Source organism: Dromaius novaehollandiae, chromosome 4 (genome assembly GCF_036370855.1).
Source record: "Dromaius novaehollandiae isolate bDroNov1 chromosome 4, bDroNov1.hap1, whole genome shotgun sequence".
Classification (NCBI taxonomy): Eukaryota; Metazoa; Chordata; class Aves; order Casuariiformes; family Dromaiidae; genus Dromaius; species Dromaius novaehollandiae.
Window position 1 is genome coordinate 40,153,291 of NC_088101.1, and position 144,179 is coordinate 40,297,469.

Sequence of the window (144,179 nt, forward strand, 5' to 3'; positions counted from 1 at the left end):
CTGATTTTTGGGATGTCTGTTTGCCACTTCGTCTGCGAGGGGAGAAGCCAAGCAAATGCAGGGAGTGCTCCTAGATAGATGGTTTTCTGTTTAGAATAGATAGTATAAAATACACAGTGAAAAAGGTACTTCAGCATTAATAGACTGCTTGTGAACATGTAGGAGAGAAACCTACCATGGTTTTTTCGCCTGGAATCTTTTCTTGAGAAATCCATAAACGCAGAACTGGACTTCTAATTAAGAAACTCAACGCTACCTTATTATTAGAAGTGCAAACAAATTGTCATCGTAAGGGAGACTGGTAAGCCTGCATCTGAGCTGATAAGAACCATGAACGTAGCACGGTGAGCGATGCATGTTTTTCACTAGTCTCTCACTCTGTACGTGAAGAGGATCTTTATCTGCTCTATGGCATGAAGGCAGGCTAGGATGGTGGTCTGAAAGCAGTCGAGTTGCAGGTTTCTCAGTGTTGCGATGATACTGTGCAGAAAGGAATTGGTATTTTGGTGTTTTCTGGTCTCACAGCACTATAGAAACAGCATCTTGGTTTTTAGAGCCTTCTTTCTAATTCAAAGCTTCTGTAGTGCCATTGTCTTACTGAGTTTGTAGCTGGTGAGCTCTTATTTTGCTGTGAATGAAATTTGCGTATTGAAAACAGCCTGTAATCAGTACCGAGTGCAAATGTCAGATGATCGCACAAGAAATGTGGGATATAGCTAGTTTGCTTGAGTTACCATGTCACATTTCTTGCTTTATTTACAGAATTTGTTATTTCTTGAGGAAAGCCTTTTGAGCCATGTGAAAATGCCATTATCACAGTTAAAAGGTGACTGTCATGATTTGGAAGAGACTATTTATGTTGTATTTTTTGCTGCAAGTACAGTGCTCAATATGCTTGTGGTATAACCCACTTGATACCGCTGTTATAACACTGGTGTATTTGACCAATCTGTTGTTTATAAGCTGATTTTGCAAAACTTCATTCTCATCTTACAGATGTTTATATAGAAATGGGTGTCTTCATTACAACAGCTGAAAGGTGGTTTTGGTCCTTTTGTGTCCCCTTTTTTCCTCATACACAAACAGAAATTCATAGCTTCTCTGAAACTCAGCTATGAAAATGGTCATTTTTGATGACAGCTGGTGAAGCTTAGCTTCCCAGGGCTGAATGGCAGCCAGCCAACTGCTCAGACAAGTGGTGACCTTTCAGGACAATGTCTTTCTCGAAAATGTCAAAATATTAAAATGGCAGACATCAAATGCCATGTGTGCAGGGAAAGGTTGTCAGCTGGCAGACTCTCAGCTGAAAGCAGTTAATCCACTGCTTGCCTGGATTAAACATTGAAAGCCCCTGCGTCAGTCCCTAAAATGTAGAGAAATGATCATACATGCCCTGAGTACTTTCAGAAGTTCTTCTAGGAAGATTTGGGACATAAATTGAAAATTTTCAGAGATGTTTTATTTAAAATCTGCTCAGGGATCTTCCTTACAGATGTCCAAAAAAAAAAAAAGCAGCTTTTTGCCTTTTCTGTTGCAGTTTTCATCGTATACCAGTTTTCCTCCCAAATCTTTTATTCCTGATGTAAATTGATCCGAATGAAACCTAGGCAAAGTTCTCTGACTGGCTGCAGGATGGTGAAATTCTGATAGCATGTGTGCTGACATTTTAGGCACATCCCTGCTGAATATTAAACAACCCCTGCAGCTCTGAGCTGGAGCCTCACTTGCTGTTATGTGCTTTAATGCTTTGTAACTTTATTTGAAGGCACTGAAGCCTGAGCATTCCCATACTTGCCGGTGTGTCAGCATCCCACAGTTAGCTTTACCCCTTGGTAAACAGCACAGAAGCAGATCACTGAAACTGTGATTGCCTGCCTCGTTTCCCTCCACGTTTGTAAATATTTTGAGGAGATGTGAAACTGCCTGATCCTTTACCTAGGCCTGAGGAAAGCCGGGCCATGTACATGGGTGATCAGGTAAAATCTGTTTACCTTGAGACTGACCTCACCTGTAGCCTAAGAAAGGGTACGCCAGTGAATGTACCAGTCCAGTGCTGACTGACCAGTTAGCAACTGGCCTCAGTTCAAGAAAATTCTCCGTATTTCCCAAAGTGTAAAATGCAGGGTGCACTGCCGATGCAGGTATCCCCTGTAGACCTGTCAATGGCAAGACTTAATAGTACCAAATTCATTGTCAATTTACTGAGGTACTGAAAAGGAATATAGTCCCTTCCAATATTTCTTTCCTTTTTTTTTCCTTCCCTTTTGGGACAGGAGTTCTGTGTCGCTCCAAGTTCTCTCTCTCTCTACAAGGAAACAAATTTTCTATCTGTGTTTTAGTGTCCTTCACTCCTATTCTTAGGGGACCCCCCTCACCTCCTGCCTCTTCAAAAGTGAGAGCTTCACATTCCTTGACCACTTTCGTTTTAGTGTGGACGCAGAAAAGACCAAGTCTCCCTGTTGGTCTTTTCTTTCCGGTCAGTATTCTGGAATCACCCCTTCTCTGTCCTAATTCCCTTTAAGAAGAATTAGGAATCAAACAAGGTAAGTAAGAACAAATTCCCATAAACATCTTGTAGAAATCAATCCTTCCTTCCTTCTTTCCTTTCAGTGTCCTCCAAATTTTTGTTTGCTTTTCCACAATCATTTTTGTGATTTGAGATTTACTAAGACTTAAATCTGTTTGGTAGAATGGCAGTGTGCTCATCTAGTTGAGGAATAAAAAGGTAACTGAGGTACCAAGTAATATAACGATTCACAACAAAGCTACCTAGGTTAAGTTTTGGAATTTGATCTTCAAACATCAAACCACATAGAGACAAAATCTATTTAATCTTCACCTGATAATTTTGAATAACAAATAAAATAGAGATGTTACTACTTTTCTGTGGACTTTGCATGAGAAGAAAATCTGGGGAAAATAAATGAATATGTTCATCAGCAGTTATAATTTGCTTTAAATCCAGTTATACAGTGCTTGGTTGTTTCCTAAGAACCTGTGCAGTGTCAGACTATCAACAGATGCAAGTTAGTGAGGTCAGTTTATTGAACATTCATCATTACATTTGGTATGAAATTCTGACTGCAGCAATGGCATTATTATTTTATTCCACATATTATGTTATTATAGCACCTGGGAATACTGGTATTATTGGAAGTTCACTGAGCTAGGTACTGAAAAGAAGCAGAAGCTAATGTTTGGCCCCAGATTAGTTAAAAGCTATTTTAAAGCTAAAGTAAAAATTTAGCCAGAGGGGAAAGAAGAAGTCTGTGTAGATATGGGCTTGAAGTTGTGTGTAAATTAAAATAACAAAACTACATAAAACTTACCGTGACCTTATTTCAAAGTTGTCTTTCTGATTCGCTGGCAGTATCTCCCTCAGGCTGTTAATGTTCAGCTATTAAGTTAATGAGGTATATTAATTGAAATTAAATTAATTGACCAAAACATGGCTATAATGACAAAATAGTTGTGGGTCACCGATGAAGATTCACCTTAAAATCATTAGACTGTTTTATTATTAACTTAATGAACTACTAAATTAATAAAATTTATGATAAACTTAATTACGAGAGTAGTAATATTCATTATTAATTTAAGAAGTGTGTTTATCTGTGGTTATTCACACCATCTAAATTTCAACGTTAATTATTGGACTGAAATAGCAACAACAGGACACATTGTCAAACAGTAACTGATTCTTTGTGGATCGTGTACTGTGATTCAGGGAGCTGAAAAGTAGGGATCATAATACAGAATGAGAGTCCTCCTCTGTAATTTCTGTAAGACCAGTTTTCCCCATCTCGCTGCTCATCACCTGTCTTACAAGTAGATTTCAGGAGAAATAACACATCTGTGAACATCACCTTTTCTGCTACCTTTTATTTGAACGGTATGTTGTAAAGTAGGTAGCACTTCTTATACCCATAAATTAGGACTGAATCTGCCATCAGAACTCATTGAAAAAAGTCTCTGATTTACAAAGACATATTGTAATACACCATTCCATTCTGAAGGTTTTCACATTTCATTTATTTGATTTAAACACTCTTCAGATCTTCCTTTCATGTGGCAAGGCTATAGCATCTGAACACATGCCATTAATAACTGAGCAGTATTGCATAACTATTTTTTCTGGACATTATATTGCACAAACCACTATGATTTCTAAGTGCCATTTTTATTAGGAGGGCATAAACCTAGCTGTATATGCAGAAATAAATAAACTGAAGAAGCCCAGGGAACCAAGTTGCAGTTGGAAAGATACTCTATCTTGAATTCCTTGAATCTTGTTGGTTGCAATATGAAACTATGCTTTGCAATAATGTAGCCTTTCCATTGATTCTGCAACTTGTGTATCCATGGTGACATATTCAGAATTAACAGTGGGCATTGATACCAGCCAAAATTTAAATATATTCTGACAGTGGCTGTGTTGTCTCTTCTATAAAGCAGTTGCAAGAATCTAAACGAATGCAAGCTGCTGAACATGAAGGGCCATTGTACTCATCAAATGTCTTTTTTTCTTGCATACAGGGAACAATGAATAAAAGTTCTGAAAGATTATTTGCAAGCATGCAATTAATCATAAATCCATCTTGATCTTGATGGATAAAGCAGTATTTTGTCAATCTGGTTAGCTAGTGCTTTGAAAGGATTTTGCAGAACTCATTAGTTCAGGAATAATAGGACAGGTACCTCTTTTTTTTTTTTTTTTTTTTTTTTTTTAATGAGACAATAATATTGTTCCCAAATGGATAAGCTAGAAAGTCGAAGGCAAAGTAATTTATCCCTGAGAGGGATCTGGATTACTGCTAAGAAGGTTGAGAAACCCTGTCCTATCATTCACTGATTTCAAAGCATTCCTGAAAGTGATGACTTGATTTTAAAGATGGCAAATCAGAAATAGCCAAATCCATGCAGCTTATTTGTCATTCAGGAAGATGGGTGGTCTTAATTTAAAGGCTTCACAGTATGGAGTCCCCTTTCTGTATCTAGAGGAGTCTTTCAAAAAAGTTAAATACACTCCTTTTTTTTTTGATTCAGTGGGAAGTCACTTGTTCAGGCGGCATTTTTTAAGAACTTAGTCTGCAGACTGAAAGCAAGCTTTTCTGTTGAATGCATTGCAGTGAATCAGCTAGGGTTGCATTCTTCTTCGAATAGAAAGAGGTTCACTGAAATATGTGTCTTTGGCTCTCTCTTGGCAGAACACAGGTTACTCCTGGGTGCCAGGGCTAGTTTTTGAAAGAGGAAGATAGGGGTCGTGTTCCCTTGACATTCTGAGAGCTGGCCTACTGACAAATCTGCATCCAGAGGTAGCCTTGTTACAGTATGTACAGCCCTCAGACAGATTTTAAATTAGTCATTAGTTAATGCTGAGATATTAGGTAATTGCTATGTAAAAGTGAATCAATGAGACTGAAAATTGGTTAAAGGATTAAATCAACTAACATCCAAATTATATTAGCGTGTTTGGAGTTCCCAAGGTAATATACATATTAACCCTGGACAAAGCTGTAGCCATCCTATAAATGAATGTAACTCATAGTGCATATTCTCACGGTAAAGTTTTACCCTGAAAGGGCTTCCAGTCATCATAGTGTTCCACCTAGTGGGATGGCCAAAATCATCTTTTCTCTATAAAATGAAGGCTATGCAATTTAAAATTGGAAACAAAGAATTTGTTCAGCTTATTTTGTTTTTAAGAGCATGCTGTGAGTAACAGAGTGAGGCTTGTAACATGGCTAGCTTTGTATAGTGCTTACAATGAATACCATGGCATGGACCTCAGAGGCTTTCTAGAAATCAATAATTATCGATGAGAAAAGAAGTCATTATTTTCATGGTAATTACTAGGAGCTCATGATGGTTTGCCTTCGTTCTGACCTTGATTTTTCATGCACTGAAATAGTAATTGCAGCTAATTCTTTTACCAGAAATGCTTATTTCTTGGTTATCATCAGCATAGGCAGGGGATGATTGCAGTGCAAAACACTGTTGTTTTTATTTCTCAGTAAGTACGAATTTATCTTCTTGGAGCAACAAAAGGTTACATCATTGGCTTAAGGTAATACATTTTTTAAAATGGCTCTGCCCCTAAAATGTTTTCTGAAAAATTTTGCTTTGCTTTATGTTTGAAGATGGGAGGGCAGTTAGACACACAGAGGACATCACCTTAATGCAAGTGCAGTAGAGGGCAGTCAAAAGAAAGTTCATCTGATGCTTCTTGATCCCCAGCCAACTAGCCCAAGAAGAAATTAGAGTTTGTTATGCAACCCTGATTTATGGAACTGGGAGAAGATTCCTTAGCTTCTTCAGTAACAGACACCCTGCACTACTGTGACCCTATCCTCTGAAAAGTCTTTTCCTTGAAATACACCATGCCTTCAATTTGTCACTGAGGAAAGTTCGAGTGTGGCCAGAGCAAGAATTAGCAAAATATCCCTGTACAATCTTCTGTGCTTCTGTTGATCTATTTAAATAAAGGTGTTTACTACAGAGAGCTTGAGAGAGCTCTTCAACTGATTGGTTTAAACAGGTACGGAGATTAAAATTAGGAGTAGTGCTGCCTGTCACATTGACAATGCCATTCTCTAGATCAGTGGATTGTTGTCTCTTTACTGCACTGTCTATCAATGGCCATGTGTACAAATAAGTCCGTAGTAGTTTGTTTATCTACTGATTCAAAACAGATGCTCAAATAGCACAACTTTCATGAAGGAGGAATTGATAAAGAGTGCAGCTGGGGTGTGGATGGTACAAGAAACTCCATCTGTCATTTTGCAAAAGGCACAATGAATGGCTCAATTGTTGCTGCTAACAATTGTTAGCCATTTTATTTGCTATAGACAAAGTATGATCCCACTAAGAGCCAACTCAGAGAAATACAGTGACATGGGAGTCTCTTTTTTTCCATTCATTTGGCTTCATTCACTGCACAGATCGTTCTGTCTCCCTCTGGACCAAGACTTTCCACTGTTGCTCACCTACAGACGGGAGACAGCCTGCAGCCCACTTCTTGTCCACCATGAGGTCTTGAAGCTGGCTAACTTATCTCTAGAGAGTGAGGAAATAGCCCTAATGGTGAGGGAATAGTGTTAGTACAATATGCAAGAAAAAGAACAATTTTGACATTGAGGTCTTTTTTAATGCGGCAATATAAAAGGTACTGTTTTCTGAGAGAGCCACCCATAGGAATACTTTTCCTCACATTAAAGAATTTCCTTCAGCACTTTGTGAATTTAATCTGGTCTCTTTTGTTGAACTGGTTTGATGTTTCTTGTTTAACATTTTCCTCTGCTGCAGGTTTTATACTTATGTTTATATTTGGTGCAACCTTTTACATAAATTTGATAGCAGTACTGACAACCCTAGAGGGCCTCACGGAGTATCTGAAATGTTTCTCTTTTTGGAACAAAATATATACCTGCATAAGGCTTCTATTTTTATGTTACCATGGTATCAACCTTCTCTTTGTCATTGCTGATTGAGGCTTACTACATAGGAGAGTAGAAATCAGTCTTATGAATGGGGATGGAAAGGCTTTTCACGAACGAAAGGTTTGTGTTGTTTGGTCTCGTCTAATCTAGATATTTGTTCTAGTTGTTTGTTCCCTTCAACAAAAAATTCTGTGGCTGAATCCAGGTGTGCATTGTTCTTATAAAAAGTAGATGTTATGATGTTTTGTAGAATCACTTTGGAAAGAAAAAACAGTTGAGATTTGACCCATTAACTGCTTATGCAATGAGGACAGAAGTCTTTAATTGGTGTCAAGAGTTAGCAGCCCAAACAGGCTTTCTTCAAATATTAGTGAATTCTGTTAATGTGTTTAAAATAGTAAGTCTAAAAAATATCTGCAAATATATTAATATCAACACATCCACAGCATAACAAAAATATTTTTAGGCTATTAGTGATATGCTACACAAATATTAGGAAAGGACAGAATGAAAGCTGCCTACATCATGTCAAAAATTCAGCAACCACATGAGTATGCATTAGGATGCAGTGAAGTTAGTATGTATTTTCATATGGTTTAAAAACAGACATTCTCCTGGCATAAAGTTTTTCCCTATTGATAAATGTTCAGGGTCTTACTACAAAGCATAGGATTTCTGGTGGTTCTCAGATAAAGGCACCAGATTTTTTTTTTTATGCAAAGCAATCTTTTTCCTTATTCTTGTTCTCAGGAATAGCTCAACGATTTTGGTTGAATTTTGTTAACAATAAGGCAGACATCCAGCATGAAAAATTTCACCCCAACCACTAAAGACAGTGAGTCTATTAACTGCTGAAAGCAGGGTCTTTTAATACAGAAATATGAGATTATCATGCTTACAGATATTGCTATCAAAATGCACCGAAAACGTACAACAGACAAAGAAGAAAATGCTACTTTGGGCAGATATTATGACATTCAGTAGCTCCATGTGGCAAAGAGTTTCCTTAGTCTGGCTGTGATGAGATTTCTCAGAAGAAATCTGAATGGTGGTTCATTCTGTTGAGGTGGTATTAAGTATCTCTGTGGGTTCTTCCTGTTCTGAAAAGTGGTACTGGAACTTGGTGTAGAGACTGAAATTACTGGGGGTGAGGAAGGAAGGAAGATTTGTCCATACCTCTTCAGTTTCATTTTTGGAAATGTTACTGGGAAAATATAAATCTTTGCCTTATTGAAAAGTTAAACAGAATCCTGAATCTGCAAATATTCCCTTTACAGAGTTGCACTGTGCTGCAAAGTGCTTGTGTGTTGTTATTCTGAATTGCATGCACTTGCTCATTTGTCTTCTTTAAACAAGGTACTGTGTAGACTGGCTTTTCTTTTCTTTATTCTATTATTGCTCTTGAATCCTCTGGAATATCAAGCAGTTCACATGTATTTTGTTTTAAGTGTCCTCATGTCTGAGGATGCCAGTGGGGATAAGTTTCCCTTCTGCCTGACTGGTGCTTTTTGCTATCTTTTACCTGTCCTCACGATGATTGAGAAATAGATCTTTAAAGTAACTTCATTTATCCAAGCAATTGCTTAATTCTAGGAATTATCAGAGCCTCCTTCTAATCTGAGCTCTCTGTGAAGTCTTTCCGGTAGAGGTGGAGTCAGAGAGCAACCAAGAGCTAACAATAGTCAATTCAAAGCAAGAAGCCTCCTTTAGACATGCCACATTGCTGATCTTGACAAATACACAAATACAAGCAAATACACAGATATTTTCAAGGCCTGCTGTTCATCCAGACATTGGGCAGAGGCACAGTGCTCCAATGCAATGTTGCCTCACAAAAGATTTTGTTCCTTGCCTGCAAATAGAACGGCAGTCTGCAGGCTATAATTTAATCCATGTTGTAGACGGGGTCAACACAAAGGCGGGGGCAGGGAACTGGGCCGCATCAGGCAGCTGTGCCTGTTTCACGGAAATCAGGGAGTCCTAGCTCAAGGAATGAGGCAGCATATTCATTACTTCTAGAGCAATGCAAAGCCTGAATGCTGGATGAAATGCTTATTTTTCTTTAATGGCAAGTAAAAAAAATAAAAACTAAAAGCAGATGGAGATGGAACTGATTTGGTATTACTATAAAAACATCATAGTGACACTGGATCCAGGTTATAATAGAGATTTTACTTTTTTCTCATTCTGCTTATCTTCAGAAAACCTGTACTAATATAGATAGCATCTGGATTGCTTTTGCATATATGTTTTTCTTTTATTGCCTGAGATATTTGCCTATCTAGACATTTTTGCTTGAAAATAAAAAAGATATTATTTATTTGATTTTGGTCTCACATTCAAATGGCAAATTAAATAGCATCATATTTAATTCCCAGTCATGTCCTTTGTCCTTCCATACTAATTACAGGTATGTTCTTATGTGCAGTTTTCCCCATAACTGTATAAACATACAATCTTATACAAGTATTTTCTTATGAGAATTTGTTTTAAATACTTGCAGAACTCTAAAATACATACATATTTATGAAGCATTTCAACATTTCATGAATTCTGTATTTTTTCCCATCAGTATGAGCATATTGACCAGAACTTACAATCTTGCAGTATGCATCAGTTTAGTAGTTCTGCTTGAATTGAATAGACTGCATAGAAATGGGTAATAGACACTCTGCAGTAATCCATTTGTCTATAGCATTCTGTGGTGTTCTTGCCTTTAATAAAAACGCTTGTATGCTCAGTCTGCTGGTATGCTCTGCTCTCTGTCTTTAGCCAGGCTTTTATATGTGTGATTGCCTGAGGAGTTAACCTGGGAGTATTTTGACCCCCTAGTCCAGTTTCCTTAGGCTGCTATAAAATGATATGGCATAATTAAATCCAGATGGGGGGTGGTTTGGTCCGAGTTACATGACAGCTTTAGCCATATGGTACATGGATCAGGGGACATATATTTTCATTGGGTTCTCTTGCATGGCTAAAGGTTGTAATGTCTTCTGATACTAAGTTCTTCTTTTTTCCCCTCTCCTGCTGTTCAGAATACCTCTACAATAAAGGTTTTGCTTGGCAAACTAGCCTGGCCCTGTTTCTATAGGAAACCTAACTTGAGAACACACAGAACTCCTCAAAATCCTCTCATATTAGCCTGTTATATGAGAGTAATGAACACATAGACTTGTGGGCTTCTGTAAGCACACACTGCCGTCTTTTAGAAGCTGTCTTTAAAAGCATTTGTTCCTTGAAGTGAATGATTCTGACCTTTGTTGTGCCTCTGCAGTTCCATTTCACGTGTTTAAATTATTTAAGTGTTTCCACATGCTAGGTAGCTTGCACACTTTCTCTCGGCTTGCTAAGTAGGAATGAGTTGTATAAGTAGAGCTGGGAGTAGCATTTCCTTGATGTTCCCCCATCCCGATTCAGCAAGTAGACAGCAGATGTAAAATGCATGGGTAATCCCATTCGAGGAGAGGTAAACGGCTGATCCATGCTGGGAGCGGGGAGGGGTGAGGGGGATGAGCCACATCTGCATGGGGAGATGCAGAGCACTCTGGCCATTATTCAGAGGAAGTGTGTGTGTGAGGGGGAGTTAATTCCTTTCAGTTTCTGGCTAAATCCATGGCTGACCTCATTGATGTGACAGTGAAATCAGTGGGAGTACTCATAAGCTTAAACAGAAAGCACATATTAAAGTGCTTTCTTTGCACCAAGGTCACTGCATTGCTAATCTAAGCACTTCTCCTGTGATGGTTAAATACCTCCTGGTCTCTGAACATCTTTTGCTCTTGTCGATGCAGAGGTTTGATCCTATGCTACAAGAAGCAGATGGGATATTTACTGCTGAGTTCAGTATGAGCAGTTATAATGGGAGCAGAAGTCACTGCTATCTTGAGGGCAGCTGCCTTATTAATCATACCTATTTGTTATATGGTGGCAAAGTTGTGGCAAAGTCTTCACAAAGGGCTCCTCTGAATATCTCCCCTGAGCTCTTTTTTGTGACCAGAGGCATCTCAGCTCACAGAAGGGAAGTGTGAAGAACTGGGGAAGCTTTTCTTTTTTTTCCTTTTAAACAAGCCCACACTACAGAGGTCATACCTAAGGAGGGAGACAGCATGTTTTTCCATGCCAACTTGTCTATTTCAAAGATACTGCTAGAAATGTTTATACTGTTATCTAGAAAAACACTCCTTGGAGACAAGTCATCTCGTGCCATTTGAAATGAGAGTAGATGTACATGTTGCTGGTGTCAGCAGCTCCTTTTTGAAGTACCTGGTGCTCTGAATGTAGCTCTGTTCTAAAGGCAGAAGAACATTTGCCCTTCTAAAATATTTTTGTGAACTCTAAAGCTAATCATAGCTAAGGGGTGTTTCAGCATTATTTTTACAAAAAATCCCACGGGAGGTGAACGAGTCACCCCTGAACAAAAGTGGAATTTAAACATTGTGTCTGTATTCATTCACAGAAATAAATAGAGAAGTGACTGCACTGCAGTATAGCAGGGCTCTAGCTAGCTTTTAGCCAGCCCCGGTATTGTGTAAGTTTAGTTATGGCAGTATGATATTCAGGACAGGCTACTTTGCTTCTTGGCTCGCCTTTCTAGCACCTTAGCAGCACGTATACTAGCTAGCTATTTTAGAGCTAACTTTGTTTCTTGCTGCTCTACTGTCTCAGTGCAGTCCAGACAAACCTGGAGGCTCAAAAACTTTCTGAGACTACCAGACTCTTGTTTTTTGGTTCTCTGTTACAGAAAGTGCCTAGTTCAATAGAGTCCTGGTTTATGACTGACACTTTCCAGTGCTACAGAGTCACCACAAATAAATAATATTAATAAACAAGGCATCTCTAGCATATCACTTTGGGAATATGGAAGATTATTATCCATGTTTTTTTGGAAGATTATGGTTACAAGGAATTTAGAGGAATGAGGAAGTAAAAGAGGGAGCCATGTTATTGTCCAAGTAAAGCAAATGATGCCAGGGGTGCTGTTTTCTTCAGATGAAATGGGAAATCTGAAAGTAAGGTAGAATACATCTGAATGCCAAATAGACGGCATGTGCAAACAGTAGCTTGTACTTAAAGGCCTCCCCTGAGCCCCGTGCTAAGTGGGGCCCTTGAACCACCTCTTATCAGCACATGGGACTGAATGAAAATCAGGAGTGAACTTGCAGAGGGAGAATTGAAGCTTGTAGATTTACTAGGCTCCACATCCCCAAAGTTAATTGGTACCCAGGTACGTGCCTCTCTTTCTATTAGAATATTTGTGTTACATTTGGAATGAGTGACATTAGAGGGGCTGCAGGAAAGTTTAGACAAAATTTACAGAAAAAATGAATCAGTTGAGCTGGATGGAGAAGAAATATTTATGGCCTGCTCTCCCATTTTAAGTTTCAACCCACTGAGATTCCCAAATCCTGTTGGCACCCCAATAAATCAGAGAAAGTCCAAATTAGAAGCATTAAATCATCCAGCAAACTCTTGTTGGAAATAAAACAGTTCCTGACTAGTTACTCAGTGTTTATTGGCTCTAGAAGACTATATTTCCCAAATAAAGGATGAAAGAAATAGCAGTTTGTATCTTCAGTGGTAGAACTTCAAAGTGGTGTAAATGTATCCACACAGTAGTTCTGTGAAATAGGTAAGACATAATATTGCCACTTTAGGGAGAGGTATAAGAGCTGAAATAGCTAATGCAGATCTAACTAGAAACCCAGTGACAGACAGGATAGAAATTATATGACAGCTGTTGATATACATAGGCCGTATAGCCCTTGTTTCTTTCCACACAAGTTATAATGTTATAAATACTTTGTATATATAGGTAGTTTGTATTCTGGGGTGCAGTTAAACTTTTTATAATAGTCTGCTGCTTCATTACTGCACAGTAGAGAAACAAGTCTGTGGGCAACGTGGCATTATTTGCGCTATGAGGTTCCAGGTGGGTATCTCTGTTTTGATCTGATCCTTGGTGTGGCATTACTGACAAGCTTGAAGGAGACATGGAAAGGCTTGAATAGCGAGAGATTCTGAATGGGGAGCTGGCAGGATAGGGGAGATCCCGGCAATCGCTGAGGAGTGTGAGGAGGAGCAGTTGCAGGCCTGACCTTTCTGTGCAGGGAGCCATGCGGAGCGAGGCACGGACAGCCGTGGTTTCACTAAACCATGTGGAGCACAGGGATATTTCCTGCAGTCGTCGTGGCCTGTGGGGGATCCCTAGAGTCTTTGCTGGCGCTTGCTTGACCCTGTGAGGCACTACAAAAGGGTTAAATATTTCCACAGTGTGTCGCTCGCTCTCTAATTAGGAAATGGTCCAAGAGCTCAAAGTTCAAAATGCACATGGTCTGAGCTGGGATTAAGCCCAAGTTCCCATTGATTGCAGCCTAATATGTTAGTGTGCTACATCTGCACATGTTCTCTCCCCCTTGCTATTTCTGCCATTTGTTTTCCTTTACTTAAGAAAAATGAAACAATTCATCTACAGAGTTTCACTTCTTTTGTCACTATCCAAATTCTTTAGTTGCTTGAACTTGTGTGTTTTCTGGTAATAACTTGTGACCCACTTTATAATTGAAACCAGGCCAGTGAAACATGACAAAAACCTTCTCACTCCACTCTGTTGCAAGGTCTGCTGCTATTGCTGGGGAAGCAGGAGATGTCTCCTTCCAGCAAAGGCACAGATCAGAGCTGGCTGGGCTGAGCCTCAGGAGGCCTCAGGTTCCCCGTCAGCCTCCCCAGGGGGACTGGCAAAATGGTATCTAGCTGAGATTGTGCTTTGAGAAGAAGTATAGACAAGGGGAGAAGAGAGTGAGGCTAGGCTGGGGCCACAAGAAGGCAAAGGAAAAAAACAGTTTTTCCAAGCAAAGAATAAATGATAGAAGCCAGCCATATGGATGGCACTATGGAAGGGGACAGAGTCAAGAAGCTACCCTGAGGAGCCTGCAGAGTAGCATATAGGCAAAGTTAAGTTCTGGTGATTCATAACCAAATACTTTCCATTTTCAGTTGTAGAAAACTTAAATGTTTCTTTTTTTTGCCCATGAGAATCATTCCCCAATACCCGATCCAAATATTTTCCTGGGAAATCCAATTATTACTATGTTTTCAGAAATTTGCATTTAATTAAAATACAACCTCACTTTCCACTGGAAAATACATTTTAATAAAACATTTTAGTGTTTGCTGGAAATAAAACCTGAGGCCACAGGAACTTTGGGGACCTTGCATTTAAGAGTGGTATGGTTTTGGTGGTCATAGTTTTAGGCTCCACCACAGAATGGATTGAGGTTTCTGGGGATGACAGCTAGATTTCTGCTTTAGAAAGAGAAGGTGGTGATCCCAATCCCCACCTCTTTGCCTCTCCTGCTTCCAGCTACATGTGTTCACTGCTTCCCTTTGCAGACTCTTGTGCAGTTTGACACCTCAGGGAGATGAGTCAGATCATCAACCTGTCTGGAAAACGCATTCAGCAATTTGAATCGGCTCTTTGAGCCTTCACACTATTCCTGGAGCATGTGTAAGGGAGAGGACAGACCTGTGCACCTGGGAATGGGATGGGGATGGGGGGCAGGACCACCCTTTTGCTAAAAGGGAGCTGTTAAATCAGTGAGCTGGCAGTCTTGGGAAGCCTCACTCACAGATGGCACTTGGGTTTGCATCCTTGGCATTTTTTCCTGGCTCACACAAGGCTTAAGGACAAAGGGGCAGCTTCATCCTTGGCATAATTCTGCAAGTGGAGTCACAGGAATTATACCCAGGGTGACTTTGTCTAGAGCGTGCCTTTTCAACATAGTCCACTAAATCAGCTCATTCTTGCTCTCTCTTTTGTTTATTTGTGGCTACACTAAATTAGCATCTTAAATTGCCATGGGAATCAGAGATGCAATGGCTAGCTTTCTTTTTCTTGTGCATCTACAAACAGTCTTTTCATAGCAGTTCAGGCCCTTTTCACAATCTCACATACAGGGTTTGGGCACTGTATTCATATCCATCAAGGAATTTTGATGGCTAGCCTGTCTCTTAAAAATCTAACAATGTAAGGTGCATAACATATGGTGTACAGTTGATAGAAACGCACATATAATTTATACATGCAGATGGAACATCTTTTTCTGCTGTGACTTGTCACCCATTTCTCTATTGCTCCTCACCCTCATTCTGATACATTTTTTCCTGTATTTCATGACACGTGGATTGCAGAAAAGAAAGGGGAATAAATGTCTTGATTTGATTAGGCAGTGCATTCTGTGCATAGAGGATGAGGTGAAAAAAGAGGGCTTTATAGGAAAGGAGAAGTGGGCTGAAAAGACAGGCCTTGTTGTGATGAAGAGAGCCATGGGAGCTGATCAATAGGAAAGGAGAAAGTCTGAAAAGGCCTTGAAGCTCAGGACAAGAAAGCTTGGCTTTCATGGGTATGTGGGCAATGTGGTTGGGGTAAGGAACAAAAAATGACCTCAGTTGCTGAATTTTCTAAGGAGGAGAGGAGAACAATGTAGGTGCACAGGGAACAAGATCCAAGCTCAGCAGTGAAAATAAGTGGTGATCACACAGTAGATCTGAGCAGAGATTTAGATTTTAGAAATATTAGAAGAAGAAAGCTGTAGCAAAATAATGATGCTGTTAGTGTGGACAGTGTAGGGTTAATGAAGCAGGAAGTCTGGATAAAAGCGTGAGCAGTGTAGGTTATGCGTGAGTGGCAGCTGATGGAGCCCTGTGATTGCACTAGAATCTCAGATATCATTAAAGTGAAGAACGTGTCTAGTATGCCTCACTGTGAAGAAAAACTTGCAAAAACGACCCAAGCATGTTGTGCTGCAGTGATATGTGCCAGAACTTGCGAGCAGCCTGTCAGCAGAAGCCCGAGAGCTGCGAAATGCCTGTCCCTCTGAACGACGTGCTAATACCAGCATCTGCTTCTGCATGGGGCTCGGCTCCTTTACCAAAGCTGAGGGGGAGGGAAATGACTTGTACCAAGACTATAAGGACAGTAAAGGATGTGGTGTGATTGGATTGCCTTAATTTGCACCCAGAAAAGGATCGTAAAATTAGGAGCTGTCAAGGCAATTAATGCAATATTCCTAAAACACAGGCTATATGGGGATCAGAGGGAAGCAGAAAGCAAAAGATTAGAAAGGTACAGCTATAAATCATTGACATAAAAGTCCTACAGGAACCTTTACAAGCAAATAGTAACAGTCAGGTAGAGTATGTAAAGGGGAAAAGGAGGATAACAAGAAGTAGGCTGCCTTGGGAGTGAGAGAGAGGAAGAGGTAGATGCCAGGAGAGGAATTAATCAGAAAGGTCAGAGAAAAAACAGTGGAAGCCCAGATGATGGCATGAGTTTTAAGGAGAATCTTTGTTATTTCCAAAACAGAAAAGAGCTTAAAGAGGATGAGGCTGAAGTACAAAGCATGATATTTATCCAGGGAGTTATTATAAGAGACTTGATGAGACTGATTTTGGTGGCAGGCAGGCCTAGCAGCCAAACCAGAAGAATAAGAAAGTAGGACAGAGCTGGGATGAAATGGGATCAGTAGCTGTAAGCAGCATGTTCAGTTAACTAGGAACAATTCAGTTCAAACAACAAAGGAAACAGGAACATGGGGAGACAGGTGGGATCGCAGATGAATTTCTGTGGCCAAGGCAAGATCAGAAGGAACTTAAATTTCAGGGAGTATTCACTTTATTCACTTCATGCAATACCTCTTCCGTCTCTTTGTTGAGATCACTAAACTGATGCAGAAGTACTTGCTTCTGCGCTGCGTTACCTCTCCATGAAATGACCGGGGGAGGTGAGGAGAGGGGAGACCTTGAACCTCCACTTTTGGCAGCAGTAATTTGCTAGATCAGCTTGGTTGTCTCACAGAAAACTCTCCCCGAGGTACCTAAGGTGTGTCTGTGATTTTGGGGAGAACAGGACTAAAAGAAGAAGCAGTTAAGATGGAGGCAAAGGGAAGCAACTGTACTGGGATCGGTGAAGGTTAGGGGTCCGGTCCAGATGGTCAGGGTAAGGTATCTGTGACACATAACAAGTAAGAAAACTCAGCATCAGGAAACAGAGTGTGTTAGTAAGGATGAGGATAAGAAAAAGGGTGTAGAGAAGAAAAGTCAGAGACTTTGCAGGTGAAACTTCTCTACAGTGAATATGGGCTGATCTTAATTCACAGTATTTTTTTTTTTCATTGACCTAAAAGCAGAACTATGCATCGGTGATGCCTGTGGGTTTTATAAAAGCAGTTACATGTACCTAAAAGCAGAACTATGCATCGGTGATGCCTGTGGGTTTTATAAAAGCAGTTACATGTATGCGCAGCAAATACGTGCTTTCCCTGAAGTGACTTACAGATTTTTTCCTTCCAGCTTAAGCATTTTACTGCTTAGCAGTAAACCGTCAAGCACTTTGTCCTTCCTAGTCAGCCCCTCTCGCTCCCCTACTTAAGAATGAAACACAATATCTCGAACACCCAGCATGCGAAGAGGCTAATCATTGGCTCGCACCGCGGCCGGCAGGGCAGGCCCGCCTCTTTGGCTTGTGCTGACAAGCTGTTTATGTTTGTGCAAGGCCACCCTTTAGCTCAGCCGCCTGATGGCCGTAATGGGACCAACTGTCTGAATGCTGCAGGGAGCTGAATCTTCTGATCAGAGCCACAGTGAGTTTCAACCTCTGATACTCCTGAATGGACTCTATGAAACACTAGTAAGTAGTCTTCTGTGTCATTATGGCTTTTCTCATAAGGTTAAGGATAGATGTTTTAGCTAGGCAGGTAGATATTGTCATTCACAGCGGCAGCTATTAAAATATTTTCCTCCGTTTGAAGTAAAAGAGCAGCTACTTTGTATGCAGTGTCATGTCTACAAGCACTACACTATTTCAAACTCAAATGAAGCCTTCCTGAGAGGCAAGAGGAAAGAAGTTAATAGGGACACAACCCATTTAAACTTGCCATGGTATTTTTTTATAGGACTTTAATTAATCAGCATCTAGTTCTCCTCTTTAGCTGCATTTCCAGTATTTGATCATCCAGTGGTGTTTTGAACTGCAGCAGTTTTTGCAAGGTCATAAATAGTGTTGTTCAGAAAAGTGTGAAAGGGCTAGATATGGGACATTATAAAATTAACGCTGCTTAAAATGCTGATAGGTGCTGTTGTATTCTAAGATATACTCCTAGTAGTAGAAAAACTAAAGTCATAATCAGAGATTTCAATACTCTTTGCTAGTGGCTATTAGGAAATGATGACAGTTCCATGGAGCAAAAGGCTGTAGAGATGGAATGAGCTCGACTTTTTTGTCTTTAACGTGTCCTTTCTGGTGTTCAGGATTTTAAATGTTTGGTAATGTAAGGTAAAGAAAAGCATTCTTTACCTTAATAGTGCATTGCAAGTATTGATGGAGTTTTCAGACTTTCTCTTTCACCCTTTTCACCTGCAAAGTAAATCTTACTGTCCCTGTCAGAGCTAGAGACCAAGCAGAATCTCAGAACCAGCCTGCCCCTGAAGTTTTGGCAAGTTTATGTCCAGATTTTATTTGGTAGCTGGAGCTCATCTCTGTTTCTTCATTTTATAAATGAAGGAAATAACGATACAATGAGTTAAGTGACTTCCCCAAGACCACAGAGCAAAGTAAGTAACAGCACTCAACAGTCTAGTGCTCAGGTCACTGGACTATATTCTCTCTTTTTCTCCCTTTCATTTACTTTACAAAATCCTTTTGGGCAATGCTACCAATAATTTCTAGGGATGTCTGTGTGCACCTTACAGGGTTTGGATTCACTGAGAGAAATACTTCATGCTTTGGCTGATTATCCAAACACACAAAACTGGGTGGGAAGCCTCAAGCAGACCAGTCTGCAGCAATATTTTTCAAGCTTCCTTCTTTTGGCCTGGCTGGAAGTGTACTATATGGCACCATGATGGCACTTCAGTACTGCTGGGATGGCCCTTTCACCGGGGTACTTCTGCTTCAGCTCCCTTCTGAACGAGATGTGCCAGGATCTCCAGAAAATTCAGCTGAGGCTTTGAGTTGAAGATACCTGGGAAAAAAAAAGACTATCACTGTAAAAAGCATATTCACAATGCCTCTTTTTAAAGTCACAGGAATGATTTTAGTTCATCAATGAAGTTTCATTCAGATCTTTGTTAGCCTTGAGTCATGTGAAAAAATGAAAGAAATTCCCAAGAGATGGATGATGCCGTGGTCTTTCCAGGTTGCCTAGCTTGCTCACAGTGGGTATGCATATGCAAAGGGAAGATTCCTTGCGGCTTGTACCCTCGTCTCTCCCATGCTGCTTGCGTTTTGAGGCTGTGCACGGCTTCTGCAGACAGCCCTGATTCAGTCCAGAGGCCCTTGGCTCAACTCTCCTTCTCCTCTATAATGCTTTGAAGGACTGCTCCATTCAGTGAGTCTTGAATTGCAGAGGGCCAGTCAAGCAATATTATCTGTATGAAATAGTGGCTAAGAGACATTTAGACAGGAACCTTCAAGTAAAGCTGGCCAAATTATGGGTAGCCATTTCACTTAGTACATTTTAACTAGATGGGACTTGATGCTCAGCTTTAAGACTCAGCCTCTTCTAAAGCAATATGGTGCATGCATGGTAGTGTGTGAACTAAAGCTAATTATAGCAATAAGCTGCTTCTGTGCCAGGCAATGAACATGAGCCAGAGGTTTTCATTCACTCTCTCTAAGTAGCAGATAGATACTAAGCCTTGAGTAGTAAAGATGAAAATGGAATTGTTTTTTGTCTATAGATCAAGAAACCAGGACCTCAGTACTTAAGTAACAGTAAGAGCAATGAGATATACACATCAGGCAGAAATGCACACCTAGGAGTTTTTGCTCTCATACTACACAGTTAGGAATAATCAATATGCTCATCACATTGGCTCTCTCTCAACTAAAGAAAGAATCCCCTTGTGCATCACAAGCTCAGCATAACATGGCTTGCTCTGTAAGGGCAGATTGTGTCTGCTTGATTTACATCAGGATAAACTGGCAGCAGATTAAAATTGATTTGCCTTCCTTCCAGAGAGACATTTTTCAAGATGTATTCACGAAGGTTCCTAAAACAGGGCACTGGATCAACATCCTTCATTGAACCTCCCCCCCGACTACTGTATACTGCATGTGTTATGATTTTACTTTGTGATTCTGAGGTGATGGGCAGTTTGTGAAGACAAAGTGATTTACTAATACTCATTAACTGAGCTTTCAGATAGCCTGGGAAGCAGATAAGCATATCATCCTCAATCTACAGAAGAGGGAAATGAAGTCTGCAAGAGAGCTGGGAATAGAACTAAGATCTCCTTCCCAGGGCTGTGTTTTTACTGTAAGTCATTTTCTTCCTCTGGCTCTGTAGGTGTGCTCTATGCTGACTGTGGGATCCCCTGCCAACATTTTCCTGTGTTTGAGTCTTTAGTCTGTAAGCGCATTTGCGATGTAGCTGCACTCACCCTATTGTTCAATAATTCAGCAGTTATTGGAGGGTATTAATCTGGGATTGACTGGAACCCTGATCTCTTACCACTGCTTCCAAAATATAGTTATCATAGCCAGATCACATGCCCTGTAAAGTTGAGTCTGATCTACTACATTTCCTCTTCTTTGCCCTTGACATGTCAGACCAGCTCCCAATCCAGAGAGATCTCTTGGGAAAGGACAGCTCTCTAGATTAGTAAGAGGTGATTTTAATTTGCTTAAGTTTTGAGTTACTGGAGTTGTGATTTACGACACTCTGAGCATTCAAATATTTAGTGAAAAGAGGAGGCTTTAAGAGTGCTTTTCATCTCAGGGCTTCAGCTCATTAGCAGGTGCTGTGCTGATGAGTCCTATATGATTGACCTTTCTCAGGTAAGAGATAGCTGTGGGTGAAATACCGCATCTGTCCAGGTCCAATCCACTGGGTCTGACCAGAAAACTGAATTGGCAGGTAACACAGAGAAAGTCTGGGTGCCCGAAGGAAACAGTGACAGCCTTCTGTCAGACTATGGTAGATGTCCTCATAAAATCACTCGACATCAGGTTTCCGTGGGAAATAGAGAGTTCAGTTTGCAAACAACCCATCCCATCCCAGCCTCCCTGGACAGTTTGTCCTTTCTCTTAAATCTGAACCCTCTGACTAATACCGTGCATTCACCCACACCTGTTAAATTTTTAAAATCTTTCATTATATTTTCTTTTTTCAGGTCCATTTTCCAAACTAGCAGAATAATGGGTCTTAGGTCCTTTTCTGGGTAAGGGATGTTGTTGCCAGTCAAGCAGAACATATTGCTGGCTTCCAAAAAAAGAAAACAATACTAAGCATGCAGCCTTTTCGATTAAATAACTGCAGTAGGGATGTAATACTCAGCTCTCACTTGTACATCAAGAGCAGGGGTTCTCCTCTACTGTCTGCATTTTGTTTTGGTGGTGTTACTCAGAGTAACCACTGCACTTGGGAAAAAAAGTGATTGCAAGGCAGGTTATATAGGCAAAATTCACCCTGAAGGAACAGAAGAAATTTCTTAACCAGGAATTTGTTACAGGTCCAGTTCTGTAGGGTGGCTTGCCTGAAATAAAATGCAAAACACAGCTTAAGAAAGAAAGCAAAGGTGACTATTTTCTGCCTTCCTTGGCTGTGGCAGAGAGTGAATTGCAGTGGCTGAGCAGCCATCACGTCTCTGCTGGCTTAAATCTGTATTTACCGGAGTGTACCGGTTGCTTCAACTTCTCTCTGTCCTGTCCCACCTGCCTGGCCTTCCAGCTGGCCAGGAATGCTGGAGGAAGCAGGCAACAGCAGCATACTGACGCTTATCTGGCTGTGCTCTAGTCCTATGCTGAGATGTTCCCTTGACCTCGCCTAACCTTTCTTCTTACTGGAATTGCTACCTTACAGAACTGGGCTGTCTGCATTGCTGCTCTGAGTGTGTGTGAAAGGCACAGTCCTGTGAACCACCTCTTTTTAGGGTACATACAGAAACGGTATAAAATTAATTGCAGCCTCCAGGTGGCCCACCCAGATACCTCTCTCTAGCTCACCCCTCCCAGGCCCAGAAAGCAATTTGTGTCTCAGTATGTGCTCAAGTATGGAGGAAATATAGATGCCACTGCTCCTTCATCCATAAAGGAGCTTTTAAATATTTCCATTTCCTTCCTTTTTGCCTGTGTAGCTGGGCCAAGGAGCTAAGAAAAGCAGCAATTTAAACTCCTAGCATAAAATGTCCCTAATTGAGTGGGCAGCTTGCTGCGTTCTGTCCTGCCTGCTGCTGTCTAAAAAATTATCATGGCTGTCATCAGCTTTTCCCTCTTATCACTGCTGGATCCCAGCATGTGGAGCTGAGAAGCATAGTACGCGTTAAGCTTCAAGGCTTACATCACAGTTTTCCTCATGAAATCAAATTATACTGGGGCGCACTTTCTTCGTGACCTCCTCCTTATGCAGCTTCTTCAGATGTTACTTTACCTTTTGTTCCCTAGGGTATAGTATAATATCCTAATATACCCTAACAGTCAGATGTTATTGTCTATTACAGTAATATCCTGGCATGAAATTCTGCAGGTCTTACTGGCAAAACTGCTGCTAAAGGCAATAGGAGGACTGGTTACTTAAGGGCTGAAAGAGGACTATGAGAATTACAATCTGCTATATGTGGTTTTCAGTTCTGCTTCTGATTGGGATGCTTAACTTTAGAGTGGTACCTTTAGCCTTCTTTTCGATTAGTTTTTGATTGTGTAATAGCAAGTGGATGTGTATTTGATGCAGTTAATATTAACTCTAGCATTGCAGTGGCTGAACTTTCAGCATCTGTCAGTTTTCAGACATAGCATTCATGAGGGCCACTGTCTAAAGCAATCTTCCTGATTCTCTTCATTTTCCCCATCGTTTTTGCCTGATATTCACTCTTCTGTGTCACTTTGAAATCTGTGTTTGATTCTCATATACATTTTGGGACCCAGAGCTATATCAAAACATTTCCTTGGTTCCCTGTTTCCAAGGAGAATTTGACCCTGTCCCTCTCAAACGCACAGATGGAAGTGTGTGAACCAGAACTACCGTGGCTCTGACAACAAAAAAGAGGATACAGGAATGGGAAGAGATCACATGTGTGGGAAGAGTAGGGGCAGCATTCTTGTATATGTTTTCGACTCTAAATTAGGGTATCCTCAGCAAAGGTTCCTTCTGGTCCCACCTGCCCCAAAGCCCTGCACAACCTTGAGCCCCTCACCAATTTACTTTGGTTTTTAGTGCCTCCTAGCTCTCAGCCTCACCGAAATCCCTCTTTTCCAGCTCATGCCAGCACAGAGTCTTGTTCCTCACTCCTTACAGCCCATACCCCTCTGGGGCCCTCCAACCTCAGCCTCTCTGTCTTTCTGCCTCAACCTGTCTCCTCCTACCCCAGAGCTATCTTTCTCCCAGGCCTCTTACATCTCATCCTTCTGAACCCCTTTGCCCCATCACTTTTAAGAAGCTCATTCTGCTTGCTTCACAGCCCTTAAAAAACTTCCCCAGAGCCCTTCAGTCCCTGCCATATTCTCCTCCTACTCTCAGTCATCCCCTGCTACAGTCTAGTGTTTGCAATATGAGAAACAGGGAGCTATTTCTTTTCCTCCAGAGTCTCAGGTTCTTCAGTGCAAAGGTCTCAACATACCTTCTTTTTCCTCTTTCTCCTTGTACTCAAAGGCTGAAAAGTAAGACAGGCTCAGGGTAAACCAGGCATATACTAGCCCTTTGTATGCTGTAAGAATGGATAGCTCCAGGCAAGGTCAGAGAAAGACTATGCCAGGAAACATATAAGCATGGTATATTTCTTTTTTAGAAAATGTAGCCCTTTCTGTTCCTCTTGACAAACAAGCTGTCCAGTGTGCAACACATATCTTGTGAACCAACTTCAGCCCCACAGCTACTTGTGAACTGTTTGCTGTGATTCTTCATGTGCTCATATCCTTGTGTTATTGGTCACATGGTAACATGTCTGATTCTTGGATGAACGATGTTTTCAAACAAAAAGAGAGATTTGGACACATTACTTTTGGTTCAGAACTTTTTGTGAATGCATCTATATGAAAATGTATTGTGTCAGTGTTTCCTGAATACTTGCCTTTGAAAGAAAGCTAATTACATGAATGAAAGTTTGTGAAAAGCAGTAGTACTGAGAAGTCACAACTTTTACAGGAGCCTAGGTTGGTGGTTAATTTCTGAAGGTAGCAAACGGGGCCTCAGGGCAGTACAGAGCAGAATTGTGAGCCTGGCACAAACTGAGCATATGCTGGTATTTAAGGGTCATGATTGTCACAGAAATGGGACTTCCAGCTTGAAGTGAGATAGCAGTCAAAAGCAATGTGGGGCTTATTTGCTGTGCTGTGAAGGCTGCTTTGAAACCGCTCCAGGCTGTCTTCATGAGCAGCCTGGCTGAGCAATTGGCTCACGATCTTCTTTCTTCCCTTGCGCCTGTCCGTAAAGCCCCACCTCTGTCTCAGCTTGCAGCACTCCATGGACCCCATGAGCTGATTCACCTCACTCACCCAGCACAAAATTGTTCCATTTGTCATGGGTTAATTTTCTGCCAGCAGATGGACTGTGTCCATTCACTAGGAGTCTGACAAGCACCTCAGTGCCAGGTAAGAAACGGAAGCATGCAGCCAGGGTTGGAAAGGAAAATAGGGACCTTCAGAAACAGCTCGATGTTTGTCTCTTGAAATTACTTTGTTCTAATATTTGATCTTCTCTGATGAGCACCACTGGCACAAATGTGTTGCATGCTGTTCTCTTGCTTGTTTGTAAACTTAAAGAAGACAATGAAGTATCCAGCCATTAACTCCTGCACTGTGGGCTTTAGGGTGCAGAAAAAAGGACTCATCACTCCAGCTCACTTAGTAAGCCAGAGGTTTCTGTGTCACCAAAGCTCTCCAAATCAGATAATGTCCCCTAAGCAAGCCTAGGTCTCTGAAATCACAGGTATTAGTGAGAGTTGATAGTAAAAAAGTGATTTAGTGTTATGTTTTTTCTCTTTTTTGGGGGGACAGCTGGGGGTACTGCAGGCTGTGGTAGAAATTTCAGCAGCCTGGGGGCTTCTCCATCAAGGTTATACTGTATACATTTCTGTCTGAGCTGTGTATTTGCTTTATAATGCAAATATACCCAAAGCACTGAAACACCCCAATCCTCATCTAATTGTTGGAGCAGACTGTGGAGGAGTATCACAGTAGATTAGCTCTTCAGACTGTCATCTGAAGGTTACATACCATTCTGGAGGCTTTAGCCAAGCTCATGTCTCTGGGTGCCAAGCTGTAGTACTGTAGTGAAATACACAGTATGAGAAGCCAGATTAAATAAACAGAAGATCAGCATCTGAACACAGATCTAAGATATTCCATGGAATGGCAATAAGGAAAACTTCACCAAGATATTGAAGAGAAAGAGCTTTAAAATGCTGGCAGTAAAATGATTTATAGTATCACAACTAAGGCTTACTTAAAAAGTAGTTTACTGTCAGTGCCAAAATCTGCATTATTATATTTAATCAACAGAAAATGAACTGAAACTTCACCTTGAGCTCCTCCAAGGGTAGATTTGTCTCAGTTTATCACACTTGTGGTGTTTAAGTCCATACAAAGGCTGCCAGCTTGTTTGCATCAGAAGATTCATCTAGGACTTCAACTGTGAATGACTTAAAATCTGCATAAACATATTTAAAATTGTACACCAGGTAGACTCAACTGTTACAAATGAAACGTGAATACGTACCTGGGATGTGTCCCTGGCTTGCTAATCTGCCATCCTGAGCTTCAATCGTTCTGGCATTTTCATGGGTTCAAATTAAATGGCAAGGTGCACCCTACACCAAACCCAAACCTTTCACTGTCACTTTCTCAGTATGTCAACTGCAAAAGAACAGGATGGAAAATCAATTGTTTTTATCTATACCTTTGCAGTTCAGCTAGTTGAAAACGATTGCTCTAGACTAAATGGGAGCAGAATCCAACCCAAGAAAGAGACGTATTTTGTCACCTACTGTGTATCACAACCTGTCCACCACAGACTGAGAGGGACGCTTTTTTTCTTGCTTTAAGGAACCTACAATGCAGCTCCAAAAAACTCTTTCAAGAATCTACATACAAAGTTGCATATAACCAGTATAATCAAGTTCTGAGCTTCATCCTTCTCTTAGCTGTTGTCCTATCAGGTCTTGGTGAAAAAATCAGGGTTGCTTTCTGCTTACATGGAAAATAATGGAGTTGTTCAGTAGCTGGCATTTAAAAACATGGTAGATGGAAGCTGCCATTTTTCTGAGAGGGAAAGCTGTTCCTAGCAGATTGTTTTTCCTATCTGATCATTCCCTATTGCAGTCTTTCCTATTTGCCCTCTACAGTAAGTTTTCTTCCACTGGCAACCTGATGAATATCTTCCATCTCAGTTTCTCCAGAAAACTAACATCCTTAAAAAGGTAAGACCAGGCCTGCAGAAGAAAAAGGTACCTGTTCTAGACGGGAATTGCGGTGCTTGGCGGCCCCAAAGTTCGAGGAGCCAGAGCGTGAGAAACTGGGCAGCAAATGATGCTGTGGCAATGCTGAGGAAACAGTCGTGTGCAGCAGCTGTGTGGTGGGGGGACAAAACCAGCCTGACCAGATGCAGAAGGTGCCTATGCACTGTAGGATGCTGGTGTCCCACGTGGGTGATAGCAAGAAGGAAATGAAGAACAGGAAAGAAGGGTGAAAAAGATGTAGAATAAGAGTGATCTCCAAAGCCTGTAAAATGAAAGGTCATTTAAAATCAGTCACTATTTCTGAGTCCTGAATTTTAGTGAGGATTTCTTACACAGTAGTTATTTATGAAAGCTGCATTTGGTGTAAATGGACTGGAGTGTTCTTCTGAGAGACCAGATATATTGAAGAGAACCTGAGGGATCAGTGTAAAGTATTGCCTTTGCTCCTCAGGGGAAAAAAACATTCAGCATCACAAACTGAAAGTGGTTATTTCCACCTACTCTCCACTTTAACACTACACGTCAGCAAAAAACCTAATTCTAAAGGTAACACTCATTCAGCTTGGCCTGCTCTGCGAGAGCACAGTTAAGGAGAGAGCCTGCCTTCTGGAGCATTGTCCAGAAAGCCGCACAGAGGCTGCTCTGATGTACCTCATGGAACAATTTTTGGCACCAAACCTGGAACTCTGCTCCACCAGGCTGAAGTTCGTTGTTTTATAAAGATACCAGTCCTGATAAAAACAAGATGTAGTCAATTCAATCCATTTATCTAGTAGGTGGGGGAGGAATAACTCAAGAAACTGTGTTTACTTTTTAATGCTGTTGCTTCAAAACCAAAAATCTTTGTTTCAACTGATGTCTGTGCATTTCAGGTGTTTTGCTGTTTATTACTGTGGTGGGGGGGAACAGAACAGAAAAAAGGAAAAATGCTAGAATGGAAGCCAAACACATAAAACTATGATAGCATTAAAGGTCCCTTCCGTATCGCAGGCCTGGTAGTGTCTTTAAGAAAGGTAGTTCCACGAGCAGTAGGACACAGGAAATCTGTTTTGATCTATATCTTGTTTGTGTGGGCTGCTCTGGTGTCTAAGACTATGACTGAGTTCATGTGCAGCCTTTCCCGTTGGATCATTAGATTGGATTTCACTCATCTGGAGGGCTGCCTGTTTTCACAAAAGCCGTAGGAATATAATGCCTTTGAGATCTGTAGCCTTCTACCAGATTTGACTGAAAATACTCAATGGTTTACACAACTGTTGGAAGGCATCCTGACAGCACAATTGCACAAGCTAATTTCCATAGAAAGCCAGGCAAAAATACGTGCATAGAGAATAAGTTCATAATTTTCCCCTTTACTTCTCCTGATTAGAGATTCCTGATTTTTTTTTAAATTCAGCTGCTTTTGACAATAAAAGTCCAGTCGTGTCGATCCTGGATCCAGGTACAGGATGACTAGGCAATTAGCAAAATCATAATCTTGCAAAGATGAAAAATGGAGCAAATGACAAGGCTCAGGATTTTTAGGCAGATTGCTGACAATGATGTTTTTATCCTGTTAATGATTGATTCACTGTAGCGATTCACCAGTGCTGTAGTGAAAGCTGGCTCATTTAAAGATTCTCACTGTTCAAACAGGATAAGATTATTCCTAAAAGGAAGGCTTGGAGGTCTCCTAAAAGTCCTCTGGCAAAGCCAAGAAAGACTAAATAAAACTTGATATAGAAGAGGCAGATAGCAACTTTGATTTCAAGCAAAGGCAAAACTTCTTTATCCACCATAAACAAGGGAAAATTTTGTTTCACAGTTTTTCTTTGGGGAAACAATGTTCTGAAGTACTGACTCAGAAACCTTGAGCCATCCAGAAAATGTAGGTGACCCCTTATAGCCTGTGGTGCCTGAATTTTTGAACTGAAGATAGGGAGTGAAAGTGATTTCAGAGGTTGAAGCCATGAACTTTCACTGTGTGCTTTTCAAAATTTTGTCTGTGACACTTTTGGTAAAATGCTCGGTCTGGTCATTAATGGCTGTAGATAACCCCAGAGGCTCTTCAGCAAGCAACCGTTCACTGACTTCTCTGAGAGCTGCCTTACTAGGAACCAAAAAACTCCCACCCAACAGCTCTGCTTCCCACCTGCAAGCATTTAGAGGATCTGAGTGCATCAGCAGTCACTTCCCTGTTTATAAAAAGCAGGCTGTTTTAAATGGCTTGCTAAACTGTTGAACTATTTCAAGCGACGTACTGGATTTCCCCCCACCCGTTTGGAGAGGCTGTGTGTGTTGCGGGGCTGGAGGATTTGCTCCCTTCCGTGAGGGCACAGACGCTGCCCGCTCTGAGCAGCGCGGGCTGCCGGGGGGCTGCCAGGGGCGCAGTCAGGGGTCCACACGCAGGAGCCCAGCCCAGCCCTGGCTGTGGGGCTGGCTGTTTATTTTCAAAGCTTTTCTACCTCAGGTTACGTGTAGGGCTGGTGCTTGGGGAGCTCTGCTAAAAGTGGACTGCCTATATTCCCTGATTTGCCTGTAATTTGCAGCTTATGAAAACCAGATGCCTTGGTGCCCTGTGAGTTAGCGTAGGATGGGAGCTTCTGACATAAGAGCAGCTTTTACAGAAAACACTGAGTTAAGAAGATTCGGGCTCAGGCTAGATTGCTTCTTCCCTCCCCCCGCTTTTGTCTATTTTTACTGCATCATTGGTATGTGTCCAAGGAAAGTCGGCCATATCACTCGGAAATACAAGGGGATAAAGTTTTGACTTTCGGATCTCTGCGGGCTGAGAGACTCCGGAGTAAATGAACTGGGAGAGAGAGAATTAGAAAGAGAGATTTCTTTAGGTGAAATCTTTGGCTATCTTCTCCGCCATCAGCGGGGTAAAATCAGGAAGAAGCGGCAGCGGTCTTTCCCATTGTCTTTCTAAATAATGTAAGTTACCCTTTCACGTCCGGCTCTGTCTGTCCTTGTGCTTTTTCTGCTCTCGGGGGTTTCCTGAGAGCGGTGGCTTTATACCTAGGGAGCTCTGGCCAGGAGGTCTGCTGTGCGAGTGAGAGCGCGGAGAGGTTTGGGTTTATTTCTCTTCTGTAAGTCACGGTGGCAGCAGGGGAGTCTGGGCGGGCTGACACCACCTCTGCTGTCGAAACCTTTAAGCCTTTTCAGCATTTGTGCAGAAATGTGTTTGTAGTTGGCAAAATACAATAGCAAGTGTTTTGATTGAACTCTGTGTGTCAAGCTTGCTGTAAGCAAGCGTTTCAAAGGGAGATTGTGTGATGCTGCGTAAACAGGACAGGATGTGACAAGGGAAAACAAATGTTTCCTGCTGTTTAATATTTAAAAGAAGCAAAAGCCAAGCAGTTTGCCTAGGAAACAAATGCAATGATGTTTATTCAGAGCCAAATAATGACTCTGTAGATCAGAGAGGACAATATCAAGGTATAAGTGGGGGAGAGAGTTTTAATTTTTTACAGGTGTTAAGCTTTTTGAAGTTGGCAGCTAATGTTGTATTCAGTTCTTCTTCTGTGTATGGACTTAAGCCATTACCTGATGCTCTGGGTAGGTTGCTTAGGTTGGCTGATTCCCCCCCTGCCCTTTTACTTTATTCTACTATTTTCAAAATGTATTCTAGGCAGACTGTCAGGAAAGTGGATAAGTTTAAGTAAGAAGAAGGGAATATATGAGTATTATAGATATTAATGATAACGTACCAGATAATATACTAAGAATAAGACAATAATCACCCTGAAGTCAAATATTCAGGAGGCCGAAACACTTGCATGTGTGCCCATCTGTATGGGGGCAAATAAGAAAATAGTGGTGAAAGTACAGTGACTAAATAAGTAATCATTAAATTAAGGATGCTGCACAGGAGAAGTTGCCTTCTATTCCAGCATCATATTCTTTGTCTTTGAGGGCAATGGATTTATTACTAGGGCAACACTTCTGTGACCAACTGTTGTGATTTAATCATCACTAGTTTTTCTTAAAATTCCACATTGCTCCTTGTGAGAGAAGTCAAAGTAAGTTGACCAGTGATACTAATGAGCGCTTCTAGACCATGGGGATATTTGGAATAAGTTTGGGAATATAAACTGTAGGGCTTAAAAAGCATATAAAAAGGTTTGATTTGTTAAAATCTGCATAAACTTGTTTATTTTAAAGCCAGTCCCATGAATTTCTGGAAGACGGACTCATGATATCTATAGCCTGGAGCGGTTATAGAGAGAAGGTACCAGGAGGCTACCGTTAAAGTCTTGGAACTGCAACGTCTTGCTAGAAAACAACTAAGCAGAAAGAGGAGGTTAGACCCTGTTTCCGGAGAGTTTTGGGGAGGGAGTCGTTTTACTGGGTATTGACAAAATGAAACAAGGCTTCTCTGCTTTGGCCCTGGCCTTGAAGTGCTTACGATAAACGAAAGGTTTCCTCGAAGCCCTCAGCAAAGCATCTGACAACTTGATTTGTGAAGATACCCCGCTTTCTGTGATCTGGCTCTGCAGCACCCACAATTTGGTTATAGATAACACAGCTTGGGGTTTTCCTCGTTGCGGGCTCATTTCAGTCCTTGAGATTCTTCCTTTTAAATGAGAAATGGCTTTAATACACCTTGGCTTTTCCCAGGGAGGAGGCTAAACAGAACCTCTTTTTCTCTGTTGCTCCAAGGAGTATCACTAACACATGCTGCTTGAGGACCAGATGGCAGCACCAAGTGGATTTTATGACAGAACCAATCTTAGATTTGATTATAGGATTTCTTTTCAGAGGAACAAGCTAAAATCATGGAAACATTTATTTTAGCCAGCTGGGGAAAATCTGTTTTTTCTGTGTAATTCTTTGAAGGGAGACAGCAAATGTATCATGCCAGATAAACATATAAACTTTTCATTTTATTTTGTAATGCCTTCTTTTGCCTTGAATGTTGGTCGTCTTCATGGAAGTTATTTTCTGGGTACTGACTATATGAATTCAGTAAAATCTTGCTTTGAGGCCAGTTGTAAGACAAGCAGTATCCAGTGAAGGTCTGACTGGTACCCAAAAGAGTGGTGTCTGAATTCTGCTATGTCCAGCAGTATGTACACTGTCTGGAAAATTAGATCTTACCTGGACAAAGATGGCTGTACTCCAGGGGGTTTTCCCCGGACCATAGTAGTATTCTTGCTCTGACAATCCCATTGTTAGCTTGAAGGTCAGGTTGTTTACTGGAAAATCCCACATAATCTGTGCTTGAAGTCGTCTTGAAAACATGCTGGGCCTGTCTTTGTCTGATATTGGAATTTCATTAATTCATAACAAAATTAGGATTTGGACAGCTTGTATAAACACAGTGATGCTCCTAATCCCTTTGAGGAAAATTGAGGAATTAAATGAACTGAAAAGATTTGGGTGTTTGAATTTAGAGAACAAAGTGTTGTACATTACTATACTGAGGCTGAAATTTAATCATCTGTGTAAAATAATAAACATACAGTTTTGCAGAAACATGCAATATTGTGTCTAGACACACGGACTATTTACACAAAAACAAAGGCATGGTGTATGGCAAACGTAAGCCAAATGAAAAAGAATTGGATTTGATCAGTTGGCAAAGATTTTGTCTCATCAAAATTAAAAGTGCCTGAAGCTACAAGTGTAGCTAATTTGAACTACTTGTGTGTGTGCATACATATATATATATATATATATATATACAGCAGCAAACATATATATTTCTCCAAATAATAAATTCAGACTATAAAGACTCATTCTTAATACAGTTGTATTTTAGATGGGAATAGCTCTTCAGATTGAAATAGTTGTTTTAAGGACAGTGCTCTGCATTATAAAAAGCCATTAATTCTGAATAATCTACAAATGGGCTAAAATCTCCAAGACAGTATTTTTTTATCCCTTTTTTTGTTTTGTTTTGTGGACCCCTAAAAATTTTCCTCTGGAAATCACCCCATCCATATTTTGCACTGTAACTTAAATAAGCTTGCTTTTTTAGTCACCTTTCAGGGAACACAACAGAAGTCCAGTGACTGCCAGTTTGAAATGCACTATTACAGGTTTTGTGTGCCCTAGGTGTCCTATGACACCTTCAACCAAAATTAGATATGCTATTTCCACAGACTGCAAACTGCGGTTATGTTATTGATAATGTTTGTGGGTTTAAAAAAGAGGGGGGGGGAGGGGCAGCTAACCATGTGGAAACATGGTGACATAAGCTGGGTTTTTTTGGGGGGGGGGGGAAGACTTTCAAATGAAATCAGTATTTATTGAAAGTAATAAAGCTGGAAAGGAAATAATCCTGATTTGGAGGTTTCTGTAATCCTGAAGGGAAAGGAACAAGGCTTAGCATTCATATAAATTGACTTCACTTCTCTCTGTCTCTATTTTTGATAGATTATTTTTTAGTTTTAGGACACACTGCTTCTTTTGTTAGAATTGGGCCTGCTCTTAAATTTGTTATGTGACATGAATGGAGAGGAGGCAGTGCCTTGGCGTGCTGTAAGGTTTATGTTGACATGTGCCTCTAACAGTAGGAGCTGCTTGGTTGCAAACACTTAGCAAATGTGATTTGGAAGAATTCCTGCACTGTAAGAAATTGCGCAAGCCTTCTTTCCCTCCCTCCTTACTTTTGATCAACTGAAATGAAAGTCCAGCTCTAACTTAACAAAACTTGGGTTGACCTGTTGACCTTAGGAGAGATGCAAATGGCATTTCTTATTGAGCTTTCTGAAGTGTTCTATTTCTATAAAGACAAGTTGTTATTTCTGTGATTTTAATAACTAAATGTTTATTGTATAAATTGTAATATAGAAGTCAAAATGGTTTTGTCTACTGTTTTCTATCATAAACTCTAGATGTTTTATATCACAAAATCTCATATACTGGTACTGCCTGTCATTCCTTCTAATAACGTTTTTTTATTTGGCTATATTTGAATTTGTCATTGCTTATTTTAAAAGGTGAACTTAACTGGAAGTTAGTAATTTGTTTGGTTTGATCAGTGGAGTAGCAGCTTATAACTGGAATAGCATAAAGTAAAATAAATGATGTAACTTGTCATTCTAATGTACTGTGTGGGGAGAGCCAACGATCCAGTCAGCTGGGAAGCCAACTGGCAACCAGGCAGCCTTCCCACTCACCAGCTGGCCTTTAGGGCAATAACTCAAAAGTGAATCCCATTCGAAAGGCAGAATTGTAATAACATAATCTTTCTTGAGGAAGTGACCAGGTAGTGTGGTAGATGAGTAGATGTAGGCTGGCTCCAGGCAGTAAGGTTAAAAAAGGCACAGCTAAATTAAGAGGGAGACTAATCATAGACATGTGAAAAATGTTACCAGCGTGTATTCTGGCACATCTTACGTTACATGGTGATCCAGTTAACACAAGCATCAAAATATATCCTGTATAGCCAGACTGCTACAATAGTTTGCAAACAAACTGCTGCCCACCTGGTTATGACACTTTATTCTTAGGTATTAAATCTAGGCTATAATAACTTTAAGAATGTACCCTGTCACTAGGAGAGGACAAATGGCTTATAACTGTATTGGAAGCATATATACCCTTAAAGTTCCCCTTAAAGAATCAGACAACTCTGCTTGCTGTGCTCAGTGCTTGTGCTCATATGTAAAGGTATTATTCATTCTCTCTCACTTTAAAACCCTCTGAATATTTTTGGTCTTGAACATATTTTAGGAGCAACTATTTAGGTAAATGCTGATCTTCTGTTGTTACGGCAGGATGGATAGTATCTGCAAAAGAAGCAGAGACTGAAGTAGATGCAATTACTTTTGGTCAGTTTTTTAAATGCATGAGATGAATGTTCAGCAATCTGCCTGCTTCTAATTCAGTATGGATTTATCTGTCTCAGTGTTATTAGTCTGCCTAAAGATGTGTATGATCAGTTTATTTCTGGGTGACTTTCTCATTTTTGTCATGTAAAGCTATTCATTCTCTGGTACCATAAACTTCTACACTTGATTACTTTTCTCTCTCCATTCTACAAATGCAGAGCAAGAATCTCCTATCTTTCTGTTGTTTTTCCTCGTGTTGAATGCTAGCTAATAGGCTTGAGGCTGTCCCTTAACTGAACTTCTCATTGCAAAACTGTCAGTGTGGAGTGATGGCTTAAAAGATTTAGTGCAAGTTTTTAATCTTTGTAGAGATTTATACTGTGCCTGGTTCCTTCTATGCCAAAGTTTAGTAGAATTGGGTTAAGTGAGAGCTTGAAGGAAAAACCAGAGTTTTGTGAAGTGCTCAATAGTTTATTTAGCAAGAGCAATGGCTCTGGCTAGATTATTCTGAGCTATTTAGCTGTGACTAGTATGAAAATAGAAACATGCAAAGATTCCCCTGCACCTTATCCATAACAAAAGCACTCCAAAGCAGTAATGGAATTTCTAGAAGATGCATTTGATGCAGTTACTTAGAGAATCAAAATGGAAGATTTCACTTACGAGATTTTGCTGAGCTTGAAAATGCTCTTGAAAAGATCCGAACAATTTTGGTTTTGTGTGTCTCTAAACGCATCCATCTCTGTTGTGGTCCTTGGAAAGACTTAGTATGTACAGCATATTTAGCCCCTGGCATATTTGGCCCATGATCTATATAGATGCAGTGATGTCAGATGTCTTCAAGGCCATGCTGGCTCTTGAGAACAGTTATATGTTGTTAATGCTGTAAGTCAGGCTGCTTACATGTCCCTCAAGAACTGAAATGACCTCCAGGAATGAAAACTCAGGACTGGGGAACAAGCCTTTTACAGTGCACTAAAAACTGCTGAAGAGGAAAAACGGCCTCAGTTTAAGTGTGTATTTGCATGACACTTCACACTTTTTTGTCTTCTACTGAGGAAACACTAACCATGAAACACCTTACTACAACTTTGCTCTTGTAATCCCTGTAGCAGTGGAAGTGATAATGGAAAACCTTCAGGGCTTAACTCCCACATGCTAAGCCTCTGCATTTTTTTTTTTTTTTTTGGTTGTTTTGAATGTAGTTTTAACTTGCTGTTTAGAACCCAAGTAATTGCACTGTACTGGGGTTGGGAAATCTAGGGCCCCCAAATCAGGTAGAGCCACAGCTTAACTTGGTACCATCTGAGGGTTTTTTTCTGTGTGTTACTCTGAGACAACACCATGGCATGGGTTAGTGTGTGGTCTTCCTAAGACCTGTTGAACCCTCAGCAAAGAACAGGTTCTTCTCCCTAGAGGTCCTTAACATAACACCTAATTCTCATCTGCTCTGTGTAGTCCTGGGAACACCTGACCTTTTGGCCTCCCAGCTCAGAAAACACTTTTATTATAAAGAGCTGAAATTAAGTGCTGCACTGGGAAGAAATCCTCCTATATATCAAATATACAGTGGTAAACTTTATGCTTTGCAGTTTGGCATCTGAAATAGCTGGAGCTAAATTTTGATCATGAAATATAAACATATTCTAAGATATTTCATTACTAATTAAAGATGAATAATTTTCCATTCATTCACAAATGCAATCCTTTACTTAAAGTCTCCCAGTGGAGATAAGTATGGTCCTTTATTACACAAGAAACATGAGTCAGTGTGTAACAGGACTGTCTTATTTCTGAAGAACAGTGCCCTGTGTTTTGGGTAGGCAGAGGACCCCCTCTTCCCATATCTTCCTCATTCTAATTAGTTTTTTTCCTCCTCCATCCTACAAAAAATAGACCAAAAAACTGACTAGACTGGTGTGGGCAGAAATGTTTGTATATAATAAGGTGAATTTGCGAAAGTAAGTGAGCATTTCCGTGAATAATTTCTTGTGCTTGCAAAGCCCAAAATTTTTGTTTGTCTTATCAGAAGTTGATGCATTGCACTGTCCTGAAGACAAATAAGCAAAAGAGCGGGAAGGCTTCTCCCCATATTTAGTTTTTGGGAAGGATTTTTACCTGAGCTCCTGAATGGTGGCCTTCACCCTCTGAACAACCATCGTTATTTCCCCTCTGGGATGAGCTCATCACTAGAGATCTTTTTCTTAGGAATACAGTAAATTTGAAAAGGCAGGAGGAAGTGGTAGGTTAGTACTGTGTTCACTGTGACAGGCTTCTCTGCCTGGGGTGATGCCCAGTCTTTCATCACTGTGCCTTGCTCATATGGCTTATAGATGGGTGCGTGCACTAAAGGCAGTCTGTGGCTCTAAGCAGCATTCGTTATGCAGCAGTGGCGTATTGAGGCAGCTGTGTGAGGGATTCATTTGACCTGACACCCCCAAATCACAGGACTCTGCAAAGCAACCAGAACAGCCCTATGGCACTATTATTATTCATTATTATTCAGCTATGCCAAAAGGGAGTGGCTACTAAGGCAGCTCCTGTGATGTCTACACTGAATATTTTGAAGGTTTGACTGGGTCAAATCAAAAGTAAATTCACCCCAGCCTTTTGATTTTGATGGTGGCTCATAGATGCCTAGAGAGGAGTATAAGAATAGATCAGACTATGTATCAATAGATGCCTAGAGAGGAGTATAAGAATAGATCAGACTATGTATCAATGATACTTTCCATAATACTCTTTCATCTTCAGTAATTTGTCCTTCCAGGTTTGCTTCTGGTAGAGGTGGTGTCTTTATATTTAAAAATCTTTAATCGATTTATCCTCCATGAATTTGTCATTCTCTTCTGGGGTGCCTGTAAGATGATAACATCAGTATCACCCTAGGGCAGTGAGTTTCACAGCTCAAAGGATAAAGTAGTATCAAGCGTGCTACTGGTAGCCTTAAAAGAGGTTTCTTGTCTATGGCCAATAAAAAGGGAGAGTAAAAAGCAGTAGATACAAATTGTGAATAAAGAATAAATTGTGATTAAAATTTAACAAGGAGCGCAACATGTTCCACCTACCAAAATTTAGTAATTACAGTTTCATCGGTGTTCTAAAAACACTGAATTTACTTGAAATGTATCCTAATGGCCCCTCCTTGTGATATCTGTGTTATGCAAAATGTTCTGCACCAGAAATAGTGTGGAGTATGTACTTTCTATTTGTAACTGGTTTTCCAGCAGGATTTCTCAATTACTTTTAACACTAATGCATACAGCTGGTTAGTTTACATACATCTCTAACAGTTTTTGTCATTTTGGTGATACTATGTATAACCTGTATCAAGAACAACACAGTACATCTTGCCACAGTCATCACAATGACTGCTTCTAAGCTCATCAGGCAGCCTGTAATTTGCATGTAGAGTTTGTAGAGAAGAGGATGCTACGATCTGCTCCTCTTACCTGACTGCAAAAGATTCTGGCTGGGTATGCACCTTTTTCTGTACAAAAATAGCCCTCATCCAAACCATCAGCTTGCTATGAAAATTTATTTCATAGCACAGAAAGGTACTTAGTGTCACAGATGCAGTTAAGTGGCAATGGGGCCTGAGGCTTTAAGGTATGGGCTACCTATGCTTGCATAAGATCTGTGCTCTGTGCAGCTAGTGCCTATCACAATGGGATTCTGGTACTTGAAGGACATTTCCAGGTGCTATCACAATACAAATGATCATATGACTGATTTAAGACAGTATTGCTCTTAGCTATCCTGAAAGCGGTGTTTTTCCCAAATGCCTTTTTTTATTTAAAACTACAGCTGCATTCATTTGGTTACTTTTATCCAGACTATCTCCTAACTTGCCCGTGTATTTACAAAGGTACTGGCTTTCCTGCAAAGTAAAATGGGTAAGTTTTGATTTAAAAACACATGTACTGTGTATCCCAGTTCAGCTTGAGAGAATCTTAAAAATTGTGTCATATGGGTGATACTACTTTCCTGATCTTTCATCAGGTATTATTTCGTAAGTTTGTGATGTCATTTAAAAAGACTGACATTCATGCAGGCAGATATGCATGAGGGTCTTCTGAGAATGTGATCTTTGTGGAAGCCTGACATATGTCTGTCAGGCACTCGCTTACGAGCAGCCTGACGATGCCCCTGTAAGGGCCTTGGGCGTCTAGCCTGGCCCTGCTCTATGTGTTTGCCAGCAGATGGGAATCCGGAAGGACCTAAGAGGAAAGTTAGGAGAGTTACTCTTGGAGAAGAAGGCTAAAGGTAGCCACCTTTTACTGATGCTTCTCCCTGCAGCGTGTCTGGATGCTTCTCCCTGCAGCGTGTCTGGTATACCACCTTGTACCTCAAGGGAAAGGCCTCGGGGGAAACCTGGGCTGAGCCAGAGTATCTGCTCTGGAGGCCCTGAGAGAGCACCACTAGGACTGCCTGGAGATCCAGCCCGCTTAGCCATATGGGGTTTGCAGTCAGATAACAATGTCCCACTGTGGCTGCAGTGAGACTTAGCTGTGGAAACACACCTTGGGAATTGATGCGTTTCCGCAGATAAGGCACAAGATATGCGCAACACTTTGTCTGTGCTGTAGTAAGGTTTCAGCTTTTTCCCATAACAACAGTTCTTTAAATAGGAGTGCTGGAGTGCAATCAGCAAACGAGTGTCCTTGTTGAGGACTGCAAAGGGGTGTTTACTTGGATAATTTCAGCCATTGGGTGTTTCCAAGTTTTGAAGTGCTGAAGGTGGCTAATGCAAAGTCAGATGGAGTGACCCTGTGAGTGTGGAGGAGGAGGAGGAGGACGCAGTGTGGCACCCAACACGCTCGAGCTCTGGAGCTCCCCATGGGAGCTGTAGGTGGCTTTTTGTTGTTGCTGTTTGGTAGGTTCAGCTCCTGTGCATACAACTGTTGCTAAAACCCCCAGAGCTCCTTTTGCCAAGGTTATTCTGACACTGTTTGTCACTACTGCTGGTGCTGCCAGACTACCTGCCGTATGCAGCTACGTGTTTACCTACTTGCAGGGAAAGCTCAGTGTCGCACTTTTGCCGACACAAAAGAGCCTGCCTGCGTAAACCTCTGCCTGCCGCTTACGCCTGAGCGAAGCCTTCTCTGAACTGAAGGACTGTATGGATGTTTAGACATATCTCTGTGTTTTTGAAAGACATTTCAGTGCAGGAGAAGACTTAGCAGACATAGAAGATAACGTTGCTGCTGGGTTCCAGGGAAGAAAATGAGGTGGACACTACAAAAGCTCAGGTAAATCGAGGTGCAGCAGCTGACCTTGCATTTCTAAACAGTGTAAGTGCTGCAAAGGATGTCTGCCCGAGTTCAGCCTGCTCACAGGCTGGAGAGGGGCTCTTCCTTCCCCCCTCCTTCCTAGTCCCTCTCCCAGATGTGCTTTTGGCAGAAACCCTACCTGCTGAGGCACCCTATCTATCCAGACTGTGTGCTAGGGAGATGTGAATTCCTTCTCTTTCTGCCTCCATTGTTTGCTTTTTTAATGTCTATATTCTGTCTGCTGTTTCTTGCTATAAAGCAACTATTTTTTCTCCAGATTTGTTTTCCATATGTTTTATCAACTGAGAAGTGAGATTTTGAGGGCTGCAAGAAAAAATTCCTGGGGGTTGGCAGTCTCCAAGTTAATTTGGTGTAGAAGTTACGTGGCATATGGTGATTGCTGGGTGCCACCTTGTCCCTTGCTGAGTTGAACTTTGTGCTAGTTCAACAAAATCTTATTTAAGTAAGTGGAAACAGAAGCAGAGGGAACTTTACTTTGCAGTGGTCTACGGAAAATATATAACTAACCTCTAGTTCCTGACATGTTTCACCTCTCCTAAAGGAGATTAAGCGAAGGTGCCGTGAGGGGCAGATGCCAATGCGTGTCTCAGGAGAGAGTGTGGGGGAGTGGGCTTTGAGCAGTTCAGCCTTCACCACACTCAGCTCAGTACCAAAAGCGCTGAGCATTTGTAGCTTCCTTTTACTTTCCTTGTTGTTGCTCAGCACCTCCGAAGAAAATGCCTAGGACATTTTCCAAAGTACCTTGTATCTAGCACTGTAGAAAAAGTCAGAGACCTCTTCTCAAATAGACTCCTGCTTAGACTCCTGCACTGCCTGTTATCCTTCACCTGGGCGGGTTAACAGTGATTAGTACAGAGTCTCCATGGAGCACTTCTGTTCCAAATAGCATTTTGGAGATATTTATAGAAGCTGCAGTGATTTGAGGCATAGTTTTAATTATTTGTCAGTTGAGCTTGGTGTTTTCAGTTGAAGATGTCTACTTGTAAAAGTTGAATAGAGGTAAGTTAACAAAATAGGTAGGTCTAGAGAGCCAAAAATGTACGGTAATAAAGGTTTTGTTAATAGCACTAAGCAGTTAGGGTAGGGGCTTTCAATATAGTTGCCCTGACATGCTGCTTTGGATGGATGCTTTGATTATTTAAAACCCTTTTACTTAGGCCTGCACAACATCTAGCCCCTGAACTGATTTCCTGGCTCTGCCTCACGGTGCTGATATTTTTTTTTAATAGCTAACCTGAGAATGTGATTGACATTTTGTTAAGCATGGAAAGAGCCCCAAATGACAGCTCTGAGGACAATTAGCCTCTGATATGACAGTTTAAGGCTACCGTTTGTCTGGATTTTCCTCAAGATGTCCATTTCCCCTCATTCCTTGCCCCTTCCCTATGAAATTTCTTTGTCAAGAACTTTGGGCATTTGGTTGGTGATTTCTGGACTTCCACTGCATGCACTCCAATTGTCCTTGCATGTGTAGTGAATCGAGCGTGCTCCAGGTGTGTTGGAGTAACCTGTGCAAGCCCTTGGCCCAAAATGAGGTCCTGAAAGCCTGAGATAGAAAAATAGCCTTAAAGTAGATATTGTGTATCAGTTGCATGATGACTGTAAGATCACATGAGCATTGACCTGCTGTTCTTGTCCTTTGGTGTGCAGGGCAGCTACCAGAAAGTCTCCTCTTGATCTGAGGACAGGACAGTGGGGAGACGGGGTGTGTGGAGATGGAAGTAGGACTATCGCAGTTAGTCTTGGAGGTGATGGAGGATACTGCAGAGAGAGGTAGAAGTCATGGGGAGGAGGAGAAAGAAGAGAAGATGGTATTAGGTGGCAGCCAGAACCCTTCCCTTCTCTACAAATCAGAATATCAAACATTAGTATGATGGTGTCCTAAGAGGTCCACCTGTGTATTTCAGGCATGCACCCTCTTATAAGCTTTTATTACAGACCAAGGAGGGGAAGGAGGAAAAAGCACTAAAGCATTAAACATGTAAAACTATTAAGCAAGGCTTTCATTTTTAACAGTGGCTTCTATTCCTGTTGTGCCTTTAGCAGTAGAAAGCTTTCAAAAGAAACCTAACTCGTGACATGAACATCTGCCAACAGTATTGAGGGTGAGCTGACTGACGCTTAGAAGAAATGCCAGAATAGAGAGCTTGTTTCTGGTGGCTGTGGTGTCTGGTCCTGCCACCTCAATGACAAATACACAGAAGGGGAAAGAGAAAGAATGACACAGGGGAAAAAAAGCAGTTTGTTTTTGGTGCTGCCTGACTTGCAACATCCATGTTGGACACAGGCATGAACTGCAGTCATGCAAACTTGTGCTGGTGGAGCGGGGAGGCTGGGTTGTTCCAGCCATTTCTCATAGCTGCCTGGCCAGCTGCAGTAGTGCTACAAAAGCTGCAACCTTGGCACGCTAAACCAGGAGTAAGCAGAAGGTGAAAGGAAATAGAATAAGGTGGCAAAGGCAGAGGACGACTGGCGCTGTGGGTACTGGAAGCTCTCCAGCAGCCTAGCATTGCATCCCAGGCAAACCTTTCAAGTTCTTTGCCTGCCGGGCTGTGACGAGCCATGTGTTGGGTCACAAGCTTGGGGGAAGAGCATTTGCTCCACTGGATCACAAGATGGGGGAGTGATCATGGCCCTGGGGTGAGGAACAAGCACCCAACACAGCTCTTTCCAGGGCTGACGTGCCCTGTGGCTGCAAGCGGGGCCCACGGTGGAAGGAAGCTGTGGCTCTTCCCTGCAAATGCGAGCTATGGCCTGGGCCACTGGAGAATGTCGCACCAGGGCTGGAGGCTGCACTCACTCTGTGGGAGCTGCCAGGTCTGTACGGATGCACAGCTGTAGTGGGGAAAGGCAAAAGTGTCATCTGCCTCTCCTTGGCTGGCTCTGTCTCGTCAGGATGACTAAAGCCCTGTGGTTCCTGGTGTGGGCATGGTCCCACAATCATAGAGCTTGGTTGTTTCACCCCACCTGCCCTGCTGTCGTCTGGTTCAAATTAAGTACTTGGAGCAGGGTGACAGGTGGAACAGCCCATCCTCTCCTGTATTTGTGTTCCCAAACTAGCCCTCGTTCCCAGCACGCTGGCTTTAGCTAATTAATTTCTGGTCTCGCCCATCTCTTATTTTCCAGTCACAATCTTATTAGTGATAAATGGAACAATATAGTTAGCCATTTAGTTTGGGCTAATCCAAAGTTTTTTTTTCTTCTGCTGACCATAAGATCTCTTTTTGTACAGCAGGCTGAGTTAAACTATTCTCCCCTCAGTCAATTTATCAATTTATAGTAGTAGATCATTAATCTTAATGCGGAGTGTTTGGAAGATTTATATAATATTGGGGAAGAATATAGCAATATCTAGCTGTAGCCTATAAATTAGCTGTGTGGTTTTTTGGTTTTTTTTTTTTTTTTAAACAGGGCACTTTTTTCTATGTCACTATGAGGACGGCAAGTACTGTATCTTTTCTCTTAAGAACTTATTCACTGATAAGTCAGCAGCAAAGATGAGTGCAGCAGATTTCTGGGGGAAGGTAGCTTGTTTAAAAAAAAACAGCTCAAAACACACATGTACAATAAACCTATCTGAAACAGGCTAGCCGTAACTGGTATGGGGGTAAAGCGCAAGCTTGTTCACTGAGCTGCAAATCCATTTCCTTTTCGCTAGGGAGAAGAAACCCACATGTCAACATTAAACATGCAAGAACAAAAATGTCAAGGGAAATGCTATGACTGTTGTTTCATTTTCTTTGCCACGGTACCACATTTTTGTTTTGTTGAAGAAGCAGAATTGTTTGCAGACCATAAGATCATTGTTGGCAGGCAGCTTCTAGGAGTTAATTGTAAGAGAACTGCACTTTGAGGCAATCCTCTGCCTCGCGCGCTCATTCGGTGGTGTGGGTCGCTGTGAGAGTGGCTGCAGCTGTGACTCCTGCAGTTTCCTTTGACCATGAGGTATGTTATGGGACTGGCTCTGGTTTGGGGGGTATGTAGTCTGTACTGCTGACTGTAAATGGAAATAGTAATTTGAGCAATACTTGTCATTCTGTTTTATTGTCTGTAAATTTGGTGCCTTAAATGAGCAAGGGAAAGCAAGCAGCCAAGTGACGTTTGCCTGCTTCCATCTGAAAGCCTTCCACCTTGCTTCAGGGAGTGCCGCTTCTGAGTTTTTATCCTTGATTTTTGTTTTAAATGTGCCATTGTTTGAGTGGTAGAAACAAAAGGCCTTGGTGCTCCTTGCTGTGGGAGTGAAGAATGTTGCTGGTGCTTTGTAATGGGGTTTCTCTACGCAATTTAAAAAACGACAAAATGTGCCTGAAACTCTGCCCTTTTCTAAACTGTGACTCCTGCTGTGCAGCTTGCTGCTATTTCTACCTGCTGAATGTCGGAGTTAAAACAAAAAATACCTTGCTCTCTCTTTAACAGAGTTCAGCACATATTGAGGGAAACAGAGGAGTAGTATTTTGGCACACGTGCGCACACACCCACCCTGATGTTTCATTTCATCTTAGGACCTGGCTTACAGCGTGCTTTATCCCTGTGGGCATTAGCCAGAGAAGCCAGGCTGGAACTGTATGATGCTTGAAACCAGTCTGGCTAAATGATCGCAAGTGCAATGCAAAGGATGTATAGAGAATCTATATTTTTAACAGGATTTAGATTAAACCTCCCTCTTGCTAAATGATTATTAATACTATTTGCCTGGTCAGTCCGAGAATGGAGGAGTGTATTTTGGAAACTGTGTTTAAAGGGTTTACAACTGTATTTTAAACTGTGATTTCTGAAATAACTATATTTGTTCTAATCCAGTCAGATTAGCAGAGCTAGTATTTAAAACTGACACTTTTTATTCTTAATGCAAATGGACTTTAGTGTCCTTTTATTTGTGAGAAGCTTTGTTAGCCTCAGATAGTTGGAATACTTGCGTGTATTTTGTTTTTTCAAAAGAAAAGATTCACTGTATTGAGAGATGCAAATACTACCTTGTCTTCAAAAACACCAGCTGTTATACTGGAGGACAAAGCTAATGTTATGTTGCTTTACTTCAGTAGTTCCTGTGTACTCACCAGCAGCTTTTTATTGACCTTCTCTGTGGATCTGAAAAATACCACTGAAACGAAACTTTTGTTTATTTCCTTTGGTAAAAGCTAGTGATACCTGAACTGATCTGTGATTTTTTTTTTTTTTAATAAGTAAATAGGTTAACTAGCAGAATAGTTTTGCATTAGTGTTTGTATGAAAGTTCAACAAACTGTTAGCTCTGATTCTCTTGTTCCTTGAATATGAGGATATTAACACTAACTGCTGCCTTAAATATTTGCCTTGATTGTGGGTCAGGTCGAATACGCAGGTCTGTGGTATAAAAAATTGCTCCTGGTCTGTGTGTCAGTAGCACAGCTTTTAGAAGAGATTTCTTTGGTTCTGCTTTACACATCTGGAGAGACAAAGAGCATTTGTCAGGGTCTTTTGTTGTCGCTAAAAGTTGGAGCAGGGGAGAATTATTTTTTTACTGCGTTCTAAATGCTGGAAAATTCAGAGTGAAATCAGTAAGTTTAAAGCTTTATCTCCCTTTATAAATGAAAGTGCTTTCACTTCAGCTGTGGTGACCGTCCTGATAATTACATTACGTAATATTTACTCTCCCCTTCCGAGTTAAATCCTTTTTCCGATTTGCGAGTAATATTTGCATATGTATTTCTTAGCTGCATTGACATGCCAGATGCACAGTGGTAGCTGTCTCCGCCTGCTAATCCTGTAATAACATTCTGGTGACCAAATTCAATGGCCCTGCGCGGAGCCTCGAAACAGCTGATTGCTGACTAGGGAGGAAAAAAAAATAACCCAGCGAATCTCATTGCAGCTCTCTGCTGCATCCCTATCCCACAATCCCTTGCACGGTTTGCTGCAGTCTTTCTACACAGGCTGAGTGAGAAAAAGATGTGCTAAATAAAGATTGATTGGTTTGAATCCTGAAGGGGTCTCCCACTTGCAAGTGATCCGGGGGAAAAAAAAATTCATGACGACTTCACTGGGCCTCCTCTTATTCTTCCATTTTTCTTTCCACCTGTCCTCTTCGTGGAATGGAGCATCATTCCTTAGAGCACAAAATATGTTGTGCATCTAATATTGACTGTGCTATGATAGGGATTCTTAAACAGTTTTACGTGTGAGGCTCTTAAGCTTGAAATATTAACAGATGATGTTTTGTTCGTTTGGATTACTACGGAACTGCAGCTCCATTCCTGCAAGGATTTTATCCTCAGCACTGCATTGATTAAGCTGCTTATCTACAAAGATGGGTAGGTCTAAAATGCTCAAGTTTGCTCCGTGTTATTCCTGGTGGCTGCTGCTGGGTTGCTCCTTCTGTTTTGGCCCCCGATAATTCATTATAATTGTGCATGCTGTAAGAATGAAGAGGGTTGCTGTGCTTTAAACAACAAGGCACCAAGCTGCTTGGAAGAGTGGGAGAGAAAGGAATGCAAATTTAGTTTATCAAGCCCTTTGTACAAGAGGGCTGTGTGGTGGTTATGATCATTAATTTACTCAATGTGTTCTGTATTGGCTGATTTGGGGGCTGCTGCTATAATTGCTGCTTGAATCTCTCTTTTATTCGAAGAAGAGTGGACAGGCACTGTATTTGGCTTAAGGAGTTTTACCCCCAGCTCCCCCAAGCTTTGAAGCAACATTATTGAGGTTCCCCACCCTTTCTTATGGCTCTCGAGGCCTAACCGTTCCTTTGCAAATGTTGCCATTGGAAACCTATTCATTCATAATACATGAATAGACCCTCTGGGTTGTGAATACCATTGATAAGAAGAAGATGAACAAGCAGCGAGCAATTTGTTCTCCTCAGGCTGTACTTTCAGGCTGAGTCTAGTTGCCGTTCTGGCTGGGTGGAGTTCGGTGATGGCAGCGGATCTTGTAACAGAGGACTCTGCTCCTTTAGGTATAAATCCTGGGAACTGAACAGACAGTTATAAGCTTTCCCAGGGCCTTTTTCTTGGCCAGTCCATGGAATCTAACAGAGAACTCGATTCCCGGTGAAGAATTCCAGAGCTTATTTAAAGAGATTTGTAGAAGGGGTGCACTTTTCTATTTAATGGCTCTATTTATTTAAAACAACTCTTTTGGAACTGTTATTTGCTGTACTATAGCATTTTTCCACTTTTTGTAAATCTATAGGAAGTTCATTTCTGATGGGTGGGGCTGCACCATGACATTCATTCCTCAAGGCAGGCATGCTTAGCAGAGCTAAGCTTTACGGTAGCTCACAGAGCCATTGTTTTCTCTCTTCTTTGCTGTAGAGAATATTAAGAGTGAAAATTGATAAACATATTTTCAAGCAGAAGGGAAGAGAACAGTGTCATTTTCAGGATTGCTGGAAAGATAACAATCCTTGAACCTCAAATGGGTGACAAAGGCTGTACTTTTCAGAGCCCTTTTCTGCACTTGATTTGGCAAACCTGAACTAGGTTTTGAGTGTCTGCTTCTTACAGATAAATGGGTGGGGTTTTATGTCTTGTTTGGTGCAATGCTTCATAAACCTTTGGCTTTGCATGTTTAAATTAAGAAGTGCAAATATATGGAGATTTGTTTCTCGGATCTTACTTATTTTCAGAGCTTTTGCTTTGCCTGCCTTTTATCAGATTGAGAGACAAAAAAAAACCTCCAAAAAAACCTCTAGCAATTTCTGAGTTGAGAAGATGTTACTATATAAAAGTGTATTTTTACATGAAAAAAAAAATCTCCCACTGCCAGCACCTCTGAAACTTAAGTTGCTGTTTTGAGGAATTGCTGCTACCACTGCAACAAATCAGAATAAATTCTGTCTTTAGCCAAATTCAAAAGGACCATCTAAAACTTGCAGCTTCTCCCCAGTCTTTGGTTATATAGTTGCTTGCATTGAGACAATGGGCAAAATCATCACTTCCATAGCTATGTGCCATTAAGCAGAATTGCATCTAAGGTGAATTTGGCTCAGTGAGGTTGCAGAATCAGATGTTCAATCGTGAAAATGACATACTCTAGCAACTTTTTAAACTGAACCACTTGTTTAAGGTGTTATTATACAATGTAGAGGCCAAAGCTTGAGGTGTAGAGAACAAATTCTCTTCATGTGCGTGTTTTAAATGTGATTCATGTAAGCATAGGGGATAAATGACAGGCATGACCAGCTATGTTCCAGACAAAATGCCAAATATTAAAAGCATTTATTTCCAAACTCTCAGAAATGGTTTATTTCCCTGACAAAGATAAAAGTGTGAACATTTGAAGATTAAAGTGGCTAGGATGAGACCTGTGTATGAAACACTAAGAATCATCTGATTTTACAGTGAGATTGGGGGAATGTAAAAGACTAGGGTGAAGATCAAATGATATGAGTTTTGTATAAATGCTATTTGCTGGTGTGACTGTTCTTCATGGCGGAAAGATGAAATGATAGAGAATCATCTATTTGATTGCTAGAGAACTTTGTTTTCTTAATGACAGGCAGCATTCACTGGAAAGCTATTTTTTTCATATCCTTAAGTACATTTTTTTTTGTTTTTAATAGTCTGTGCTTAGTCTATACCAAAAATTATACTGTTCATAGCCTATCTGTGTCTAGTTTGGAAACTGTGCTTTTGACAAGAAGTGTTCTTGCTTCTGATTGTCTTATCTCTTTTGTTTGGTTAAACACCCTCCTCCCCAGAAGTTTTGGGAAGGAGAGTGAGAGGCAAGTAGAGCTGAAACAATGGTGAAATAAATTTTCTTTTGAAACACATCACTACAGATTTACATGTTATACTGCCCAATTAGTGACTACATTAATGGCTGTTTGGTAGTCTGCTCTTCCTACTCCCATTTGCAAAAGCTGGATATTTTGGTTCCACTTTTCATAAAACCATTTTTAACTCAAGCTTTTAAAAAGTAACATAGCTTCATAATTGATCTCCTAGGGTTTTTGTGCATGATTTATGGCATTTAAATAGGTTAATTTAATTTGTGTTTGTGTAATATTAACAGGTTTTACCTTATTTGGGGGAAAGAAATGAAATAAGTGAAACAAGTGATTAATTGTGAAATAAAACATTTTTGGTTCATGCACAAACATTATATTTTCCAGCAATTGTAGCTATTTTTAACCTTAGATTCCCCCCCTTTTTTTTTTTTCTCCCAAAAGGGAAACAAAATGCCCAGCATATAAATTTTATGCGTCGAGTTACCTGTCAGTTACTGCTTTGGGGTATTTGAGTTGCGAGCAACTTTCTGCTGCTGTGCTTGTGCAGAGGTGATCCACAGGGCTCTGCTGTCAGAGGGGTCGGTACAGCATGTTCCACGACCATCGGCGTTAGCCGAGGAACAGTCACTTGCACAGTGGAGCAAGGAAACCGGTCCTGCCTACGTGTGCAGCTAAACACCCAGCTCAGGAAGAACAACAGCCTGTGTTCAGCTCTGTCAGAGTCATACGCCCTTGCGCCCAGCACCGGAAGGAGAGCAGACCTAACGCTACTTATAAAATACGGTGGGCCGCGGAAATCGCTGTGGAGCCTGAGTGACCTTTGAACAAGCACAGTCAGCGATGGCCAAACTAGGCCTAACCCGAATAAATGAACGGAAATGAAAGACTAAAAACTGGGGTAGAAAATGTTTAGGGAAGAAGTGACTGCCTGAGGAGGAATCTCTCCAGCGCAGGAATGAAGCTGGGCTGGCTGCTCACCAGGGCAAGGTGGTTGCGTTCCTCCCTAGGCGCAGCAGGACCTGCAGAAGTGGGTGCCCGGACACAAGCAGCAGTAGGTTTCCCATGCCGCAGGGAGCATGGGAAGCTCATTCTGAAGCTTCCTTTTTGGGGGCTTGCTAGAGTCCAAACCTACTATATCTTTGGCTCTGCCTGCACTGATAAGGAAAAAATGTTAGGTGAACCATTTTCAAACTCCCTGTGACATGGCCATTTGACAGTGACTGGTGCAGTTCCAGTTTAAGCATTTTGCCAACTGTACTGTAGACTTAAGAAATCCTATGTTTGTTAGCACTGGCTGAACCTACAGTTGCAAGAACATTTTTATCAGGGGATGTCTTTAAAACCAGACAGCCTTGTAACTCTTACAGACCAGAGGCAATATGCCTTTCCAGAACGTCTGCTCAGAAGGAGGTGTTATGTATAGTGGTGTTGACTGTTTCCCAGGCTCCCAATAGTGACAAAACATTTTAAAATGTTTAATTCTCCACTGTTTTGGTTTTATAAAGAAATATGAATTCCTGCATCAGGATGAAACATGAGTGAACTGGTTGTTGGTATTTCATGGAGTTCATAAGCCATTTTTTCTTCTTTTTCTTTCCCTTTATCCCACTCCAGCAGTGTGCAGGGTAGAAGGGAACAGCACCCATATGTCAGTGGTCTAGGATGGCCAGTGAAGGCTCAAACATCCCAAGTCCTGTGGTCCGTCAGATTGACAAGCAGTTTCTGATCTGCAGCATATGCCTGGACCGTTACAAGAACCCCAAAGTACTTCCCTGCCTGCACACTTTCTGTGAGAGGTAAGACCTTTTCCCATGTTTGCAACTAGATAGTTGTGTCTTGTAACTAGCACAGGACTTTTGCCTTCTTCAGTGAACAGTGACTTTTCTCTTTACTTGTAAAGGTCATGTTAAGGCCTGATAAAGTTTGGGAAGGCTGGAGAGGCAGGAGTGTAGAGGAGGACTGTTATTCATAGTAGGCAATAAGAAGAGACAGCAGCAGAATATTTTGAATACATTCTCCCTTATGCAAGAGTAAATAAAAAATAAATCCAATGAAACTAATGACTATTGTTTCACCGTGAAAGGTGCTGGCAGTCAGAATTTGGACCTCAAATTAATAGCCTCAAATTTATACTGATTAGTCTATAATTAGAAATGATAAAAACCTTTCGTTGTTGATTTACTAAGCAGAGAATAATTATCCCATCCTCTAATGTCCAAGGGTTAGATATGATGTATGCATTATTAATAGCCAGTGATTAAGTGTCCTCATTATTCTGCAGCTTCGTTGACTGAAGTGGAAAAACTCTCTGAAAGGAGATGTGAAAAAACAGCAGCCTGCCTTCTACTGTATTCAGCTGAATGAATTGAATGTAGCTAGCGATACTTTAGTGTTATATTATCCATCAAACTGTGGAAAGAATACAGCATTTGCAGAAAAGTAAGCTGAAGAATTATTCATTAGAGATCTTGATCTGATGATGGGATGCAGCTCTTTGGGTTATATATTGAACGGCAGAAGATTTATAGTAAATGGTACTTCATGTGAATGCTTGGTCCAGGAGATTTCTAACTCTTGGTTAGAATTGCAGTGTGCATGTCTGACTTTATAGCGTGCAAGAAAAATTACTGATCTCTGAGTTTATCAAGAGAAACGGTCCTTTGTAGAAGAACAGGAAATCCTGACTTCACTGAATTCAGCAGTGAAACTCTCACTGAAATCAGTGAAGTCAAGGTTTTCGCCATCAAGTCTTAAGTTTCTTGATTTCAGTTCATGTGTAAATCCTAAGGTCAGCTTCTGTTTTTTACTGTAATCCTCTTAGGTTGATCTGGTTATGGAGAGAGGTGGGAAGAACTTCTTTGGTGTAGTGCTGATGTGCAAAGCCTAAGCTCTCCTTTCGCAGGGCCCTTACTGGGCAGGCAGGAGGAGTGATGCCAAGGGAGGATGAAGAGTGGTGCCAGCAAAGCCCTTGGAAGGGGATGAGAGCTGCCCAGCTGTCATCTAGGAGTCACGCTTTCTTGGTTGTTGTCTTGTGAACAGTTTGGCGTAACACTGTTCCCCTTTTAGACACCAGAAGAACTGTGTTCTGCAAAGCTCCCTGTGTTTAGAGGACTGTATAGAATTGCCAGTTGCAGTCAGATGTTGCATGTCCAGCAGCTATTACTTGATTTCAAGGCCCAAAGGGGCACTAACTGTCACCTGTGACAGTCTCCTGAGTATTGCTGATCACAGAACTTTTGTGTCAGATTTGTATTTTGTGAGATTTAGTTTGTTTTCTTAAAAAAAAAAAAAAAAAGTGGGGGGAACCCTCAACACAGAACTGTGATAAAATGGGACATGCTTCTCTGTGTAGGAAAGAGCAAAGCAGAATGAGCTTTGTTGATTTTGGGCAACTGCCAAATAACTTTCCTAATTGAAATAAATGGAAAAACTTCCATTGGTTTCATTGGGACCACATTTTATCTCTGAAACACTAAATCCACAGATACAAGTTAATAAAGAAGAGTCTATTGGAAAGACAAAGGTCAGCCACTGGTTAGTTGTTTGAAGGCAGGCTCAAATACCTGACACAGGAATTTCATGTCTGTCAAACTCGATGTGATAGTTTGTCATTTTTACTCTCCTGTGAGCAGGATGCAGTAGATATCTCAAAGCATGAAAAGCATTCTCAGTAGAACAGATGTCTCAAAGAAAGGCACATAACTCTCTCAATGATGTCAGCTTATTGATCGTTTTTTCATGTGGCAGGGGAAGTAAGATTTAAAGGAAAAAAATCCCCATGATCATTTTTACTCCTGAAGCACGGAATATGATTTACCTTTCCTTTCAAAAGTAGGGATAGCACTATTTCAAATCGGTTTGTAAATGAAGGGGTTTCTTTTTCCTCTTTGATACTTTCCCTCTCTCTTTCTTTCTCCCCCTTTGTCTCCCTTCCCAATAGGTGCTTACAGAATTACATTCCAGCCCATAGCTTAACCCTTTCTTGCCCCGTGTGCCGCCAGACCTCCATTCTGCCAGAGAAAGGGGTTTCTGCACTCCAGAACAACTTCTTTATCACCAACCTGATGGATGTCCTGCAACGAACACCAGACAACAGCATAGAGGACTCCTCCATCTTGGAGACTGTCACTGCTGTTGCTGCAGGCAAACCACTGTCCTGCCCCAATCATGATGGAAATGTAAGTGAGACAAGCTCCTGTGATAAGTACAATGTGCTGACTGGTCTGGCTTGCAATGGATATTTTGTTGTAAACATATAGTGGGGAATTGGAATCACAGTACCACTTTGATTTTATATGTCAGCACAGACAAATTACTTCTTAAAATTAACAATACTCAAATACACTTAATGGAGCATCTTAAAATAGTCAGGATATTGTTTTATCTTACTAGTCATCTTGGATGATACTGTCTTTTAACACATGTGGTCAAAATTGCTTTCCTACAAGCACTGGACCTTGTGCCTTTGCCTCTGAGATGGGATCCTGTAGCTCTCCTTGTAGACCTAACTATTGTGGTAGTAACCTGTGGGCCCATTTAGGCAGTATGTGTCAAACATTGTAAGCTTTATTGACCTGCACACTGACCCAGTTTCAAAAGGTACGTGAGTATGTTAACAACAAATAAAAAAAGCATCCCGGCTCAGCACCTCAGTGACATAGCTTTGGGTCGCCACAGCCTAGGAACACAGCGAGCTCTGTTCATCTGCAGTGTTCTGTGTAAGTGGATCTCGGGTATCAGCTCTTGGAAACTCCAAAATAAACTGCTTGTCCCTGTTTTTTTCCCAACCTGCTTTTTGCCTAGCATCCCCCCCACATACACTCTTAAATGATAGCAGTGTATTCATTGGCAAGTACCCCCAAAACTGAATAAGCATCTAGTATTCCTGTATTATTACAAGAACAACTCTAATTTCACTGCTTGCTTCAGCTTTTTCAGCACTTAACCTGCATGGTTTCATGGTAAGCATACCAACTCGTCTCTCACAGCCAGGTTTATGCAAGAGCATAAGTAGACCATGTTGCAGAACTGAGCCACGTTGTGTTGTAAACTGAATGTCGTGCTTGTATGCAAGCCAAGAAGTTTGTGCTGGTTTTTTAAGACAGCTTTCCAAGGACTGTTTTATTTGATAGTCAATTTAAATACTGGTTGTATACGAATAATTTAGTTGACAGGTTTTGATTGCTCCTACAGAGGAACAGTTCAGTTCCCTTTCCTTACTGACCTGATGGACATACTGACTTGTAGAACCGATTTGCGATATACTCTGATTAATGAGTAACTGGTAGACTTTTTTCCAGTGTGTGCTATACCAATCTGTATGGAGCGGTTACTGATTAATATAGTCGTTTTATTTACATTTTATTTGATCTCCTTAAAAGGAATGGTAGCTCTTCTCTGATATTGCACTGGTAATGAGAGCTATTTGATTGTGCAGCGCAAAAAAAAAGAAAGAAAGAAAATGAAGATGTTACTTGATTTGTATTTATCCTATCTGCTGATGACTCTTTAGATGTGTTGAAATAAATCGCTTAGAAGAAACTGTTTTGCCTATAATTAAAATTAGGCCACCTTGTACCTCTCTGAGAATTCCTTTCTGTGGAAAGGTGGGTTTGTAAGTCCTCTAAAATGAACTTACTTGGCTTGCCTTGAAATACAGCATGCCTCTTAGGATGCTTAGGGGGCTTGTAAAGCTAGTGTGACGTGAGTATCTTCTTGCTTCACTAAGTATCTGGGAGGGTTGGGGGGTAGACTGAAGATAACCCCAATTTAAAGCTAAGGTATACACACCAGCCCTTGTGATGGGAGGAGCTGAGATAAGCTATGGGGAGAACAGCCTGAGATGGGCCAGGTGAGCCTGGCTGAAGGGCAGGGTGGGCAGAGCAGGGTGATGGGCACCTTGGGTCTGCCTGAGGAAATAGCCTTCTGCCAGCTCCATGGTGCGTGACACGAGAGGGCACTGTGTGGCAAGGAGCCAGGCGCCTGGTGGCTAGCAGCTTTGCTGGGTGGCCAGGGAGCGAGAGGGGGCTGAAGGGGTGGCGGGAGGAGAATGCCTTCAAAGAACAGGCAGTCGTTCTGCAGTGATCCCTCTCTTCAGTAATTTTTATGTATTACTTTGGGTATAATTCTATTCAAAGTCAGAGCAGTTGTATTTTTACGATTAAGGGAAAAATTTACATCAAGTATATTTCATTTAAATATCGGCAGATTTTCTTTGTGTTAATCTTGAAATTAGTTTCTGTTTAAACAAGTCTTTCCAATCTCACCAGTGACGATGGATTTAAACCTCTCTGATTAAAATCAGATAGAAACTAATGCACAGTTGTTTTTCACTGGCTTGCCGATCTCGCTGTAACTTAACCCTCCTCAGACACTGTAAATTAGATGCTTTCTCTTCCAGCTGGCCTCTTATTCCCACCACTTTCCGTGTGTGTTTGTGCGCGCACGCGCGCTATTTCTTCTGCAGTACATCCTCTATTGTAGCTTCTTTATTGTGTGCTCTTAGGATAAATGAAACTTAGCTTGTAGTATCTTAACATGAGAAATGGTTTCCTGTGCTTGAGCTTTAAAAGGATGCTTATTCATATTCACCCAACACAGAGCCTGAAAATATATTCTTGTGAAATTAGGGTAATATGGCACATATGCTGTGGAACTTTTGAACATGACAGTGTATTCTTATGTTATATTGACACACTAAAATAAGATTGGCTTTATTCTCAGGTGACAAACAGCTGCAGCTTGTGTTGGGTGTAAGAATCTAGGTCTGGAAATGTTGGTCTACAGTCATTTAGGGCAAGGAACAGCCAAGATAGCGAAGGCTGTGGAACCATAAGTCCATTTACTATATTATATGTAATGTGTGGTATAACCTCTTTGCCAGTGCCTATCCTGAAAAATCCACTTTGGAGTATTATTTAAATTACAAGTGAAAGTCTGCTTAGATCCCAGGATCCATGCTTTTACAAGTGCAGCATATTTTCTGCCTATAGAGTGTAACACGAGAGCGTACCTGATATTAAATTAAAAGCCTGTAACAAGACAGCAAACCTGATATCTCACTAACTTGTTCTCAAAAGATAACAGAATATCTTGGCAATCTGACAGGTATAGGATCTTGTCTAGAAAAACATTTCTTAAACTTGTGCAGGTGCTGCTTGCTGCCTGTATGCTTCTCTTAGAAAAAATAACAAAGCTTGATGTTCTGATGAAGTGAATTCATAATGTACCATTTAAACCTTGTCTTTTCCCATCACCTCTGTACTTCCCAGTATGTCACTTACTTACATATCCCATTAAACTGTAATCTAGATTTTTCAATACTTTACAATTTTCAGTATGTCATTTAAGCTAAATTAAAAAGTCAGAATGTCTGGATTTACAACTATAGTGAACATTAGAACTAATAAACTGAGCTCCTTACTGCCAAAACATTCTCCTGCCTCACGAGGAACACTTAATTCAGTCAGGAAAGAGTAGTGTGTCCCTGATATAGTCATATCTGCTGGAACTAGAAAGTCATGCAAGGGGTTTGGGTGGGTCACTTGTTGCACGTGAGCATGTCATTTAACTCGTGAGTCTTAAAAATCTTTAAAAAAAAAAAAGTTTAATGTTTTCTGCAGGGGTAAGGTAAAAGCTATAAGTTGGGAGGACAAAAGCCTGGGTTCTAAGTTTAATGTGGTGTCTGGGAAGTGCTGTCAGGTAACCCAAGCTTATATTTTTCTAGAAGCCAAAACATACAAAGCCAAGGTACACATTAGCCCTGAGCCAGAGGAACTGAGCATGTGTGTGAGATGGGGAAGAGGGTTGGCAAAGAATAAATGCCTCCTTTTTTTTCCTCTGGATGCTGTTTTAATTAAAACAAATAGAAAGCAGAGGATGGAAAATGTGATTATTCAAATGTGATTTTTAGATAAGGAAGGCTTAGGATTGCTGAAAGCCTTTTCCTTGAGACCTGAACTCTGAAGGGCTGGAATTAATGTGCCTTGCCTTTGTGAAATCTATTTCAGAAGTGCATACATCTTTCATTAGACAAATTAAAAAGTTTCTGTATATTCAGTTAAATTACAGTAGTGAAGATATGCGTAGGCCTATGACTAGATCCTGCTGCTGAAATATGCTTGTCTGGTTTAAGGTGGAGTCAGTAGATGGTATTTTGAAAGCAGTGGGTATTAACCTACTCATTGCAGCTGATGGGTATGTTCCCGCTGATTTCAGTGGAAGGACAGCTGAAGCCAGTGTTGGGTGCCATAGCATATCCTGCCCAAGAGCCCTCTTCCACTTGGAAAAGAGGGATGAGGCAAACTGTTTTTGAGGTTTTTTCTTTAAAAAAAAAAAAAAAAGTCAAAATGAAGAGCTTTCTGGGAGTGTCATAAAATGTGAAGTCCACTTTGGGGATGGAGAGGAGACGATGTCTGTCTATAGTTAGAAATAAATGTGAAAGAACAACATATATGAAATCTTAGCTAAATAGGAAATGCTTGACAAAATTTTAGGAAATCAGCTTATCTAGACACTAAAGCCTAAATTGCATTAATATTAACTTTTCTTTCTCCTTCAGCTATGTCATAATCCAAAGACTTTCATGGGAAATGAAAGCTGCTTCACTCAAAACATTCCAAGTTTGGCTAAGACAAAGGAGACAATTTCTATGCAAACATATGTATTAGCTTTATTGGTTGCTTTCTGTTACCATTCTGATTTAGGTGATTCTCTGGCAGCTGAATAAAGAGCCAGTGAGATGTTTTCTGTCTCATATGTTGCTGCAAATATAATGGTGTTTGTTAATGAGGTATTCAGTAAGAAACAGAGAAATTTTATATTAATCTAACCATTATATCCAAAGATAAAAACACTGAATAAATAAAGAGCTTTTTAAAATATCTTGAACCATGAGCATTAAATTATCAAGAGGCAGAAAGATGAACTTTTGACACTGATCTGAAAGAAATGAACCTTTATGATCATACAAGACAGACTTAGAGTTTCCTAGTAAATTTTTTTTCCATTTTGATTGGTTCTGGCAAATGTTTGCAGCCTATGTAAAGAATTTAAATCCTAAACTCTGTTTAACTCATTTTCTCTGTGCACTTTGAGATTGCACCGTATCTTAGTGCCTACCAAAGTAACTGTCAGGACTCAGACTCAGTAACTGTCAGGACTGGAGTAGTGTTGATGGTGGTTGCCATGGGTGTAATTCCTCTTGTTTAGATGGGCTACACTCTTTTTTTTCCTTGCTAATATATTCTATCTTACATGGTTTGTTTTGGGCAGCTTTTTAATTTTCTCTACAGTGGTTTATGTGAATGGCCAACAAATGACTAAACCCACATTGCCTGTGAGCCCTGTATCTTGTGAGTTGAGATAAGAGGGAAGAATGGGAATAAGAAGGAAAGGAGCTTATCAGAGGAAAATCCCTATTAATGCTAATAGCCACATGCAAATCCGGATTCTTACTTCCCTCTCCTAATTCTCAAGATGTCTTAGAGCAGCCAGCTACTTTGCATGATGCCTTACAGGTCCCTCTGCTCACCTGAAAATAGCCAGTTACTCTTCCCTAAAAACCTTGATGTCACCAGCATCTCCAGTTCAGCCATCTTTGTGTGAGAGGTCCGAGTGCCAAAAGCATGGGCCCAGTTATCTGAGATTCTGATGCTGCGTTCTGAATGCAAGAGAGCTGCCAACATCTTGCTTTGAAGCACTTACTATGAGCTTCCTTATGCACTTTTTAAGAAGCCTAAAATGCTTTGTGTTCAGAGACCTTCTAGCTATATATATAAAAAAAGTCTCACACTGAATTTGCATAGATGTGTATTACTTTGACTAACATGATTTTGGGCACAGCACTTTTCTTCTTCTTTCCCTTCATGAATATATTCAGATTTTGGGGGTATTTATTACATGTAAAGATTTTTTTTATCTCCAGACAACATTTTACTGGGTACATAACAGGTTGAAACCATGTCCTTCTCTTTCAAGTGTAGATCAGCACTCTCATAATCTCACATATGAGGTTTTGATGGTTTTAAGGGATTAGTAATGGGATATGGAGCTTTTTCCCTGCAGTGCGTTGGTTCATTTTCTGCGTTTCTGTTGGTTGCTTTTCTGTGGCAAATAAATATGGTGTTCAGTTTTCTCGGTTGATTTCATGTTGCAGAGCTGGCCCTGTTACAAAAACAGTCTAAGCTGCCACTGTGTTTGGTAGCCCCTCCAGGGAGACCAGGGATTGAGTTGGTGAGGGACTTGAAGGCCTACTTTTTCAAGTAGTTGAGGGACACCAAAATTTACTATTATTACACAATACCCGGATGATGATAGAGCCAGCCATTGAGGTCCAGCACTCTATTTCCCAGTTTGCTCTTCTGATGTTTCCTGATAGAATAAAAGGCATTTAAAACAAGGTTTTGATATGCAATCTGTAAAAAAAACAGATGCATCTTTTAAGCAGTAAATTTTAAAGTGTCTGCTCTCTTAGACACCAGTACTTGTTTCATGTTGAACTATAATCTCAGGGCTTGGATAATAACATACTCAAGGCCCAGTAAGATGTGTTTTGAGTGATGCTGCTCCTGCCATGTTTGAATTTAGAGTTGTGCATGTTTCCAGATGATGGAATTTTATTGCCAGTCCTGCGAGACAGCCATGTGCCGGGAATGTACAGAGGGAGAACATGCAGAGCATCCCACAGTCCCGCTCAAGGATGTGGTGGAACAGCACAAGGCTTCCCTCCAAGTCCAGCTGGATGCTGTCAACAAAAGGTATAGAAATTCCACTGATTATTTTTCCATTTTTAGTTTTACCATTGGCTTCCCCTGTTACCTTGAGTAGATGTTCTCGTCTGCTTGTGCCATGGACCTTTGCCTACAAAATAGGGATAGTGAGGATGGCATAAGGATAAAATCCATCATTGAGTGTGATGCATTCAGGGATTAGAGAAAAGAGCAGAAGATTCCTATCTGTCTTTTGCAAAACAGAGGCCAGAGCTTTCTGAGGCATTAGCAGTGAAAGTGACTTTCAAAGAAGGAGCATAAAATGTTAAGGAGAAAAATGTGAGCTGGTCATGAATTTCATAATAAATAAATAATACTGTACACTTCAAGTAAAGTACAAGCTTTTCTCTGGCAGAAAGGATTAAAAAAAAGAAAAGAAGTAGTAGTAGATATGTCTGCATAAGGGACAGAGGGTCCAAGGCCTCCCTGTTGGAACTGCTTGGAGCCTAATGGATTTCCACAAGGGAGGGCTCTGGCTTCAGCCTCATTTTGTCAGACCAAAACCACTATGTGGCTGTAAAAGGAATGAATTTACTTCTGGGAAATGACTGAGTTTAAAGGCAGCCTGGTGATGAGATTGTTTCATCAAAAGATGTCAAGGCAAGGGCCAATGTTTAATGACTTTTGAAACAGCAGTCTTTGTAATTTAATCCCTCCCTCAGGCTTCCAGAGATCGACTCAGCACTTCATTTTATATCTGAAATCATACATCAGTTAACCAACCAAAAGGCTAGCATTGTAGATGACATTCATTCCACTTTTGATGAACTCCAGAAGACTTTAAATGTGCGAAAGAGCGTGCTGCTTATGGAACTGGAAGTGAATTATGGCCTTAAACACAAAGTAAGATGCATGTTTTGTTTCAATGAAAAGCTATTAATTTAATCAGCCAGTCTTTACAAATGATGCAGGGCGCCAGTTTGACAAATTGTGTCTGAGATCCAGATCCAGGGAGAACGTTGTCTTCCTGAAATCAAGTGCTGCAGAGCCTTGCTTGTGGGTGCCCAGCCTCCAGAGTGGAATCCAGACCCTGTACGGGCTGCTAGCCCTGTATGCGCAGTGTGCAGGGATCTGATATAGCCAATGCACTGAGCAGGCGTCTGCTTAAAGCCAACAAGTTTGATGTGCAGTTGCCAGTAATGGAACACCAAGGGTAAGTTTTACGTCCTTGGGCTGAAATCCCATGAACCCTCCCACGAAGACACAGCCAAACAGTTTTTCCCAAAGAACTAAGCAAGGCTTACTATTGTGCTTTAAAGTGCTGTTTTCCTTTCAGATGCCTCATAATGTATTTCATGTTAAAAGTCACTGGTTGAAACACATAAGCATTGCAGGGACCTCTCGTTTTCCCAGGAGAATGCAGAGAGCAATAGATTCCAGAGCTGTGTTAACTCTTTCATTTCCTATCTGGCTGATTGAATCTTGCATTTTTTCCCCCTGTACTGTAGTCTAAGCCTCACAGCAAGAAAAGGGAAATTTTCCCTTTTTCGAGAAGTTTGTAGCCTGGTTACTAGGGCTTTTGTCTAGGATCAGGCAAATGAAAGAATTTAACCCATTTTTTCTTGGGCACCAGTAGGCTGTTTTATATAAAAGAAGAATCTCTCCTTTCAAAGTGTCCTTTGAAAGAAAGTGGCATCAACCATTGGAATTTCAAGAGTGCCTGATAATACTGGTGTCTCTGGGCATTCTCTGAGCTTCTCTAAATGGCTGAAGTGCATTTCTGGATCCAGAGCAAGCTTAATGATTAGGAAGGTACTACTTCTAGACCTGTGAAAATTGAGGAATTCTAAGGTATGCACAAGATAAGTAACTTCAGGTACATAGGCAGCCCAAAACCATGGAGGTAGAGTTCAGTCATCTCCTGCTACGCAGCAGCTGAGCAGCTTCTTAGCATCAAAACTTTGGACTTAGGTCCCAAATTCATCTAAACCTATCAAAGATGTTGTCCCCGAAACATATTTTCTTGCAAGAAAACATACTTAGGGGTGTGCAAAGTTCCCATAAGGTGAATTATGATGTTAAATTATATTATTGTTATTTAAAGGGTTATTTTAGGCTATTTTTTAGGCTTTAGGAAATGCACGTTTTATGAAGTTATGCATATACAAATTTATATTTATTAAATACAAGAAGTATTTCCCTGTTCTTTGCATACAAAAGAGAGACTGGAATTAGATTTTACATATGAATGAATAGCAGGCCCATGAAATAATTCAAATCCATCATTCTGATCATAGACTTTGTAAAAGTGAAGAAAAGAAATGGGCTACACTTCACTAAAAGAAAGCTGGCCATTCAGTTTCAGTTGTCCAATAGCCTGACAGAGGCCTTGTGTAAAATATTCTAAACATGTTTTAAATATTAGTTATGGTAGGACTGAATATTTTCCATCTGTGTAATGAAAGAAAATGATATTGAGAATATAGTGGTTTTAAAATGTAGTTGAAAATTGTCTTCCTCTACAGTTTGTGGTTTGTTATCCCAGGCACATGGGTTTTTGTCATCCTGGGACTTTACTAGCTATGGTATCACTTTAACTCCTTGCATCCTGGAATAAGGAGAAGACATAAAAATGCCTTCTGTTGAGTTCTGAGGCATTCCTAGATACATACAAAACCAGATAACTTGAAATTTCAATACAGACATGAAATTTCTTGTTCATTCTGGATTTTTTTTGCAAAATACTTCATGTTGTTTTCACTCTCCTGTATCAGTAGCTCATCGCCTGGATTTTCTGCAGTGGGTGTAGAAAAAGCAACTAGCTTTTTAAAATTCAGAAGACAAAATGCCCTAAGAATATGGTATCATTACATGGTGTATGCCAGCAAAGGAAGGACAAACAAGCTAACAGGAATAGCTCATAACAATAGATACACCAAGTCTCTAATTTTAGTTTAGAATCAATTATAAGGTTTCTAAAATATTTATTTTATAGTGATGGTCAACAAATAACTTCTCTGCTGTACAGTAATGCCAGTGTCCTAGTTCTCCTCTGCAGGAGGACCATAGCAAATACGTGACCCAATTCTTTGGCTTGGGGATTTTGTCAGTGGAGAGTGTGTGGGGAGGCTGGAGCAGTTGGGCTTTCCAGGCTGTCATGAATTTCTCTGTTAGGCTGTTATAATTTAGCCATCCTTTTCCAATTCATTATAAATGTAGTTTTTTAAAAAAATGTTAGCCCTGTTCCCAACCCACACCTAACAATTTTGAGGTCAATACTGTCTTAAGAATTTTAGACTGAGGGCCAGTGCTGACCGTATAATAAAAGCTCTGCTTCATACTTAAATATAGAGTGGCAACTTGCTGCCAACCAAAATTGCAGGCTATTCAGCCCAGCTCTTCCTATTATCCACAACACGTCTTCTACATTTTGCTCTCCTGTCTGCTGAAACTGGGGAATCAACTTTCCCACTTCTGCTGAGGAGACTTTTTTCTTCACTCATTTAGACTAAGAATTGTGATTTCCCTCAGCATGGAAGGAAAAAACTTGAGAGTGCCTTCTGGTCCATCTCTGTATAGGATCCACCCAAAGTATCCCCTGGCTCTGAAGAAATAGAAGTCCTTCCTGCAGCCTCTCCTGTTAATGGGCCTGATGACTCCAAAGTATCTCTGTCTCTATGTGCTCAGCTCACTTCGCATTAACCAGCTCATTCACTGTGACTACTGAGAGGCAGATGGATCAGGGCTCAAACTTTTACATTAAAAAAAAAAAAAAAAAAAAAAAAAAAAAAAAAAGCAGATAGGGCAAAATTCAATCTAGTGTGACAAAGGATCTGTGAAGCCCTAAAGATCCAAAATGGGGTATGTTTTTTGGGTTGCATCATGATACTCCAAGAACATGCCATGCTGTTGGAGGGAGTCAGTACAGTACTTTCTTCTGAAGCAAAACTTCTGAAATAAAGCACTATAAAGAACTAGCGTTCTGTAAAGACCTTGAGATGTAGACAGTGCTATATTGTGTTAGCATAGATGTTGGTAACATGATGCTAATCTGGTATTTGGCAATGCATGCAGGTCCTCCAGACACAGCTGGATACCTTACTTGAAGGACAAGAGAGCATTAAAAGTTGCAGCAACTTTACGGCCCAAGCCCTCAACCATGGTACTGAGACGGAAGTTCTGCTGGTGAAGAAGCAAATGAGCGACAAGCTGAATGAACTGGCTGAGCGAGACTTCCCACTGCAGCCCCGCGAAAATGATCAGTTGGACTTCATAGTGGAAACAGAAGGCCTGAAGAAGTCCATTCACAATTTGGGTACTATTTTAACCACCAATGCAGTTGCCTCTGAAACAGTTGCCACAGGTGAGGGCCTGAGGCAGACTGTGATCGGACAACCCATGTCCGTCACCATTACAACGAAGGACAAAGATGGGGAGCTCTGTAAATCTGGGAATGCTTACCTCACTGCTGAACTGAGCACACCTGATGGGAGTGTAGCGGATGGAGAAATACTTGACAATAAAAACGGCACTTACGAATTTTTGTATACTGTTCAGAAAGAAGGGGACTTCACGTTGTCACTGAGACTTTATGATCAGCATATTAAGGGCAGCCCATTTAAACTTAAAGTGGTCAGATCAGCGGATGTGTCCCCTACCACTGAAGGGGTTAAGAGGCGTGTTAAATCTCCTGGCAGTGGTCATGTGAAGCAGAAGGCTGTGAAAAGACCTGCTAGCATGTACAGCACTGGCAAAAGAAAAGAGAATCCCATTGAAGATGATTTGATCTTCAGAGTAGGTAGGTGACTTGCCTGCTAACTACTGACACACTTAAAAGTTCAAGGAAAATGGGTAAAAAGTTCTAGAAATTAAATTATTTTAAGGTTAAAACTGTATGTATCCGTGTTGTGATAAATAGAACAACCTAATAGTATCTTTAGGCCTTCTGGCTTTTGTTCACCTTTTAAAAGTACATGCTTGGCAAGTGCTGTTTGCAACAAACATTTAATTGGAATTTGGGTTGAGAAATGCATACGTTTGATTTGGATATTTTACCAGCTCCTCTGCACTCTGTTGGGCATCATGAGATGGCAGTATCATAAGACTATTGCTTCAGATTAGATTGCTTCTTTAAAAAGTCATGTGGCGAGAAGGAAATTTCTCTAAAAGGGTTGCCCTAAAAAATAATCTAATTAATTAATCTAACCAGGGACTATACATGCTAAATCTGTGATCATATATAGTTATTTCATGATGTCAACATAGGACAAAGTTAAGTTTTCCTTTATTTGTGTTTTTCAATAATTGTAATTCAGTAATTGTATCTCCAAATTTTTGAGCTTCTAATGCTTGGCAATTAATATTTCATCTCTGTGTCATCTACCATGATTCTCTTTCAGCTCTTTTGATATAGTTTGATTTTTTTTTTTAGAAATATAATAATAATTTATAATTGAAAAACTCTGTAACATAGGGTATTGTTTATAAAATATATGCCTATATAGTTAGAAAATACTTTTCACTTGGCACAACTTAAGAAAAAAGCAAATTTAATTCTTAAAATAAACAAGTCAGGATTTCAGTGGTATGTTTACCAAATTTGCCAACTAGTCAGCAAGGTGGCTTTCCTCTTTGTAGTAGAGAATGGAGTGGTGATTTCTCCTGGAGTATTTTTAAAAATTCTATTGAAAATTCACGTAGACACTATTTGTCAGTAGGTTACCCCTCTCCATTTGATATCTCATTTGTCAATATTTCTAATAGATTCCTTACTGCGATAGAGACTATGTGCAATTAACATAATAATGATTTTGTATCAGAAAAAATATTTAGCAAGCATGCTTTGCCTGCTAACGAGGACAGTACCATGCAAGCATTGCATGGAGCTACTCCTAAAATGATCCGCCTTTCCCAAATGGCCAGTATATTCCCTTATTAGATAAATGACCCCGTAAATACAACGATTCAAAGCGTGTTTTTACAGAGGAGATGATATCCTGTTGTTATTACTAAGGCTATGTTGTATGGGGACTCCTAGGTCAAAAGTTAGAAAGAAGATGCAGAGCTCATTGTACTGAAGTCGAGTGAGCCCTGCTCAGTAATAACCACGCTTTCCGTTCCATAGCTCATAGGTGGCTTTGGTTAAATGAGATTAGTAGCCAGACGCTGTCCTTTCTCTCACAGGTGGGTATTCTGGTTGCAAAAGGTGTTGCTGTAGTGATCACCAGCAGGACTTCTGCTAGCAATCTCCCTCGCGCAGGGCAGAGGGATCCGCCTCGGGCTCCCACCAGAAGGGAGAGGGAGCCGTGGCTCTTCCCAAGCGCAGTTTCACTGCTGGGGCTAGTAGGAGGGCGGAGAGGGTAAGTATAGATGTAGCCTAGATCTTTTCAGGGCCCTGTTTAGGGGCAGGGTTAAACACAACAGTTAAGAACAGTATCTGAATCCTGCCTAGAAAGAGAACATCACTCTGATCTCTTCTGGAGCTATGGCGACATGTTACATGCTAACAAAAGTAGAGGCTGAATGGACAGATTCAGCTAGAGAAGGTCTCTGCAGGTCTGTGCTGAGGCATGTTGATGGAGCAGTGTAGGAAGGCTTGCACAGGTACACCCTGCCTGTGAGTAACAGGGGAGCTCTGTTACCTGCAGTGATTGAAACCTTTAGTGAATGCTAGGGCCTTACTCTTGTTCACATACATCTAGCATTAATTTGTCCCTGTGTGGAAATCTGTAGATCTAAATGGAGAAAAGATTGACCCATCTTTAAAATTAATATCTTTTAAAGACTCAAATAGAACAATAGTTGATAGCACTAGTTGATAATATTTACACAAAAGAGATGTCCTGAAACTGTTTTAAGACAGTTAAAATTCTTATTACAAGCGTATCAGTATGGATTAAAGTGATTTCTGCTTGTACTTTCTGATTCTGTATCTCTCATTTCTAATAGTTTCTAAACCTGACTAGTCAATAGTGATATGGCCTCTCTTTCTTCCTTTTCCTCTGCTCTCCCCCCGCATGATAAAAGAGAAAATAATTAGAACAAGAGCTATGCATGTCTCAAAGCATTGCTTGATGATACAGGAGTTTCCATGTTTGGGATATATGGATTGCTTTTTTTCAAAAACTGAGCTGAGAGCAATACTTGATCCCATTCCATATTCAGTTCTCAGCTACTCATTTCACAGAATGATCCTACAAAGAGATGTTCCTCTGGGCCTCTGTGGGCCTATGCGTGCATCATCCGAAAGGTCTCTTAAGCCTTTGCAGCTGTAATGCTCTAACTTTTTACACTCTTCCAAAATATGTGTAATTAATGAAGACAGGTAAAATTTCTGCTGTATTCACAGGGATTGCCTTCAGGGATTTGAAATTTTGTTTAGTTACAGTTTGAACTTGCTTGTAAAGGTTGAGTTTTGGTTCATTTGTAGCTGAAGTCATGCAAAATAAAATTTATCACTGTTTTCCAGCACAACTGTGTAACTTTATTTTGAACCCATTGTTGAGTTCTTCTAAGAACCCTGGCCAAATCCAAGTTTGTAATTTAAACTGGGCAAGATAAAGAGAGTTCATGTTTGGGCTGCCAGAAGCTCATACAGCTGTGCTGGAGAACCATACTGTAATATTCCTATGGGTATCTAAGTAAATGGAGCATGCTATTGCTTATATGCTGACGCATGAGCTTTTATGCACAAGTAAATTGATCAGCTCCTAGCAGATTTGTGCTAGTATTAACAGAGATGGCATTAATACAGCATTAGTACAAATAAGTATTTTTGTTCATGGGGAATTGTGCATTAAATCTTTTGCCAATTCCGTGATATTCATGGCTTTTTAAGTGGCATGTGGTTTTAGTCAGACATTTTGAGGTCACGCTATTGACTGGACATTCATACATTCATGTAATTCATTATTTACAAGAACAGAGTATTTCTTGCTTCCTTCTCTCTTTTCTTTTCTCTTAATAATTTATATCCTCAACTGTCTGGTTTTCTTTTAAGCAGGCGTGATCTCTAAGAGTGTGTCCACACAGTTCTAGCGTTCTGAATGCTACAGACTGCAAAGCTGTTTACATCACTATGGGAGCAAAAACAAATAAGTAAATGAGGCATTTTACAAAAATCCATCTGTGCAACTTGTACTTAGTTTGTGCAAAGGAAAACGAGAATGTGCTTGAGATATCCTGAAAATAATTGTTGAGCCGTGGTTTTTGCTACCACTACACGTGGCAGGAAGCACTAAGGTGAGAGGGTTGCTCTCCTGCTCTGTTCCCGGCTCTTGGGCCTCAGCGCCACGTGGGGCAGAGGTAACGGAGGTGGGGAGATGCTCACAGTGGTTAGCCACTTCCTTCCCTGCTAAATCTATCCCACATCCTTCAAATGAGGGGGAAGAGCCGTGGGTGGCACCAGTTGTCTGCGTCCTCTGTCCAGCTGGCGAGGACTCTGACCCCATGTTGTGCCCTAGCTATATCATGCTGTGCCTTATGCGTGGACGTATTTTTTGCTCTTCCAGCATTTTTCATGGCTGGGTTCTCTGACAGCATTTAGCAACAGTGGTGCCATTTCCCACTTCAGCTGGTTTTTCTCCTCATTTATCTAAGCTTGGGTTTGGCATCAGACGCAGCCAGATGGAGAGCTGGCTCTCTGCTAGAAAGTTCAATTTTCCGTTTCCTCAGACTGTGTTTAGTTGTCTGTTCAGTTGTGTAACTGAGCGTCTAAGTTTAGCTGGTGCATTTAATGTGTGTCATTCACTCTGATTTAAAAAAAAAAAAAAAATTCCTTTAACTGTACCTTCTGTCAGCCTCCTTGCTAGGTGCAGATGTCATCTTCTGGCCTGCTACAACTGCTGAAAGCAAATAGGAGCCTTATTGTGAATTCGCTCCATGGAAAAAGCTTGTGAACAAGGCCTGTGTAATAATAGCTTTATTGTGCTTGTACCTAGCCACCTGGTGAAGAGTGCAGTTAAAAAGCAGGGGAGCAGAGTGGTAAGATTTATATTTGACAAATAATAAATGCAGATCCGCAAGTAGATTTTAGAGAAATGTCTACGCTTTCTGGGGAGTATTTTCTTGATCAGGTGTTTCTTTAACTTTCTCTGCAGACCTCTGCCTGAAATGCTGTATTGGGCTGTTCTCTTTGAAAGGAACAGGGCTGCCTACAGAGACGTACTTTGTGAGCAATTACATAAATAAAAGTGGGTTACGTGGGTAGGTGTCTTGAAAAAACATGTATTTTTCCAAGTGCAGTTAACCCACTCATATGCATAGTCCAGAGGCATTCCTTATTCCCTATAGCGAGCAGCATCTGCTTCCTTCCACTTTCCCTGTCCCTCCCCTACCTTTCTGACGAGCTGCTGTCCCAGCCAAACAACAGCCTGGCTGAAGGCGTTGGAGAAGGAGCAGCAGACGTGTGTGTGCAGTTGTTCCATGTAGTGCATAAATACGATAGGTGAAGCACAGAGGCTGCTCTGACACACTCTAATCAACTGTTGCTCGTTCTCCATTTCAGAAATTAGGAACAAATTCATTAGTAAGTAGTATGAAATGGAGATCTTTTTAAATATAGGATTTATATTCACATAGAAATGTGAAAACTTAGCAACGGGGAAGTGGGATTTCATTTGCCAGTTTATTAGCTCAAAGCGCTCTGGGGCTTGTCGTGACCGCTGACAGGTACCTCTTCATGGGTAGGTGATGGCCGGTATGAAATTTGGCCAGACCTACGCTGCGCAGTTTCTCAGTCGTACCTGTCCCGGACGGGGGCTCACGTCGCCCTGCTGCCAGCCCCCAGCGCAGGCTCCGATGTCCTGAGGACGGTGTGCCCTTCCGTTGGTTTGCCTTAGGGTTTGCTGGTAGCGTGTGGTGCACCTACCCGGGGATTTATGTGCGCCCAGCTGTGGTGGCAGAGGCTCTGTTGCACAGGCAAGGCTTGGCGGTGGTCTCTGCCAAGCTGCTAGGGACAGATGCTGCGTAAAACAAACGAATACAAATCAGCCCAAACGCCACTCCTAACAGTGTGTGGGAGTAGCTGCCAGAGTTCCTGTTGAATTATTCATTCCCCTGCAAAGGTTACAAACATTGTGTGCCCTCATCCAACAGACTGATTGCTTTTAAAACTTAGATTTGCATGGTAACTTGGCTTGGAAACAGTGAAACTTATTTTAATAGGGCTGTTTGTGTTTCAGTGCTAAGTATTAGGGGAGGGGGCATCGCATTCTAGCAACATGTAAGGTTTGAATAAATATCTTTTGGCACTCTGGTGAGGGTAAAAAAAAAAGTGAAGACAACTTCTTGATACCTGTTTTGCGGTATGTATGCAGAGTTTCCATGCTGTTTATCCTTGTTTCAGTACCATGCAGAGAACAACAGCAGTCCCAGAAGAAGCATTTGAAGTGTTACTGGCAGGAAAGAAATGGTAGTTACACAACACGTTGTGGCTACCTCATCCTCTAAAGTCTCCCCATGAATCTGTAATCTTTCTGCAGGGTTTTTTTTGTCTTTGACTGCATTCCGTGCCTGCTGGGGGCAGGGACGTGGTGGTTCTTTGTGTTTCAGGAAGCTGGTAAATCTAGGTGAGCAAGTAGGGGAGCTGTTATTGGTAACCTCACATTAGCAAAACTTAGAAAGCAAAAAGCCTCTCTTCCATTACCGTAAGTACCAGAAAATGTGCGTTATACGATAGGTTTGTCCAGATGTACAGCACCTATGGAGCAGACTCTGATCTCAGAGAGAGACTTTTTGGATTTTTTGGTCAATGTGGCCTTTACTGTACAAGAATAAAAGATTGAAACTGTGAAGCAATCCATGTGTGCTAGATTGCTTCTCTGTCTTGAGTCGAAAATGTATACTCTTTTGTTGGAAGCATATCTTCAAAGCAAAATTAGTTTGTGCAGGGCATGCTAAGTAATGCCAGAAAGAATTAAATAGGGCTAAAGCAAAATCGATTGTTTATTAAGAGAACTGTATACAAAGATGCTATCAGAGCAGCTATTCCACAGGCCACAGATCTGCCTCCTGATACCCCTCCTCAGCTTGTCCTTTGGAAAACTCTGCTCCCCTCTCCCAGCCCCAAGCAGCCTGCTGCAGAAGGTGCAGCTAAAGGTCTTTGCTTTCCTGCGTTGCGACCCTCAGTGGCTGAGCACAGGAAGGAGGCAAGGCTGGGCAGACAAGGGCATGAAAGATGTGGGCTTCCATCGCCAAGCCAGGCTGCTTGGGAAACACTGGAGCAAGTATTCCCAAGCCATTCTCTAGCCTTAGCCTTGGGCGTTGGAAACACTAGTGTCTCCGTAGGCTACGGAGTGAAAGGTGACTGCCCTGGAGAACAGAGGACAAAGTGGGGGTTGGTGCAGAGGTGCAGTTCTTGCCATAAAAGACTTGCTGAAGACTCTCTCAGACAGGGGTGTTTATAAGGCAGGAGTCCCTTTATTTACAGGCGTGAGCTGTCATCCTTTGGTATTCCAGAACCAGCCCCAGGATCCTGCCTTTCCAGGGTGCTGACGTACATTACTACAAGCTTCCTCTCATCATCTGAGCTGTTGCCGCTGCCTGTGCTTGGGTTCACATCTTACCCTGGCACAGTGAATTATCCAGAAAAGAAAGCTCAAAGTTATTTTCTTTCCTCTTGAGCATAAGTTACGAAATAAGTTGTTTCACTAACCCTCAGCTTTTTTCTTGAGAGAAATTTATCCCACTGCAGAGGGGACTGTATGCAGGCCCATGTGCAACTTAAGACCACTGTCAAGGGTTAAATAGCTGCAAAGTGTTATGTGCAAGGTCACTGCATGGAGCTGAATTTCATCTGCCAATTGTGCTAGTGAACTACTGTTTCTAAAATTTACCGGGAAATGTGACTATGGTATTCCTGGATAATGTCTTCTATTTTTCCTTTGATATATGTTTACAAGGTCCCACTGAAGAACACTGAGTAATTCTTTATATAGATCTCTCTTATCTTTAAAAATGAAATTCCTTGACTTTCAAGGACATTTTTCTTAGGGGGAAGAGCATACATTATAGAATGTTTGCACTAGTTGGTTCCAGATGCTCTAGCTTACGCCTCCTCTTTTCTAACAAATGTTTTCCCTTTTCTCTCAGTAGTAAAGTGAATGCTTCTCACTTTTCATCCATTCTCTTTGGCTAAAAGGCAAAAAGGAAACTTATCATTAACATATGGTGGAAAAAAATTACTGCATGCATCCCTCAGGCACTGCTCATTAAAAGAATACACACAGAAATGGCTCAAGTGTGGGTAACGTAATCGGTGTGTAGCTCACTATTCCCTTAACGTTTACTTTCCCCTTGCAGTGCAAAAACTGAGAAGTATGTGCCTTGTTGAGAGGATGTAAGCATGCGGAGCTTAGAAAAACAATCCTTGAAACAAAGGGACGTGTTCTCAGCACTGAGTGCAGAGGAATTAAATGTTACTTGCTAACCAGCACCAGGAAACACGCATCCTACGTCCATCACCATAGCGGAAAGAATGGTTGTTAAGAGCATGCATGTGCCTAATGAAAACTAAAGAGCTAATATACGAGTCTCGTACTGGGGATCACAGTCAGAATGCTTTTAATCGTTAAGCTCCAGGATATTTTGGAGTGACTAAAATGAAATACAAGCTTTTCAGTTAAAACTATATATTGAAACCAATTAATTTCTGATAGGCAGCCAGTGACTGCTTGTAAAAGTACTTTACCAGGAAAAATAGCATTGCATCCAAGGCTCAGAATTAACAGTTTACAGAGCTTTTTGTTTTAGAAGTTCATTCTCTATGAAACACTTTGTGGTCCAGGATCCTAACTCTAGTCTTGTCTGAGGACCCCTCAGCCATCTTTACAAAGTAGGAATTTGGATACTGTCCCTGTGTTCCAGGTGTAGTTAGGACCTGCCACTTAGGGCTGGCCGTTTAAAAACATCAGTTTGCTTTGAAACCCTCCTTGGAACATCTCAAAAAAACCATCCAAGTACTGAGGTACCTAAAAGTAATGAATGTTTTTGAAAATTTGACATTTTACAGCTCCTTGTCCCCTTAAACCAGTGGGAATAACACCTGCATTGGAACTTGCAATTCCATGACTCACTACTGCATTTGTCCTGAGTAAAACTGGGACTTCTTGTATACTGTTTTATAAGAACTATCAAAGCTCCTTATCCCGTGTATATTGCAGAAGTGTTTGGCCCTCAGGTGCTGATCTTCATTGGCCCACGTGTCCCAATCATTCAAAACCAGTTCTTCCTCACAGTTCCCCGTCTAAGGGAGGTTTTGCAGCCTGTGAATGAAAACTGTGTATGAACGAATGGCAAAATTCCCTGTCTTGAAAATGCCCCACCCAAAACACTCACTCATGTTTTATCTCAACTTTGTGACTTCACTGGTGAGATTTAGGTAGTAGTACTAAACACCTGTTGTCCATCCAGGTTCTTATCTTAGTCTCTGTCTGTATGGTCCCACAGCACCACCCCTTTCACCCGTTTCATTGCCTTCTCATAATAGTAATTAAAAATCTATATTAAAAAAAAAATCCATTGCATCTGAAAAAACACCTTGCCTGTTACCCCAGCAAGAAGCAAATTGTGTAGACAGCTTAATTTGTGAAGGCTGAAGAGGTAACTGCTTTGATGCAGCTTAGATGGAACATACGCCAAAGAGTAAGAACAACGCCTTCTCTTATTTAAAGGACCTATTTGTGATCTGTTATTGAGATGGTTCTTTGAAGTCGTAACAGTGATAAAAACACTTTATAATGGAAAGCTGTGGATCAAGGATGTAATAAATGAATATATTTGCATTTAAGTTCTAACTGATTAGTCCTGTCTAACCTGATTTATGTGCTTTGTGTCCAATTTTAGGCACCAAAGGGAGAAACAAAGGGGAGTTTACAAATCTTCAGGGTGTAGCTGCATCTACAAATGGAAAAATATTAATAGCAGACAGTAACAACCAATGTGTGCAGGTATGATGATATGCCACTTTCAGTATTACTCTGTTTCTCCCCTTACTTCCTCCTCCTTTGTACTCCAGGAGAGACTAATTTTGTGCATTGCAAGCATACATGGAATATACAGAGGAAGCTCAACCTGTTCCTTATTTATTATCATTCCATCTTCTTGACCTGCAGCTATCTGTTTCAGACCTACAGCAGATCTACTATATATAGCAGAATTATTTCCCTTCATTATTATGTTTGGCAATGAGTGAAGAAAACAAGCAGGCCATAATCTGGAAAAATGTCTTTTTGTAACTGTCACTTTACATTGTAAGTTTATGACTTGTATACTGTCTGTGTTTTGAAACAAATCTAGAACATAGTGCCGCAAATATAATTTCCTAAGGAATTACAAAAATAAACATGTAGATGTCATTTTCAAGTGACTTTTAGTCTACTTAATTAACTCTTCTGTCTGATATGATCAAATCTTTTCTGTGGTAGCATCCCTGACATTCATCATTTCTTGGCTTCTTTGACCTTTGTCAAAATCAAGCTGCATTTTTTCTTTTTCCTACCATGTATTTTTTTCACCATTAACAATTTGTCATCACTATTCAGGCTGCCCATGTGGTAGCAATGAACAAGACAACAGAATGAGGCTTGTTCTTCAGTGTGTTGGAACTGGAGAACCACATGCAGTAAAAACTTGTTTTTGGACCTTTTCAAAGTGACAGAGTCAAATATGCATCAGTACCCTCATATATTGTAATTTGCAGCCACTTCAGTGGAACCTCAGTGTCTAATTAAATGACTGGGGGACATAAACAGTGGCCTAAATTTTGAGAGCAGCTAAAGCATCTCTCAGGAAATGGCCCAGTATTTATCTAAATCAAATAATTAGATGCTGAAAATATTATCTGGGTTCTACTCCCATCTCTTCCATAGACTTCACGTGTGACCTTGGCCAAATCACACTGTGCCTCAGTTTGCTCATTTTTCATACAGGAATAATACCACTTTCTTCCAACTACCTGAGAGGGATATTGTGAAGTGTAATTCACTAATGTTTGTAAAGTTCTTTGAGATCGTCGAAGAAAAGTGCTATGTAAGTGCAAAGCACTTCTTTATTATGAAGTTAGGGTCCAAATGGAGGCTTCTCCTTAAATTAGGCACATCACTTTCAAATATGGATGGTGTAAAAGCGCTTCGTATTCCCATCTCTCTTCCTGACTCTGGTGTTCATTTGTTGCTTGCTAACATCTAAGCTCCAAGAAATAGATGATGTTGTTATGCAGACTTAGTTTTAAAATAAGTGTTTTCTGTTACAGATATTTTCCAATGATGGCCAGTTCAAAAGTCGTTTTGGCATACGAGGAAGGTCTCCTGGCCAGTTGCAGCGGCCAACAGGAGTGGCTGTGCATCCCAGTGGTGACATCATTATTGCAGATTATGATAACAAATGGGTTAGCATATTTTCATCAGATGGAAAATTCAAGGTATGATTTACCATGTGAACTCTCCTGAGCTTTCTCCATCTTACAGTGGAATGCATATTCATGTTTTTTTGTTTTTTTGGTATTTTTTTGTCAAGAAACTACATAGATGGCTTGTAACTTAGTCCAGATTCCATTGTGGTGTTGTGGAAACCCATGACACAGCCATGTTTTATAATAAATAGGAAGAGGTCACAGCTGTGATGCCAACGATACGTCAGATACTGACAATATATTCCATTCTGCAGTTCTGCATACCAAGTACTTCGATCCCTTTCTGCAGCTTACAGTTGGGGGTAGCTGATGTAATCGAGTCTAGTTGGACTAGTTCAACAACCTTCATGTTATTAGCATTCTGATTATATATAAACGTGTGTATATATATATGTATATGCACACAGACAGACTAAAAGCTTATGGGAATATAAGGCTCTTTGGTAACATACGAAGGAGAAACATAAGATAGCAGACTGATGATGACTTCCTGTATTTACTCCATACATGTCAGCAAATCAAGTGTATAATTTACATATGATCGTGTTTGTAATAAGTGCAAGGAGGGGCAACCTAGGAGGTTATTTCAGTGCTACAGCAGGGACAGGAGGATTGTTTTATGCTGGGTGACAGGCACTGGAAAAACTGAAAGTCATGAAATAATGCCTTGGATTTCAGAAATCAGAAGCTCTGGGAAGGGCATACCTCTTATATTCATAGTAAGTATGATGTTCTTAATGGGAGGAAAATAAAAAGGCAGCTACTGCACTGCAGATCAGATCCTTGCTGGTCACTGATTCTTGCCAGCCTACAGTATTTATTTTGCTTGGGGTCAGGTGCAGTGCCAGAGAGAATTAGAGACTGCATCCATTTGATGCTGTTCCCTGAATGCATGTTGCTGAGTCTGGCCATTCATGACAGAAGTAGCAGTCTCCAGCAGAGATTAGCAGTATGCTCTTCAGTGAAATAAAAGACCTGTTGGGAAGTTTCCACCATAGTTACTTAGTTCCGGAGTCCCACACTGGAGAGGAATCATCTGTTTGGTGTTTTCTGGTAGCCCATTGGCCAAAAGTGTTAGGTCCTGAGCTGCTCATTTGGTTATTAACTACCAAGAAATGGCCTTCTGTTGATTATTCTTTGCAAAGTGATGAATGCTATAGGAAATGGGCAGCTTTGCTTGCATAGTCCTTACCGACCCCCATCTGGGAAATGGACACTTGTATACTTTTAGAAGTATCCAGATCCTGTGTAGACTTGAAGGTAAATATGCAATGTAACTGCTCAATATATACATAAATTATGTGCACTTGCAAAGATTACATGATTTTCCTTGTAAAGCAGTTTTCAAAATGTGCAGCTACACAGGAGAACCTTGTTTTTGGCTGAAGTCCTTGAATGAAATGAAGACATTAGCAAAACAAAAATAAACAAAGGTGTAATTGAGTTAAGAATCCAAATACTCGGAGTAACCTAAATGTGGCATAAATAATTATTAAGATCTTTAATATGAACTGGACATGGAGGATGGAGGGCTAGTTTTCCTTCTTTCTCAAGACTGAATGTAAATCCAGCATTTTGGATGGTGTCAGCTCTGGAGAAAAAAGCTATGGCTCTGGAGGAGCCAGGACCCTGTGTGTCATACGTTGCCATCGGGAAGACAAGCATTGAAAAAATTTAATGATAAGGTAGTTCCTCTGACTAGGGCCTAGCTTTGTTTTAGTCAGTGTTTTTGTTGGACTGCCACAGCTATGTAAAGTTGGCAATGTTTGTGTGGTTAATTGAAGTCAATACATCAGATTTTATAGCTCTTATGACCAGACTGATTAAATGGGAGATGAAACATTACTTATATTGTAAAATAGTATTTTTAGATTTAAAAGCAACAGTATATTTAAAAGAGAAAAATACAAGTAAGTTTGTAGAAATATTTTATATATGGAAAACAGGCATAATCATGTAGTTGAAGCACGGGACAGGGGTATAACAGATCTGTCTCTGTGGGAATTTGGGCAAAGCCGTGTAATTTCTTGTCTGTTGGCAACAGTAATTCTCACAGGGGCTTTGTCAGGTTAATTGGGCAATGAGTACTAAGATGCACAGGGAGATAGATAACGGGTTAATGGAGTTCCCTTCAAAAGATCACGGCTGCAAGACATGGTTCATCATCTCCGATGCAGGTGGTCTGCTAGCTGTTAACTCAGCACTATCAGGGGTCTGTTTTGAACTTAACCTAGCTAGTTTTTGTTGTTGTCCTCCTCTTTCTGCATTTACTTACCGTTACTCTCCCTTTGCAGCATTTTAACAGTCATGTGAGCCAGAAGGAAATTTCCCCTGGAGCCAGGCCCAAGAATCTGCCCGATTACAGAACTTGGCTGGCACACCGTAGCAGGCTCCCCTGCCAGGCAGAAAAGTGTCACCTTCCTCAGTCTCTGGTAGGAACAGAGACAGAACTCAGTTTTCTCAAGGCTGTAAAACTTGCATAATGTAGAGCTTGACAAACCTTAATCTAAGGTTACACCAAAACATGAGTCTCTTACAATGAAAGGCTGTATTATGCTGTGAAAGACAGAGCGTCAGACAGGGTCTTGGGAATTTAGGCTTCTGATTCTGCCTAAGCCACAGGTCTCATGGGTGACTATTGATGTGTCACCATCTATAAAGGGCAGATAATAGTGCTGGCTTCGTCAGGAAGTTACTTTGAAACTGCTTAACAAATTCGTTATAGAAGAGGTATTGCTAGGCTAAAGAGAGAGTGCATGCTGAAGCGGCGATAGCAGCTTCTGTGGTAGCGCTGGTGTTCAAACTTAGTGAAGGAGCTGTAGAGTAGGGCTAGGGGAATGATTCTTCATTCTCTGAGGAGGGAATTATTTTCTTTCTAGTCTTGAAGGATCACATCTAAGATAGATGGTTATCAACCAACCAGAGCTATGAGCCAAGTTAAGACATCAAGTTAAGATAGGTGGGAAAAGATGGAAGGAAACATTTTATCTGGCAGACTTTTATTTCTTCTTGTCTCATTAAAAGAATTAAGATGGGAGCTGCTTGGAGCTGGTTGCATGTTTAGATAGAGATAATTCTGGTCACAGCTGAATTAAGACTGTCACATGAATGATAAATCCATTTGTCGTGTGATGTCGCAATGTGTTACAAAGCTGTATCTCCATATTAGGGAAGCTGTCAAAAAGGAAAAAAGGTGTGTTTGAAGTCTGTAAATTAATTCCTGACAATTGTGAACCTTTCTGACAGTGACAAGACCAGTGAATCTAAACTTAAAGCCCTAACAAACCTACCACTATAGCAGAAAAGCCTTTAAATTTTTTATATATGCCAACTCATTTTTTCACCTCTGGGAATATCCCACAGTACAATATTTTCCACTCTCGTAGGGTGACTTTATAAACACATATTTGAAAACGAATCTAAATTCATAGGATACTATAAAATGAGGGACATAATGTCCTTGAGTGAATTCATTTAAACACATTATTTGTATTAAGCATTTAGATGATTCATTATACTTTATTCATTTCTAATGGCAGAAAAGTCTGAGAACACTTCCATTCATATACTTAACAGGAGTGACTGGATTTCATAATGTTCTGTTCTAAATAATCAAACCTATAATTCTAAGAAACCTTCTGAAATAAAAATGCACAAAGCATGTGTTCAGCCAGACCCAGTGATGTGTCATCAGCACATTTTGATCTAAACTAGAAACAGAGATTTTTAGTAGCAAGCACTGCAAACTCTATCTGGGCATATTTTATTGCTGCCTGCAAATTGTATTTTAAATCCTGGCCCAGGAACAGTGATTTTTATTACTCTTCTCAGCACTGAGTGCCCATTAGTGTAGTACATGATTTATTCATGAATTTTTTCATATGCATTTATATGGGCAGGAAGACCCTGTACTCTGAGTCTGAGTCATTTTTCCCTAGGAATTCTGGAAAGATGGTAAGGAGGTGGTGCAATGCACAAGCAGATAAACACACGGGCATCCCAGAGGAAAGAAGGGAACATGATTTAATAACCCCAAAGGAAATAAATGTACTGCTTTGTATTTGGTTTATGGTTTTCCTGCTTTGTTGTTATGCAAACCTGAATGCATTTTGTGGGTCTGCTCATATCTTTCCACTGGTGAACAGAAAGTCTTTTTTAATAGTTTTCCCTGGAGTATTTTAGTGTGATTTAATTGTGTGATTTTTGCCTAAATATTTAGCAATTTATAAGAGTATATGTACCTGAACATAAGTAGACACATGATCTTTGCATGCTGGCTAAGCATAGTCTTGAAGCTGCAAGATTTACTCCCTGGAGTTTTCTTTATTTCAGATTGAAAGAAGCTATGTAGGAATGCTGGTGACTGTACGCTAGATGGCCATAGGGAACCTAAAACTTTATTTTGAGATTGCTCCTATTCTGTACCTGCAACCCCACCCATGAGAATGCCCCATGAAGTAGGAGCCTGGCGTTAACTAAGGGTAGATGAGCTGCTTCAAATATTAACATGGTTGGTTGCTTTGAAATCATCTGAGAATTGAGAGGAGTGAGTTAGGTAATGGATCTTCTCCATGCCCTGTAATCTTTCCTACCCTGAGGTAGTTAGTCATGGACTCATAGGTGTATCTTAATATCTGTTTCATTTAAATTCAGATGGAAATAGGAAACAATGTTCTCCACCAAAGGGATGGACCCCAGTTTCTAGGATGGTCTCTGACAAACTAGTATAGGGTCGGGAAGCTCTGTGATCCATTACTTCAACACGGCCTGCTTGCTGGACTGCCTATCCAGAGACACAAACAGGCTGGCAGGAGACCAGATACTTGGCTCAGATATTTCAACCTGGATTCAGTCATAACTGCCTCAAAATCTGTGCGTCATTAGTAGGGGGGGAAAAAAAAAAAGAAAAAAAAAAGACAAGTTGCTACATTCTAAAGCCCAAACAATTTGTTGGTATTCTTACAACCCCTTCTTATCTGAAAGGTCAAAACTCAACTGATTTTATGCAGTTAAACCAGTTTCTAGAGTCCCTGGCTGAAAATAAAGCAAATTGGTGCAAAATGTGAAGAAGGTTGGGAGGTGATCCTAACATCTTGTTGGGTGGACGCCTGGATAGCTCAAGGTTCTACAAAGGCTTTTCCCCAATCTTTGCTTGCCCTGGGCTGGGTGGGATGCGGTGGCTGTTGTTTTTAGATCCCCTTACCTTCATGCTGCTTTTTGTGAGGCAATCAAAGCATATACATCGGCTAGTGATGGCCATCTGTGCACATCTGGAAGGAGCAATGCTGACTGTAGCTGCTGTTTGCAGATCCTGTGCTCAGAAAGAGGGATCTAATATTCACTACTTCTATTCTAGCTACAGCTCTTCAATCAGAAGTCATCTGCAGGTTGGGGAAAACCATCTGTTTACTACCCCTGTTCAGTACATTTGTACCATACTCATCACAATAATATTCAAAAGACTTCTAGTAGTGTATTGGTTACAGTGACTGAGATCAATCAGGAGCCCATCTTCCCAGTGAGCTCTCACTGCTCTCATGGCAGCTGTGCTGTGAGGAGCAATTTGGAGTATTTCCCACAGCTTCTCACCCTGGAGAATAAACTACAGTTGATGACCGGAATAGAAAGCGGGTGTGAAGCAAACTCAAAACACAAGATTGAGCTGAACAGTTTCATCTCTTGGTGCAGAAAGGAAAAAGAGTAAGAAGAGAAGGAGGAGAGGAAGGCTAAAATATAACCTAATCTGCCATCTCCAGTCAGTCTGTCATCTCACACGCATATGCTAATTAATCAGCTGTGTAAATAAACTGATTCATGTATAGCCTGTTTATATAAGTAAGTTATACATAGCCATTTATACATATAAAATAGGCAATATAAATAGCCTATTTCAGTGTTTGTGCACTATGCTTGTAGCATTTTTTGATATATTTTGAGAGCTCTCTAACCTTTTCCAAATAGTTCACTGCATGTGAGATCCACCTCATCTTCTGTGAAGGCTTTTCCATTGCTACAATATTATTTACCTTCCTGTTGCTGATTATACTGGCAGATGGTTTTGGTGGTCACAAGGCCTATTTACAATGATGGAAATGTTTTTATTACATGTAAGACTAAAGCAAACTTTGCTTTGTTTAGTGTTTCAAAGATTGCTTTATTTGCAGTTTGGCAGCATGACCCTATCTCCTGTGCAGGTTTCAGCTGTCACCTCATATGTCTAAGCAATAAGTGAAGCAATCTCAGACAGACACTGAGGATAGCCTGGGCTTTCGCTCTGCTCAGATTCTTTCCAAGAGTGCCCAGGAGCTGCATGGTGCCTCATTTGCCCAAGAAAGGCTACTGAATACATCATCGCCCGCGTCCCACTTAGCTTTGGTGCGCTGAGAATCAGCTCTGACTTCTTTCATGTAGCAGGCAGTGGTAAAGGCTTGCTTCCCCATCCATTACCGGGTTGTTGCTGCACTCAGGAATGGTATCCAGAGGTCTTTGGTGCCTGTCTGTTTTCCCTCTTGGTACACTGGTGTAGGCTGTACAGCCATTTTTGATGGTTGTTGACACATCCTGTAGTTTATCAAAACACACAGTTCTGATGATTGTGTTACTCCTGAGCTGTATATTTGGATTCCTCAGTTGCTGAGGTGGTAGGTTTTCTGCTCTGACAACAGACATAGAGAAAACATTCTTTCTTTTCAGATGAAGGAAAAAATGACAAAATGTGCAGTAAGAGCTGAAAAAAGCAGTGACTTCCTCTGGCAAACTCCTGATCACAAAATTTCACTCCATCCCACAGTGTGCCTGTATTACAGCAGATGTCTGAACTATACTAACTTATTCCTATTTTGCCAACACATTTTCCTGTTTTGTGTTTTCCCTTTTAGGCCAAAATTGGGTCTGGAAAGCTTATGGGTCCTAAAGGTGTTTCTGTGGATCGTAATGGACACATCATAGTGGTGGACAATAAAGCATGCTGTGTGTTCATCTTCCAGCCAAATGGGAAAATAGTTACCAGGTTTGGTAGCCGAGGAAATGGTGACAAGCAGTTTGCAGGTACACTTGATGGTAATATGTACATCCCCTTTTCTTGGCTCTTCTGCTCACATTTGCATGATGTTTGAGCATGTTGAAGACGCTATATCCTACTTGTTTTTTTCCTGGAGGTGGGAGGGGTCTACTGTATGTACAGCTACTATTCACCATTTATTTAACTAGTCAGAAAGACTGAAACATCTGTTCTTCAAATGTAGCTGTAACTAGCCTGTTTGTAGCTGTAACTAGCCTGTTTTATCTACCTCTCTGTGCCTGGAAGCATTTCAGATCAATGACCAATGACCTTTTGATCTTAAATAGCATTTTATAAATGGTTTGCAATGCCCATGCTCATCTGTAAATGATAATCAACTCAAACACACGCTTTGTGTTTCCAATGATCATATACACATTAACCAATGCCCTAAGTAATATCTTCGCATTAGAAAATAGGCATAACGTGATAGTGTTAAGACTGATATCAGGAAGACAGAGTTATGCATATGAAAAATGCCGGTTTGGGGAAATTGCCACTTATGTATTTGACTGACTGCTTGCCCATGATGTCATTGAAAAAGAACAAGTAATTAGGTATTTTAGGTAATTAGGTTTCAGTAATTAGGTAAAAACTGATACATATTTTGCGTAAATATCCATTCTTTCAAAATTGGAAATAAAGTTGCCAAATTACCTATGCAGATCATCTTGCAGGTGTTTGGTCACTTTGAATAAGTAGATATAAACTGGTCTACTGTTCTGATAGCACAAAAGAGAATTAGCTTTAATTGTATACTGCTTTCATCTTATCTGAGATCTCTTGCAATGTGTTGTGACACAAGTACAACTTTTACCAGAGCTTTGGCTCTAACACAGCTACGTGTCACCAAAATTTTCTGTGTATGTCCAGTTTCCTTCATCTTAAAATTCGTAAGAATACCTCATGAAAACGTGTACAAATGTTCTGTAATAGTATATTTGAGAAATGTATCATCTCTTCTTGGTGATAGACTGCATAAAGCAGGTGAATTGTCATTACGTGAATGTTTTGAGTGAAAAGGTTTTCACCCTTTTTCTACTCTATACTAATGTTTTGTGAAAATTGAAACCTGATTTGCTCTGATTGTTTAGTAAATCAAAATAGCACCATGTATTTTGGCTCAGGTACTTGGCCTGTTTTCAAGTTACAATTTTTTACTTGACTTGTACACATAGTTCAATATAAAAAGCAAAATGAAAAATGCACTTTTTTCCTGACAATATTCATAAATGTTTTCGTCAGTTTAGTTGACAAACTAGTTTCTTCTTACTGACTTAGTTTCTGAGAAACTTAGTTTCTCAGTTTCTTAGAAACTAATTTTGTGTCTTCTAAGTAACTTCTACTATTTGTTCTAAAATTTGTTTGCTGAAATGCTTGTGAGAAGTAAACACAAACAGCATAGATGATTTAATTTAAAACGTTACATGAATATTTTTGAAAACTGTTTTCAATGTGTACAAATTTATCCCTAAGCACTACCTGCTTTGTCTTGTTAATGAGCATATAAATATCTACATAGTCATCTGCACAGAAGAGAGGAAGGAATGAACAATGCTGATTGATAACACTAACTGATGAATGGTTGAAAAAGAAATGATTCATGTTTACAAAAAGGTGTGTTGACCTTTTCCAAACATGGAATGAAAACACTTTTAATTTGAAACAGACATTACCAATTTGACTATTATTGCTCAGAAGCCAAACATAATCTTCTGGTAGGCTGAATAATTTTTATTTTTAAGCAAACCTTTTGACTTAATGGTATTATTTTTATTATTTTATTCTTCTTCTGCATTGCAGGTCCTCATTTTGCAGCTGTAAACAGCAACAATGAAATTATTGTTACAGATTTTCATAACCATTCTGTCAAGGTACTGTCATTTAATGCCAGTTTGGAAAGCTGTTTTATTTTATCATGTTACTTCCCTGGGGAAAACAAAGATTGTTAAAAAACAAAGAGATAATGCTGTAGAGGTATGAGGCCTGATATGAAAGAAGGTTTTCCATATGAGGACTGTGCATTCAGAGACCTTTGCATGCAGTGCATTGCTTGATGGAGATATAATTAGTTGTCTTTGATTGGTGCCATTGGGATGCTCTCTAATTCAATTGCTTAAACGTAAGTTGTATCTGAGACAAATAATACCAACTTATTATTAGCCCTCTGCTAAACCTTTTCCTGTTTTAAGAAGGTCTGATATTTGCTTTAGAATTTCTCAGTAAAAGCTTCCCACACTTGTAGCTGAATAAACGTATAACAAAGTGAAGATGGATGACAATCTTTAGTTACATATTTGTAGGTTTTAAGATTACTGGATCTATTTATGACCTGATAGTCTTAATGCCTGTGTAACGCAGACCATCAATTTTCATCCAGTGACCCTTGCACTGAGCAGAACTGGCCACTAGTCCTTATACTTACAAAAAGTCTTGACTCATAGCATATTAAACAGTCATGGTAAGATATGTCGGTATATTTATTTGTCCCAGTAATAAACCAGAACAAGGATAACTGTTCACATGTCATGTGCTGGTACATGTATATTAAGGAGCTACAGGCCATTACATAAGAAGTTATCCACCTGTGTGTGTTTTCAAGACCTAAAATACCCTTTCAGTCACTTTCTGTGCTTCTTTTTCCTCACTCGGTGCACCAGCACCGACACCACATGGGTAACAGAATGCTGTTGTACATCCGTTTTCAGGGCATGTGAACCAATTGCACACACTGGTGAAATCCCTAGGCTTTCACTTAATGACTACCTATTGTGATTGAAGAGAAAGATGTACCCAACCAGTTCATCAGTATTCATAGCTGAAATGATAAATCTTATATATGACATATGAAATCACTGTCTGCATACTGCAGATCATATACACCTTAATGTGTGGTATTGCATCTTTAATGGTGTGGAATCATCTAGCTTTTGAATAGTGACCTTGCTTTTATATGCTTTTCGAATTAGAGAGCAAGTAGCAATTGATGTGGTTTGAATTACAGCAAAGAACCCAAGACTGCTGCAAGAGCCCTAAAGCAGATTGTTTACGTGGTTTAGCAGCAGGAGACCTATGACTCCATAAATTACCCCTTCACCAGCAGGGCTTACTGCGGTAACAAGAACGCCTGGGGAGAGTTTGCAACAAGGGCAACCTAAAATGAACAAAAGCAAGTGAAGAGATGTAAGAAGTATGGCATCTTAGTGAATTTAAAATTATTGCATTCCTAATGAGAACAGAGCGTTCCCGTCTGTCTCTGGTGTGACTCAATGGGATAAAAATGTTATTTGTTCCAGTTTGGTTCTGACTGGAAAAGATTCTTATTTTTGTAGTGTTCTCTAATACAAGTACAGATAAGTGTTGATGCTTTGGAGAGTTATTTACACATTGGGTGATGCCAATTATCTTTTGCTAGATAGTGGGGGAGAAAAGCAGAGAATATGTTTTGGGTGCTCAGATCACTCTGGCTTCCAAAACCTCTTCCTGCTACCAACGTCTTGAATGAAACATCACCACTCAGCAAAATTATCCTTCCTCCGCTTTTGATCTTCAAGCGTGTTCATGCTTCAGGCATCCTCTGTGGAAAATCCTACTCAATGTAGGCCTCTCCCTTGTTCTCTCAGTGACCATCCGCATTATAACCCATGAAGAGAGTGATACATCTTTCTCTGCTTTTTTTATCAGTTAACTTCTTTCTACGTTTTTTTGTCATTTGAGGCACCAACATAATTTCCACCCCCAAATAACTTTGTCCACTGTGGGTGTTCCAGAATAGGATGATTTCCGCACATCTTCCACCTTCTGAGCACTTCAGTGTGCACTTGGCACTTCTCAGATCCTTGCCCTTTCTTGGGCGGGCCACAGTCAGTCCCTAAGAATGCTCTTGGACCTTGTGGCACAGCTGGGCCTGGGTCCAAGATGGACCAAAATAAATAGAGATGGTTATGATGTGTTGTAAATTATCTGTCCTCTATCTCACTTGGCCCCATTGGTGCATCAAGATCACTGACAGAATATTCATTGATTGATTCTGTTTTCTGCTGTCTAAACCTGTTATCCACCATCACAGCAAATGCAGTTGCTGAACAACTTACCCAGAGGGCAACATGCTGTGATTCCTAAGGCTTATTAGACTACGAAAGTCAGAGAAAAGAGTGTATCTGCTCAGTCCTGTTTCCTTGTGACTGGCTACCAGTGCTGGCAAGATACCATATCTGCACGCCACTCATTAATTCAAGATGCACAGATTGCAGAGGGTTTCCCAGCACCCTCCACCTGCGTGTCTGTGCTGAGTCAGATCTTAAGTGAGAAGGGAAATACCGTAATGGGGCTGGAGGGGGAGAGAAAATCCTTTTCTCCTGTCTTTAGTCTTAGACCATGTAGTTTTTTATAGGGAAGACACAAGAGTGGAGAGTGGGCTCTGTCCTTATCCCATTTTTGGACTCCCAAAGATTTTTGGCTTGTTTGATTTTAGAAATGCTTCTTATTTTACTTAACTTGTTTTCATAATGTAGGCTGGTGCTGGTATTGTCAGTGAATTCTACATTCTTTTATTGTTGTCTGATGTCATCTCTTCTTCGCAACTCAAAATTTCATAAAGTTTTCAAGTGCTTGAACATACTGACATGTAAAATTACCAGCTATTTGAAAATGTGGATATAAGTGACCCTTGCTCCAAGCTTACTTGCTTTTGTTTGCAATGTAAATATATCACTCTGCTAAGCATTTCTAAAATGAGAGAACAAAATGAGAATTATAAACACCCACACTGACAAGGAGGTGTGTGGGGAGGGGGAGTGTTCCTGAGTACTCTTCAATTCCCAGTTGTGCTAATAGGTGAACTGGTAGTTGACGATTACTAATGTTTGACATGATGCCATATTCAAACTTTTGTTTTAATCTATACAGGTATTTAACCAGGAGGGAGAATTCATACTAAAGTTTGGATCAAATGGAGAAGGAAATGGACAATTTAATGCACCAACTGGCGTAGCTGTAGACTCTAATGGAAATATTATTGTAGCAGATTGGGGAAACAGCAGAATACAGGTAAACATTTGTATTTTTCAAAGGTGCTTGATTAGGAGAAATAATGGATTGATAACCCTGGCCAGTTTTTCTAAGAAGCAGGATAGCAGCATTAGAAATAATGTGGTTTCTCGCACCACCTTTTGTATGCCTCATTGCTGGTCTGTCTGCTTTTAGAAGAGGTGGTGTCAGACTATGGTCTTCTCTGTGTGACTGCTAACAAGTCTGATAGTTACTGTGACCAAGGCTTTTGACTCTAAACATTTTCCCCAAAGCTATTAGGACTTAGAAGACTTACAAGCACTGCAGAGACGATAGTAATTTATAATCACCATAACAAAGATTGGAGACATGGTAGAATACTTGAAAAAGCCAATGATCTGTTCAGACCCTGAGGCAAATGCATAAGATTTTTATCATCATCTTTTAAATATTGAGAAAATACTCTGCTTTCATGTTATTAGAGTTGAGTCTTTTTATCTTTTAAGTGCTAATCACAAAGTCCTTTCTCATTTGCCAAAGAATATCTAATAAACAACTAAGCTTATATATTAGTTTCACTGAATATAAAAATGAGGGAGCTGCTGATGAGTTGTTCTCATGAACCATTGTCAACAGTATAAACAAATGCTGGTTTTCTGTATGTGGGAACCTAGGAGAGTCACACTAGCCATAACAGTAATATTTGTTAGGAAAACGAGGTGTTGATTGAGTTCCTGACTGAGTTAGATTTATTGTAGTTGGCTATTTTTAGAGCAAGAAACAGCTGATGTGCTTTTTTTAATTATTATTTCATTGTATGTTTAATTCTTGACAAAGGCCCTGGTAGCCTTAAATAGTGATTTTTAATAAGAAAATATATTTGCATATGAATTTGCATATTATGAGAACAGCAGATCAGATTCTACCCTTCTTTATTCTAGTGTATGCCAACAGCTTCAGAAACGAGAAGTATAATAGTATAACTGAAAGCAGAATTTTGTCCGCTATTTTTGTTTTTTATTCATAACATTTCTTATGTGCTTTCTCACCCTCAAAGGTTTTTGATGGAAGTGGATCGTTTTTATCCTACATTAACACCTCTGCTGACCCCCTTTATGGTCCCCAAGGTCTGGCCCTAACTTCAGATGGCCATGTTGTAGTTGCAGACTCTGGAAATCACTGCTTCAAGGTCTATCGATACTTACAGTAATAAAGAGTTCTGGAGCTGGATAATCATCAACCCTTAAGAAAAGACTGGTCCCCAAGATCCAGTGCAGGATATCTCCTACTTTAATGAGTTCATTTTTAATAATGAAGGAGTCTCTTATGGACTTCTCATGTTAATTTCCAAACTTACCTTGTTTACATAAGACTTGCACCTCTTACGTTCCTCACTGAACTTTTTGTTGTATGGGTTAACACACAAAATCCTCTTTAACTCAATTCATAAAGACAATGTGATATTAAACACAAACTGCAACTTATGGAACTGGAATTAACTAATTAGGCAAAAATGAGAAAAATTTGGGGATAAAAATCCCCAAAGCTTTTTGAAGACTGCAAAGGCTAGCTCCTGTTTAGAGCTTCCAGATCTGAAAAAATGTCATTGTTATGCATTATTTAACCCAGAGGTGATCCTGGGAATCTTCTAGATCTGATTATCATGGTAGGTATTACACTTTTAACATTCTTCAGTCTTAATAACTATAACAAGTAGGTCCTTTTAGTAAAGGTATAATGTTAAGTCATACAAAATCCGTCTAGCTGTAACCATCAGACCTAACACAGCTCAACGTTCTGCACTATAAGAATCAATGCAAATTCTCTACTCATGTGGGATTAATGAAGGATTGTTTCATGTGCTTATTTTTCACTCTTCCTCTTGCTTAATGTGCTGTAAGGACTTTGCAGAGACCTGACATTTCTAAAGCTCTGGGAAACCTTAATCGTAATGATACATTAGTGAGAGCTGAATTTTGGTAGAATGACAGACCTTTTGACACCAAACTAGTTCATTAGGATCAGGGTTATTACAATGTCAACTCAATTAACCTCATGTGTGCCACTCTTCCGTATGTGTTCATTGCCATATTTCCTTAAGGCAACTCACTGTATTAACAAATAAAATGCCGCATCCCACAGGACAGAAAGCCAGAGAGGTACCCCTATGGAGGACCTACATTATACAACCAAAGGAACTATGGTTAACAGAGGTTGTATAAGAAAGCCAAGGGTTACCAAAGCTATTTCTTTTTAACATGAGAAAAATTACATCACAAGTAAGAATGAATTTGAACCAATTCCCGAAGTCCTTCATCAAGGGAATTTTGTTAGAGAACAAAATAAGGACTGCGAGATTTGTTCTTGTTTGTTTGTTTGTATGTATGTATGTATGACTGATTGATGCAAAAACAAAGTAAATGTAGGTTATTTCAGCAAACTGGAACGTATGTATGCCATTTGATAATGGCAGTACTCTGAAAAACATCCCTCCTTCTTCCTGCCGGATATCTCTGCTGTGTTCTTTGTTGAAGTACTAATTTAATTGGAAATCCTTACAATCATATTACTTGGTTCTATTTTTAATGGTTTTTTTAAGTATGTACTTGTCTTTTTTTAAAGTAGCATTGGTTTTATTATTAATTCTAAACCTAATGGTCAAAAGATGTATTGCTACCATACCCTAATACAGAGTGGTGCTTACTCTTAGACCTCATCTGAGGAGCTGGTTGGCTTGTTGCCAATGCCTAAAATAGTCTGGGAAGAAGAATCTTTCTTTTCTAATTTTTAGGAATTTGAAACAAAAGGGCATTGGGTCAGGACCAGGGGAGTATTTTAAGCATGTCTGCAAAACTGAAAGAAATTTTTGTGAAATTACTTGTTATAAGTATTTGTCTTATTTCTAAAAGGTTAAGGTTGTTTCAATGAATTTGAGGAAAAACTAATGATTTTCTGTAAAGATGTGTTTTACTTGTAAAAATGCAGACTCTGAAATTCATAAATGCGGAGTTTGTCTGTTTTTTTAATTGTTATTTCTTAAAAGTATTTCCTTCTTTTTCCCATGTTTATTTTTTGCATATAGAACCAATTTTACAAATTCTTGTTCAAAGACAAGTCTCCTTACTTCGCTGGAATAATTGTTTTGGGTAAAAGGCTTGAGGTTTGGACCACACAATTTGGCGAAGAAACTAGTGGTAACATTTTTGAAATGTAAAAAATCAAGTCTGTTATTACCAAAAGAACAAAATATCTTCTGCTTCAAGTGAGTTTGTCCTAAAATTCCAAAGAAGATATAGTGACCCGAGTTATTACATAAGAAACTGTCCTCTCAAAATTTTGTGAAGTTGTAAATCAAATTTTATGATGATCAAGTAATTTTCTAATAAGTGTCCTTATAAGCAACCTTCTGACACACATGCAGTTTCTGACACTGGAATACCCTTAAATGATTTATTTATCAATGAAAAAGATATGTAACATTTTCACTGTATTTATTAACAAAGAAAAAAGGTTTCACTGATTCTCTGAGGTAGAAACTTAAAAGAAAATGTGCTGTTGCTGTCAGTTATGGATACTATTAATCAAATTTGGTTCCAGATTTGGATTTCTGTAAGAGTATTTTACTAAACTTGAATGGTTTCCACTCAAGAAACATGGCCAAATCCTCCATTGCCAGGAATTCTGAGGACCACAGGAATCAGACCCTAAGCTATATGTCAAAACATATACTTAAGACTATACTATTCCATGCATACGCTTTCCTTCAAAAGATTGTGTTCCTTTGACTCAGTATTCTTTAGCAGCATTTTCTATAACCTCTGTCAATCCATTGCATCCTGATGAAATACGGAATTCTATACACAACCCCCTTGAAACCAAGCTAACAGACATTAGCAGGGATGTGCGTTTTCTCATAATATTGAAGATTCTTTTTTTTTTTTTTTAATCTCCTCGAATTTTTGGGCATTATCACCAGAGCAGCACTCACTGCAGCTGAAAACTGGCACTAATTTGTAATTCCTTCACATAGTGAATGCTGCCAATTACAATTTTAAATTCAGTGGTATAGGGTATTCCCTTCCAGAGGTTGACCTTATCTGCTTGGCACAGGGAGACTGGGAAATGCATTGCTTTTACAGTGTACTTTTGAAGCCAACTTAGCTAAAATGCTTGGCTTACAAAACTTACAATGAGCAACCAAAGCAGAAATTCTGTTCTAAAAAACTGATAGATTCTTTTTGTATCCAATTAAGTGAACATCAAAATTGCACTACTTGATTTACTGAGTTGTTAGCATTTATTGAAGGCTTTATAGGCATTCTGCTGCCAAATTTCAGGTATAACCAAATGTTCCCATGACTTCGCTGGAATGTTAATTGACGAGCAGCGCAGCATGACTGGTGAAAGTATGTGCTTCATTTAACTAATCTTCAGCTCAAAAGTAATCTCAAAGGGTTATCAGATCTTGTGTAATCTGGAGTATTTTAGGACAAACTAGCCAACTGTATTTTCATTGTTTTTTGAATAGAATAAAAGGATCTGTTCAGTTGTATCCAACACAAACAGTAGAGGATTTTACATAGGTTAAAATAGCAGCAAAGTAGCTGAAAAAGAAAAGGAAAATGGCATAAGGGGAGCATTTGTCTAATGTAGATGGAGAGTTATTTATTAGTAAATACTCTACTGTTCTGTAAAAGCTAGAGGGCTTTCAATTTTATGTCAATATTTTTTATAACTAAGGATCTAGTGTTGCCATATTGAGAACTATAAGTGCCCAATATGTTGTGTGTGTTATAAAGAAATGACCTGCAGCTGTGGGTGACAGCTAGTTATGGAATCATGATGTACACTGAAAATTTTCTTCAGAATTGTGAGCAGTGATTGTTTTGGTCTGTTTGTGGAGAGTGCGCAAAAGGTATTCGTGCTATGGAGTAGGATGATGCCTAACTGGTTGTGTTATTTCTGACGAATGTACAGCACTTCAGTTGATGTTTGTGAGCAACACGGCCTTAACCCGGACACTCTTGCTTTGGCGTTGTGACATGGGAATGTTCCATAAGCTGCATAGTGTATGGCAGTATCCCTGTGGTAGAAATCTGTACCAGTTGATACACTGTAGCTTTCTGGTTCTAGGAGTCTGTCTTTTCTTTTTTTTTTTTCTTCTTTTTTCTCTTTTTTAACAGTTTTTGTACATTCCATCTCTGTAAGCCAACTCCATGTGTTTTGTGTACATATAATTCTTGCACTGTCTGAAAATTGATAATGAAATATTCTTGCCGTTGTTTTGTTTTCTTTCTTTCTTTTTTTTTTTTTTTTTTTAACCCCTCCGAGGCTAAATACGAACTTTGCCTCCTTAAGGTCAAGGATCAAAGATGTGCATCGAAGTGTTTGTGTGTGTGTGTGTGTGTGTGTGTGTGTGTGTGTGTGTGTGTAGTTTTAGCTTCATGTGTGCCACGGTATTTTCAATGCTTTAGCCGATGATAAAAACAAAATTTACTCTGTCTTGGAAATGTAGGAAAACCAGAGTCAAATGTGTACCCTTTACCACGCACAAAAAATTCAAATAATAAAAATAAAGCTTGTTTCCTCTGTTATTTTCATGGTTGAGGATTTATTTTTCATATGCCTCATATTTACTGTCCCTAAAGATATCCCCATAATGCACAGAGATGGGTAATTTTTTCCAAAAGGAAACCTTGATACCATAGGTCACAAGGCAGGAAAACTATTATGGTTTCATGGGTGTTTAACTTTTATGTAGACTCAGAGGAAAGAGACTTGCGTCCTTGTTGGGAAGAGGGTGGGGAGTTGGAGCTTCCTTATCTTCTCCCCTCCTCCTTAAGTTCAGTCATCAGAGGTAATATTTTCATTGGTGGTGGTAAGATCGAGTCATAGGTTTCTTCGTTTGTATCACAGAAGTACAGTACCTTTCAGCTATAACCTTTCAGGGGCCTGCTGCAGAGAACCAAATGTAAATTCTTGTAGAAGGAAAGGGAACTGGCCCTCACAGCTCACCCTGGCTCTTCTTGTAAGAACAATTGTTTAACCCATGTTAACTTTCCTTTCAGATAGTACTTGTGTCTTCTTGGTTGCTGGTGAACTCTCCAAAGCTGAATCCTTTGAGAAATCAGTGTGATTGGGAACTTGCTTAAGAAGTAAGAGAGAGTCTTCTCATGTGGTGTTTGGCTTGGAAACAATCTGGCTGGAGAGGACTAGAGAGGTCAGACTCAGTAACGGGTGCTTGCTTGGTGGCAGGACACGCACCACTGGAGGCAGCTGAATTACAGAGCAGTTGCCCTTTTCATGGATCTTGCCAAAACCTTCTGAAAGAATCCAGTTTTTGTTCTTTCTTGCAAGTGATAGGGAATGTCAGCAGCCATGCTTTCAGGCCTTTTCTTTTTCCTGAAGGCAACCTTACTACAACATAACGGACCAGTTTAGTTTTTCTTTATTGGGCTTCAAAAAAGTTTTTTTTGGTGCTGAATTTACTGCAGTATGTTGTATATCTGCTCTGAAGTTCAGCATTATACAACATGGTTTATTTGGTTTCTGTCCCCTGTATTATTACAGCAGAGGCTCCCTGTGACAAGGAGCAAAAGCAGGCAGGCAGGCAGGCAAGATGTGAGAGAGAGAATGGGAGAAATGGGAGAATGGGAAACACTGCTGTTCACCAGGAAAATTTTGCAGTAAATGACCAACTTCCTCTTTGGCCTTTCCAAAGTACTTAACTTGAATTCTGTACAAATACAACAGCATGATCTTTTAGATGATCTGTAGGAATGGAGAGTAAGGCCAAAATAGCTAAGGGTGCGTATATTTTGAGTGCCTGTATTGAGATACCCAGGAGCTACCTCTTTAAAGTGCTTACCACTTGCATATCATTTCACATTCAAAAGCATTTCATTGTTCCTTAGGCTATTGTTCTCTTTCACATCCAGCTGTGCTTCCATGGAGTTAACTATCCCGTAGTTTTGCTGACAGTTCATGTGAATAATCCCTAATTTGCACCAGACAAAATTATCTCAGTAAACTGGAAGAGTCGATGTAGGTTTTGAGGACAAATGTTCTCTCCAGGCCCCAGCTGTTCTGGTGGGAAAGGAACCCACCACTTGCTGCTCATTACTATCTCCAGTTGAAGGTCCCTGACCCTCAGATCTGTGACTGAGCTGTGCATGTGAGTATTCACTTATTCTTTTAGTGAAACACCTAGTTATCAAAGAACTAGTATTTAAGCTACTCATTTCGATAAGTTGGTAAGTGCGTACTTCAGCAACTCCACTAGCAAAGCTGTGGAAGCAGTAACTTTCAGAGAAAGGCCAGCCAGCCTTTCTAACTAGGTCAGATGTTTGCAGGGAGAGCGTCTGCTCACGGGCTGGGAGCCCAAACAGCTGCCCTTGGATGAAGTGAGGCAGCAGATGCTGCAGAGACCGACCTGTGTGGGCTACTCATAGATCATGTTGCGATACCTGGCCACATCCCATTGCAGACTGGCAGACTGCTGGGACCCAGAAGGAGTTGGTAGCATCTCCCACGTGCGAGCTACTCCCAGAGCTCCCCTGTGCTCCACTCTCAAGCTATATTGAAACATCTTTTGGCTGTCAGTCACACGGGTTGTGACAGGCAGCTTGCAGGGCTCAGAAGGTTTGCTGTTACTTTTCTGGATAATCAACTAATCTGCTACTCAATTTGAATTCTTCCTTTCTGTTGAAAAAATAGCTCATGTAATTAAGGACTGCAGCATAGTGCATGTACATGAAAGGAACAAAATTAAAGTAGACTAGATAACTAAATTCTCATAATTCTTAACCTTTCAGTGCTTTACATTGGAAACTTAACGTCTTTTCAAAATAGAATTTATGAATATAATTCATTTACAGATTTTTAGGAGCAGCATAAATGAAACTACAAATTCTATCTCACATAAGCATATTTTAACAGTGACAAAGCAATGTATTTTTCTCTACCTCGGTTTTCAGCAGCAGCTAAACCATTTTGGCTGATACTTAAAAATCCCCCCTGGACACGTAGCATGGAAAATTTCAGCCCAAAGTGTTAAAGCTTGAGAAAGTCATAAGGAAATGAAAACAATCTTCTAAGAGAAAGTCATTGTTACGAGTTCTCCTTCAACGATATTTCCATCCATTGTTTTATTTTTATATTAATAGTAAATGAATAGCAGTTTATCACATTTTAAACATTCTGAAGCCCATAAACTCCCCAAATCTCAGACATTTATGTACTATAACAGTGGTTCATGCTACTTGATCCAGTAATTAAAAATTACAATCATTTGATGAAGTGTGAAATACCCCTGTGTGTTTTGGCTCTGTTTGGGACCTCTTCTCCCACCTGGTGGTCTTTAAAATTAGCTAGTTTTGATCTGGCACTGAAAAATTTGGGAGGTGTTAAGGAGATCTCATATTGCAAAATAAAATGGATCTAATGACTTGGCCGTGAGAGGGCTTTAGGGCTGCCAGAGCTCAGGGCCAGCAGGCTCAGACGAGGCCCAGACGGGCTTTTCCCAGGGAGCAGAGGCAGAGGAAACGTGCGGAGCCGCCTGCCGCCGTCACTGAGAGCATGATCTGACATGCTGGAGATGGCCGTGATGGGGTCACCTGGCTGCAGCGATTACGTTTAACTGCGGGAACCACGACCGCTGGCTCCAACGAGCTGCGCTGGCCACAGGCTCGCTCCACGCAGGGATGAGCCCTGGGTGTTGTCCTCCAGTTTCGTTGTTTCCTGACTCCTCTCAGGTGTGATGGGAGGGATGGATGCCCCAACCATTACTCTAGCACATGCGAAACAGAAGCCTCAGAGGGCCCAAGCCCAGCATCTGAGCGAGTGCCCCTCTGAAACTCCTTCCTCCCAGCGCTCTTCCTGCTCATCCAGTGGCTTTTTTAGCTCAGACACCTGCAATACCGCTCACACGTGTTGCTTAGAGCAAATCCATGCAAGAAGAGGCTGCCATGACAGGTGCTCTGCAAATGTCGTCGCCACCTTTTCCTACGCGGGGCTAAAAGGAGGAGTGGAGCTAGATTTTACTGCAGACTGCAAATAGGCAGGAAGAGGCCTATGGCCTGGCTGAGAGAAGGTCACAGGGGCAGGAGGGAAACAAGCCTTAAAGGAAACTCGAGGAAGTAAGTGCTTGAGGGCTGGCCAAAGGAAAGGGGGACTGCAAATGAGCCTTCACAAGCAGATGGGGAAGAGTGCTAACAGATTGCATTGCAGGTTAAGGAGCTGAAAATGTGATACACATGGAAGAATAAGTGAACAAGCAGCTTTGTGTTTTGTATTAAACTTTGTATTAATACTGTCCTCTCTAGCTTACATTTCATTTTTCCTAGTACACTGGCACACACAATGGAAAATGGGATCGCTGTTACATCTGTATGGAAGAAAGATAACTTCAAATTTCAGAAAAGGGTCTTACAAGTGATGAAAGATATTTATGAATACCAGAACATTACAGATTGCTTATTTCCATTCGCTTGAATTTAAACTATAGAATTAGTATAGCAAACACAAACCCACTGCTGTTACTCTGCAAAACACTTTCTCAAAACTACTTCGGCTAAAGGAAGGTGATTACAGCACAAATAAATACAACAGACTGTAAATAATTGAAGGACTTTGAACACTCATCACAACGAACAAACGAACAACTGCTTCAGCACCAACAGATGTGCCTGGGTGCTTTGTTTGCATACGTAAAGATGGTTTTATTTCCGCATGTCCTGTTGCTGCTATAGTGGGCTGTTTGTGCAATACATGTCGTTTGAGACCACAGTTCATACATTTCTATTTTACCCCAGCTACTGGGCATCTGAGAAAAAAAGAGCACTTAGCGCTCGGTCGGGATTGTCACAAAGGCCACAACCGCATCACCTTCGACCTACCTGGATGTATAAAGTACATATCCTGCAGATTTAAAAACTTGCAGCTGTAGATGGGTTTGAAAACAAGTGTTTACCCCTGATGGTAACAGCCAAAGGTGGAGTGATTCGAGGTATTTTTAATCTTTTACTTTGGAAATGAATGAATTTATTTTCAGAACTAGACATTATGTATCAAAGAAGATACAGGAATTAAATCTGCCAAGAAAACTGCACTTGCTACAAAAAAATGTAAAATGGAGAGGTCTTGAGAAACACATTAATTCAAAATGAGGACTTAATGAAATTTTGTTCTAAAGCCTGGACTAGGCCAAATGAAAAACTTTTTCTGAAGTATGGCTTGTACATGTTAAAGCATTCTCTGCCACTTGCACCACGCCGACCCTCTGATCCATGTCAAAACGCAAGTTTCACTACTTGGCTTCACCGCGTAGGAACGGCTACAATCCCTGCTCAAGCTCCCCCCCGCCCCCAGCCCCTGTATCAACGCCGAAGACACGCACGCAGAGGTAGCTGGTAACCCCCCTTCTCGTGCCGCACGACACTCCCTTATTAAACCATTCATTTCTCGTCGGGTCACGCACGAGCCCGACCCCCGCAGCGACCCCGGCGCTGCCCGCCGCCGTCTCGCGGGAGGCCGGCGGGAGGCCGGCGGGACCGGGGCGGGCAGGGCCGGGCCGGGCCGGCTGCCGGCGCCAGGCGGCGCTGCGAGCTGCGCAAGCGGCTTCCCGGCGGCCTCTTCCTTCCCGGCGGCGCTGAAATCAAACCCGCCGCCGGTGACATGGTAAGCGGCGGCTGCCCCCTCGCCTCGGCCTCGTGCTGCCGCCGCGGAGCGTCCCGGCTCTCGGGGGCCCCGGGCCGGGCCGGGCCCTCTGCGGCGGCGCGGGGCCGGGCGCTTGGCGGCAGGGCCAGGCCAGGCTGAGCCGGGCATGGCGCGCGCGGGGCGGGGCGGCCGTTACTGCGGGTAACGGCTCCCCGCGCCGCGCCTCCCCTCGGCGGTGGCGGCTCGCCGCCGTGCTGCCGCCGTCGCTTCCCTCTCCGCTGTCTCCAATGCACCCCGGGGCCTCGGGGGCTTTTGGTTATTTCGGTTTTGTTTTCGTTTTGTCCGGCCGCGGCAGGTTTCCCGGTGAAGCCAGTTTAAACTTAACGGGCGGCCGTAACGGCGGGCCGCGCCCGAGCAGCGTGAGCGGGGCTCAGCGGCGGGTGGCCCCGCTGGGGCCCGCGGGCAGGCCAGGGGGAGCGTGCGCCCGCGTTTCCCGTACAGCCGCGTGCGAACGGGCTCGGCGATGGTCCTGCCCCGCGTGTGCCGAGATCCCTGCGTGCGGCTACCTCCAGCGGCCGTGAGCGTGAACTGGATGGGCTTGGTGTGTGCTACACCGGGGGCGCGGAGCACCTGGCTGAGAGCCGGGGCGCGGAGTTACATGAAAATTAATAAAGGATATCTAGAAAACTGACTGCTTGTTGTTGCTGCGTGCTCAGAGGAGCGCTCTTGTGGAGCTTGACCCTTGAGGGGTGTAGCTAATAAACCCGTGCTTTTTGACCCGCTGCTTAAATTTCGTATTGCATCTGTACCTTCCTGCTGCCTGTGGAGTTTGGGGAGGCAGCGTGAGAGCGGGTGAAGGCCTCTCCCTTACCCATCCGTGCTGCTATTTTCCTTTATGTAGCAGCTCCTTGTTGTAACGCGGCAGCGCAGGGTTTCTTTGCCAACAGCTGTCATCGTGTCACCGACGTGGGCCTCGCTGGCTAAAGCAGAAGGGGGGGGGGGTGGCTTTTAATAATGTAATAATGCTTTTGTTAAATAGAATACTGAACTACTCTTCTTTGTGCCTGTGTGTTATTGCAGCTCAATAAACTAGTTTTTAATTTTCTATTTAAAAATCTAAGTCAGTCTGGCAGTTTTGCTGCAGACGTCGAGTTTAAACATTTTGCTGCCCTACCATGTAGCTTATTTAAGAAAGAGGCAGCTGTGAAGAAGTAAGAAGAATAATCAGTGTTGTGCTGTGGGTACGTGCTAACAAAGCAGGAATCTTCTTTCTCGAAATAGCATCTGTTAGAATCTCCCAATTTTATTGACTCAAAGACAACCTTATTTATGTCTCTCTCTCTTTTTCTTTCTTTTTTTTTTTTTAAGGGAGACCTTTCTCTGACAATATCCTATTTTGCTCTTCCTATCAGCTTTTTAATTTCCTGTAGCTGCATGTAACAGTACAGGCAGGGTCGTACAGCCTGCAAACCAGGGATTGGGGGAAGGGGGAAACACTGATATATAGGAATGCTGTTTGCTGCGTGTAAGAAAGAATTCATCAGATTGACTTTTTCTCATTTGCAAGTGCATTTATGTAATTTCTTAGTTTTTAAGTAGTACACGTTATTTTTTTTCCCAAACCGTCATCTGATTGAAGTTATGGTACTGCTTTTGGACTGTAGAAATCTGTGTGAAATATTATTAGTTTAAAAAAAAAATCCCAATTCTCCATGAAAGATTTCATACCCTAATGTTATGAGGGCAAGCCAAAATAGTATCTTTGGAAGTGATCGGAGGAAGATATTTCTGTGGTTTGTATTGCTGGTTACAATTTGTGAGTAGTCATTTCTACACTTTGCTTCTATTTCAATCGGTGTCCTTTGCTGCTTGATCCCACAACTACAGAGAAAAGAAATAAATGTTGTTTTAAAAATGTGACCTTGAAATTATAAAATTGGGTAGGGAATTTGAAGAAAAACCTAATACCTGAAAGTGCACTTTAACTCCTTTAAAAAAAAAAAAGAAAGAAAGAAATGGCCTACATTTTGTATTAGTGTCTCTATAAAAAGAAATTAGAAACAATTTTAAACAAGCAAAAGACATGATTTATCTTAAGGGCAACTGAACATTTGTGCAAGTTACTGAAAATAGGTATAAATCTAATTTTTAGGTTTAATAATGCAAAAAAAGGAACTGTTTGGGTGTGCCAAGACACAGTGAGGCTTGAGATGGATTGGGTTGCGTAACAGATCAGTTCCAAACTTAATACATGTACATCAGTTTAATTTATGGCGGGTGGATTAGCTTGGTGTAATGTTTCTTTGGGACAGAAGTTTATTTGAAACTTTATGGGAAGTGGTAAGGTATTTTAAAAGATGGCAAAGTAATGTAACTTAGGGGTAATCAGATGGGAATTCTGAGCAAAATGTTAATTATTCAAATGGCAGTGTGTGGGGTTTTTTTTTCTGTTCTAGTCCAAGAAAAAAGGACTAAGCTTTGAAGAGAAGAGAGTTCGCATGATGGAGATCTTTTTTGAAACAGTAAGTTGCTTTCTTGTAATTGTCCTGCATTTATATCCAGTGGGAAAACTGCTGCTAGAGGGAGGTTAGCTGCAGATAAAAGTGAATTGGGTATATTGTGCTTTTCACTGATGTCCGGTGTCATTAATGTATACATTACTGGGACAGAGCTTGATTTATCTAGCTTTGGATCAGGTGGCTGGTCCGCTGATGAAGCAGTGTAGTGAGGATGCACAGGTGTTCTTAAATGCTTACCGTACTCCCTCTTCGGGAGCGGGGCACGTATCTTCTAATTTTGAGTCTGTCACCACAGGAGGAAAAGCCAGACATCAGGAATGATCTCACTGCACTTTATGGGACAAGGAAGAAATGAAAGTGTTAGAAAAGATGAGAGCAGACCTGAAAGTGGTCACTGAGGAGAAGAAACCTGGAGGTTCAAGGGCAGCACTAACATTATATTGGTGGCATATGTAATTCATGATATTTCACCTCTTTATTAAAAAAAATTGTTGTGACATTTGAATACTTGAGCAATGCAATGCATCTGGTGCTGACAGTCCAGCCTGGCTATGTCTGCCCTATGGGGCTTACAGTCTAACTTTAGACAAGGTATGGTGACTTCAGAATAACAAAGAAAAGAAGAGGGCTTGTTACAATAATATATACATATATTTTAATACTCAGAATGTTCTAATTCTGTTGAGGGATATGCAGCACATTTCCCTAGCAAAACATAAGCATACATTATATTTCCTACTTGCTTTTGTTGGTGTTGATTTAATAGAAAGCCACTGAGGCTTAGATGATGCTGTTTTTTGGAGCTAAACTGTCTTCTATGTTTTGCACAGAAAGATGTGTTCCAGTTGAAGGATATAGAGAAGATTGCTCCGAAAGAAAAAGGGATTAGTAAGTGTTCACTAAATTTATTTATTTTGAGCCATTAATCGTTTTTCAGACAGGTCATACAGTGTAAATTTTCCTGGTTTCAGTTCTAGGCTTGTGATCATAATAACTGGAAAAATAGCTAGAAAGGGTGACTGGTCAATGGTGGTGGCATAGCTTAAAAAGTAGTGTCAACAGAATGCTCCTATGTTGGTTTGCTAATGTTTGTCACTTACATTGGACAATATGGCCAAAATGGGAGGTTACTAAAATTGACAGCTAAATTCAAATTAAGCACTAAAATATGGGATGGGATTTCTCATAGGTTCTGAGCTACCTGACTTCCAGGGACTTTCATTCTATGAAAATCATGATTTATTACTCAGTTAGTGAACAGTGGATTTAAATGCCTGTCTGTAGTGTCACAAATACCTTGAAGTGCTAGTCCAGATGTACGCGGTCAATGTGTTTTGTTGAGTTTTCCCAACAGAATGGCTGAACAGCTGTACCTAGTAGGGGTTTGTCTTTGCAGCAAAAGCCTTCCTGATGAGATCCGTTGGTTTTGGATGAAGTCCAAGATGATTTATCTTACGCTGCTGAGTTGTTTTATGTGTTCCTTGTTCTGCTTCTTTCTATGTTCATTGACAAAAGAGGGAAGAAAGATAACATTTGTATAGTTGCCCCTGTCCTTGATTAGCACATCTTTGTGGCATTAAGAGTACTTCAGTAATGGATAAAGAAGAAGTTTTGTTGAAAAAAACACAGACATACAAATTGCAAAGCAGTATTTTTCAATTATGTCAGCACCTAGCAGAGGCCCTAATAGGTATCTAAAGAGATGTTATGCTGTCTTGATTGATTTGTCAAAATCCTTATTGTGAATGTTTAATTGCAACTGCAAAACAGTAAGTATAAGCAATGGAAGTTTATATTTAACAATCTGCAAGTATAGAATTTCTAAAACCATTAATACATTTGATACTGAAAAGACCACATTCATCCTGCCCTTGAATGTGGAGGTATTTAGACACACTACCTAAGCCCTTGTTACTTTGAAAAGAAGAGCTTTAGCCTGAGGAAATGCCCCCATTACTGGCATCTAGCCTGTAGCTTCCAAAAGATTAGGCGTTCCTGATCTAGAGCAGTTCATCTAAGAGCTAGAATCTAGTTCCTCCTCTTTAGACTTCAAATTGAAGGTCAGACACTGAAAGCTCTGAATAAGCTAAAAAGTATTTATATCTGCAGCATTTGGGGATAAAAAGAACTATTTTTCATTGTTGAACAGAAATAATTTTCTAGTAAATATGTGGTATCATTCACAGTTTTAAAAATGAAGAAACAATTATTTTCATGAATGCTTTTGATCCTTCTGATTGAAGATGACTTTTTGTATTTGAACTGAGTATAATCAAATATAAAATGTGTCCCTCCTGAGTCTGTAGACAGATGGCTTTAGTGCGTCTGCTGCTGTATAATGCTCTGGTAAGCATTATAAAGTAAAATGTAATCACATGCCTAATTAAGAAATTAAAAGCTAATACATGTTAAGGTTGCAGGACGACTTCTCATGTGCCCTCTCAGAAGTATGTTATGATATTGTACTGTAATATGTATGTATATTTTATGATAGTGCTGAGTTGTTTTACAGGCATCTGGTACCAGACTGTATAGAATGGCAGCCTTCATGTATAAACTACTGATTTCAAAGGGATTCATTCTTTGAAGTGAAGTATTAGGCATGGTGTCTTCTAGAAATCTTTCAGCTAGCTGACAAAACAGTAAAATATTCATACGGATGATTGTAGGTGTTGTCTTATGGTATTGTTCTCCACAGTTTAGGTTGTATGTTCTAATTTAATATTTTTGCTTTTATTAGCATCCATGTCAGTGAAGGAGATTCTGCAAAGTTTAGTTGATGATGGCATGGTGGACACTGATAGAATTGGAACTTCCAATTATTTTTGGGCTTTTCCAAGTAAAGCTCTTCATGCCAGGAGGCGTAAATTGGAAGAACTGGAGTCTCAGGTAAGTCTCTACTATGTATTTGTTTACCTGATTCGGCTTGCTCTTTTCTTATAAGCCTCATCGGTCATTTTCATACAGACTTGGTTAATGTTAAGTTGTCCCACAGTCAATTTTGTCTGCTCCTTTACTGCCTTTGATGTGGACTCAGATGTGTCCAGACAAGAGAAACTTCCTCTGTTTACCTGGATAACCTCGTACCATTTGCAGGCATGGACTGAGAGCCTGGCACGATTGGACTTAAAGCTGTTGTTACTGACTGGTAGTACCAATACACTGATTCCTACTCTAGTGAGGTTTTGTCTGAAACATGAGATCAGTTTAGCCCTCTACACTGACTTGGAATTGGGTTTCCTAGTAGAGTTACTCAACTTACTAGTTTGTTCACACAAGTTTTAGACAAGGCTACTTATTCTGCCAGAGCATAAATACCAACTGAACGAATATGTGCCAAAATTCCAGCTTTGTTGACGAAGCACTCTGCCTTGTTACCACTGTCTTGCTGAATGCAAATGATTTGCTCTTGGACACTTTCAATTTTTAGTCATACTGCAAATTTAGCCAGGTAGTTGAATGAAAGAATTGATATTTGTTATCTTTGCCCTTGGGCCCTGTCCCATCATGAATTTTAAAGATAATTTATCAAGAAGGTCTCTGGCATACCCAGATGAATATCTTCCTTGGAATGCCTTACACAAGCTCCGTAATGTGCTTACACCATCAGTATCCAGGGCTTGTCTACAAACATATGTTGTACTGTTTTAAATGTACTGTTACATTATTAAGCATAATACCATATATTACTATGGTATTATAATAGGCATGCAGTTATTGTATTATAATGTTGGTTCATGGTTATTTCTCTGTAGGAATAAAGTATGGTGATATAAGCAGTTTTGCACTACTAAAACTGTTGCAGTTGGAAGAAAAAAGGTTTGTTACCAGACCAAGTTTGCAAACCAAGTCCTACTGCTAACATATGGGCTTACTGATACAAGAGCTCTTTTTAGATCAGGTTATGAGTCCTTAAAAATACTATATTTGTTACTTTGCATTTCTAATGAGAATGAAATGTCTCAGCATTTCAGGAAGAAAGATTTTTCATTAGTCAAAGCTAACCTTTTTGCTGGCACAGCAGAAAGGTGCCGTTTTCAAATAAACAGTGCTCTGAACATTTTTTTACAAGATGATAAAAGTTTCTGTCTATGATTATGAGTTTACATTAGCTGTATGTAGTGTTTGTATTCTTTATGTGAATGCTTACGCATTTTCTTGATGGTTTCTACATCCAGTCAGCAAATATCACCAAACTTCCTGTCAGAACATGTAAAGCAGAGGGAAAGAGTAAGCTATTGTACCCTCGCTGTTGCGCGTTGCCTGTTTTTGATCATTCCCATACACAGCCTGTAGCGAGCTGTGTGACGTGCTTGCTTTCTATGTCTTGTCCAGATCACTTGTAAACCGCTTCAGCAGCTGAAAAACAGAATCAAACCTCTTTCCTTAAAGCAAAAGTTTAAAAGTCTAGCAGTTTAGTCCATGTTGTGACCAAGGCTTTTTAACCATAGGCAAGATTTTTTTTTTTTTTTTTTTTCAAAAGGCATGAGTAAATAGTTAAGGAAAAGGTGATCCCAAACATTGCAGTGAAACATTTGAAAATACTGTGGAAGAACAGAACAAACTTCTCCATGATGCAAACTCTCCTCCTAATTCCTGGAGCTGAGGCTTAAGTTTGACAAGTTGGGCCTGCAGAGGGACCTTTTGCTTGCGCACTTTGGCCCTTTATAAAGCTTTAGCTAAGTTGCTTGTAGCGTAGTTGCTCTCGGCTTCTTACACAGCTTGTGATCCTGGGTAGGCTGGTTTAGGAACTATTCTTGAAACCTAAAATTTTTGTTTCAGCTTTTCCGGTGATTATTAAGCCACACCCCAACTTTGTCAGCAGCTCGGTAGACAGGGAGGCTGACTCGCTCCTCATACCAAAGAGCAAGCCATTTTTGTCTGGATATGTAAAGCTGCACCTTACTGTGGTTGTGTATACCCTAGGTTTTTTCCAGGAAGGATTTATGATTTCAGCTGTGTGCTGTGGTATAGGTTGTCATCCCCTTGGGAAGAGATATAGCAATTAAAAACAGTGCTTGAAATAAAGTTATTTCTGTTGACACAGCTTTTTTTCCAGCTTGTTTTTGTGGGGAGGTGCTTGGAGGGTGCAGGTGCTAACTAGTGAACTGACATATAGCAAATCATGTGCCGATTTCACTAGCTTTAGGATTTCAGTGCTGCTCTCTAACCCAGGGTGACTATTTGTATTTCTTCTTGTTTTTCTGAAAAGCAGGGACAGCAAGCATCGTTACTTGTGCAGTTTCTGCTGCAGTTTTTTTGTCTGATAGCCACAGAGAAAGAATTGTTAAGGCGATTTCCATGGATATTGTGTAGATTTGTCTTGCAGTGGCATGGCTGGCTTTAAAGGTCTCTGCCTTCTGCCAGATGCTTTTGCTTGACCTCTTGGTTATGCTTATGCACTTGTGAATTGGATTACTGGAACAGTAAAAGATGTTGGAAGCTTGTTTGCAGATTGTTTTGCAGCTCAGATTTATAGTTGCATCAGTACAGCTGTGGGATGGTGAAATTAGAGCAGGGCTGTGGACTGAGGTGTACTGTTTAAACAAGCTTTATTACTGGAGAGATTCTTAATGTAACTTCATCTTTGTTGAGAGAACTGTGGAAACTTTACTCAGAGGGTTTTTTTCTTTCGTAAGAATAGGTGAAAGGATGTGGTTTTATTCTTTATCAATTTTTCCTGGCAGTCAGTTTCCATAGTTTTGAATTACAGATGTTGAATTATGCTTTGACAAAATGAGTTGTTTATTCTTGGTATAATAATATTGGAAGCTCAGGGCTTTTATTAAACTAACAAAGAATTTGGTGTATGCAGCGTAAGCAGAAAGATCATCTTTTATTGATCATTCTGCTGCCCCTTACTGATTTCATAGCATGCATAAAATGAGGAAACCGGATATCAGTTGCTCCGGCATGTTAATCAGTCATGTTCAGTCTCAGTCAAGAGCTGGTAATATGTTATATACAGTTAGCCCCTATATATTATATACAATTATATATGTTACAGTTATATACAATTAGTTCTATACAGTTAGCTCCCTATATATTAGTTATATACAATTTTGGGGTTGTTGTGATGTATGTATTGCTATAGAATGCATGTGAATTTGAAAGACGTTACTTGCTGAAGAAGAGAGGGTATAAATGCAGCCTAAAACCCTGACAACTGGTTGGAAGGAAGGAAGCAGCATGTCAGCTGAGTGAGAGAAAGAGTGACCTTTCTGATGTAACCTTGCTATAAACAGATTCAGCTTAGATTTTCTTTCATTTCTTCCTCTGGGACTTTGGTAAAATATTCCTAACTGTATTGTCTGTTTTAGCTAAGGTAAATAAAGGCTTGCTTGCATTTTGCCTTAACGTGGCTTGAATTAAGGATGATTTTAAAGTAACCGGATGACAATGAGGTCTTTTTCTGCCCAAGGGATCGACAGGTCTACACACAAAGACCTGCAGAAACCGTAATGAGTGACCATTTCTCAAAGCACGTTGTTTGCCTTAGCCAGCGTTAACTGAGGGGGTGCCTACTGAAGTTGCACAGGACAGATTTAGTGCTGACACTATAGCGCTTAAGGGAGGCAGAAGCATCTTTCTGTCATGTTTGGTGATGTTGAAGACTGTCTGGTCTTCAGTACGACTGGGATATGTGCCCGAACCACAAGGTCATAGAGGATTGTCACAACATAATATATTGCTTTTGACAGATAGGGACTGAAAATACCGAGATCTTCAAAGGAGGTCTTAAGGAGATAGTGTCATCTTGAAAATAATGCTTCACTATTGTTCTTGTTAGTGTCACTATTGACAGTACTGCAAGTACTGTAATTCAGTAGTTTGGGGAAGTAGCCAGTTTACTTCATTTCCCTTGTCTGGTTTGGGACACAGTTCATTTCACTGTTCAGTTCATTTTCCTGCTCTGTTATTAATTGTTGCATGTATCTCTGCTTCCTGTGACATCACTTTTTGCAGGTTATTCGTCTGTATTCTTAGGCTCTGCGAGAGAAACTTTAACAGCAAACGCTACTAGCACTGCCCTTGCTTCTGAGATTGAGACCCAGAAGGTGTCATCTTTTACTGTGACAAAGATTAAACAGAAGCTTCTCGGAGAAGGATACAGGATGTACTTCTCATGCAGTTACCTATGCTCCCTTCAAGAAACAGCTGAGCAACAGAAACTTGGGAAGCGTTTCTGACAATTTTTTTTCTCCCACTAAGCCTTGCATTAGGCCAGTATGAGTTAAGATGGAAGGGATTAGTTGATGTTTCATTCCTTAAATCCCTGCCCTAGGGTTGGTAAGAGGAGGGATTTTCACTTCCCATGACTCATGTATTGAGCCTGGGGAGGAATTTAGAAGTCAGTAGACCTAACTCACTTTTGGCAGCTATTTAAAAAAAAAAAAAAAAAAAGTTCTCCAGAATGAACTTGTTGAAATACAGTGATTTCACATGTACAAAATTGATAGTACTTATGAACATCGAAATGTGAAAAGTTAAATGATTTACTTAGGAAAAAAAAACCAGAAACAAAACACCAAACCTCAAGGAATGCTATATTAGGAAATGCTTTTATTAGGAATGCACGTTGTTTGAAAATAGTTAATGGAAAAAATAATCATATTGGTGAGTAATCTGGCCTGAAGCTTCCTGGATGTGTTCGACATCTTAACTAAAATGAGAAGACCTTATTTGTACAGAATGCATCTAGCATATCTTGAGTTTTAACCACCAGATAGTTCTTTCAAGCTGCAGCTTGATTTATTTGTATCCCTTTTGACAGATAGTGTTTTCCTCCTAAAATATTGTGACTGGATTGCAGAATGGAAAGTTGCAGAATAGAGACTGCTCGAGACCAATGACTGAAGCAAAAGAAACTGCTGCTGTCTGCATTGCTTCAGTCTGAGCAGCCTCCTCCTTGATCCAATTGACTCACTAAATTGTCAGTGTATTCACACGCAGGTCTGAGATTGATTCCTGATTACGGGAGATCAAAGATGGTTGGCTTAAAGTAATTGGTACTGAACTGAGCTGCAGCTCTGCGGGATGACAGATGTTCAGTGAGAGGTAACAGACCTGACAGTGCTCAGGGTTGTGCGATGTTGCTGGTGATCCCCAAAAGATTTGTACACTGGATGGCACTTTGAATAAGCCAGAAAAAAACCACCAGAGCTGAGGCTGTGATGCAAGCTTCGTGCGCTGCTTTGGGTCAGTGTCAGTACGGTACAGTACATGGCTGATGCATTTGACATTTAGAATTGAAACAGAGTCCTGAGGTGGGCAGGGAGCCCTGCAAATGGCTCTGGTTTGCGGCGTCTCGCAGCTTTTTTCTCCTCATGGCAGTCAGTAGTGTCAGTGATGCGAATCCCACTGCCACCAGCAGGGAGTGGTGTCCAGTAATGCTAACAGCAGTGGTAAATAGTGCCGTAGTGCAGGACTGCATCTCGTTTTGGAACAGTTTACATATCCCTGGAGGGACTTGCACAATACTTCTGGACCCTGGCCTAATGCATCAAGAGCAGTTTGTTTACTTATTGGGAGCAGGGTTTTCACATTATGATCAGCTGAATAGCTATGGTAATTAAGTACTTGCTGTTTTTAGAAATACCTTTTTCATTTGTTGACTCTAAAGGACGTGTTCACAAAGCACAGATCTTACATGCACAAATCTTAAGCTTCAGCGTTATCTTAAGCTTTGCTGAAATGACTTTTAGAAAAGCTTAGGACTGTGTATTTAATAAGAATTTTATGCATGTTGAGAATTTTATGTAGCATAGTTAAAGAATTGCCCTCTAAAGCCAGAGGTGTTCATCTGTACTTCTGCAGCTGGTGTATGCAACTTATGTTAGGCATTGTTTATTTAGTTTTTTTTTTTTTCTCTAATATATATTACAATTACAATTTAGCTTTATTAGATTGAGAAAAAGACACTAATTTGTCCCTTTCCAGGAAAAGAGTCTTAACTGCTGAGGAGATATCTCTTTAATGCCCATTTGTAATATCTGCGCAGGACCCCAATGTGTTGGCTAAGCAGTTATGGTAGTCTTCCCATATCCATGCTGGGCTTCTCTTTTTCCTTCAGTTTTAAGGGCATCTAAATTAGCTTTTTACTCTTTTATATCCTTCTTCCTTGGATTGGCCTGGCTGTTCTGATAATCAGCAGTCCCAGTCCTGCTGGGGACTGGGGACCATTCCCTTCTGGCTCTCTTTTTCTCTTAAATAGTAATGACTCTCCCAACAGAGGCAATTAGAGTGACTCCTCCCTATTTTCAGCCTTCAGGCTTTCACAGACCTATACATTTTCTTTGAAATAAAAGACTAGACATATAAAGAAATGGCCAACTGTGGAGCTGGTATGGTGCGTCTGGCCAGCTTTCTGCATACCACCCAGTGGGAGCTGTAGCAGTAGGAAGTACCCTAAAAGCGAGAGGATGAGAACTTGCGTCACTTAAACGTTGTGAATGTTGATGATATCTATGGTTGTTGATCCTGTGAAAGTTCTTCCTTGGATCAGTCTCCTGGAAAATGCTAAAAAAAGTCCAGGTTTTCTTGTTACCTCTTTGCATCTTGCATTTTTAAAATGTTAATGTCTTGAAATGATTCCGAATTTAGTAAGTCCTAAAATGTCAAGCAGAGAATAGTCTTCTAATGCTGTAACTTATTAAAGCCTTCTGGAATTATGTTTAATGGCATGCTGCAAAGCTCTGCAGGGAATGCTTAGTTACTGCTGTCATGGCAGACTTCTTCTAAAAATATGGTGCTCTGGAGGCTTCTGTTAGAATTAAACAACCTCCTAATTCTGTGTTCATTAGTAGAATTTCATGCTTTCATTTTTACTAGCTGTTAATATGTAACTAGATTAATGGCAACTGTGAAATGTAGTTTTCCTTTCCTGACTTCTTGATGAGCATAAGCTAAAACTGGCTTGATTTAAGAGCAAGGGTTGTGTGGTTTTTCTTTTTTTTTTTAAACTTATCTCTGTAGTTACTGTCAGAATTATAAACCAGACTTCAAGGAAGAATCCTGTTTTGTTAAAAAGGAGGTGCTGTTACTGTGTCCTAGTAGTTGTATTCCTTCTGGTAATATGCAAGAAAAATAACAGATTTTCCTAACTGTTTTTTTTTTTTCCGTAAAACTGTGAATCTTTTTAGGTAATGGCATCTCTTGGTTTACCTTTCTTTTTCAGGGTATATGACTTGCATACTGGCTGCTGGCTCAAATACATTCCTGACCCCTGACATTTTAATGAAACTGTTGACCTCCATGGAAAGAAATTGGGGAAAAAACGTGGGGTTTTAACCTCCAAACCTCTGTCAAACGTGCTGTGGATGCAGTGCTTTGCCCTGCGTGTCCACCCATGGCCCGCAATAGGTATGGCAGATGTGAGTCGCTGTTCAGTGTATTAGCAGAAACGCACCATCCTGCTGAAAGCTAATGCTTAGTAAATGAGCAGGCTGTGCTGGCTGCCAAACCTGCAAGCTTGTTAATGCCATAAGGCTGGGAGCTTTCAGCTAGGGGATAAGGCAACACTGCTTTTCAAAGCTAGATTTGCTGGAGATGGTGTGTTGTGGTCTTACTTATTTTGGACTTTGACATTCACCTTAAAATCTCGTCATTCAATTAATATAGTATATCTTATTTCAGAAAAGTAGTATGTATGTAGACATAAAAATACTATCATTCAATTATATTTGGAAGTCTCACTTCCTAGTATTTCCTTCTTCCAAAGGAAATGAGAGCAATTCGTTCACCAGAGTGTAAAACCAAAATGTGTGAAATTAGTTTGAAGCAGGATACTTTAGGGGAAAGGTCTTCCTCACCACAGTAAAACAACTGATTATTATTGAACACATTGTAGTTCCCTTAAAGTCTGCTCTTCGTATCTGGAATTTGAGATGCCTTGGTTATCTGTGTATTACTGACGTATCTACCCTTTATGCCAATGTCATAATTTTTAAGACTGTTGTCAAAGCTCTGAAGTTGCATAGATCTATTTTACTGATCCCTTTTATTTCACTGATAATATATCAGCGTAGGATTTGGCCTTTTTTAAAGTCTCTGAAATAACATTTTGAATTGTTTTTTGTAGCCTTTAGGCAGGATTTGCTCTCGGGGAGTATCAGATGGATATTGTGTTTTAACCTGGGACTGCCTGTGCTTTGTCCCTGAGGGTGTTGTCATTATATGGCCCAGATGATTAGGACAGCAATCTTTAAAAGCCCTTAGGGAAGAATCAGTGTTTTTCTTTCTTTCTTTCACTTTCTTTCCAAGGGAAAATATTTTTAAGTGCTCTTCCTGCTCTGTACAGACATGGTAACTATCACCTTAGACTTCATAGTTTTAGTAAATATACTGATGTAAAGCAACAAGCATCCTTCATGTCCAGATATTAAAATCTTCTATAGTTTTGTTTTCTGTAGTTCTGTTATGTGGATGCCTTTTGGCTCCTTCAGCTTTTCCTTTTGGGTTGCTTGCATTTGTGAAGCAGGATTGAAGAATGAGGCATTTTTGCTCAGCCCCCCACCCCAGGTTGATTTGGCATACTTGGTATCTGAGTAGACAGCCATCTGTCCCTCAGGTCGTGCCAAATAAACCAGCTCTGAAAGCAGCCAGAGAAATTCAGTTCTTTTATTGAGCCTGCACAACTGTTTCTTTCACCTTTTGTCTATTAAAGAGATTGGCCTGGAGTTGTTATTTTCTGTTGCATAACTAGTACTTACCAAAAGGAATTGCAAGTGAATTGTGCAAAAAACCAAAACCTTGCAGCAAAACATCTTCTCTAAGTAAACTTTAAGTTAACAATTGTGACAGATATAATGACAGGGGAAAACAACTGAATTAAAAACTACTTTTTAATGTAAGTAGAGGGGTTTACTATATATGTATAACTTTTAAAAGAACTCAAGAAAACAATAAAAGGCTTGCATATGGCTGCATGGAAGTTTCTACGGCATATGAATTCCTCATTTCTTTCTTCTCCATACTGGGCATGTTCTCTTTTCTTTATTCAAAAGCAATTACAGGAAGGAGGACATGTCTAATGCTCAAAGTGATCTTTTGAGAACAGAGCCATGCCTAATCTACCATGTGAAATTTCTGTCTTGCTGTAGTGTATTAGCATGCTAAAGAGATCAGGACTGTAGGCCTAAATTTAATTTTGAAACACAAAATATGGTTACCGGGAAAATTAAAAACATTTGTTCTCGTACCAGTGATTGGGATGCAGTTAGTAGCGTGAGGGTGTTTGTGTTTGTGGGAGGGGCGAGTAATTCCCTATTATTCACATAAATACTACTGCAAAACACGTAAATACTATTTATGAGTGTAGAGATCTAACTTCAGAATTCTTTTTTCAGAATCTTGCTAGTCATTCAGTGGATGATTGTATGTATTTGTCCACTCAATTCCCTGAAAAAAAATCTGCACTTAGCTTGAGTTTCCAATACTTTTTTTTTTAATCACTGACAGAAGTTACAAATGAAAATAAAATAAAATAAAACCCCTCTCATTACCTCTGTAATAGTTCTTTAAAAAGATACAACTTGCACACTGGCAGAAATAATTGCATGATATTTTGGAAGAAGTATAATTCAGTTAAAAGCATCAGTTTACCAGCCTTTCATTTTGAATAATAAATCTCATTTTGGGATTTGGGGTCTCCTTTTTCTCTAGCAAATTGTATTTATTACCCACCATCTCCCAAGTTTTTGAACTGGTTCTTTCAAAGATTGCATTAAAACCATTAAAAATGAACTAATCTTTTCTGTTAAATTTGCACCATGTGTAAAGAGAAGAGAGTTCTTGTCTTAAACATTGCTCCAGTATACCTATAATGAAGTATTTAAGAAAAAAAAATCTTGCAAATACAGATATGTGGTGGGCCCTAACTCTTTCCCTTCTTTCTCTTCTGCAGTCTGCTGCCTATCCCTTTTGTGGTGTTTGCTTTCTGTAAAAATCTTACTGTCTGTTCTTTACTTTCTGGGTTAAAAGAAGTTCTTCTATACTGTTTGCATCTCTCCTCTTCTTCTGGCCTGTATTTCTTCAACACCATCCCTGTCTCCCAGTTGCTTCTCCCACACCCCTTCTCAATCCCATTAAACACCATTCCTTATTTCATACTGCTCAAGTGACTTGTAATGACTTTCTGGGTAAGACATTACCTGTTTCTTTTCCTTTCACAAACTTTGAGGTTTTTTTAAAATCCTGTATTTGTACAGCAAGAGAGTGTTTTTCGTTGTCTGTTCTCCACTAAAAGCACATAAAGTCCTTCCAGACTTCAGGTCGGGACCTGTTTCTCCTTTGGTTCAGCTCGCTGTTTGTATGGGATGTATATGAAATGGCACTTCTTGAATGGTGTGTGTGCCTACTGAGGCCAGAGCAGCAGTGCCAAGGCTCCGGTTTACGATAGATACTAGTGGCAAAATTAGTTAGCTGGAATGCTACTTGAGTGTATTTGGAGGTTCTGGCACCTATGCACTTGTGACTCTATCTGTTTAAAAAAAAAAAAAAAAAAAAAGAAAAGAAAAGAAAAGAAAAAGCAGTTGTATGTTTATTTCGCGTAGTACATTACAAACCAATTCTGCACGTTGATGCAAATTTGTTGTTGTTTTTTAAACAGTTTTATCGTTTTAATCAATGGTACTTACTCAGTGATTTCTTTTAACAGAGTTCTGTGCCTTCCTTTTAGCACAGTAGATCTGTTTTCAATATTTTTAGATTGTTCTGTGGCCATTAATGTTTGTATTTTTACTGTATATATTTTATTTATCTATTTTCTAGCTTCGATTTTTTAAATTTTTCTTTAAAAATCTAGGAAAATGCTTTAAAATACTTCTCCATGCCTTCTGTCAATTCCATCTAATTTTTTCAGTGGTCAGTTAAATTTAACATAGGAAAGCAATATACCGATCTACTGCAAATGTCACCCTAAAACTGCTGAACTGCTTTTGTTTAAGCTAAAAGCAAACAAGCCCTTGCCTGTGGTCTGAAACAAAGCATAGAGAGCTTGAAACCCAAAGTAAATAATTTCACGAAGTTATGAACGATTAAAAATGGATGTCTGGAATTCTTCTGTAGTGCCACAGTGAGTGGCGCTCACAATAGCAGTAGCTTTTCATACCATTTTTGGTTGAGTATTTTGGCTGAAAGAAAACTGAGCATAAGATATCTGTCTTGAAGACCATAATGACAATGGGATAACAGCTGTGAATGCTCTTGGTGGTTGGCGTATGAGACCTTGGTTTGATTCTTGTCCAGTGTACACACTGGGCCTGGATTTGCATCGCTTACACCAGGTCTGCAGATATTTCAATATGCTAGGAAGACAAGCTGCATGTTTGGTGGCATATTGGTGGTTAGAGTGGTTGAGAATGAGAAACCAGAAGGAATACAGCCAACAAAAACTTTAACTGGGGAGTAAGAAACCAATAGTGTAGAGTGAGAATGGTATCAGGCAGATCTTGAGAAGACAGAGAAAGGGGTATCTGAAATCTGTGGCTGTTTTTTGTCAGGATTAAAATATGAGCATTCCTCTTCCGAATGTACATCACTGTCTTATCAAAGTGGAACCCTAGTAATAATGCTTGCATAATATATTATAAATAACCTGTGTACATCTACCTGGCATCTTTTGATACAAAGCAGACCCTAGGGCCTGTGATGGGACTGATGGTTATCAGCAGCATGTAGCACTTACTGCACAAAAACTGCTGCATGGTTGTATGGCTAAACATTACAAGACCTTTGTAGAGTTAAGTACGAACATCCCCTTGGGGGACTTTGGATTGAATTAGTGTCTAGACTAGCCCAGTGGTCAGTCAGTTGACTGTAGGGGTCTGTAAAATTAAAGGAACTGTTTCCCAACTCTTCTGTTTTATAGATGCTAGTTACTTCCTGATAAATCTATCATCTTGTCATGTTTTGCAAGCACTGAGAATACTCTCATGAGGATATTTTTTCAATTATTTAGTCTCCCTCCTTCTCTGTATAGCTTTATGTTATGCAGCATTTTTCCTGGTTTCTTCCACCTTCCCTTAATCATATGCTCATTCTGAGGTGCTCCGTTTGAGCAGACAGACTGGAGACAAGCGATTTTCTAGTACAGCAGAATATCTCTCTCTATCCTTGTTCTCCACAGTTACACTTGTGACAGAAGGTTTTTCCTGTGGCAGACCAAACATCTCTCTTAAGAAACATGGATGGGAGGCAATAAGTAGCTTTTTCTCCAGATCAGTCCCACAGCTATTGGCAGAAGTCAGATTTCTCTCAGGGCAGTTGAAGTTCCTTGAGGTATTATTTGCCAGTTCTCTTGAAAAATGGCCCAAGATTGCTCAAAGAATTAAAATCTTCCATCTGCTACCATGCTCATTCACTATCAGGCTTTCCTATGGCCAGGGAGCGGGAAGGTGAGTCACTACGTTTGGCCACATGTGATCCTCTGCTATCACAACTATGCAATACATGCAAATTCTGGGTTTTTTTGTTTTTTTTTCTTTACATGTCACCTGCTGTTTGCACTTAGCTCTGTTATGTATTGTATCATCTGTCTTCATCTTTCTTCAATCTGACTCCTTGCTGACTGCTTTCCTTCTGTCATGTACACTTATTTTCAGCTCTGTTCCCACCTCTTCATCCAAGCCTTCCTGCTTCTCCCAGTCTCACAGATTCCTCACTTGAACCATGGCCATCCGTTCCTTCACCCTTTCCATTTTCATCATATGTTGGTTTTCTTAAATATCTTTTCCTCTCTTTCTGCTATTCTTTCCCTTATCCTCATCTCATTTCTTGTTGTCTTTGGAACACCCAGTGCAACTTCTGAAAAATACAGAAAGAGCCATAAGTTGTGTGGGTGTGTGTTTGTTTGTTTTTGTTTGTTTTTTTAAAGAGAACCTTTTTAATTCATCATCATCATGAAGACAGAATTAAAAAAAGACACCAGAAATAAAGATCTTTGAGAGCAGAAAGCAAAAATCCTGAATAAAATTGTATAAAAATGATCACTGCTTTTGGACAAAAGAAGAACTTCTAACCTTGTGACATGTTATGTAGGTCAGAATCCAGTCTTGGCAAGGAATTTTCTATAGTTCTCAGTGTTTGTCACTACTGTGTCTTTCATGATTAAATGCTGTGGAATATAGAGGCCCAAGAAGACCAAGAAAATAATAAGATGCTGTACTGGGAAACATTCTCCCAACCTGGAAACCAGCTCTTATTATTTTATTGCAACTGCTTGTAAGGTCCTTTTGTGCTTCCATCTTAGAGAATGCAGAAATGTTCCTAAAGCACTTTATGAATATGAAAAACAGAGCAAGTGACAACTTCATGGCCACTCTGGTGTAGAAAGCATTGTCTTCCTCTTTGCATATGTGCTGTATGCACCCAAATCTGTTCCCTGGCTTCCCTTCTATGAATTTTGTTCCAGCAAAAACTCTTTGTTCAGATGTACCAAATTGTCTGTGCTCTAGTGTTTGTCTTCCTTGGTCTTCATACACTGCAAGCTACAACCTAATTGCTTGTCCTCTTCTGAACTGTAGACTTCAATTTAGTGAGGCATAATACGAGACTAACACAATTTTATAAGAATTTTGTGGAAAAGCTCAAAAAGGGTACTGTTTAACTGTCCACCAAAATTAAGATGTTGGTGTATTTCAAGCCACATGCTGAAACCCACACTGCCCCTGTGGTTACTTTTACTGAGAGCAATGAGTAAACAGCTGAACGTATTTTTCCCAAATCATATATGCCTTACTGTTAGTGTAATTCCTATATAAATTGAGGAAAAAGTTAAATGTTCCTTTTGAAAGGAGGATGACTTGTCTATATATGCATGAACACATGCATGAACACACACTTATCCAGAAAGTAGTAGTAATGTTGAAAATTAGGGTATAAAAAGAACCCCCAAACCAAGCAAACTGCAAATGGGCTGGCACTTAGTCCATATCCAGCATGAAGTTTCTTTTTACCTTTAGGTTTATAAATACTATTGTTTCTTTTTTTGCATTGGTTTCAAATGTAGGAACTGGTTTCCAAACTGTGTTTTATTAGATTTTTTTGCATTCTCATTCATCTAATTCAATATTTCAAGTTATTTTGGCTAATACTGAGTATTCAGTCCCTGAGGAATAGCAAGTGAGTCATATATCCTACTCAGCTTAAGGGTTTCCAAAGTGTCTCTGGAAAACTCCAAACTGAACTGGAAGGGCCTGGTTCAAGATTGATAATGCTGGGTGGCATGTTAATGGAGAGAGATTTCTTCTGATAAGTGATTCCTCCTGGAGTAACAGGAAAATGCAGAGCATTTTCACACCAAACCTGTGAAATATGACTTGTCCTGTGAGATTCCTCTACCTCAGACCCAAAGAAAGAGAAGTCTATAACGTAGCAGTGTGAGTGCAGCCCAGAAAAGGGGACTGGGGCTTTGCACGCCTTTCAGCTGTAGAGACTTATATTTGCTAGAGTGCAGAAAGGATTGGGGCTGTGCTAGTGGCATACCAGGCTTGGGGAAGGATCAGCAGCCAAGCAGGTGGATCTGCTATAACTTTTGTCCCTGCTTCCATTGAATAAAGAAGTAGCTATGGGAGAGATTACAGAACTGGGCAAGGACCAAAAGAAATCACCTTACCCAAAGCCTCCATGTCATGGAGGGCTTTGCAGAGAGATGCCTGGTTGTGGTATGAAACAGGAGTTGGGTCCTGTGCTGACTGTGCAGTGTATGACAAGGTTATGTGCCATGGGAGTAAGAATTTTCTAGACTGTAACTTGTTTCCTGTGATTCTTTTCTGTGGGTCAGAGCCTCAGACTTAGCTTGGGTTTTTGTATTTGTTTTGTGTTTATTTTTATTACATGAGTTATAAATAAATTTATATGCTTAAAGTGTACATGCACCTATTTGTTTAAATATACACACACATGTGTGCTTTTATAGGTATATTTAACACTAAAATAGATTGATTTTGTTCTTTGTTTCCTTTTGCAGTTGGCTGAAAGCAGTCAGAAGAAGGAGGCTTTACAAAAAAGCATTGAGAAATCAAAAATTGGACGTGAAGATACTGTAAGTTAGTTTTGAGGTGTGCTCCTTCTAGGGAAAAGGGCTACTAGTATGCACAGTTTTCAAATATTAATGTAGTTGTTGGAAAGCCATTAGGACTTCCAAATACCAGTTAGGAGGATAGAGAAGAAAAAATAAGTATTCCCAAAAGTTGGATTATTTCTGACTTCGTCATGCACTAGTGAGTAAAATACTGCAATATGGCTGCTTCAAGGCTGAGAAAATGTGTGACTGCTTGAAGTTTGGTGGTCTTTCTGCCTTTTTCAGATTTAAAGATATCTTAAAACTTGATCTACCCACACGTATGTGCCAAAGTTGCCAAAGGTTGCTGAACTGCCAAATTTAGTAGCTGCAAACTTAGGTGTTGGGGACCTTATTTTTTGGACTTATTTATAATCTAGATTTCTAAATTGTTATTCTGAGCAGCCAAATAAGCTTTGTGTTCTCTGTAGGCTAAAGCTGTTAAAATAACACTGCAAAATAATATTTAGGCTTCACATTTAACATACATATGAAGCGCCATATAGTTAGAAATATTTCATAAGGCATCCTAAATTGTTCATTAGTTTTGAGAAGTTCAGTCTAAACTTCTGGCTTATATGTTGAGTAAGTAAGTGCATAAGCAAGGGTGGCAAGAAGTTTTCAGGTGAAAAGGAATTTTGTAGGGAAGTGTCAAGTCTTGAAATCCAAATTATCCTTTAGAAATGCTGTGTATTTGTCCATAATCAGTGAATCACAGGCAGGTTTCTCATGCAGCTGTGCTTGTCAGGTTTCCAAATGGACTGTTAGAGAGTGTGGGCTTCTGCCCCATGTGGCCTCTCTTAGTTAGCAGAAGCTAGTGGTCCTGGAAATGCCATTATGGCTGATGCTTCCAACATTTTGGTTCCTGATTTTATACCGGTCCTGGGAAATCCAGCTTATAGTGTAGTGGTCTGGGCAACAAGCTTCCACCCTAAAGAGCCTGGAAGCCTTTGATTTAGAACCTGCATTTCCAGAATATGTTGAATCCAGACTGTTGGCTGAAGGGTTGGGAATGTGGGAGTTTAAAAAGCCCTCAGGCTGCCAGGCTGCCTTGGAGGTTGCCATTGCCTAAGAAATGGAAGGTTTACAAACTCATGCTCTCTGCGTTTTTTAGGCTGCCCAGTGGCCTAGCGTGAGTTCTTTGAAAATCCCAGATTTCAGCCACCTAGAGTGGTTGGCTGTAAGTGCAGGCTGAATTAGAAATCTGTGCTGAGTTCACTATGAAGGTGCTTATGTTGGGTCAGGTATCTATGGATTCTTATTGATCAATAGAATATTTGAGGTAATATTGTATACTCTACCAGCAAAGATTACTGTGTCTTAAATATTTGAATTTATTTTTGAGGCTGCTGCTCTTAAATAGTGTGGAGCAAAGGAGGAGAAAAATAGAGGGCATTCATATATAGTTGCTATCAAGATATTTGGAAGTGTCAATATTAGGTTTTTCTGTAATGCTGTCTTTAATTACAAGACTAGTACTCCTAAATATGCTTTAACGTTAAAGCCCAACAATGAAGAAATCTGTTACAAGTTTGTAAAACCACACGGAGTTCAAGCATTGTAGAAAATTGTTCTTTGTTTTGTTGTGGCCTTGATTTTTCTTTTCCTTCTGATTTGTACTTGGTATCTTCTAGTGTCACTTAGTTTTGTATGTACGTAAAATGCTTAATTGGTTCACTGACAGAAAGTAGTAGTGAAAATAGCTTTTAAATTTAAATCTTTTTACTTTTCGAAAAATGTTCTTTTTAATAAATATTGTTGTTTTCTTTGGGGCTTTTTGGCGGGTTGTGGTGTTTTTTTTTTTTAATATCTATATCTACATATAAATATATATATCCCAACTTGCTTTGAACCCTTAGGCAGAACGTGCAGCTCTAATAGAGGAACTTAGAGCTCTCCGGGAGAAAAAAGAGCAGCTAAGGGCAGAAATAGACAAATACAGAGAATGTGATCCAGATGTTGTTGAAGAAATGCGTAAGTTGTATATTGTTTAAAGTTAACTTTTACGTAAAATAATGTCTGCAGTGCTTTAGCTGAAAATCTGGTATGCGGAGGTAAGCCAAAGAATAGCTGCTTTCCTTTTTAAAGCTGTGAGCAGTACAACACAGGTACAGTGACTATTTCATTTCATGTTCTGTCATATTATATGAATTGTTTATTGACTTTTACATGCAAACAACTGAGCAGTGAGAAAACAATATTTAAATCGAAATACTCTGCAATAAAATTAATAGCAGGACTGCCCCTTCTAGAGCTGTATTAATTCTACAACTTCTAAGTATACTGAAACCCAGGATGTGTAAGAAAAGTAATCACCCCAGGTCTATATATTCATCCCTTGCGACTACAGTATTTTTCTTCCTGGCTCCCACTTACCTTTGGTTTGCTATTGGCAAAATAGATATCATTCTGCTTTCTTTGTCTTGTCTGTTTAGAATGTAAGTATCTCATTAATGGAACTTAATTTTGAATTTATACATAAGTATGGTACTACCCTGTTTACTTAATATTTGTACTCTCTCTGACATGCTGATTTTTAGTTGGATTCTCTAATTCTAATGGGATACAAAGAATAATGAGTGACTTCAATACAAAACAGAGAATAGGGCACTGAAACATACTCAATATTCTGATCTTTAACATGAAACATGAAAAGTATGTATGCAATTTTCTTTTCTTCAACTTTCATGTTTTATTTATCAGGCCATTAGTTGCAAAATGCCACTGCATATTCAATTGCTGTAGTGCCAAAATGCCATTACAGACTGATGAGGAACAGGCACAGACCCTTTTCTGAGAAGACATCTGACTAAGTCTTTGTTTAACTGTTCTTACAAGAAAGTCCACAGTTTTGCAGCCGTACTGAAAGAAAGCCAAGAACATAAACAGAGCTTGCAGCACACCTCAAAATTGGACAGATATTCTGGGGGGGTAGGGTAGGGCTGTGACAATTTTTTGTCAGCTGCGTTATCTTTCCACAAGGGCGTATGTGATGGTATGCCAGAGAATAAGCAAACTCTAGACCTGAGGTTACCCCACTGTAAATCCCTTTCTGAATGCTCTCCTGAGGACAAGCAGCAGACATGTTCGAGCTGATTCCAGCTGCAAAAATGTATGAATTTAGGCAGAAACGGACAGCAGAGGATTTTGTAGTTCCAGGTTCTTCAATTGCTGAGATACCCTTATTGCAATGAGTGCACTGAATGAGTAGAGGAGCCTCTCTTTGGAAGTAGTCACCATGAGCATATTGCTAAATACTGAGCACAAGGGGGCAAATCACAGCTTGAGTAGCAGGGCTAACCACATTAGCAAAGAGGCTAATAGCCTGGAAAGAGGGAAAGGGAAAGAAATGTAATCAGTAGTTGCTCCAGGTGTGGCAGAAGGGGATGTCTTGTCTTTTGTTAAAGATTGCGGGAAGCTCCGCATGGGCTTCTGCAAAGGAGGGATGAGCCATTAAGGGCACTGGTGAGGTTAGTCTTGCTCATCTACCTGTAGGATTCCTGAGGAAATAGGCTGTGGTGTTTTGAAAAAGATTTGCCCCTGACCTTTGATTAACATGTTTCTGTCCTGTTGTATGTTTCATCTGTTACAATTTACTGCACTGTCTAAATTTGCTGGCTCCGAGTAAATTTCTGTGTCAAAGCTGAATGGAATTTCACAGGATTTAAAAAAAAAAAAAAAAGAAGAAGGCATTTCTGTAGTTCCAGAGAGTGCGGGGAACTGGAAAGAAAAAAAAATGGATGTGGGAAGTCATGTTTTTAGTGTTAAAAAAAGAAAAAAGTTAAAATCCTTCCTCAATGGCAGTAAAGTTGACCACGATCGTTAGAAGTAAATGCAGAAATACTAGGATTTTTATACCCTCTGTTCTGCTTCAGTTGGCCCAGGACTGAGCCCTCAACTTCGAGGGTCAACTTTTGTAGGTTGGAGGATATTCTTGTGGGGAAGCAGCCATTAGAGAGAGATTCCCTATTGCTCCAGGAGAAGCACTGTATGACATTGATATAAAATGCATGTATGCAAGGATGGATACAGGTGATGCTGACAGATTCCCTGTACACTTTAGTAGAGGACAACAGGCAAGGAGAACGCAAGCGCTCTGTAGTTCATAATTTATCCAAATTTTTGCAAGGCCAAAAAAAACCTCCATGTAACATCAAGAGTAACCCACTGCATAATTTTAATTCTTTCTGCCCACCAGGGAGAGTTGATAGGGATCTAAAAAAATTTCCTGATAATTCATTTTATAGAGAGGTTTGTTAGGCAGCCTAAGCGTGTAAATTATCACTGGATTGCGCGCTCAGTTTTTGGCCAGCCTGTAACCAGAAACAGCTAAACATTTTCAGTGTTGACTGTAAGATTAGAAAAAAAATCTAGAATTTAAGACTTCTTGTTCTGTTCTTTTAATTAAAGATGTTAATTTACACTATATTAAAACATAGTTGGGTCTAAACAGAACTTGTTTTTTTTTTTTTTTTCACAGCAGCAATGTTTTGGTCACTTCATGTTGGTGCACAGTAGAGTAATCTCAGATACAGGCTCAAGTGAGTGTGTTTGGTGTGGTATGAATGTTGATATTTGTGGGGCTGGCTTTTAAATGTAGTCTGTCAGGGTTCCTGTTTTATATAGTGTGTTTTTAGAACATGTAATTATTGTTAGTTTTTGTGTCTTAACACTTGTACCTTGAGAACGGTAACCTGAACATGTCTGGACAAACCATATTCTCAGAAAGCTGCAAATTGCTGAGTGCAGCACATACAATGTAGGAATTCTGGTGTCAACCTTTTTCCTTCTACTCTTTGTTTAATCTTACTCAGTAGCTAGGAGCATAAGTGAGTCAGACAGACAAACCATGAATATCTAGATAGCTATCCTTTTGAATCTGAAAGTATTAATTTGAAAATGTATTCTGTATGGAGATGTATTTATAGTTACAGAAACTTTATACCAAAATCTAGATTCTTTGGGTGTTTCTTACTAATACAGTCCTTATTTCCAAAGGAGGACAATAGGGAAGAAAATGGAGGATTAGATGATCTTGACTAATGGAGAGGCTTTAAAACGAGTTGCATGAGTTTTATTCAAAATTGTCCAAAATGCCAGTTATTTACAAAATGGTTTAATGGAGTTTCTGGTAGTTTTTGTGATGAAGTTTTTCTATTCTTAGGAGAACATACTAGAAAGGTTTTTTAAACTACAGGTCTTTGTCAGTGATCTCAGTTAATGAACTATTAAGTAGCTGTTTTTATAAATGCAATGATTCACTTAGCAAAGTGATTGTCTACAAATAATTTTATGCCTAGTCTAGGTCCCACAAAGGTCAATAAGATATAGATCAAGCCTACAGAGAGAGGGTGATTTTTCAGTCACCTTTAGATCCAATATGTTCAGTTTGCAATCAAGAGGATGTTTTCTAGCTACCAGCCATGAAATATGCACCTGGCATCTGAGAGACAAGCTGTGCTTTTTATGGTTTCTGCATCAATACCATTAACAAAAAGTGTGCAATTAGAAATTAGTCATTCTGTTGAAGTTAGAACAGTCTCTCCACCCATACTTATGTTAGCTTTACAGGGTTAAATGAGCTTTATTTGGAGGGAACCAGACACTATTGCTACATGTACATAGAAAAATAATACATTTAAAAGCAGGCACTCCTTTTTGACACAGTCTCATCTTTCTTAGACTTGCATATTTAATATATTAGTTTTAATCTCCTGAAGATCTGGATGAGGATACTGCTGGAAACAGATAATGTACTTTCCTAGAATACCAGAATGCACAGAGATGTATACCAGTAATGTAAAAACACATTTACTCCACTAACTGCATCAAGCTAAGATTTTTGATGCTTGTCCCCCTTCCTTATACTGTTTTTTTGAGTGGTTCGACATTCATTTGGAACGTTGTCAAATTATCTGTTCAAAAGCTATGTTATAAGACAGAATTAAAAGCTATATATAACCTTATTCCTATTTTTTCTGTAAATAGTAAAAGTGCTTCTGTGCAATCATAGTTATACACAGTAACAGTAAACATAAAAATTAACTCTGTTAAGTAAAGTCGAAAGAGGAACGGAGTACTAATAAGTAGAATTACAAATGTATACGTGATCACTAATGCTCAAAGCTCCTCAAGTAACCGTATCCAAGCAAGAAGGCATTGAAAGTTTAATAATACTTCTGCTCCTTTCACCCCTTCAACTTTTCTTTTTCTTCTGAAAATCAGGGAAGCTTCTTTGCAGTTCAGCTATTGAAAACACATGCTTTTGCTTCAGCAGAGCAACCAGTTGTAGAGGAGAAGCTTGCTCACTGGAAGGTGATGACCGGAGGCTGTAACGTCAAAAGGCCTCTGTACAAATCAGTACTTCTACTCCAGTTAAGAGTGAACTGAGTTTCAGTCTGCAGGGAAAAACTGTCCTGAATGTATAAGCGCGTGCAAAAATGTGTTTTTATACCTCAAACACATGCTAGCAAGAATTTGCTTCTTGGAGAGCTTGAACTCATTCCAGCTTGATCTAAAATGAAGCTGCAATTTAGCAAGTTAAGAAAGAAATAAATTTTCAAATCATTTATCTTTTGTCAGTGGAGTTTTGCTTGTATATTCAGAAAAAAAGACAATTGCAAGAGCAAGTCTTTAGCTAACATAAGAAACACCCGGCTGAAATAAATCAGCTACTCTGGCAAGTTACCTTTTCTGGAAATTAAATTAGAAAGCTCATGAGGTTTGTTTCTTTTTTGTTCTTTCTGTTTCTTTTGATTCTTATTTGCTCACATTGGAATGGCAGAAAAGGTATGTAGGAGGAGAGGCCAACAGGTGAAATATGTGGGAATAATTTTAGTGTCTGAGCTAGTAAATCTTCATGGCAAAAGTTGTTGAGCTTCTTAGGAGTGGTAGACGCTTGATAAATTTTGTGATATGGAAAATGGCTACTCCTGACTACATTTATGATATTCCTTGATTTAGAAATGAACCAGCACCAGTCCGTTCAATGGGAGAAGTCTGTAGATCATTTAAGAAACAAAAAAGCTTTTGTGGAGTGGTTACTTTGCTTCTTCTTTCCTGGTGCTAGACCTGCTATGTCACATTTGTGGAGTACCATTCATGCAGACTGCTTTGATAAACTTGGGGTGACTGTCAAAGCTTTTTAAAAAAAAAAAATAGGGTTTTTTACCTTTTTATGGCTGCCTTTATGTAAAAGGAGGTCAGGAAAAGTATTGTGGATTTTTAAGTTGATGTCTTCCTTTTTTGCGCTAAGTTGCAGGACTGTCGAATCTAGTCTTCCTTGTCCTTGTTTAAAAAAACGTGTTGGCAATCTCGTATGTTTGGAAATCTCCCATATGTTAGGGGATGGTAGGGTATGTTTTCATTATGGGCTTTTCTAGGTTAGGACTGTTATCAGTGCATACTCTTAATATAGATATCTTGTACTGTTTTATTTAACCACAGGTATTTTGCAAGGCAAGTTGTACCAATAGAAGGCTAATCTTGGCACTGGTGGTGTATTTGACGGTATTTCCAGTATTTCTTTCTCCCTCCTTGCTTCAGCATCTGGTAAGCTGGTCTCACTAAAAAGAGCAGGATATTAGACAAAAAACCTGAAATAGAGAAACAATTTGGAAGTACCTAGAAGAATGCAGAGATTTTGTCTTTGCCAGTGTAACAGACCTTTGTAGATTGGGAGTAGTAGTATGTATTTGGTTTTATGACTGTTTTGCATGATAATGTGATAAGAAAAGTAGGGAAGCACCATCTTGATGAAACTGTAGTAGTCTGTCTCAAACTACTTTATAGTTTTACTCAAAGTATATTCATTAGTAAATTAGTACCAACATAGAAGGCTGTATTGAAGGAGCTCCACTAGGATCTGCTGTGGGTATGTGTCTGCTCAGCAGTATTTTTATTAATGAGCTAGATAATAGAATAGAGGGTATGTTTTTGTTAAATTTGCAGATGATGTGAAACTACAAGGGACTACATGAGCAAAGGATGAGGCGTGGTTTCAAAATGAACAAATTGCAAAGAAAAGCATTCAAAAACACTCAGTAATTACCAAGTCCAAGGACATGAAATATTGTGTTACTCGAATGATTTGGAGCAAGTGGTTATGGGAGAGAGGATTTGAAAAAGATGTTGGGGAATAGAAGTTTACAGGTTGAACATACGACATTTTTGTTGTGGAAGAAGGGAATCACTATACAGCAGTGATGTGTGAAATAATCCTTTTATTTGCATTGGTAAGGCTTCAGCTGGAATGCTGGATCCAGTTTTGGATGTCGTGTTTCAAGATGTATATGACCAGCTGGAGAGAATTCAGAGCAGAACAAAAAGACATACCAGAGGTCCGGCAACTACATTGTAGGAGAAAAGCTTTAAAAAATTAGGGCTCAAACGAAGATTGCTGATTGTGGATAATAGAATAATAGTGTCTCATATATAAAAGACTGCTAAAGAAAAGGAAAGGAATAACCTATTGTTCATGTTCATGGGGAGCACCGCAAAAAAGTAATAGCTGTAAATTGCAGAAAAAATAGAAAGTTAGATGAAGAAAATCTATTCTAATGGTAGCAGTAATCAAACGCTGAACTAGATTGCCTGGGAAGGTTATAAAAGCTCCAACACTGGAAACCTTGAAAAAACAGGCTACAGACAAGCACCTCAGAAATGACATAAGTAAGGCTGGACATGTGTTGAGCGACAGATGCAGACTAGATGACCTCCTGAAATGCTTTCCAGACATTTCTCTGCAACTTCTGCAATACAGCAGGTGTGTGGCAGAATGACATCCTGAACGGAACAAAAAGAAGTTAACGCTACAGGTTGAGCCTGCTTGTTAAATGCAGCTTGGCAGCATAGAGGTCTTGAAATAGAGGTCTCCTTCAACTCTGTCGTGGGTACAGAATGCAGAGCTTCGGTAAAGGAAGGGGGGAGTTGTCTGCTGAAAGGAGGAGGAAAAAAATGTTGTGAGGGAGCACTGAGTGAGAAAGTTGGTATGCTTGTTTCCCTTTCATAAGCACATTACTTCCCTCTGTTCTTTGGATAAAAATAGATGTATTTAACTAAGATACAAGAGTGGGCTTTCAGGTAGAATACTTGAAATATAAATGGTCTTTTCCTGTGGATATGTGAACATGGTAAAGTTAAGTACAAGAGCATGTATTTTGTGTGGAGGAATCTTTTGGTAGCAGTTCTGACAAATTCTGTTGGATGTTTTTCAAAGATACACCGCATACATCCTGATGAAATTTGACAGTGTGACCTTTTTCATATGGGACAGAGGGCACTTTTGCTGATGAGACTTGACACTTTTTTTTTTAAACAGACTAACAAACATCATAGGTCATTTAAAAGCATATTCCCAGAAATGTGGATGAGCTTATTGGTAGCTTTAGCATGCACTGCTGTGTCTCACTATATAGACAGGAGTGGCACTACTTTATGCATTTGCTCAGGTTTATTTTCAAGCACATATATGTAGCCGTTGAAACAGAAATGCTAATTTATTTCGTTCATATGTTAAAATTTCTTGAGTGTTTTCCATCAGGAATGACTTGCATCGTATTATGTTCTATGCTTTTCAGAATTGTTGTAGATCTGTAGGTAAGACTCGTGATAGCTTGACTATTTTTTGTAGTAATTCCAAAACTTTGTTCAGAATCTAAATGTAAAAAGAGATATTCCTTATCTCTTTGTTATTCAGAAATACATTAATATAATTTTTTCTGTTGAATCTGTGATGTCATTTAAAGGAGAAATCACTTCTGTCTGTTGAATTGAGTTCAGGCATTATGAATTCTGAAGCACTGTGATTTGTCAGTTGTGATTTGTTGATTAATGTCATGCAGATAAGTGTTATATGACATACTGGGATATAGAGGGGAGAAAAGTGTGGTTTGGGATTCATAGCAATTGACAGAATTCTGATGTGCTATCACTATTATAAACAAGAGCTCCTTATTCTGTTTGTAAGAGGCAACTCCTCTTTGGGAAGCATGAGCAAAGGTAAAGATTGTGTGTAGTGTTAAACAGGTATCTCTGTCTAATACTTGGTTATAAAATATTCTTCTCAAATTGTTCTTGTAAAGTTCAGAGTCAACCTGTTGACAGTATCGTAGACTACTTAGTCTCAAGAATGCACAAATACGAGCTTAATGAAGCCACTTGATCACGTCATTGCCATGAATAGTCTCTCATGGCAAGTTACAGTCTCTGGTGTCAGTTTGTGGATGGACATGTCAGTGGGCATTGCTCAGCAGTTAGGTTTCGTACTCTGTGGATGACAAACATATAACTTCAATGTTCACCTACTACCCTGGTCTTTAAAGTTGGGCTGTTTATGTGCATGTGACATTTTCATTAATGGGAAAGATTTGGGGAACTGTGCATCACAGAATCACCTAAAGATGCTTCTGCAAAAGAGGAAGAGAAATACATAATAAAACCTGTTCCAATGAGATAAGAACAAGGTAAATGACATTTCTGGAAAGTGAGGGCAGCCTGAGAGCAGGAGAATGGGTAACTCTGTGGACAGCACTGAATAATAGGAGTCATAGGAGATTCAAGTTCATATACCATTCTTCAATGTAGTTGCTATGTTTCATACTTAAATACAACCTAAATGGATGCAGACTTATTACTGGAATTCAAATTCGCGTAATGCAATTAATTTACCCTGACCAGTTTTATGAGAGAGACTGGGAATCTTTGGGTTAATAATCCACACTTGCCTATGAGAGCAATTGCAGCTGTTTTCTGCATTTCATTCCGAAGAATTGCAATTCACGCTGTAAAATTACTCCTTCACCCACATGCTGAAGACTGCAGTTGCATTTTGCATGCATGTGCTAACAGTCCTCGAGGTCGATGGGTGACTGTATCCGTGAAAGGTGGCTAGTTCTCTCTGCAATCATTCATCTTGCAAGTAGGGAATCCATTAAATTGTCTTGTGGCATTAGTCTGCTAGGTCACACTGGCACCAGTCTGTGCTAGTTTTGTAAATATAGCTATTCTAGCTTTGTTACTAGGTAGAACAAGATATTAAGGTTCCTGGCCCTGGAAATTTTGTTTTAAATATAATAACATTACTTACAGTAATCTTTAAAGGATTCCTGAAAAAGGCAGGGTTGAAATTAGGAGAGGAAAGAAGGCTACAGCTTTTCCTTCATTTCCAAGTCTGTAGGCGGTTGTGAGCTAGTTTTCACTGCTGAGATTTTTCACAAATCAGCTGTTGGAGCTGGAATATGTTACCTTTATCAGTTTTGAAAGCTATTCAGTGACTGCTTCCATAGCCATAGCATTTAAAAACACTTTCTATAGCTTTATTCTTAGAGAGAATATGAAGGCAGCTTTGGAAAATGCTTGCGAGGTTTTTTGTTGTCATTGTTGTTATCGTGATTGTTTTTCAGCCATAGAAGTATCAGAAATTAGTTAGAAAGAGTAACCATGTCTCCTGGAGCATGTGTGTTGTGTTAATGGGGCATGTAGTGGTCTTCCTCTCCTGCGGAAATATTTGAGGTTTTAAAAGTTTTTGGCATTCCACTTGGGAACATAAATAGGACTTTTAAATGTTTTTCTTTTCTTTCTCTCTCTCTCTTTTTTTTTTTTTTTTCCTCTTCTCCATGGAAAAGTGAGAGAATCTGGGGGAAGCAAGGAGGTAGAAAGAGGAAGCGGTAGTTCTGCAGTAAGCTGAAGGAGGCTTCAGGGTTTCCAGAATTAGATCATAATCAATGCGACCTGATAATGTTAAGATTCTGAGCCAATATATATTGCCAGTTCAAATTTGTTCAGAAACATTGCTGCGTTCACTTTTTATTGTGCTTCTAGACTTTACTCCTGATTTGATATTGTCCATTTGCTTTAGAAAGTTTTTTATTGCACCTCTTACAGCTATTCCACAAGTCATTTTGCCACTTCTCTCTCCTGTTCTGCTCTTTGTTCCCTGCAGGCACTGTCACAATGTCACTGGCCTTTATTAAAGAGCACATTTCCAGCCCTCTTTCACTTTCTCTTTAGACATTTACTGCAGTTGGGCCTTCCTCTTTTTAACTTTGCTTCCCTCTGAGGGGATTCAGGGGGTTGTCCCTGTGATAAGGACACCACTTAGGAAAATGCTTCAGTTCCCAAAAGCTAAGGCTGCTTGAGTTCCCTGCAGTTCTCCACAGGCACGTGGGGTTAAGGGAAGAATAGTTTCCCACGAGGATGGGTCAAAACTAGCTCTTTGACCCTTAGCCTTTTAATGTTTGGGGCATATTTCCAGATGTGTTTTGCTAACACAGCAATCTAGCATTGCAAGCTGAGCTGGTCCTGGGTCCTGCACTGCTGTGGTTGCTTTTGTCCAGTTCAGGAAAGAAAATGTCAGCTTCCGTTTTCCGGCCTGGAGACTGCCAAGCGTGCCTGAGACTGGTCGGCCAGGATGGAGGCGTGCGCCTCAGCCGAGTGAATGACATGTATCCTGCAGGCATGGCAGCTAGAAAGTCTGCTGATATGTTGTCACACAAATTGATGAAGGGAAATTGTGCTGCCCAAAACAAGTGGGTCATTCTGTTGCTTCCAGACAGCAAGTGTGTATTTCATCAGCGTACGTGCAGATGTATAGATAAAAAATAGAGCGCATTGTTAGTAGAGCTACAGACCAATAGGCAATGAGAGACCTGGCACGGTGTGTCTGGGGCATACGTTGCCTCCTGTGCCGCTCATCTCTTCTGTGTTCTTGGACCTTTTGCTGTCTTGCACAGCTTTTTGTACTGGAGCACTTGTCCTGTGTTTAGCAGCTGCCAGAAATCAACTTGTGATGGAGCAGATGTGGTCAGCAGGAGTCACTCAAGGGCAATCAGCATGACTCCAGCCCAGCTCAGGACCAAATGAGTGTGGTGGTTTTGGCAACTAGCCGGTTGCCCTCAGTGCTCTCTCTGCAGTTTCTGTTTTGTGCAATTCATACAGTTTGTGTACTGTTTCTCCTTTGGCATATCCATTTTTGAATCTCCGTACTATTGTTGTCTTTGGGTTTTAAACTTTGTCTTTCAATGCAGTCTGAAAACCAGGGAGGCCAATGGCTGTATGACCCTGTGGAACTAGGGAATTAGAAATAGCATGACCTTAATTTACATCAGTACCTAAAGTAGGTGTTTTGGGGGGAGGGGAGGGGAATGTTTTCTTTATCCCTCCTCCTTTTCCTTGCTTTCTGTGTACATACACATGCAGATGATGCAACCACTGAAAGTTCAAATGGGTAACTATAAAGATTTCCATAAAGTACTCAAGTCAGATTCCTTCATTTCTCTCAGTTTTTGGGACTAAGTCATGGGCCCGCAGAAGATCCTGGTGATAATGCAGGTGTAGCTGTTGTCTTGGGGGACTTTGACCGTAACTGCCAATATCTGTTCCTCCTTCCTCTTTCAGGCATGGTATTGGATACAGCAGGCACACAGGATCCTGGGGTGGAATCATAGGCAAGAATTGAGCCAGATCCTAATGGACTTTCATCTCGCCTTCAGTTAGATAAGTTCAGCCCGTAGCTGTGGGGTAGCAGGGCAGCAGCTGAGGTGATGATGTAGTATTTTCTGGGAAGTGGATGAGGTGTGGTGTTTCCCCCCCCCCCCCCCCCCCCCCAAAAAAAAAAAAAAAAAAAATTTTTTTTTGAGAGGGGAGAATTGAATTGAAGGAATTAGTGGTTAAGCAGACTGCAGTGCCAGCCTGCAGCAGTGGCTGTGACAGCCTCACTGACAAGACAGAGTGCAGGCTGTTTCATTTGCATGAGCTTGGTCAGGCTGGACTTGAGGAACACGTGGGAGACATGCAACTTGCCAAACCAGCTGGCGCTGCTGTTGATGTAACATGCCTGATGGTCTAAAGCAGCTTTGAACGTGGCAGAATAAAACACCACCTGCATCCCTATGGTGGTATAGTGGACAGGTACCTGCATGCCAGCCAGTGTAAATCGGAACTCTCAAGTGGCAAAAAACTCACCACAGCCTCGTGTGAATCCACCTCCTAGAGATGTCATGTGCCAGAGGTTTTACAGGTGGCTGTTGTTTCCCCAACCTTGAGCGCACTGGCAGAGTAGTGGGGAGGATGTCTGCTCCCAGCTTGGAAAGGACTGAGGCGGCCTCTTCTGTGTTACTCAGCGAGACTGTTTGAATGTCACCTTCTCTACTGTAAAGTTCTGCCTCCACTTGTGATCCTTCCACACTTCTAGCATGACACTTTGCTGCCAGTTTGTGATCAGTCCCAGATGGTGCATGGAAAGAATGACATGATTAAAATCTTTCTCTGTTTTATTTATATAACTTTCACTTTTTTGTTGTTGTTTTTGATATTTCTCTGCTATTTTAGTTATTGAAGGCTCTACCCGCAGTGGGATTTCCCCTTAGAACTTCCTGCTCTCTTGCTATCATGATTTCATTTCTAGCCACAGCTCTGTTCTAGGCAGCCACCACCATCCTAACCACTATGTTGCCCAGCCTCTATCTGTTGGCCACCTCAGCTTTTTCTTTGATAGAGGTAGAAGTCACATTTTAAGAACACATCATCCTATGTGTATATTTTAGCATGCATGAACAATGCTGAAAGGGTGGCAATGCACCGTGCTGCCACTAATTTTTTTTTCCAATTTGTTGTACAATATGGCCACTGTGCTTTAAGCACAGGGCTGTGTGCTGAAAGCTGCAGGAACTTAGAGTTGCTGTGTTACGCAGAAGCGCAGGGTGCAGTTGATCAGCTGCTTCCAGGAAAGCAGAGGTTTCTGCTGAGATCTGGCAGGTGTTGAGGAATAGATTGGCTCACCCTGACCACCAGCATGTTGTCACCTTGCAGCTCCTGGATTCATGGAGTTTAAAGACATCCTACTTTTTCCCTCATTTCAAACTTCATTACTTGGAATCAAATACCACTTCCCCATTTTACTGTAGAGTTTAAAAAACATGCTAAGTGTTTTTTAAAAAAAGTAGCATAGCTAACATGGTTAAAATCTTGACCAGTAAAAACACTTACTCTGCAGACTTGCTTCGTATCGCATTAGGTAAAATACTGTTTTAAATGCAATGGCTGCCAGTATGTTGTCAATGCTGCCATTCATGGACCTGAACAAGCAAGGTTGGCAAGGAAAAGTCAGCAAACAAAGTAAGGACTAGCTCTCTCAGGCTAGGGATAACTTGAATTTCTGTTCATGCAAACAAGCAAAAATCCTATCTTCTCATCCACTTTGCCGATCTTCCATATGCATTTTCCTTATGGTATGTCCAAAACTTCTAACTGTCTTTAGAAACTTGTCTTTAGGCTGTCTTTAGAAACAGCACTGCTTTTGAAACAGTATTTTACTCTGATTTAAACATTTTTCACATCATTAACTGAAGCATTGAGGGTAGAATAATGAGCGTCTACCTTCCTGTGGGCTAGCTGATGATTTTTCAGGTTAATTAAATTTTGCCTGAAGTATAATCTTCATAGCAATGGATACCTGATCATATATTCACTTCTCAATACCCCGCAGACAAATTTCATGCTGACCATTCAAATGAGTGCTATCATGCAAGTACTAACAAGACTGACCGGGAATAATTAAGTTATGTGTAGGTGTGAGAACCATAATGATTCTGATAAATTCCCATGTTAGAAAGCAACCTGTCTGAGGCAGTACTTATTCTAATGGGAATGAGGTGATTCAGGAGGAATTTTCCTTGATACTGTTTTGCCTAGTGGAAACTATATAAAAGCTATTTGTAGTAATGGTAATTTACAATTACATATTTAAATCTGTGGGGAGGAAGGAGGGAAGCTGTGTTTAATAACCAGGACTGTTATTTTGTCTGTATTTTGTCAAGAGGGTTCTGAAACTGCAGGAAACCTTTCAAGGCTGTGTGATGCCTTCCTGGATTTCTGTGATAGACTGTTACTCTTGGTATTTTCCTTATCCATATAGTCATACATACCTATGTGAGAGACTGTTTACATACAGAGAGGATTATAAAATATTTTCCACCTCAGTTGCCTCTTGTTTCTTCAGGCCATATACCTAGTTCTGATCTTGGTACAGACAAGCCCCCAGGCAGACCAGACTACTTTTATTTTATTTTAAAATACACTCCAAAAACTCACAGCTGTTCGTATGATATCTTTTATGTTCCTTTGCTTGTGTTTTTCTTTAACTTAGCTTCATGCTTGATAGAACCTTAAAAGTGTAAAACAAAAGGAGGATTTGGAAGTAGTAGAATTAACTTCCTAATATTCTGTGGGTCTCTAAAAATGACATTAATAAAAATATAATCTCAGTGCCTTGAAACTATTGTATATTTTGACTCTGACTTACGCTTACCTACTTTTTTTTCTGTTTCAGGCCAAACAAACAAAGTAGCCAAGGATGCAGCCAATAGATGGACTGGTGTGTATGCATTTATGTTGCTTAACACAGCTTCAGACTAGAGCACTTTGAGTGAAAGACCTACTCCTTGTTAAGGATATTATATTTTATTAGGACTTGATCTAGAATGACCTTTGCCTTTCAAAGCATAAGGAAATATATTTTGGGTATAATTCATCATGATTCAAAAATAATATGTTTTTGCAGTTTAATTACTGAATGTATTTCACATCACGTAATAGATTTCCTCTTATGATACAACTTTGCATACCATGTGGAAACATGTACCTCAGGTTTTTTTGGTGGAGTTAAAATATCTGAAGATGAGGAAGGTTTTAATAGAAAGAGACCTGAAATGGTTGTGGTGAGTTTAGCACTGTCATAATTCCGGGTATTCAGAAAGTCTCATTCTCCTTTTCTGAACTTCGGTCTGATTCTGAAGAGTAGAATGTTGTGTGGAATCTTATTGCTGCCAGCATATGATGGATGCTAATATAAAGTAGTTATTTCTCAAACTAATTCATCAGCTTTGACATGAGGGAAGAGTGCTGCACAGTTTTGAAGAAGGTTTTTACAATAACATTTGCATGGAGGTTCAGCTCAGTTTTCTGTTGCTTAGCTTTGCTATATTGCTATATATTTCTGTTTGACAGAGCAAGGAATACATATGTCCTTACTTAATTTTTTTTATTATTATTCATTTGGAATGTTGTTTGTAACTTTCTGTTTAGAATTCATCTACTGTTGATGAACTGCTCACTATAATCTGCTCTGCCAAATGCAGCAGGAAATTATAGTCATAGTCTTATTTTATATCTTCACGTGAATTGGGTTGTTTACTGCTTATGAGGAAATGAAGTTACATATTTAGAAAATCACTTCTGTGGGTACCATTGTCAAGGCTTTCTGCTGCTGATGACTGAGGCTGTTGTTCTCAAGGTCTTGAGAGAAGTGAGAGAACTATGCCTCTATCTGTATAAGGTACTTTACTGTCTAGAGAATTAGGCTATATGCTGTGGCATGTTGTTTCTTTTGAAGAGGCAGTTTTAAAACCAAGTTTTGATGATTAAGAAAAAAAAAGGGATTTCCATGCTGTACAGGCACAGAGAACGCTTCCTGTGTCAAGCAATGGTGTGATTTATGGGCTCAGCAATGAAGTAGAGAGTTTCAACCAGTAGTGCAAAGAAAAACTATGTTAAACTGAAGGGAATGTATATGCTAAAATAATAGTAATGTGATGCCAAAAGAGAAATGCTGACCAAAATAAAGCTATTGGAATGTTGGGGTTTTTTTAATTATTATTATTATTTTTTTTTTATTTCTTTCAAGCTAAGTATGTATTATCTGAACAAACATACACAGGACTGGAAAGGAATGTATGGTTAATCTGAATCTGATTTTGCAGTTGAAGGCAATTGCCCAGTAGGTGTCTAGTTGAAAAAGGACCAACAAAATACTTATTATGCCTATTCACATATTCCTCATCACTATATAACAGATTTAAAATGTAATTGTAGCTTTCAGTCTTGTTTTAGGAGAAGAACAAAAAAAGATCAAGGCAACCTCCAAAAAAGAAAATGTATTTTATTTAGTACTGAGTAAAATAATGTCATTAGTGAAAGTCTTGCTGATGTTTTAGATACGTTTAATAATGATGTTCAGATACTTTCCAACTACCTACCTTTTTCATATTTGTGGTGGTGGTGCAAATGGAAGAGTATTATTGTAGCCAAGACTATAATTCTTCCTTTCTTATTAAAATAAAAATATTTTTCATTCTGTTTACAGATAACATCTTTTCAATAAAGTCCTGGGCCAAGCGTAAATTTGGATTTGAAGAGAGCAGAATTGACAAAAGTTTTGGAATTCCAGAAGATTTTGATTACATTGATTAATGTTCAGCAGTTGATTGCTGACACAGTTGTACGTAGTTTGTTAAATATTGCTCATTTGGCATTTATACGTATATCTGAATTCTCTCCAAACAAACTATCCCCTTTTAATTTTCAGTTTTTGTTAAAGTTAATAAAATTCTAAAAATACTTGTTCCACTTTCTTTTTAACCTCTTTTTCATCCTGGTACTCTCTGGACAATAAGTTACTTGGTACTTGTGTGAGACAAGCTAAGAATGAACAGGGGTTTTAGGGAATAATTATCACTTTTTTTTTTTCTTTTGCTAAAATGGAAGTAATATAACTAAGAGTTGGAAGTTCCAAGGAATTATGTTTAAACAAATTGAAGACTTTGGAAATGGTGCTAGAGGATATGCAAGAGAGTAAAAGTTTTCCGTGATCAAGATAATGAAATACAAAAGGTGCGTAATCCATTAAGGGAGAACACAGGCAGTATGGAGGTGAAATGGAAAGGCCCATGCTTGATTTCATCTTGTTCTTTATTACGTTGCTAGAGCTGCTTGTGAGTTTAGAGACAGAAATTTTTGTTATTGGGAGAAAAAAAAAAGGTTCATCGGGGTTCATCAGTGTGTAGCAGATTTGACAACATTAGTTTTGAGCAAGCTTCTCTGAGGTTGAAACTACATCGGAGAGGAGGTAAAGCGAACTGATCCATCCATTCACATCACAGTAGACTTTGGATGCTAGTTCAGGATGTGAGAGACCAAATTCAAATTGCTGTTCAAAACCGGGCATATTTGGGCTATTTGGATTTATGTACATTTTTCAAATTTAAATTAAAAATGCAGCCAACCAAAAAAGTAACAAATTTCAGAAAGTCTCATTTTTTGTTTGAAATTTCACAAGCAGCTCACTTTCTTTGAACTTCTGCTTTCTAGCTATGGACATTGCATCGCCACGAAAAGGGGGATGGAGAGTATAGATTGGTCTTGGATCTCCCAAGTCTGTGTACTGCAAGACCACATCTCCGCTATACAACTGCAGAGGTCATTAGGAGTTTGCCAGCAAGGATATAAACTATGTACCATTAGAAGGCAGTTGTACCTACTGCTAGATAGATGTGTGTATCACTGAAAAGTGTTCTGTCTGCCTTTCACATAAATAATACTGATGAGAGTATTGCTGAAAAGGTGACATTAAGCTAAAGATACACTCAGAAATCCCTTGTGACCTCTCCAGTTAAAAAGTTTCCGAGCAGTTCAATATGTATTAAAATCCAAGGATTTCAGATCTGCACCTGGCTGTTGTCTAGTCTCACGTCTATGATGATGGCAAAGTTATTGTGAAAATACTGAGTGGAAACTTTTCCTCTTATGGAAGTAGCAAGCTATCTGTTGCTTAAGGAAAATGAATGTGTGACTGGCACAAAATAAAATGTCACTGTGCTTTCAATAATGTTGCAATAGATGCTGCTCCTTTTCCATGTTTGGAAAGGTTTTATTCCTAATATATTAAGTATTTAACATATTATCTGTTACTAACTGAGCTGGTGAAAATTAATTCATGTCCATAGTATAGAATGGAGTGCAGGGTTTCTTACTAGGCCTGGCTGTTGCCCCCTAAATGGAGTGCCACCCATCAAAGCAAAAAATTGATGGTGCCAAAGCAAAGTATTGGTACATGTGCAGTTTGAGTGGTTGTTCTTCTTGGCTTTTGTGTTGTAAGGCAATCAAGAAAGAGCTTTTTATCTGTTCTTTATGGAACATGGCTCTTAAGTGATTTTCTTGATTGGCTAAATGCCTCTGTTTTTCTGTGAATCTGTTCTGTACCACCTGACAGGTGCCAGAAGCTCCTTGGCACATCTGCCTTTGAGAGTACGAATCTGCCACACACAAGACGCTGATGACTCAAAAGGCTTGTTTGTCTTACGGGACGTTGAGTACATGAACTTGTCGATGGTGCTTACCTCCTGTAATCATTTTCACATGGATGAACTTCTACCTTTATTGACCAAGCAGACTGAAATAACCTGTGCGGGCTGTAGCTGATAGTGTGCAAAGGCTTCCTGTGGTACCTGAAATGGTTGTTTTATATTGTGGGGGAAAAGGTCTCTTACTAATTTTTATGGTTTTGGCTACCTTCCAATTTCAAGAGAGAAATGAAGATGACCAACTATTTAAGTTTAGTTGCAATACTTGTGGCTTCCTGTCCATAGTGGGAAACCACTGTGGACTGCAATAGTGTTACTGAATATTAGTATAATTATTACTATTATGGTAAATAACTGTTAAGTATAATAAATAACTGTTTGAGGTACACTTGCTTAGAGATGTTACAGTCAACCAGCATGAGCGATACTTTTTAAATGTCAGACACAGCTCTCATGCTTTGGTCACAAAACTTAGGCAGTTCAAGCACAAAGTATTTCTAGCAATGTATTTTTATAGACCTTTGTTTTTGGTTCATTAGGACAGACTAGACCACAGACATGCAGTTGTACTCTGTCTTCTACTCAAGTTCTGTCTTCTGATGTTGATTTATTAAGCCTGGCAAGAGAATCTATCTCTGCCTGTAAAGACACAGTTTTGCAACTGTTATAAATTTCTCCAATAAACAGAGGAAGGGAAGAAGAGGCGCATTACAGTTGGAAACCTGATGCTTGTTCCTCTAGTGGAACTGATTATTTTACGTTACCTTTCTCATGTTTCTATGTTTTTAGTGTAGATAACTTTCAGCAGGAAAAGCAAGTCCGATCCCTTCTGAGGCAAATGGGGACAATTTGTATATCTGGAATATTCCAAGATACTTTCAGACTGCTGCATCTGCTTATTTTTAATTGTTTTTCTTAAACTATACACAGCAGTCCCATAGCATGGAACTATGATTATATGATTTAGAGATGTGTATGTTCACTATTTTTTTTTTTTGAGAGAAGCCGAGACTTTTGTTTTTTGCTGAGTTGAAAGCTATAGGCAGTTAAAATGGTTTTCCTTTTCCTGAGATGTTTTTGGCTATTAGCCTCTAACAAAAATGAGAAGTCAGTCCCATCCTTGTGTCCCAGTTTCTCTCTTCAGAGTTTTCTTGAGAGAGAATCTCAGGTATTTCTAGATAGTCTAATATAAAAAAGGTGCAAGTGTGGTGATGGGTGGAGGTGGTTAAATGCTCACTTCTGCTGTTACCCTTGTGGTTATGTCACTGCTGTATTATGTGCAAGTCTTCCTCTTTTTTTTTTTTTTCTCTGCATTGTAAATTTTTTTGCCCATGTAAGGTAAATATTTTCAACTGTTATAGCAAAGTCGGCAGCTCAAGCCCTTACTACAATTTGAGTTTAAAATTAAAACAGTTACTAGTGCAAAATACAAGAATCAAAGATTTTTCTTTTTTTTTAGCAGTTTACAAACATCTACAGCTGGTGTCAGGCCCAGCTTTTCAAAATAATGTCATGCCAAGTTTTTCAACACAAGGGCGGGCTGAAATGTTGGGTGAGCCTACTGCTTGGGCCTGATGCTGAAGAGCCACCGTGGAGCGAACCTGGACACAGGGTAAAATCCTGGCTTGTACCTGCTCTGCTTAGAACTGTACCGGCTGTGAGAAAAGAAGTTCGCTGACTATATCTGCCCTGAAGTAATCTGTTCTTCCTCAGCTTTTTTTTTTTTTTTTTTTTTTTTTTTTTTTTTTTAACTTTAACAATATTCTCGTGGTCTGTACAACACGAAGCATAAACTCCAGGACTCCCGTTGTGGTACCTGCACAGCATTAAATGTTACAGTCAGAAGGGTTTGGGCTCTGAGGTAATTCAGCTGCCAAATCTTTCATTAACACATCCTCTGAAATGTCATTCCTTGTGCTTTCCAAGGCTTGCGGTGTAGCAACCTGCATGTTTTAGAAGGGAAAAGGGAGGCGCTGAAGCAACTGGCACAGTGAGGCAGTGACTCGGTGGCAGAGCTGGAACTGAAACTTCCTGGGAGGAGGCCGGGAGAAGCAGCCCGGCCTGTGGCGCTTGTGTCTCACGGGGAGCGAGCAGCTCGGTGGAGGAGCTCCTTGCTGAGTCCTTCTGTCACCCGGGCAGGTTTCCAGCAGTACAGGGGGTCTGGCTGGCGCTTATCTCCACCTTGTTTCTTGCAGAGGTGAGGTTTGTGCAATTAGGTTTTCTGTCACTTCTCTCTGTTTTTTCCCTCCACAATTCTTTAAATCTGGTGATGAATTTCAGCCAGATTCAATTTGAGGGGTTGCAGTGGGAGCTCCCCGTGTGTCTGTTTTGCTTGGCTGGCTGCCTGGGAAATACAGGCTTTTTCTTTCCCACCTAGTGGCTGAGGCGCTTGAGAAGGGACAGAGCATGCGGGCCATGGGAGGAGGAAGGAAAAACGCCGCCGACGGCTGTGAAAGGCCTGGAAGCGCTTGGCGCCCGGTGGCGGCTGGGCTGACGCGAGGGTCTGGCAGCGCTGCTGGGGATGAGGTGGCGCCGCATGTGCGTCATCTCGGTGGGAAGGAACCGGGCTCCAGGGAGCTCTTGGCAGCTCGGCTTCATTACTTCTGCTGCTTGTGGAGCTGTGATAATTATGCTGTGTTTTTGCGCCACTGTAAATTTGCCCAGGGTTTTACTGAGACAGATTAGATGTCTTGCCTGCGCTGTGGGAGCAGTGTACCGCAGAAGGGTATGTTTGGGGGCTTAAATAGCAGAACCTGATGGCTAATCCTCAGTATCGTGCAGGAGGCTGGATCCTTCTGTTTATGCTTAGCTGCTGCCGAGCTGCAGCGTTTGCATAAATATTCATGTGTTTCAGGGCTTGCGCCTTTGCTGCGGCAATTGCTGCTCCCTTCTCTCCTGTTCCTCTTGCTTCCTCTCTTCCATTCCTCCGCTGTCATCTCCCTCTCACACTGGCTTGCAGGAATCGTGTAGGCTGAGCGGGCAACGCGCGCCAGGCCGTGCAGATGGTTGTCTGTCTTACTCCTCCTCTCGCTGACGCACGTGTCGGCACACGCACCTTGCAGTGCAAGCGGGAAGGCATGCACGTACAGACTAGGCTTGCCTCCCCAGGCTGTATTTCCAGAAGGTTATTTGGCAAGAAGACTAGAGGGAAGAGCGAGTGAAAAAACCACCATGTGCGCTACTGAACTCTTCAGGGTCTCTGGGAGCTTTCTAAGGCTCCACCTGGAAATGAAGAGTCTTCACGCTACAGGTAACTTGGTCACCCTGTCATCACTTCACCAAAACTGGTCAGAAACATTTTCTTTCTGGAAAAAAAAACCAACCCCCCCCCCCCCCCCCCAAAAAAAAAAAAAAAAAAAACAAAAAATTGCTGGTGAAATATTCATAACCAGCAGCTTTCAACTAAAACCTGCTGGGCAATTTTCTGCTGCCAGTTTTTTGATGAAAGCTGAAGTCCTTGTGAGAAAAGAACCTTTCTACATGACAGATTTTGTTTAAATAAAAGCCCATCCTTTTGTCTGAAAAAGGCTTAGTGGTGTATCAGCAACTAGCTCTAAAGTAAACACTATAAGCAGTCCGAGGGGCACAATTTTTCAGGTAAGATGATAAAATTGAATTGTGACGAAGCTCAGAAAGAAAGCTGTTAAAAATTAGGCCCCTTAGAGAAGCCAGTAGAGGAAGAAGGTGTGTTTGAAGTGAAAATGGCCTGAGTTAGAGTCTGCATGCTGAAAAACGTGTCTCACAAGGACTCACCCCTATAACAGGACTTCTCTGTTCACTTTACCTGTGTTTAGGCTGAACCTCTGTAGAATCCTAAAGATGAGATTTTTATATTGATGGGAAAGAACTGTATTTTTTTCTCATTTATATAGTCTACAGTAGGAAATCTGATCCCCCCCTTTCCCTTTCTGTTAAAAATAAATAAATAAATAAAGGGCACAAAATCATCTATCACATATTTTCTTGCATTATACCTACCAACCATGCAAAGTAATGCCTCTTGATGATCTTAGCATCCTGCAGGATTCTGAAGGAAGATAAAAATCAGATTTTGTATCTTGTTCTCCATTTCTCAGAAAATTTAATAGGCTATTAAGTCAGATTTCTTTTTTTGCCTGTTATGCTATATTGGTAAAAAAAAAAAAAAAAAAAATATTCCCAATTGCAGGAATGCTTGTTAACTTTCTCATGGGTGTGAATTAATCATCAGAATAAAGTGTGGCCTTTCTTTTCTCTTAAAACATATTCTGGGAAGCATACTTTTGAATATGCTTTAAAAAAGGCAAATCAATCCACGAGATCAGTGATTAACAAAGTCAAAAGTCTGGGTTCTGTAGCAGACCTGGCTGCTACTCCATGGTCATTAATAGCATATCCATGTGAGAAGGGTATATAAGAAATAACACGGAAGAAAGTGACACCTAGAACTCCAAAGTATCAGTCTCAGTATCAACTGCTGGAAGGCAGAGGCTTTATTTTTCCTTTTCCGCTATTCACTGATTTCAATTTGATATTTAGCACTATCAATCTCAGATATTAAAAAAAAAAAAAAAACAAAAACCTGGATGTTAGGTTCCATTTTTGGCAAAACTACTGTCAAAGTTCAGTGGGTAAATAGCTTCTTGAACAGCTATTTTGAGCAAATCAGCTTCAAAGCCATCTTTGGACTTGATCAAAATTTTCTGGTCCTTTCAAGAGAAGGTGTTATAGAAATAGTGGCTTACTGTGTTCAAGTAAGGAGACAAGAATGAAAAATAGCTAAAATAATTCAAAATCAAAGCTTTGGTTTAAAATATTTTAGTCAAAACTGGCTCTCAGATCATTGAAACCTTTTTTAAAAAATAAACCTTGTTATTAAATGTCTAAAATTCCTTGTTATTAAATGTCTAAATGGTAAGAAGACTGTACAAACCTAGGAGAGCCACATATGTCTAAGCAGAGCATATAAATTCAGGATGTGCATCTTCACTCTTTTGAATGGGCATGATATGAAGATGAATCTAAATTTCGGGACTACGTATTCTCATTCTTACTCTTTCTTCACTTTTTATGCTATTTACTAAGGCAAACAGAGACAGTTTTCTGTTAAGTGCCATTTACTGATGTGCAAATTCTCCTCTTAACCAGATAGGAAGTTAGGAACTGAGAAAGGGGAATTTACTTTCAAAGCATGGATCCTGTTTAGGCTTTGGCCTCTTCAGTCTTGAACCGATGTGGTGGGCATTGTCCAGTCTCTGTTTTGTACCGAGTTCCCGAATCAGAAAACCATAAACGAAAAGCCCCGATGCCTGATTTGCTCTGCAGATATTTCATTCACTGCCTCCAAACCGCATCATCCAGCCTTTGGGAGGGAGCAGATCCCAAACAACAGCGATAGGGTTTTGTGAGTTTTGTAGGTTTTATTTTAAGATCTACATTTGATAGGAGTTTCCCCCACAGCTCTTTTAGATAAGGCTCGGCTGTTTTTGACATAGTAACCCCAACAAATGCTTACCTTGGCAAGTGAGTGGTATATAATTGTACTCTAACACGCGAGTGCTTTTGCATCCTAAACTAATATTCAATGGCATAAGCAACCATTTCAAATCAGTTTAAAAAATACAGAGAAACAGGCTTCCAGGTGTACTGTGGAGTCACTGAAAGAAACCACAAGATGACAAGCAAGATATCTGGCAACGTAATTTTTCTCACTATAGTGTATTTCAGAGGCTTTAGTTTAAAAGACTAAGCCTAAGCTGACGGGAAGTTTGTGTTACCTCTCTGTGAGCTATAGTAGTGATGCTGGAACACATAGCTTCAGCTTTCACTGAAATTCAAGAACTTTTGCCAAGGTCTGACTGGTCCAGATGGCAGGAGAGGAAGAACTTTTTGAATGGAATCAGTCTACCTGGAAAAGAAACATTTCTGTAATATGTGTCTTTACAGACTTGCTGGATTTTTGAATACTTTAAAAAGTATCCAGATC

General features: G+C 40.1%; 2 protein-coding genes and 1 long non-coding RNA gene across 16 annotated transcripts in view; all 3 read left to right on the forward strand.

Annotated features, from left to right (window-relative positions):
• The first annotated feature begins 17,975 nt into the window (after positions 1 to 17,975).
• On the forward strand, positions 17,976 to 92,437 carry TRIM2 (tripartite motif containing 2). 12 transcript variants are annotated; one of them, XM_064510838.1, is made up of 12 exons: positions 17,999 to 18,123; positions 50,270 to 50,451; positions 52,596 to 52,833; positions 59,243 to 59,412; positions 60,087 to 60,267; positions 63,439 to 64,162; positions 73,207 to 73,310; positions 74,615 to 74,782; positions 81,652 to 81,832; positions 83,637 to 83,707; positions 86,742 to 86,882; positions 87,901 to 92,437. In XM_064510838.1, the coding sequence occupies exons 2-12, from the start codon at positions 50,318 to 50,320 to the stop codon at positions 88,051 to 88,053; spliced, it is 2,265 nt and encodes a 754-aa protein (XP_064366908.1). In that variant the 5' UTR covers positions 17,999 to 18,123; positions 50,270 to 50,317; the 3' UTR covers positions 88,054 to 92,437. The 12 variants fall into 12 exon arrangements, with proteins under 12 accessions (XP_025960727.2, XP_064366908.1, XP_064366915.1 ...); XM_064510845.1 differs by having other exon boundaries at positions 81,652 to 81,820; XM_026104930.2 differs by having other exon boundaries at positions 59,261 to 59,412.
• A 4,868-nt stretch (positions 92,438 to 97,305) lies between these two features.
• MND1 (meiotic nuclear divisions 1) lies at positions 97,306 to 136,472 on the forward strand. Its single transcript, XM_026104979.2, has 8 exons — positions 97,306 to 97,520; positions 99,956 to 100,021; positions 100,849 to 100,906; positions 102,759 to 102,907; positions 117,987 to 118,061; positions 119,939 to 120,053; positions 134,407 to 134,451; positions 136,219 to 136,472. The coding sequence occupies exons 1-8, from the start codon at positions 97,518 to 97,520 to the stop codon at positions 136,323 to 136,325; spliced, it is 618 nt and encodes a 205-aa protein (XP_025960764.1). The 5' UTR covers positions 97,306 to 97,517; the 3' UTR covers positions 136,326 to 136,472.
• A 3,816-nt stretch (positions 136,473 to 140,288) lies between these two features.
• Positions 140,289 to 144,179, forward strand: part of LOC135328213 (uncharacterized) — a 6,981-nt gene continuing 3,090 nt past the window's right edge. For 2 of the 3 annotated variants that reach the window (XR_010388978.1, XR_010388980.1), the window contains exons 1-2: positions 140,289 to 140,411; positions 141,323 to 141,464. This is a non-coding gene — a long non-coding RNA (uncharacterized LOC135328213). Of the gene's footprint in view, positions 140,412 to 140,810; positions 140,940 to 141,322; positions 141,465 to 144,179 lie in introns of those variants that run through there. The other variant, XR_010388979.1, reaches the window with a different exon arrangement.

What these genes read in the sequence shown, in the direction of transcription:
- TRIM2 (XM_064510838.1), top strand. Translation starts at nt 50,318, where the DNA reads ATGGCCAGTGAAGGCTCAAACATCCCAAGTCCTGTGGTCCGTCAGATT. An exon ending in GCCCCAATCATGATGGAAAT is followed by an intron (nt 52,834 to 59,242) that starts GTAAGTGAGACA and finishes GTTTGAATTTAG; the next exon opens with AGTTGTGCATGTTTCCAGAT. An exon ending in CTGGATGCTGTCAACAAAAG is followed by an intron (nt 59,413 to 60,086) that starts GTATAGAAATTC and finishes TCCCTCCCTCAG; the next exon opens with GCTTCCAGAGATCGACTCAG.
- MND1 (XM_026104979.2), top strand. An exon ending in TCCGAAAGAAAAAGGGATTA is followed by an intron (nt 100,907 to 102,758) that starts GTAAGTGTTCAC and finishes TGCTTTTATTAG; the next exon opens with CATCCATGTCAGTGAAGGAG. An exon ending in TGCAGCCAATAGATGGACTG is followed by an intron (nt 134,452 to 136,218) that starts GTGTGTATGCAT and finishes TTCTGTTTACAG; the next exon opens with ATAACATCTTTTCAATAAAG.